Source organism: Nelusetta ayraudi, unplaced genomic scaffold (genome assembly GCF_046127955.1).
Source record: "Nelusetta ayraudi isolate G7.1 ecotype Tasmania unplaced genomic scaffold, CSIRO-AGI_Nayr_v1 ptg000004l, whole genome shotgun sequence".
Classification (NCBI taxonomy): domain Eukaryota; kingdom Metazoa; phylum Chordata; class Actinopteri; order Tetraodontiformes; family Monacanthidae; genus Nelusetta; species Nelusetta ayraudi.
This window is the reverse complement of record NW_027466054.1, coordinates 1,925,087-2,064,614: the sequence shown is the minus strand read 5'-3', so window position 1 is coordinate 2,064,614 and position 139,528 is coordinate 1,925,087. Positions and strand designations below refer to the sequence as shown.

Here is a 139,528-nt window from a genome sequence, read left to right as displayed (position 1 = left end):
GTCAATTTAAAATGAACAAAAGCGTGACAACAAATATGTGTCTTTAAAGCCCCACGTTATTTAGCTATTTATTGAAGTGACTCTTAAAATACTGGGGGGGAAATGGATGAAACGGCTATTTTATGACTTACTACAATCATAATTTCTTTAAGTTCGATGAACCTTGTTAAAAAGCTTAACGGGTAGCCGTAGTTTGCTCCACGCCTGGGGTAGTGTTTCCTACTCAGTGAACGCCGCGTGCGATCACATGGATCCGCGTGGAAGGGGCGTGCGTGATTGCGCAATGACCGCCGCTGTTGCGCGAGGACGTTGTCTAACAGGATGTCAAAATAAAGCTCTCGTGTACTACCACCCCATAGTGGAATGATGGACTGACAACTGGGAATTTTCACAAAACTTTAATCTAAAATAAAGAATATTAATTTGGGGGGAGCTTCTTTTTTTCTTCTTCTTTTTTTTAATGTTACATCAGATTTATTTATTTATTTATTTTATTTTATTATTTTTTTTAATGGAGTAGGCATTAATAGGGGGTTCCTGGAGTGGTTGCACTAACCCCCTGAAGTTGAATGATGGACTGACAATGAGGAAAAGTACAGTTTTTGTGTGTGTGTGTGTGTGTGTGTGTGTGTGTGTGTGTGTGTGTGTGTGTGTGTGTGTGTGTGTGTGTGTGTGATATAATTGCAGAGGATTGTATCCAGTTATTAAAGATAACCTTAGACCAGTGTTTCTTAAAGTGGTTGCATAACTGATGTTGATGTGTTCAATTTCATCAAAACAAAACCCCTGAAAGCGCGGCTATTCTCTGCACTTTGTGAGATGGGAGCACAACATAAAGCTGTGTTGTTTCACAGGGAAGCCAGGATGGTGCATGTTACAAAAGTGGTTTGCCAAAAAAAGGTTGTTTGCACTGCAGAAAAGTGAAAGGAGTATTCTTGTTTTAAAAAGTAATGTTCATGATTTGATGTCACAAAGAGTGATTTGCTAAAGTTGTTTATTTGTACAAAATAAATGATTTCATAAATGGAGAGAAAAGTGAAATGAATGTTCATGATAAAAATAAAAAAAAGAATGTTGGTTTTGATATCACAAAAAGTGGTGTGCCAAAGGTAAAACAATATTTGCACATTTATGTTGTTTCTGTGAATTTGATAAAAACCTATTTTGTCACCATTTTGGCTTTTGGGGGGGGGGGGCATGAAAAATTTTCTTCCTCCAAGGTGGGGCGTGACAGAGAAAGGGCCAATTCCAAATCCTCACTTAACTCCTCAATCTCAACCCTCACCCTTAACCCTCAATCTTTGGCCCTGAATCTTGGCCCTCAAAAATAAGTGTAAGGGCTTAATGGGACACCCCTTAAGTGCAGTTACGTCTTCAGACTGTGGGGGGCGGCCTTACGCCAAAGCTACGTCCAGTCTGTCAAGAAGACAATGACGATGAAGAAGAAGGAGAAGAAGAAGAAGACGACGGCGAAAAAGAAGAAGTCCTCCGTCGCTACACAACGAGGTATACAAGTAACGTGAAGCCGGGACCGCTGGTCCGGCTGACAAACATTGTAAAGTAAAAAAAAATAAATGTTATGCAACAACGATGTCAATAATCCATAACAAAGTCTTAAATTAAGACAATAAAATGGTTTCGTAATATTTATATCTTTATTAACTAAGAAAATACTTCCATTTGTAGCTCGCTTTTACATCGCCATCTTTTTCGAAAATGTCTTGGTGAAAATACGCAATGCCTTCTGGGTAGCCCTTACTGCCAAGGGTGGTGCCGGAGAATCTCAATATTGAGGGCGATACAGCCCTTAAACTCGTCCCTCAACTTGACGTTCTGAGAATCGGGACAGCACTTGCACTTCGCGGGAGCGCGCATTTGAGATTGAGGGTTAAGGGAGGAATTGGAATTCACCCAAAGTTTGATAACCACTGCCCTAATGGCATGCAAGTCTGTGGGGTCAAAAGTCAACTTTGTCCTAGAGACATGGGGCGACTTGCAGGTTCATCGGGATCCCTCAAGACACAGCCACGTCAAATTTGAGGCTTCTAGCATGAAAATCTTTCTTCCTCCAAGGTGGGGCGTGACAGAGAAAGTTTGAGAACCACTGCGTTAGACGAACAAAGCAGGCCCATGACAAAGCAAAACAATTTATACAATATATAGTTATAGACTGACAGTTTTAAGATTAAACATAGATCTGTAAGAATGCAAGGCCAAAGATACAGAATGATGCAAAGAGAAATTATTTATTGATACCAATAGAAATCCAGGTGTAGCTCACACAAAGTCAAGTCTAAACAGGTATATAAGGAAGGTAGAGTAGAAACTTGTGTTGAATGCATTCACACTCGTCTAGAGAAACTGTAAAACAATCGGCTGCTGTCCTTCCACCATTTAGAAAAACATAAACTGGACGTGGGACATGCCATGACAGTTAGAAACAGGCAAGTAAAAACACCAGTGAGAAGTATGCGGGATGAAGAGAAAATGATCTTTTCAGTCATGTTTTTCTTCATCACTTGTGAACTTTGGTCAATATTAATTCCCTCACACGCTGAACTTGTGATTGTTCCATTGCTTGTGCCTCTGTGGTGTTATTAGTCATCAAGATCAAGTTGGATGGGTTGCTTTGCCTTTTCCCTTTAAATATGTCCCACCTCTCAGGAACTTTTTTCAGAAGCAGTGAAGCCAAGTATGAGAATACCAGTGTGGCAACAATGGTGGACAACATGCAAAAAGTTCTGATAGGAAAGCATTGGAGATATATGCCGTCCTGCAGAGAGCAGCCCGGGAAGCAGATGGTGACGGGCAATCCCACTGATGGCTCACCACTCAGCAACCTCAGTAACACTCCGACCAGGAACCCCGTTAAGGAGCCATAGCCATTGGATATGTTGAAGAAGAGAACGCAGACAAGCTGGGGGAACATGATGGTGTAGGCTATATCAGAGCCCAGGAACCAAAAAAATATGATACTATTGTCTAGGAAGGTCAGCATCGTGCCAGCCAAGCCCACAAACACCACAGCGACACGGATCACCCACTGGAGCTCCTTCTCGGATGCCTGTGGTGAATGAAGGGATAGCGTTGAAGAAATGTACAATCAGAAGTCCATCCTCTTCTCCTGCCAATGTCTTACCTGGCTCCTCAGGATGTTCTTATAGATGTTGGTGGAGAAGACGGACGCTCCTGATAACAAAGCTGAGTCTGTGGACGACATTACCGCGGCAGCAATAGCTCCGATGCCGATGACGGAGATGTAGGGTGGGGTCAGGTGTTGCAGAGCAATGGGCAGAACCTGGCTAGCCTCTCCACGCAGGTATGGGGAAGGAGAACCGTACACAGTCACGTTCCAATCTGATAAGAAATATGCACAATTACAGTTTAAAAAAAACAACCAAAACTAACACCTGGCATCATCACTCAAATAAACCTCATCACCCCACCTGTCGATGCTGCTACAGCGCCAATCAACATGGAGGGGATTCCAAACACAAGGAGGAGAGGAGCTGCGATAAAGCAGGTGAGTTGAGCTGTCCTGGGTGAAGAGGCTGACAGTGTCCTCTGATGAAAGTCCTGATATCCTAAGTTACTTAGAACCTTTATTAAAAATATGCATTTTGTTAATTAATTCTAGCCATTTGTTGCCAACCTGCACAGTATGAATTAATAGTGCACACATTTTTTTTTTTTTTTGAAATTGCATTCAATCAGAAAGCTTTTTTTTTTTATTTATTTATTACAAATTAAAACATCCAGGAGCAAATTAGAGATCTTTGTGGTTTATTTTGAAACTTTGTGGAGTCCGGCTAGAAATTAACTCAACTTTTTCTCACGTAGTCCTTACCATTAATAAAAAATTGTCAATCCATCTCCCCATTCTGTCTTTATCAATTGAACCAACCCAAGGTGCCTGGTAGGTAAAGTTTAAGGCTGTCTTGGAGATGTCTGCTGAGTGAGGGTTTATTAAGACAAACAGGACACATAACCACTGTGAAAGAGAGAGAGAGAGTGAGAGAGAGAGAGAGAGAGAGAGAGAGAGAGAGAGAGAGAGAGAGAGAGAGAGAGAGAGAGACCTTTTAAACAGGTGGAGCAGGAAACAAGCCCAAAAAATATTAGTCTAACTGTGGCTGATAAATCTGAAGTTAAGAGGAATTTCTGTTTTGATGACCAGGAGAGGAACTTACCAGACTAAAGAAGATAAGTGTTAATTGTATGACGTCTGTGTAGGCCACAGAATAGAGGCCTCCAAGCAGTGTGTAGGTAATAGCTACGGCAGCAGAGATCCAAATGCAAACACTGTAGGACAAGCCCAGGATCACACTCATTGTTGTCCCTTTAAAGAGAGACCAACTCATATCACTTGGAATAGGATTACACGGTGACGACCAATACGTTGTGTCTGAAGTCCAGCCGCACAATGAACTCCCTATGAGACATGCGGTATGTGAATTTCATTGCAAAACAAACTAAAAACAAAACAACAGTCACTTACCCAAGCCAATTAGTGTCGTTGTAACCCAGATAATGTCTGATAACAGCAGTCCCAAAGACAGAATTCCACTGATAACCTTTCCATACTTGATCTGGAAGGGGTCCATCATGGTCACATACTTTCTGCTTCTCATTGTCTTGGCGAAGAAGAGTCCACCTCAAAACATCAAAGGAAAATATCTGTATCCAATAAATTATCAAGTTTTTTTTGGACTTAGGATAAAAAAAAAAGTTTTGGACTTGGACTTCAAGAGAGCATACAACCGCCACACAGAAAGGCCCCTGGGTCTGAATCGAACCATTGACCTTATGTGTGGTGATGACGATACCATGTCATCTCATAAGTGATATACAAAACAAAGTGAAAGAACCAAAGGGAAAACTGCCTCACCTATGATGAGAGACAACATCGCTGCCAGTGACATGACAGTCCAGGTCAGCCCCATGGTGGGAGTGTACACCATCTCCGCCAGACCAAGGATGAAGCCACCGCCAACAAATGTCGCTGTGAGGGCAATAATTTGCTATGTAATGTTTAAATAAACTTTTATACATTTGTTTACATGATAATACATCATACATTGTGAGATTTTAACCCTATTATACAAAGATAGATATAACTTTATCATGTAAAGAACCTGTGGCCTTATTTGGACAGCTATTCTACTGCTGGTGCCTCTGTGAACTTCTGTTTATGAAAAGAGCAATACAGGATATTAATAAAATATTTAAAGAAATAGGAATTCCTTTGACACTTGCCTTGCCTTAACCTGTCTAAGCACATTTACTCTATATGTACCAAGTAATAACTCATCTGACTAATGTAACACTGGAGAATGGGATTGTCCCTTGTACACTCACAATGCAGTCTTGAAGTCGCTCATCTCAGTTTTCCAGCACTCACCTGTGGTGGTGAAGACTCCAACCACAAGGCTGATCCCTCTGTTGGCCAGCAGAGTTACCTCTATCTGGTTCGCTTGGCTTTGGTCCGTGATCTTCTTGGACTTCATGGAGGCCCAAATACCGGTGCCCAACACCATCAGGTAGAAGAACACCATCACTACCAGTCCTGGGACGTTGATGGCCATTGTGTTCTTAATTGCAGATGAGGAAACTTAAGGGAACTACACACAAACAAAACAAAGAGAAATCATACTAACTCGACAGACAGACAGATGATCTTGAGGAGGAATTAAGTCAAACAAGAGGCTGTTGGTTGATAGCTTAAGTATTACACATGCAGGCACTCTGAAAATAGTGTGTTAAAGAAACACTTATTAATTGCAAGGGTTCACATTTAATATCTTCTCACAAACTTGGTGAGAGTACATAAAATTCAAGTCAAGAATTTTCAACTTCTGCTTATTCAAATAAAATAAAATGGGCATTATTGGGAGACCAAACACCCTGAAAGATCTGACCTAAAAAAGAAGTAAGAAACTCAGTGCAATAAACAATAAACCATTCTGACATTGAGAGTTAACATCCAAAGAGATCAAATGGACATGACACAACAAACAGATATATAAATGATAGACAGATATCAAATAATACAACATGACAAAGACTTTGTGTTCTTTCCAACAAATGTTGACACAGAAAATTTAGGACAGCCAGTGGTGATGACAATATTCTTTCAAATGATTTTATTCATTGCATTTACTCATTCTTAGCAGTGTTTCCCTGTAGTTATTAAAAATGTTACTTCCCTTCTCTGGACTGAGGAAGAAGGTTGCCTTGTGTCAAAGGAAAGATTAAGTGCAGCGGTCTGAATTCAGGATTAGCCTCTTTAGAAAATGGAAAGTTAATTGAATTGATGAGCAGGTGACCACAGTCTAGTCCACCCAAAAATGTACTCACAATTCACAACATTGAAAAAATAGAAATTGACCTGCTGGCTCGGCTCAACTGGTCTTTGCGGCTGAGCAAGGTGAGCGCTGCCACGTATAAGAGGTGTGCTTTGTCACTGACGCCACACCTTTGGAAAATGATTAAAATCGGATAAAACATTTTGATGAGCCTGGGGGTATTGTGGAGACTGGCATACAGATCCCAGACATCTGACATAATACAAAAACAAACAAAGAACCAACAAAAAATCAATTACAGTATGGCTTTATCTCTAACAAATTTGAAGTCACAGCCATTTGAAATCTTGATATCAAAATTGAGTATTTTCTTGAAAAATAATTCTGGCGCTTAAAGGGTTAAGTTTATTTTTAGGTTATTTCTGTTTAATATGCTTATAATTAATTTGTGGTTTTGTATATTTTGGGTCAACACTTTGGTTTATTATCATGTTCAAATACAATTACATTTGGACTTTTTTTTAATTTCCTTTAGTTTGGTTGCTTTTTATCATTTTGTTTCTTTTTTTTGTTCTTATAGTCTGTCTCTCGCTGGTTTCCACACAACCTGGAGCTGAGGCTATAGTCCGGTGGTGGTCTCCCCTTTTGCTTTGTGTTTGCAGTCATTAATTTTACACTTTTTCTTTTCTTTTGCTGTACTTGTGGTGTCCCTAAGATTCCCCTTTTTTACTTATCTCATCTGCACAAGTAGGCCTCAGCCCTGGTTGGCTCCTCTTTTAATCCCCTCCACCATCTCCCCCCAGTGATTTTTAATGACCAGAGTTTTAAAACAACTGTGTTTAATAAAAAATAATATTTTTTATATAATTATATCTATATGAATATATGAATATATATATATACATATGCACACACACACACACACACACACACACACACATATATATATATATATATATACATATGCACACACACACACACACACACACACACACACACATATATATATATATATATATATACATATATATACATACATACATATATATACACACACACACACACACACACATATATACATATATATATATATATATATATATATATATATATATATATATATATATATATATATATAATATATATATATATATACATATATATATTCCAGGGTGGCGTTGTCTGACACAAATTTCATTAACATTATAAGAACGTGTCTTCAATACCATTCTCGTCACCATATTTGCGCAAAGCTTAAGTTCAAAAACTGTGTTTTTATTTGTAAAAAATAAAAAAAAAATGTTTAAAAATAATGTAAAAGTGATAGGAAAAAAAACAACAATTGCCCGTTTGGGCACAGTAGGTGGCGACTTTTTTTTTTTTTTTGCTGACATGTCCTTTTGATAACGATTTTGTGTGTGAAGGTGCAGCATTACTACGCAGAGAATGAACTAAAAAGTCAGGAGATGGATATAACATATATACAGTTGGATATATACAGTTGACCACTGCATTCTTCTTAGGAGATTAGAAGATACTATCGGCATCAAGGATCGCGCCTTGGACTGGTTTGGATCTTACTTGTCTGACCGTTTTCAGTTTGTTCATGTTCATAATCATTCGTCAGAACGTAGGAGGGTTAGTCATGGTGTCCCGCAAGGGTCTGTACTTGGACCACTCCTCTTCAACATCTACATGTCACCTCTTGGTGACATCATCAGAAAGCATAGCATCAGTTTCCATTCTTACGCAGATGACACACAGTTGTACTTTTCTTTTAAGGCAAACAAGGCTCATCAGTTGGCCAAATTGGAATCTTGTCTTCGTGATGTCAGAACTTGGATGACACAGAATTTCCTGTTGCTTAATACCGACAAAACTGAGGTTATTATATTTGGATCGCGAGAGAGTAGGGACAGAGCCTTTGATGGACAATGTGGTCTATTTGGTTCTACACCCAGTTCTACTGTGCGGAACCTTGGAGTCACTTTTGATCAGGACCTGACCTTTAATTCTCATATACAGAATGTAGGGAGGTCAGCTTTCTTCCACTTAAGAAACATTGCCAAAATTCAAAGTTTTTTGTCCTTGCGGAAAAAATAATCCATGCTTTTGTTACGTCTAGGCTAGATTACTGTAACTCGGTACTAACAGGATGCCCAAATTCGTCCCTTAGGACATTACAGTTAATCCAAAACTCTGCTGCACGATTGTTAACCGGAACTAGAAGGAGGCAGCATATTACTCCAATCTTAGCTTCCTTGCATTGGCTGCCTGTCAAATTTAGAATCGAATTTAAGATTCTAGTTTTAACTTACAAAGCTCTTCATTCTCAGGCTCCTTCTTATATTAGGGAACTCATTGAACTTTAGCATCCTCCAAGAGCCCTTCGCTCTGAGGATTCAGGTCTTTTAGTTATCCCAAACATTTCTAGAGTTAGGTCAGGAGGTAGGTGTTTCAGTTTCCTGGCACCTCTATTTTGGAACCATCTTCCAGCCTCGGTGAGGGGGGCAGACACAGTTAGTTTATTTAGGAGTAGACTTAAGACTTTCCTTTTTCTTAAAGCTTATAGTTAGACTCCATCCACTGTCAGTTAAGCTGCTGTAGGCTTACGCCATGGAGGGAGATCTTTCGCTCCCGTTACAGGGATCGTTGCTCTGTGCAGGCGGAGCCTTTATCACTCTCCTCACCCAATCAATCTTTTACTCTATCCAATCTTTTACTCTATCCACTCTGTCCAAGCTCTCATTATGCTTTGTACAGTATGCTCGATATGCATGATACTGCCGCAGTCTCTGTGTCCCCGGCAGGTGATGACCAATGCGCCAGGAGCTGGATTGTGCTGTGCTGTTCTAGGGGTCTTGGTGTCATCGCTTCATCCCACCACCACGCTTAAGACCTGGACTTGTCCTATCGGCAGATTGTCCATCGAGCTAGGCTCTTGCCTTCCAAAGCATGGACACTTACAGTCCACATGGACAGCAGCCTTGAATTATTTCCTATTCTTTGTGTTTATATCCGTTTTGCCTGGTTGGTGTATCTGTTTTTCACTCTGTCCTGTCTGCCACCCTGGCTCACTCTGCTCCTTTCTCTCTTTCTCTGTCTCCCCTCTATCTTTCTACTTCACCCCAACTACTCATAGGCAGATGATGGCCCTCTGGAGTCTGGTTCTGCCCTAGGTTTCTTCCCACAGGGGAGTTTTTCCCAGCCACTGTCGCATCTTGCTTGCTCCGGGGGGCCCGGTTGGTTCTCTCTGACTGTATAAAGCGCTTTGAGACGCCTTTGGTTGTGATTTAGCGCTGTACAAATAAAAGTTTATTATTTTTATTATTATTATAAGACCGCACATCGATGTTCTAGCATTTCCAGACAAATGTCATTTTTCGATACCTTTTCACGTCACAGTCCATCATCTACCTATATACGCATCCTAACCCGTGCTTATATGTACAACATTACAAGCCATAGTCATGCTCTCACATCCCACCTTTACAAATGGAAATTATTTAAATATCGGAGATGCAAATGTGAGGCTACTTGGCCAAAGCGATATCCCTTTGGCTGAATGGTTAAGTGCGCATGGCTATTACTCGGGAGTCTGGGGTTCGAAACCCGCCAGGGCCCTCTGCGCCTTGCCACACAAAGCACTGGACGAAGGCAACTGCTGCTGGTGAGTTGACTGAATAGAAGTCCGTGCTAGTTTAAATAGGCTTTACAGAACCTGATATAGATTAAAAGACAAGTAAGTGTGTGAAAACAGCATCAGGTAGGGGATAAACAACGGTAGTCACACTGTGTACACACTACACAAACAAGTGACATTTTTGGAGGACCTTTATTTTGAAATGCTACATCAGAAATTTCTTCTTTTTTTTTTACATTGAATGGGGGGCTTTCTGGGGTGGCATTCTACCACTCTTAGGCGGAATGGTGGACTGACAATTAGGAATGCCCCCCAAAATATTACTTTGAAATAAAGAAGATCAACCCCAAAAAATCGTAACTTTTTGGAGGAGCTTTATTTTCAAATGCTGCATTAGATTTATTTATTTATTCATTCATTCATTTAATTATTAATTTATTAATTTATTTTTAATGGAGTTGGGGGCTTCCTGGGATGGTGCACAACACGTCTGCCACTAATACAACGCACGTCAATCAGGACAGGACGTTCATTGAAGGATATATCTATCCTTATTATTACTTAATTGGTTTATTCTTGTTATTTTTTCATTTTAAAATTGTTCACTATCCCATGGGAAAAGGGTGACATTTAATTCAGAGGGTTGCAAATAAAAAAGCCATGCTATTTCTTTTTAATGAGTTTTTTTTTTTTTTTTGTAATTTTAAATTCGATTTTGCATGTGCATGTTTTATTCTTTTTTTTTTGTTAGCCCATGGTATATATACTTTTTCCTTTTTTCCCTTTGCTTGTAAGAACTAATCTATTGTTACTGAGGTCATGTTCCACCTTTCGTTGCCTCGCAGTGACGCTGTTTCTGTATGAAATATGGTTGATGCGATTTTTTTTTTCCCCCTCCCAACTATGGATATTTTTTTTACGTCCTATCAAAATAAAATGACCACATTCCTCCGAATAGTTTTTCATTATTACTATTTAAACAGCATTGGTGACACTCACTCTCCATGCGAAATTCCATTTCCAGTGCACATTACCTTCACCGCGAACTCGACTAACATCATGAGCGATTATTCTCTGTACCGTCGTTTTTATTTTTATTTGATATATTTTTTTAGGTGTCCGGAAGTGGCGCGTTTTCTCTTTCTGACTTCACGAATTAAGTAGCGATGTCCGACTTTGTGGCTGGACGGAGCAGGCCGGCCTCTTGTGAACAAGATAACCCATCACTGCAGCCACAGGTCGGCTCTTCATCAGCCGCCTCATCGGTGTCGTCGCCCTGTATCTGACGACCGACCGTCCGACGGTGAGTCTGCTGTCATTTCATGCTTCGCCACTTCTGTCGACGTCACTGAGCTCTTTTGTCAAAGACAAGTGACGCCTTGTTCCCCTTTTTACTGAGAAAGTCAGAAAAGTCAGGTTTTCTGCACTCGCCACGGCCAATGCCGGGTCAGTCACGTACTGCCAATTTTATCCTTGCCCGTTTATTACTGTGACGTGACGTCAGCAGAGTGTTGCGTGTGTGTGTGTGTGTGTGTGTGAGAGAGAGAGAAAGAGAGAGAGAGAGAGAGAGAGAGAGAGAGAGAGAGAGAGAGAGAGAGAGATCAGTATTTCACCAGTAGGGGAAGGGTCGCAATTCACAACCCTGTTAAGATTAGTTGTATGCAATTGTAATATGCAACTGTAAACGGGATTAATAAAATGCATACATTGGGCAAAATAGCGATTGTAAACACACACACACACACACACACACACACACACACACACACACACACACACACCACTGGATATTCTGGTGGATATGGTCACTAGGAGTTATCAGAGTTGTGTGTCCAGTCTTTGGGTGAGATTTTTATTATTGTTGTACCTACATTTATACAGTGTAACATACTTTTGGTACGTGTGTTCTCATGACTTGTTTGACTGCAGACTTCACAACCCATTCACTATTGAAGTCATGTCATTGAATGTTTTCTTTTTAATATCTGCTAATGGGCTTTGCTGATGTCATTGAATTATTGGAGCTGATTGGCTGACGTGATCTTAATTGTGTCATGTGATCAGTGTTACTTTAAGATGGCCTCTCACATAGTTCTCTCACAGTCCCTGCAACTTTTCATTGCTGCCTTGTTTTTGTCCCCTGTTGTAACATGGCATCAGTCATAGCAGGAAGTTGTTTTTTAACTTCCCTCTTTAACAAATGAATACTTCTTCTTCTTCTTCTTCTTCTTCTTCTTCTTCTTCTTCTTCTTCTTCTTCCGCTTATCCGGACAGATGAATACGTGTGCTGATTTATTTATTTTTTTCTGAACTTTTTTTTTTTTTTTTTTTACAATTATTCACATTTAAATAAATGTGAATAATTAAAATGAATAAATTCAAAAAATATTTGAAAATTGTGGAGCTCAAGTAGAAAATCCATACTTAAGTGTGTTTTGAACTGATAATTTGGCTCAACATGAAGCGACATCACACACGCTGAATTGGAATAAATCTTCCAACAAATCAGATTTTTGACTCTGGCCTTCCCGGGTACAATTGTGCGTTCACGGCTACAGATGCATCGCTGTGATTGTCGTTGTGGAGGTTCATTTTGCCCACACAGTGCTTCCTCCTCCCTGCACGTGTCACCGTCTTCTCTCTCTGCAGTGCGGTGGGCCCAATAAGCAGCAGCAGCAGCAGCAAGATCTGTGGCCAGCAGCGGCCTTCGGCAGGCGGCCCTCTCCATGGTCTCGCCCACCGTCAAAGCGTTGGTGGATGCTGTGTGGGCCGTGTGGAGCATCGGGGCCTCCATTTATGACTACATCCACACCAACGCCATGGAGCAGCGCATCCACGCCCTGGAAAACGTCATCACCATCCACCAGTGTGCCATCGGGCTGCTCTCCGCGGGCATATTGGCACTTTTCAGCTACATCCTCTTCAAGAAGCTCTAACAGTGCCGGGTGGGGGTAGCGGACTGGGGCCGACATGGGAGGATCCAGAGGACTTGACTTGCGATTAACCATCAGCGTCTCTGCGGTGAAGTAAATGATTCACAAGCAGTGGGGGGATTTTTCGTGGCTAAATTAGTGCGGCTTGCAGAAGCTGGAGGGAACATTCAGCATCTGCAGTCATTCATTGAGTTTTGTTTGTGCTTTTTTTTTTAAACATTTGCTTTAACTCTTTACTGCCTGCCGAGCTTCGTGTCCCAAATCAGTATTGAGTGAGTAATTGGAAGATAAGCTTGTATAACTTTGCAGTTACAGACTTTAAATGTAAAAATGTAATGAAACTGCATTGTCGATAGATTTACTCTCAGGGCCGACAGACTGTCAGGCAGGGAAGGTCATGATCATCCTCCCGACCATGGTGGAATGACCCAACCTGCACGACAACATCACATCAACATCATGTGACACAACTCATGAAAATTTTAGATAAGCTAAAGAATAAAATTTAAAAAATGACAGCGTTTACCCAAAAATCAGGAACAAAATACTGCCAGGAACGTGTGAAAAAGCTGCCATGTAATATTTGATATTAAATGACAGATGGGAGTTGGGGACCTCAGTAATAAGCGTAATATTACTTTTTGTTGTTTAGTGTTGAATTCCCTGTCTGTTACATTGTCATTAGGTGTCACCAAAGCAGAGAAATAATTCAAAGTGTCCTTAAAAACTGTAAATATATTTAAGAATGGCATTTATTACCTGTGGTACTATGCGTGGAATGTTGTACTCCTGCTGCTGCTTAATATTTATGTTGTTTTTCTATTTCAGAGGTCATTTCAAAGGTAGAAAGATATATAAATTATACTCATGGCTTAACATAACACTGGATCAATGTGTTACGGGTGTTTTCTGTCCAAGCATTGTCATATTTATATTTATAAAAAGTAATGGGCAACACTGATCGGAGTCACGTGTGGATTTCTTACATCACAGCCCAAGAGGGACCACAGCACAGAACACGTCATAATCAGAGCCTCTTTTAATGTCATTTCAAAAGCATAAAAAGTGACAAACTGTTCAAAACAACTGCACATTGTTTATCAGCAGTTTAACAACACGAGTCTGGCAGCAATACAACACAAACGGCTTGCCGTTACAAGAGAACGGTGGCGATGGAATACAACGTTACAGCTCAAACCTGGTATCTTCAAACTGAAGGACATTTTCCGTTCAATGCTTGAACAATAAATCCGCAGTAAACTGTCCTGATGGGCCACAAACTACGGAATCGGTGATGTAGTTTCCTGTAAAAGACAATTGGCGGATGGAAAGAGCTCCAGTCTGCTGCAGGAGCAGGAGGAACACCTGCGCCGAGATACGACGCAGACCTTAGCGTAGCTGCTCATAGGTGTCCGGTCTGAAGCAGAGTGTACTTGGTGGTGAACTTCTCCACACTCTCCCCTTCCAGGAACTTCATGGCTCTCCAGTGGATCTTGCCGCAGTTCTCGGGACGTCCCCGAGGCCCCATTTCCTCCTGGATGTACTGCAGCCACAGATCTGTGGAGGTTGACAAACAAAAAAAAAAAGTGGGAGAAAAAATTCAGGTCTGTTCAGGTTGTTAAAGGAAACGACCCTTTAAAATGAGTCACTGCTAGGATCAATCACAACCATAGCACTCAGACAGGTTACAATCCTCATCTAAAAGGGTTTGTCCAACTTATTTTGTATGTGTTCATCAATTCAATGTGCGCCGTAACCTTACATGGTTCCCACTCATTTTCTGTACTTTTCTTTGTACAGTTCTAAATCACAACCAAGGCTGTCTCGAAGCGCTTTGCACAATCAGGACACGACCGACTTTTCCAAAACTTGCAGTGATTTTACAAAAGTCCACGACTTTTCCAGGTTTTCCATGACCGTGACAACGCTGACCTTTGCCAGGCCCGGTTTGCTGAAATGTCAAGTATGGCTCCTATCTGCCTATGGGACATTTGAACCCACTACTCAAGTGGCAATCAGTAGCATCCATTGATGATAAAGTCATAAGCTTCAACCAGAGATGAGTGGCGAAACAAGAGGGCCACTGAAAGAAGAGCAAAGAGCGGCCGTGGGGGGTTTTCATCCTCGTTACGGCGCGTCTGCTGACCGTGCACATGACACGCCTCAAGTGTCAGCCCTTGTGTTTTGTTTTAATTACCAAGTTGCTCAAGGCAGTGGGGAAATCTGACTGGTCCACTTGAATGTTAGAACGCATTATGCGCTCAGCTTTGTAGGGGGGAGGGTACGGACCTCCTTTCCACGTGTTTTCCACTGGCTCTCTGCTCAATGAACATAAGTCATAAAATCTTTAGATGAAGGAGACGCTCCATTTGCCTCGCTGAGTCGCGCACAAAACCAGGATTATTGTGCTTATGAAGTTAAAATAACTGCAACAAGTATTTTAAAACTCTACTTCCCCGTTAAACTTTGCAGCACATTTACTTTCAGCTCAGCTCACCTTCATCCGAGGTGCCAAACACTTCCAGGGCTCTTTCGTAGTAATCCCTGAGATTGTTCGTCTTTGGATTCTCCTGGAAGAACAAATATCACAGATTTTTACAGTTGATTACTGTTTACTTAATCACTTCTGAAAGGTTTCAATTAAGTTCACTTTTATATATGATTTAAAGCTGCTGCATACGTACTTGTTTCTTCTCTATTTCCATCATGGTGGTGAAAAAGGACTTGGGCAAGGGGCGATTTTCCTGCAAACTATGATAGAGAGGAAACCTATCAGCCAGTTGAAGAAATTCCTTCACCAGACAACCTTTATTTCTAAGTTTATCCAGCATTTTTTTGCCGTTTGTTTCACATTCATTCCATATTTTAATTATTCCCCAGCAGACAACTTATGTCCCACCTTGTAAAGGTCTTTCTTGCTTTCTTGTAGCCTCCGGTGGAGTACGACCAGTCAAGGTAGCACTCCTTCATCTCCATGCTCACAGCCGCCGCAGCAGACAGCAAGCCTCTCTGGCATCAAAGAGGGAAACAAAACTGTCTGTGAGTCATTCTCAATTTGGAGGTCAGAGCACTGCAAAGGGGCTGCTCATCTTTTCAGTCTCACGTCAAGTATCCGTCTGCATACTCAAAAGGTAAACGCAATCATCTCCAAACCTCTACTGCCCTCTGTGGCTTCTGTGAGAAGGGACATTAACTTTGCAATGCACTGAATGTTGAGACCTTTAGCAAAACAATGCTTAAAATAAAAAAAAGCTGAAAGCCCAAACATGCACAAAGTCCAGCTCTGTGTTGGTTATGCAAAATTCAATGGATTTCATAAGGTTTTCTAACAACAACAACAACAACATGTGTACTGGCATATCAATGAGTCAGCAAAATAAGGGAAAAGTTTGTTTGATTACTGCATTCGCTTTGTTACACTTTACAGTGTCCTTAAAAGATGCAGTTGACAGAATTTAACCGATGCTTCTCTGTAGCTTTCAACACCGCCATAGTTTTTTTTGTTGTTTTTTTTTTTTTTGTCCCTTTCCAAATCTGGAACATACAATAACAGGAAACTAGGGATGAGCATTAAGTTGTTCCCTGAGGCTATAAACAAAAGGGCAATATATGCTATTTATGTTTTCTTTCTTTCTTGTTTTTTTATGGGACCTTTAAGGAGTTTTTCCTGTGTAAATATTGTCCGAAGGTGACCAGGTGGACTACCTTGAATACAGCTTCGGTCTCTTCGGGACTCTGAATGGCTGTGCTCCACTGCACCTGCAGCTGCCACAGAGGTAGACTCTCCTGTCAAGGCAAGAAGAAACAAAGGCGCAAAGGAAAGTTTAACATCTTGTTCAGCTGCAGACTACTTGCATCTGTCAGAGTCCAATGGTGAATTGCCATATTGTACACTTATCAGTTCTGATTGTGTGTTAAAAGCTTCTCTGCACTGTTGAAGTGGTGTTTGAATTCAGACCTGGAAATTATTTGAACATATTAGGCAGTGATGAAAAGCCTGGAGTTCATGGTCATTTCTTATGTACAAATGGACCAAAGAGGAAGGGAGTTCTTCCATCTGATTAAAATAGAATAATAAAACAACAATAATCCAAAACAATATTAATAACAGACACATTTTGAAATTGACAGATTTCCCAAGTAAGTTAACCACCACAGTGAGTTACAAAGTAACATCTGCACTTTTCAGTCAAATTATATTTTTCTATAAATCATTTGGGAATGCAGCTGATTGTTTTAAAGGACAAGAAGTTACACACAGGTTTTGAATATCTGTGGATTACACAGTTTCCCAACATATAACAAGGGTGTTTATCTCAAGAGTGTGGTAATCCTCATCACACAGCTGCTTGTTACGCCAGGGTCTTAAGAAACATAAGTTCCAAACATAAGCAGCTATTCACATTGTAAAGACCTGAAGCAAACTTCACTTCCGCATTTCACTGCAATGGGATCAGGGGAAACAGGGAGTATGCGGCTCTTCTGCACAACCATCACAGAACAATTAGATGACAATCTGAAATATTCACCAGTGAGGATTTTAAAGGTTTAGTTCAATCTCCAATTCATTTGAAATGTCTTGCAGGACTTTGTATTTGCTTCAGGTTGAATAGAGGCTCTCAGTATGAAGAACCTAATGGTTCAAATAGAGACGAACTGGGTCAAGGAGATGTCCCACTTTCACAGCAGTCCTCATGGCTAGCATGTGTGTGTGTGCGGGTGTGTGAGTGTGTGGGTGTGTGCGCGTATGTGTGCGCATTTATGTGTCACAATGCTTGAACAGGAACAATGCAGAAGCAGAACATTAAACACGGTGTCAGTATAATCAGTGATTGTGACCTGAGGCCTGTTTCACAAAGCAGGTTTTATGGAAATCCTGACTTTGTTATACTAGAAACCAGTTACTTTGCATGGAGCTTTTATTTTATATTTTTTGTGAACAATATGCTCAAATTCCCTGACTGAGCGACAACCTCGGCGATCATATCTCAGCGTTGTCTTTTGTGAAACAGGCCGCAGAAAAGATGCGGTTGTGAGAGCAGACCACCTTGGGGTCGACGTGTGCGAGGGCGTCCCGGAACAGCTGGCCCACGTCTGCGCTCTCCAGCTGAATCAGGGTCTGCAGACCGAGGCTCCACACAGACACCGACTGGCTGTGGCGCTGCACGGCTTCTCTGGCGACGGCGGCCGCTCCCTCCGCATCCCCCATCGACAGGAGAATCTGCAACTGTTCAGAAGAGAGAACGAGGAAAACACAAAGGAAACCCATTAAAGCTTTGGATGAGGTTGAGATACGAGAACATAGCAAATTAAAGTAACAGAGCGGTAATGATGATATAGTACTCTTTACCATCAAGCACTTTGGGAAAGAGTATCAACGTGAGAGCAGACCTTTATCTTGCAAATATAACAAGATGAAAAGAAAAAGAAAACTCACCCAGTTTTTATAATAGGCCTCCTGGAGCAGTGAGCAGTCATGTGCACGCTGCAGCACTCCCAGCAGCCTCGCCTGCCGCTGTGAAACACAAGCCCAACAGGTTCATATTGGCAACTCATCCCCATAAACGATGCTGACGGACACATTGATGAATACTTTCAAGCCAGCAGTATCACAGATCCTCTTTAGAGGCTCCTGACTCAATCATTTTTAGCCCATCACACTACAGAGTGCCTAATCAACATCCTTTGACGGGCAAGCGGCCTTGCAGTCTGGGCTTAACAGTTGCAAAACAAAAACAAAACAAAACAGGAAGCTACTGTAAGCATGTTAACCATGGCGAATATGAGGGTTTTTTTCCATTCGAAAAAAAGGAAAATACACCACCAAATTCTTCACTCGCTTGTTGTTTGGCTCGATTCCAAAGTGGACAAGAGAAATAAGCCCTAGGAATTTGCCAACATTGTCTCCTGCCTTACAGGTGAGAACAGCAAACTATCACACTTGACTTTGTGCCGTTAAAGAGTGAGATTCAGAACACTGAAGTGATTTTTTTTTTCATACCTTGTCCTTCAGCTCTTGGACGTTGGTCTTTCTCTTCAGCCTCTCCAAGCAGAAAGCCACATAGCAGGTCCACATGGACTCTAGAGCAGAGAGAGAACATTTTCCTGACTGTGTCTAAATCTAATTAAAAAGATATTAAAGAGTCTTTGGGCAAATTTGTCAACAATGAAATCCATATAATGCCAGCTGGACTGCTGATATGTTGGAAACAGGAAAGTTTGGGGCGGTGTCAGTGTTTACAACAACCTCTGAGAAATAATTCAGCAAAGTTTTGACACTTGGTAAGTGTCTTAACAAATTCACCAGCAAACAGCCATTGCCAATTGCTTTTTTTAGGATGTGTGGCAGCCAACCGGTGCTGATGTTCTTGACTCCCTCCTCGTAGACCTGGCAGCAGCGCTCCTCCCGTCGGTTGACGTCAGACGCTCGGCCTTTTGCTGTCTGCAGCTCCTCCCCTGCTCCCGGAGCCTCCAGTTCCCTCTTGGCCATGAAGTCCCATGTCAGGCTGTCCTCTGTGTAGTTGGTCTTTAGGCTGAAATGGAAAGGTAGGGTGGTGTGAGCCCTAATACCAAAGGCTCTGTCTGAAGAGTGATGATGGGACAGAGGCTGAGAGAAAAGGTCTTACTCTTGGAGGATGAGCTCCTGGAGATCCTTTGCGAATTCAAAGATGGAGGCGATGTTCAGGAGTGACAGGACAAACTCTGCCTCTGTTGGAAAAGACATAGTGCAAGGGGAAAATAGCTTAATTTTGGCCTTTTATCAAAGGAGCGGACAGATTTATTTTTTATACATGTCTCAGAATTAGAGTGTTCAGTAATAATGGAGTGGCCAAGATCATCAGTAGTGAAAAAGAAATCTCACACCTCGCAGTGTATTTATTGGTAATTACTTGTGTTTTTGTGATCATAGACTAACTCTAATGTGATGCCTTAAACATACTGAGGTAGTAGCACAGGTTATATTTAGGGCCAAACTGTAGACTTTGGAAAATAATAAAGTAGGACCCACCTTTGATTTTTTCCGTAGCGTCTCTGTATACGACCTCAGCCAGTTTGGCATTCAGGATCACCAGAGAAAACTCATATTCACCCTAAAAGTAGCAGAAATGATATTTGATAGCCAGGGACGTAAGAAGCTTGTCTTGGCATATTGACTCCTGCTGTTCTTTCTGTTAACTTTGTGACTCACTCACCAGGTCCATTTTCGCTTTCTCCAACTCCATCTGCTGCTGCTTCAGCTTCTCGCAATGAAGAAGTTCCATGCGGAAGTACTGAAAAAGGGATTTAAGGGACACAATGATAAATATACACAAAAACACAAAAGCATATACACAAGCATCCTTCACAAGAGCTTGACCAGAACTATCACAGCCTCTTCATTGAAATGTATTCAAGAAAAACACTTTCTCAAGCACTTTCATTTTATTAAAATATACAAAGTATCATACCTGACCTATCTTTATCCCCAAAGTACATGGTTTTATCTATCTTACCTCCTGGTAGACCTTCTTGTTGGTTGGATGGAATCGCAGGGCCCTCAGAAACAGATGTCTTGCACTTTCAGATGAACTTCTATCCTCCAGCTCGCTCTTGGCTGCCATAATCCATAGGGCTTGAAAGGCAGAGGCAACAAGTCTTTAATGATTGGCATTTGTTGTTCCTTTGGTTTCTCTGAGCCCAGACTTGTATCATACAGCAATTTTAGTAACAGCAAGCTTTAAAATGGGCAGCCTGCTTACCTGGTTTGTCAGAGTGGATGGCGAGCATGGAGGAGAACACTTTGCTGATCTGGCCTTTCGTGGCCTGAAGGAAGGCAATCCAGGCAAGCATCAGTATCGTCACAAGAAAACATAGTCTGGTATGCTGAATCATTTAACAAGGCACAGGAAACTATACTTACCCACTTCTTACAGAAAGCAATATGGGAAAGCCACAGCTGCACGTCATCCTGGAGGAGAAGATCACATCTGCATGAATCTATGACAAGCGCAATGAATGCAACAAAAAGCCTCAGTTTAAACTGTCTGTACCTTCCACTTATTAGTTGCTCTTCTGAAGACACTGTTTATCCTGTGGATGATGGGAAACTCAATCTCCTCTTTCTTGAACTGATAATGGATGTGCTGCACAAAACAAAGGTTCACACACACAATTCAACGATACATTTTCCAAATATAAAAACGTAAAGTTGCTATAATCAAGTTGTCGTTGGCGCAACACCAGTTTATTTGCCATAGCATAAGTATTTCAATGCTGGACATAAAAGTGAAGTTATTAAAGAGAAACAAAGACGAGAAATTTTACTTACGACTCTCCTCTTCTTCACCAGCTCTAAAATGTTGATCTCATACTATCATAAAGGAAAATGTCAAAGTTAGCATTTTACGCATGAATCATTTTTCCATCACTTCTAAACTTGGACGTGTTACTTCACCTGGACATACGCTATGAAGTCCTCTTTTTTTACGATCAGCCTGTGAAGCTTATATTCCATAGCTGTTGCTCTCTTGATAATGGATCTGACAGGGCGAGAATGGAAGCAGTTCAGCTGTGTTATTGTTTTTGCAAATCGTGCACCTGAATAAATAATTAATAATTCAGACTGTCGATTTAACTGGGAAGGAGATGACAAAATCATTGTCGTTATATATTTTTTTTCTCGTTTTTTCTTTCATTCAAGTCATCACTGCCTTTGTGTGATATACTGCAACTGATCTTTCTAGCAATGGGTTTAAACAATTTGTCGTCCTGCAGAACGAGAATATATAACAACTACATTTTTTTTTTTTTTTAAAGAGACGTTTTCCTTACTTGACTTCTTTCTTGGTGAACAGTCCCACTCTCTCTAGCTGCTCCAACTCTGGGATTCTGTCCTCGATACGCTGCTGAACGATCTCTGCCATGTTGACACCAAAGTTTCAAAATGCCCCAGTAGAAATGTCACTGTAACAAATGTGTATTATATATTTAAGTGTTTTATGCGATCACACGACTAGCAACGGGGCGAGAATCTCTTCCACACATGTGCGCTGCCCGGGTGGAAGTTGTGATTCGCTGCCTTTTCCTGTTCCGTTCACATTTTAGGTCCGTCAAGAAACACGATCCGGAACGCAGTTGGGCGCAGCCAAACCGAATAAATATCCTTGCACAATACAAAAAAACAAAAAAAGAAAAAGAAAAAGCAGCGCTTGAATCAGGGGCCCGTTGCACGAAACTAGGATAAGGGATTAAGCCGGGATATGTTGGTCATCCTGGATGAATTTATCCGTGATCCGGTTGCACAAAAGTAGGATAGGTGGACATGTTATGGTATAAATTACCATGGAGATTTATTCTGTGGAGTGAACCTGCTCCAGACCAGGCTAAATTCTAGGATCTATTTAATCTCACCCTGTATTTCAGTAAACAATCACCACCAACGGAAACCAATCGTTATTCCACTCAACACTGCACATTGTTGTCACTAGACTCACTGGCATTATTTCAACGTTTGGAATAATTTAATTATATCATTTCAACTTTTGGAATCATTTAATTTCAATCATCATAAAGAAATTAGTTGAGATAATGTTGCAATCATTTGATAATTTGTTACATAACTTCCACGCATCATATATAAAAATACACATCCCATATAAACATGAATACCCATCAAAGAGTAACATAAGGTTCTTTTAGTGACAGTTGACGGTCCTGTCACTATGCCTCCAATAATTGATCATGCACCCTGGCTACTTGACCAAATGGATAGTGCGCATGAGTATCACCTGGGAGTCTGGGGTTTGAAACCTGCCCAGGCCCATTGCGTCCTGCCACATTTATTGAGGTTTCTATTTACACCTCACAAGCTGCAAATCGTTAGTTTATTATCACTGTCATTTTTTTTCTTCAATTCAATGTCATAGGGATATCTACTACCGTAAAGAATAGATATTTCAACTGTTCCCTGTTCTCACGTTTTATTACCATAAAGTGTTTTAATATTTCTGAGAAGTTGCATTTCATGGTACATTAAGTGCATTGCTTCTAACTTTATGAATGATGCCCAAGTTTCAATTTCCAACCAATCATAGCACCAAGGTAGGATTACAGATTAAAAAAAACCTGTCATCTCTGTTTAGGTCAAAAGGTGCATACATGAAACAGACAGACACCATCATAATTCAATTGACCTTTATTTATTTTAAGATGTGTCATGTTCTTGGAGCTGGGAGAGGAAAGGAGAATAATTATAATTACATTTTTGTTTCTGTCAGCATACAGTGTGCATTGAAAGCATGACTCAGCTCTAATTCAAGTTTTTTTTTTTTTTTTCTTCTTCTTCTTCTTTTTTCTCCATTTCAAGGTTGAGTTTTGTTATTTTCCTTTTTATTTCGGACTCTTATAAAATGTCTGCAGTCTTCACCCTCTTGTATTATATGCCCAAATCAGCCTGCATTTGCTGCTGTAGATGCTGGGCATACAATTGTCTGATTACTTATGAGTTCTGTTTACCCATGACAATTAGCACAGTGGCAATTTTGCATAATGGGAATTTCCTTCCATTAATTCCCACTATGTTGCCAGGATGGCTCTCTCCATACACAACCTCTGAGTCCCGTTCCACAAATGAAATTTTGTGTGGGTACCAAATTATGCTAAAACAAAAGGTGAGCAGGCACCTTCTGCATACAATGTGCACCTGTGTATCTTAAATATTAGTTAGGGTTACCATTTTGCAGGATGTTCTTGTATTTTATCGCAGAACTTTTTATTAAGCTCAAACGGACATTCAGTGAAGTTGTCTATTTATCATTGTTACGGTTTTTTGGAGCTACATTTACACAATTTCACTCACATCTGCAATAACGTCCGCCTACAATTTCAACTGGCTCGTAATCGGAGTACGACATCGTTTTCGGATATGATTATTATTATTATTAACTATTATGATCGTAATTGCGATTGTTCCAGCGGAGGAGCGAGTTCGTATTTGTGCACTTCCTACGCATTCAGACGGTCTGCGATATTTCGCCACGCTTTTCTCTCTGTTTTAACGCTGTGGTGGTGTTGCCTTTCTTCTGTAATTCTTCTTTTACCTCCTCATAAACCTCCATTTGGATTTCCGCCTCGGACGGGAAAAGGACGCCGCTCTCGTTGTCATGGCGAATCCTTGATTCTGAACTCGATAACGGGGGTCTACCTGAGGAAGCCGCGTGCGCGCACTTATCCAGGATAGGTTTCACCTGGCTTGATGAATCCGTGTGCTCTCATCCTGGATGTGTTTTTGTGCAACCGATTAAGCCTGGACACACGTGTTGTGGATTGGTTGAGCGCGGCTTAAGTTACTCATCTTGGATGACGGAATCCTACTTTCGTGAAACGGGCCCCAGGTTGATACTCCCCAAGTTGATAGATTGTGTACTGGTATCTAAAATTTTGATTTATCACGACCCCTTTTGAGGTTGTTGTTGTTTTAATTGTATATATTTATTATTTATTCATTCTCCCCGTGTTCTTTTATTCTAAATATTCAATTCTGCGTTTACATTTTGAGGATTTTTTTTTACATTACACATTATTATACACATAAGATATTTTTGGAGTTCATCCCACATGCATATCTTTAATGTGTGTATACACACACGCGCATGCGCATATGTATACAAATGGGTCTATTTAATCTCATCCTTAATCTCAGTTGTTTTCTAAATTAAATATTTTAACTAATTGTCAATAGCCAAATGTTTCCTTCTGGGCAATGTGCTGCACAAGATTTTTAAAGTCTGAAGTTATTCACGGTAACAGCATATTGGTCTGTTCCTCTTTATTGCATATCATACTTGCTGTTTCAGCACAGACAAACAATAAAAAAAAACAATTTTAAATTTAAAAAGAATTAGGCACAAATGTTTTCCCTTTGATGTAAGATTTTCCATAAATACATAACTTGACAACTGACTGAATAAATAAATAAATGAATGAATGAATGAATGAACCAAGAAAAACTTTGATTAAAAGCTGCTGCCAAAGAAATCAATAAAACAGTTGGGCGGCTGCAACGACTCGGCAGGACGGGATTCACCCAGCGACAGCAGGAAGACTTCAGCCATGAAACAGGAACACCATGGAAACGACCACGTCAAGCACCAACATGGAAATACCAAATCACTCTGGCTCCTCCTCCTCTCTTGCTCCTCCTCCACGGCCCTGTACTGGGCACAGGCCTGTCATCCAGGAGGAGGCGGGGCTTCTTACGCCGTCACACTCAGCTCCTCCTCCATCCTCTCAATGTTCATCGCCTCCAAGTCGACACCCATCTGTCAACGCTCATGGTCAGATGCTAATATTTGTGCTTGCTCTCTCTCACACACACACACACACCTCAGGCAGTTCGGACACATGAGCAGAGCCCTCTGGTCTTCCTCCTTCTTGACTGCAGCAAATGTCTGCCACGCCTTCCAACAGGAAGCTGCAACACTCCTCCCACCACCAGGGGGATCTCCACTCCGTTGTCTGGATCTGGGAGTCGGAGTCGGACTCTGGGCGGTCCCGGGAGGCGGTGCCCAGCTGGACCTGTGAAGATGACGGCTGCTTGGAGGTGAGGCTGTGCGCAAGGCCTCTGACTCCGCCCACCTCAGAGTGTCATGTGACCAACCTGCGAGCCGCTGCTGGACTGTTGGCCAGCGGCACTCAACTCCTCCAACTTTGCTATCCAATTCAAAGCGACAGACTGCAAGGAGACATACACACACACACACACACAGCTCTGAGGTGTACCCTGAGGACTTTGACAGTGTGACGGTCCTGTGAGGACTTCCTGTCACCTCATCCTGGTTCTTGATCTTCAGCGGTGTTGGTGTGGGAGGAGACATTCTCAACTCACTGACCACCGACTGTGTCCTGAACACAACAACACAACCAGGTAACACACCTGTCTGATTTGGCCACCTGTGAGTCAAAAGTATCAACATCCAATGATGCCTCACTGGTGGGAACTATGAGTGATTACAGTTTGGTTGGGCTGCAGTTGAAAAAGAAGAAAAAATATCTAGTGTATTGAGAGTAGCAAAACTCTTCAAAATGATCCAGATGCTCATTAGACCTCTGAGCTCTGATTTCTGGTCAGTTCAGTCCAGACTACAACAGAACACAACTCTTTATTTTTGGAAAAATCATCAAAAACTGTTTTGTTTAATTTATGGCCAAACCCCCCCCCCCCCCTTTTTTTTCTTTTTTTTTTACTTTTTACTCCAGTACATTTCAGAGCCTGAACTTTCTTTACTAGAGTAAAGGAGTTGAATCAGTTATTTTACTTTGACCAGAGTATTTTTACACAGGTATCCTTACTTTTACTTGAGTGCAGAATACTATGAGTACTTTTAGCACCGCTGTCTATTTGACAGTGCATGCAGTGCCCTGTGACCTCCGACTCCAGACCCTGTCCACACTTACAGGTTTCCATGGCTGCTGAACAGACTGGGTTGGTCCTGGGTGTCCAGGGGGCCAATGGGGTCACAGGTGGGGGTGTGGCCGGTCGGCTGCAGCTTCCCATCGTCAGTGTCCAGAGTCAGGATCTGTAGGGAGAACCAGGCATCATGTGATGGTCAGCTGACCTTCCCGGCTGAGGACGGGCAGCGCCAGCTGTGACCTCACCTCATCGGAGGGGCTGGTCGCCTGCATCCTGCTCCAGTAGGGGGCGGCGTCGCTCCCGCTAAAGCTGCAGAGTGGCAGAGGTCTGGCGAGCTCCTCGTCCGTGTCGTCACTGTCCGAAAGGCCGTACAGTGATGTGATCCTGGGAGGAGAGCCCTGCGAGGACAAGAGTTAGGCAACTTTGTTCTGTACTTATTGTTGCAGCTTGAGCTGTTACATTTATTTTGTCAAGTAATATATTTGTTTTTGGTAATATTTTGTTGTTATTGTTGTTTTGTCTTGTAACCTTCAATCCTGTTGTAAATGTATGACTGATTACATTGTGTTTATGTATAATGAAAACTTTCATTTTTTAAATTTTTTTATCTAAAAGACTTTTAGACCCCAGGAAGACTAGTTATGTACTTCTAATATGATCCAATAAACCAATAAACAGTCAGGAGGAGGAGCACTGGGGAGGAGCGACCACTCTGAGGTGCAATTGGACCAAGTCCCCAGGAGCCACTATGGCGGCCCATTAATTTGAATGAAGTTGCTCAGGCAGCACACGCGCAGAAGGTTTTTGGCTTTGCCTTTATCATTTTTTGAAAGTCTAAAAATCCATGAATGAAACATATTCATAAGAACTATTTGCTATGATATTTTTTTTAGCCGCAGTACCTGTAGCGGCCACTGGGGGAAAATTGGCGATTACCGCCATATTGATAGACAGGCTCTCTGTCTATCAGCGCCCCCCTGTGACCAAGAGGCTTTCTTTCTACTGACCGGCATACCTGATGGAGGGTCACAGACAAAGGTTCTGCAGAGGTAGACTCTGACCTTGGCTGACACAATGTCAGTGTGGAAGTAGTCAAAGGTTCTGGCAACTGCTCTGATGGCGGAAGATAGGATGTGGCCCCGGAAGTGCAGCCCGTGCAGGTATCCCGCTGCCACCTTCCTCCTCAGGTTGGAGTTCCAGTGGTTCTTGATGGCGTTGTCAGTCCTGAGAGCAAAGACAGGTGCCGTGAGCGTCTTCCTGGGTAGTGTTGTAGTACTCAAGATTGGTCTTGGTCCCAAGGCCGGTCTCAAGAACACTTTTTAAAGGGTCTCGGTCTCGTCTCAGACTCGGAGGCATTTTTACTCGGTCTTGTCTCGGTCTCAGACTGGACAGACTCTGGATTTCTGATCAAGACTGATCAAAGACTCTGCCAACACTGCAATGACATAATGTAATGAGAGATGACTACAGAAAAGAATCCAGGTGCTGCCGTTTTACGCTCTGTTTGTGACACCCAGAGGGACACAGCTTCTTATTCCTTTTTTTTTTTAATCTTATGAAGCAAAGTTGTTTTTTTGTAAATGGTTCAAAATAGTTGGCTGAAAAGAGATGTTGCTGTTCGATTATGAAGCAAACTTAAATTTAAAAAAAGATACTGGTCATTTTTTCCTGTATTGTTGTTATTTTTCTTTGATATATAACGTGTTGGTTTAGTCTTTTCTCGAACCCCAAATGTCTTGGTCATGTCTTGGTCTTGTCTTGGTCTTGATACTCTCTAGTCTTGATAATGTCTTGGTCTTTGTTGGCGCGGCCTTGGCTAAGACACTATTCCTAGCATTAGCGTTAGCAGATGGGTAAGGCGGGGCCAGCTCACCTGCCGGGCAGCAGCTTGGAGATGGCGGCCCAGCGGTTCCCCAGCTGCCTTTGGGCGTGCCAGATGATGAGGTCCTCCTCCAGCGTCCAGGGGCCATTGGTCACCGTCGGGTCCAGGTGCTTGTGCCAGCGCTCGCGACACTGCTTCCCACTGCGACCCTGCACTCTGGTGGCGATGAACGACCAGTCCCTGGTGCCGTTCTTCAAGACCAAAGCGACGAGCTGCACAGGAAGTGACGTCACAGGCCACATCAGACGGAGGACGCACCGACTTGGTTGAGGTGGTCTCTACCTTCTGGTCCTCGTCCAGAGTCCAGCGGCCTTTACGCTGCTCCGGGCTGTCACACCGCCGCTGTCTACACACTCTCCCTGACCTCTGACCCTGAAAGTGGCATGTGGACATCATCATCAGCATCATCAGCATCAGCATTTCCATCACTACCGTCCTCACCACTTTCATCATCATCATCCACATCACCATCATCATCATCATCGTCGTCACCATCATCATCATCATTGTCATCATCACCTTCACAACATCATCATCATCATAATCACTATCATCACTACCATCATCATCAGCGGCAGCATCATCATCACTATCAACACCATCATCATCATCATCATCATCTCCATCACCATCATCATTATCATCTTCCACATCATCATCATCATCAACATCATCACGATCACATCATCTTCATCATCATCATCACCGTCATCCCTGACCTGCTCTTCACCAGAATTCAGTGGGAACTCTCGGGAACACCTCCAGCAGGACTGGCTCCTCCTGCTACTCGTTGTTGCTCCTCCTTCATCCCTCTCAGGCGTCTGATACGGAGGACGCAGCGACTCGGCCGAGGCAGTCTCTACCTTCTGGTCCTCGTCCAGAGTCCAGCGGCCTTTACGCTGCTCCGGGCTGGCACATCGCCGCTGTGTACGCACTCTGCCTGACCTCTGACCCTGAAGGACGCATGGACATCATCACCAGCAGCATCATTATCATCAACACATCATCTTTGTCATCAACACAATCATCTTCGTCATCATCATCGTCATCATCATCATCATTATATCATCATCATCATCGCCGTCACCATCAGAAGCAGCATCATCATCATCGCCATAATCTTTGTCATCGTCATCATCGTCATCTCCGTTATTATCATCGCCATCATCATCACCACCATCATCATCTCTGACCTGCTCTACATCCATCCACGCACACTTCAGCGGGAACCCGTGGCTCCTCCTGCCGCTCATTGTTGCTCCTCAACCCTCAACTGTCTCAGGCGTCACAGGCCTGATGTTGAGTTAGATCTTCGGAAGATTCAGAACATTTTCACAAAGGGTTGGGAGAATTGAAGGTTGAGGGTACGACTGAAGAAATAAAAAAACGTAAAATTAACGGCCGGAGGCGGCTCGTGCGCAGAGACGAGCCTTAGTGAGTGGTCTTCCAGTGACACATTCAACACATTCAACGCCACTTCAGAAACTTTAAGTTGAAACCAACAAACAACACGAGTCATCAAACCTCTCCGTTGAAGGGAGAAGAAGAAGAAAAAACTTTACTGTCTCCGGGTTGCGCAGCCGGTAGTAGCAGCAGCAGCGCCGAGCTAGCTGCGTCCGAGCAATTTGTCGGCGGTGTGTGTGTGTGCGCGCGCGCGTGTGCGCGTGTGTGAGCGAGTGGCTCCTTATCAACCGATCGCCAGTTTAGCCCTTCATGGTACGGGACAGCTCGGTTGAAAGGTATTTCCATAAGCCCGACTAGTACCTGAGAGTGCGCGGAGTCACGGTTGCAAAGCGAACCGAAGGTTTTTCTGTGCCTCCCGTGTCCCGGAAACCATAGGATTCACTTTTTGTATTAACTGTGGTTTTGTTTTGTTTTGTGCGAGACATTTTCATAGGGCTTCGAATGATTTTGTTTCATACTGTTGACTTGTATCAAAACACTGTCGTAGAAGAGAAAATGTAGACGCTGAAACGATCACCTTGAGTCTCACAGTCGTTTATTATTAGACAAGAATATCCGCACAACTTAAGTCCACACAAAGCACAAAACAGCAACAACTCTATTCGACCGGCGTTAACAAGCGAGCAGCGTTTAAAAATCGCTATAGGGAGTGAAACTTAAGAAACTTGCGAGCCAAAATCGCCGCCTCTGCCAGCGAACACAACACAAGCAGAGCACGGAGTTAGCGGTGGTGGCTAGCGGTTTATCGACACGATTCAACGGCTCTACTTTGCAAATAGCCTTCAAACTAAAGTTGCTTGATGTTACAAAACACATTTACAGTCCTCAAGCATGTTTTCAAATAGCGTCGTGGCCGACGATTCTCTCGTTGTCCACCAGGGGGCCGAGTCGAGCCCGTCTCACTCCCGTTGGCCACCGCGTCGGTGTTCCATCGCATCCGAGTTAGGCTGAACAAACCGCCAACATTTTCTCTGTTCGTTCCACTCCGACTGTTGTAGTCCTTGGTGCTTCAGTAGTCGCTCAGCATTTTTATTTTTTTTTTATTTCTCCGGACACTGTTTCGCTGTACAGCGACGGCCACCGGCTGCGAAACCAGGAAGGCTTTTCATTGCGTGTCGCTCCATCCGTCCAGCTCTCTATGAGCTTTTTATTGGGCCACAGAGAACAGAAACGTCTGTAGTTCTACGTTCGCCCATGGTACAGTTTCATAATCTTTTCAGTTTTTAATACGTGAAACTGTAAAAATCCACACGCGGGGCATTTAAAAATGGCGGTGTTGGTCTTTCGTGAGAGACTGCCTTTGGCTTTCGTCAAAACTTCTACCCAATCAGTGCCCTGCACGTTGCTACGTCACCCATACGGTGTCAGCTCCGCTCGCTTCGAACTCCAAGGAGGCAGGTACCAAAATGGTAACCCCTGGGACCGTGCTGGGGCCCGTGGAAATGCGTCAATACCGACCCGTACCGTACCGAGATGTTACCCAGGGCGCCTGTGGGTAAACTGTAACCTATAGGTTACAGCGGAACTGCAGTTGGCGGCCACACAGAGCAGGAGACCTCACCTGGATTCACCTGTGATTGGAGCGCGCAGGCACAGCACAACAGCTGCGGCAGTTAATATCAACGTGCGTGATGAAAAATAAGAATTGAAATTATGTTTATTTTGTGGATTGTATTTCTGTTACACATTGATGCATTAGTATCACGCATCAATGTTTTCGTGTTTTCTTTTTTTTTTTTTAGATGTTTAAGGAAAATGCAAGGAGGTTGGGAAAAGTAGCTGCCTCACACGGATCACCACCTTGGCGCGGTGGGGCGGCTTGTGTGTCTCCATGACCCCTAGAGCTATGACGCCGGGAGGCTAGTACTCCTGGCACCCTCAGGGAAGCCGAACAGGTCGAAGGGTAGAGTCCAGACAAAGAGTGAGCCACCCGTGGCAGCTTGGGCCAATCACCCACCCTGCTGAAATTCAAATGATTACAGAAACGAAAACCACTCGATAAAAGCAAACTGAAGGATATCAGAGCACAACAGGAATGGGGAATCCAGCTACGCAACCGGTTCCAAGCCCTAGCAGAAGGAGATAATAGAAACGACAAGTGGGAACGATGCAAGTTGGCCTTAATTAACACAAGTGAATCTGTCCTGGGCTACAAAGACCCCAAAAGGAAAGACTGGATCACTGATACAACCTGGAGGGAAATACAAGCTAGGCGTGAAATCAGATCCAAACTCAACAGGGAGACAGAAAACAAAAAAAAGCGCCTCCAACAAAACTACCAGGAAAAGAACAGAATATTCCGCAAAAGCTGCAAAAGAGACAAGAAAGCACAAGTGGATGAGATGGCCAAGGAAGCAGAAGCAGCAGCCAGAAAAAGACATTTGTATAGAATCACTCGACAGCTGTCCGGGAAAAACAGGATCCCAAGCCGGCCTGTTAGCGACATACAGGGAACTCTCCTTACCAAAGAGTCCCAGCAGTTGGAACGTTTGAAGGAACACTTTGAAAAAGTCCTCAACAGACCCCCACCAGACTCCTTCCCATCCATTGGCGAAGAAAGAAAAGACCTTAACATCAACTGTGGAAGGATATCAAAGGAGGAGATTAAGCGAGCCAGCAAAAAACTCAAGCTGGGCAGGGTTCCGGGAAAGGATAATATCCTACCTAATGTACTGAAAGCAGACATCAATGCCACCACTGATGTGCTTCATGGGCTTCTTAATGACATCTGGGTAAAAGAGGGGTACCCAATGAGTGGAAAGAAGGCTTGATAGTTACAGTTCAGAAAAAAGGTAACCTCAGTGAATGTGAAAACTGGAGAGGCATCATGCTCCTCTCGGTCCACAACAAGATCCTCTGCCGAATTATCCTGGACAGAATTCAAGAACCACTGGACAAGATCCTCAGAAAAGAACAAGCAGGTTTCCCGAAAAACAATTCATGTACAGACCACATTGCATCACTCCGTATAATTGTCGAGCAGTGCATTGAATGGCAGTCACCACTTTTCATAAACTTTGTAGACTTCGAAAAGGCTTTCGACAGTCTGGACAGAAACATCCTGTGGAAGCTGCTCCGACACTATGAAATACCCATAAAAATTGTTTGTTTATGCATGAGAGGGCTACTCCACTGATCTAATTATATATTATATATGTGAAGAGGCTGGAGTTGCAACTTTAGAGATGCTCACATTGGCTTTGAGAGCTCCCTCAGGTGGAACCGTACCAGACGGACACTAGACTTTTTCTACATCGTCGTCATCATCATCATCATCATCATCATCATCATCATCATCATCATTGTCATAACCCGGCTCGAGAGTTATGACAATAACGGAAGGGACACTGCGGATTGCGGTAAATCAAAACGTTTTATTATAACAAAATAGATAATGTAAGCAAAATAATGAAATCTATAGTGTGTGTTTGTCAGTATTATCAGTAGTGTAAGTGTGGATGAGTGAATAATAGGATGTGGGGTGTTGTCAGGTGCAAAACAGAACAAAAGAAGTTGAGAGTCGGCCAGACGCCTATGGTTGCTGAATGGAGAATGGGGAAGAGACCGAGCGGCACACGCAGTCGGCCTTTTATCTTGCGGGGGGCACCGGCACAGGTGTCCTAATCAGAAGATGCCACTCCCACATCCACCGCTACCTTGAAATGGGAAAACAGCTGGGAGCCGCAACAAGTTATATTGAGACAGGGTCGTCACATCATTATCATCATCATCATCATCATCATCATCATCATCATCATCATCATCATCATCATCATCTCTGCATAAGAAACCACAGTTTAGTTACAATGCTAAATGCCCTATTAATAAAAATGTTTTGAGCATCTTGGAGCCTGTTTGGGTATTTTGCAGTACATTGGGGGTCGTTATCATTATTGTTTCCCTCTCTTTGTCTCCTTGTACAATTCACATTGATACCACCAGTACAATGTTATTACAGTAGTGCAATAAGTTACACTGAAAACTTAACTAATAACCACTAATAATCACTTCTCAAAGTAAACATTTCTTCTACAGAACGACTTTTTGCACTATGTAGTTTATCACCGTATTTACTGTACTTTGTGCGTCCCACCTATGGAATTAGTTTGGACAATATGCACTTAGCAAGTGACAGTTTTGTCAAACATAGGCCACAATCATGGCAGGACCTCCCCTTTCAGACTCGTGTTGACGTGAACGCTGATAAACTCTTATTTCCCGCAAAATCGGGGAAAGTGAGAGCGGGTTGTATGTCATCTCCGGGGTTCAGCAGCCAATCACAGCCGAGGATTCACTCAGCCAGCCTCTGATTGGTTGAAACCTGTCTTATACTCTGTTGTTCAGTATAAATCGAAGGATTCACACTTGGAATAAATAATCGATACATTTCCAGAATTCGAGCCCAGATAGGCCATCATTTGGCCGCGTTTGTGACAGCTGAATGCCAGAGAAGCTCAACCGTCGCACGACAAGTGTGTTTTCTGTGAAATAATGTTAGCACGACAGCTAACTAGCCAGCGCCGCATCGTCTCCTCATCTTCATGACTCTCTGCTGCTGCTGCTCAGGCTGCCTGGCTTCTACTGCTGGATGCCATCGGCTAGGGTAGGTTTGCTTTTATTTATCACATCCTCCCCGAGGTAAACGAATTCGCGGCGCCCCTTAAACATACTGTGAGCAAACAAACCGATAGTTCAACTACAACTACACGGGTAGCCAACATATTAGCCAGTTAGCTCGGGTGCTAACGCGAGTATTTGCCCTACAGGCTAAGCTAACGTGTTGTGCCACCAGTTGTCCCGTCACAAAGTTCATATTTTTAAGCGCAGTTCTTTTTTTGTTGTTGTTGCTTCAACTACAGAATTCAGCTCATGTTATGAGTGGGGCGAGTTGTAAGGCTAACGGCGCTGTGTACCCCGCCTCATCTGCGATGATGAACTCTGTGAAGAAGCCGAAGATGGAGCAGATTCAGGCCGACCATGAGCTGTTCCTGCAGGCCTTCGAAAGTAAGATTTCTCAACTCGTCACTTGATTGTAATGTAATGAAGCTTGTGCGTTTCGCTTACGTGAAAACGCGTTCTACGCCGCTTAGGTTGTATCAAATTAGGTAGTAACAAATCAACTTTGTTACTACTTTTTTGTAGTCTTTATGAAGTTTTGGCAGACATTTCTCTTGTACTGAACTAGTAGCTCACACTGTTTACCGATAATCAACCATGTCGAACTTTATTTCCATGGTAGTCTTTATAACGTGTTAAGCACGTGTAACAACATCTGATCTACAATTGCAATTGGTGTTATATCTGACGCTATTTTTCTACATTCTCTTTGTTATCCTACCTTAACAATTGTGTAACTTCATTCGGAGTAATTTTTATTCAACTGTGTGGTGTATAGAACAAGTCGGTTGCACCTTATTAACATTTTTGTAAAACAAAAAAACAAAAAAAATCAGTTGAAATCCTGCAAAGTTAAATGCAAGTTGTCCTTTTTTCAGAACCAACTCAGATATACAGATTTCTGCGCACAAGGAACTTGATTGCAGTAAGTGAACAAGTTTCCTTTGTTTGGTTTAATAAGTAACCTGCTTCAAAACACATGGGGTGTAATTTTGCATCTAATTACTCATCTCTTCAAATTTCCCTTTCAGCCCATTTTTTTGCACAGGACTCTCACCTTCATGTCTCACAGAAATAGTCGAACGAATGCCAAAAGGTACGAAAGTCAATTGTATATTTCTAGAGTATTCCATTGTAGCACTAAAAACTGTTGTAGTGTCCAGTGGCAACAAAAATCAACAAAACAGCTAACTCAGAAGCAATGTTCTCCCTCTAACTAAACCATCATTTTGACGCTGATTTCAAGAGGCATAGACATAGCTTATTATTATTAACTGTGCCTATAAATATGTTTGACATTAAATGTTTTTACTATGGAGGGACGTAAGTGGAAAAATATAACAAATTAATATATAATCCCATAATTAATGCATAATTGAATAAATGTTTCAATTAATTACAATTAGAAATAAAAAGGAAGTAAGTTATGCAAAATGTAGACATGTTAAAATATAAATTGACTTATTTAAAAGTCAACTCAATTCTTTCACTATGTGTTGAATTACTTCATGGTCCCTGTGCCAGCCTTAAGTAGCATAATGAGATAATTTACATTTTCAGTCTAACTCATGAAAGTCAGTAGGCGAGCCTAATGCAGACTCGAACATCCTGCACAGCAAGTCCAAACAAATCAATCCCAGATACTGAATTAATGATGAAGTGAAGATATTTATATTTATTTGTTATTAACCACAAAGAATGTGATTCTCCAAAACTGTGAATTGTTTCTTTGATTCGTTCACTATCTCAGTTGGAAATGACAGAAACAACTCCTCAGAAAAATCTTCTGCTATGTTGGCCTCATACTGTCGGTCAGGAACCCCTGAATCTAAACTCCCCACTAAGTCAATGATTTCTTTGACTAACTTCCACTGGAGCTTAATTTTGGCAGTTTTATCCCTCTGTATGTTACTAACTTTATACATGTTTTTCAACTCTTGAAATTCCTCCTCTTAGGAAAGTATTCAAAGTGGATGAAATGTTGCAGGCGGTGGAGAAAATGAAAGGAGAGCAGGATTCTCCAAGGTATGATACTCGTAGTGCCTCTATCAGCTGAATTCTTGAAAGGCACTGAAGAAGAAAAATGCTTGGCTGCAGATCTGAGTGAATTCAACTTGTTTTTTCTGTTTTTGTTTAGTTTGTCTTCACATTTACAGTTGACCTTCACTGGGTTCTTCCATAAGGACGGTAGGAAAATCACCACTGTTTCATACCTTTTCTTAGAGGAAACACCAGAATATGTCCTTTTAATACCCTGACAAGAATACCAAGTGTCTTCTCAATCAAAAAGTCAAATTCCAAGAATGGATTGGCCAAGCACAAGTAGTGAAGATGGTTATCAGTGTTTTAAATGACAATTCTGTGGTTTGTGTGGGAGTTATGTTTTTGTATCTTATAACTGGACAGAGTTCTACGTGTTGACCCTGTTTTGTTGTTGTTGTTGTTTAGAAAAGCCATCTCAGAATTCAGAAAATGAACAAAGTTCCGTGTCCTTGGAGGTGCTACTTGTCAAAGTCTGTCATAAAAAGCGCAAGGTAAAGTTTCCAACTTCACTTTTATATTTTGCCAGAGAGTTTTTGTTCCATATTGAATGTGTTTTGTTAATTTCAGTATGGATTTTTTTTCTCTTTTAGGATGTTAGCTGCCCCATAAAGCAAGTGCCTACAGGTAAAAAGCAGGTGCCTTTGAATCCTGACAGTAACCAAACCAAGCCTGGTTCCTTCCCTTCCTTACTGGTCTCCAGCAACGAGTTTGAGCCTAGCAACAGTCACATGGTCAAGTCGTACTCGCTCCTGTTCAGGGTGTCGCGCTCGGGGAGGCGCGACACCAACGGCCTGGTCAACGGCGAGGCCAACGAGAACATTGGTAGGGATTGAACACCAGCCGAGGGTTTCGGCTCGAGCTAAAATCTTCATGGGGTAGATTTAGAGGTCCTGACTTTTTATTTTTTTATTGTTTTCGTTTTTTTACATAAAGACGTAACGGATACTCCCACTAGAAAGAAGAGAAGCTCGTCCCATCGTGAGGAGGGCGAGACCACAGAGACCTACATTGCTCAGATGACTGTGTTTGACAAGAATAGGTAAAGAAGGTTTTATTATTGGCGGTGCTTCTGAAACGGTAAAGATACGGTTTATTTAATTTTTTTTTACATTGACCAATAATCGTGTTTGCCTGCTGCAGGAGGTTGCAGCTACTGGATGGGGAATATGAAGTGGCAATGCAGGGGATGGAGGACAGCCCTGTGAACAAGAAGCGAGCCACATGGGAAACCATTCTAGACGGAAAGGTAGGTTGAGGGTTGCAATTCCACTTAAAATGAACCTACTGCCTATTTCACATGAATTAAAGTGTATAGTCGCAGTACAATAAAAGTCTTTATATATATTTCCAAGTTAGCCAGTGTGCCACTAATCAGTGGTGAGTCATAATCAAGTGTAACGGCATAGTGTTAAATATAAAAGTCTGTGTTGATAGAATCATGTTGGAAACGATGATACAGCAGGAGCAACTGGTTACGCTACTAACCAGAGCTACTGAGGAGTGGGTAAGATTGTTTTTGGTTTTTTCTGGCAGGCTAGCAGAAACCATTGACTTGCGCTAGCCTAGCACCAGTGAACTCTGCTAAACTGCAGGGCAGGATGAAATGTCTTGAAATGGTCTCCACTGATAAATAGCACACTGGCTAGCTCTGTCAAATGAGGTCCTGGGTCCAAAGGTGTGAACCACCTCTTCAGTGTTCTTCACACCACCATGTGACTGACCGGCCGTCGTTTGCCTCCTCCTCCGCAGAGATTGCCGCCGTTCGAAACGTTTTCTCAGGGACCCACACTGCAGTTTATTCTGCGCTGGACGGGCGACGCCAGCGGGAAGTCCACGGCGCCAGTGGCCAAGCCACTGGCCACTCGCAACTCGGACAGCTCCGGCCCCATGGAGACACGGACCAGCAACCACAGAGCTGCCCTCATGAGTAAGTGCAAAAGCTTTTCCTCTTCACCGAAGGGACGCTTCCCACGGATCGCATGCTGATGCTTGGCTTTGGAGGTTACCAACGTGAACACAGTGTTTAAATAATTCATTTCTATTTTGTGCGAGCAGGAATTACGTTTGGTCCTTTGCAACATTAAGGCTAGAATGTAGTTTGAGGAATCTGAGATATGCAGGATGTCTGTTCATCGTCTCAATGGATTAAAAATCCCCACAGCAGTTGACCAACCAATGTTGATCAGTTGGAGGATCATGAATGATTTTTTTAACTTATTTTACAAAAACCTTGATTAGCCCCGCTGCACTTGGCAACACTTGTCTTCACGTTCTGTTCCAACTCTGCTCTTTTTTTCATTTAGTCTACAAAATTGTGTATCAGCACTTCAACAAGTCAATCAGCTTCACATCTGTGGTGTGAACATAATTCCATAATCAATTTTCTTCATGAAAATATGTGAAGTCGGTCAGTTGATTCTGTAACCGTCTGTGTTTCTGTCCTCTCAGCAGTGAAAGAATCAGCCAGCACAGACATTCAGACAAAGAAAGAGCAGGTCCAGTGTGAGCCGCGGCAGAAGCTCCGCATATTTTATCAGGTAAATCACCGGCGATTGAAAATTGCTTGAGAAAGAGTCTCCTGTTTGGACAACTGCAAAGCAGGATGCTACATGTGTTAGATCTGTGAGTTGTTTCAGTCTCACTGCGCACCTGTGACCTTGTGATTGGTCCCTGTGTAGTTCCTGTACAACAACAACACCCGGCAGCAGACGGAGGCGAGAGACGACCTCCACTGTCCCTGGTGCACCCTGAACTGCAGCAAACTCTACAGCCTCCTCAAACACCTCAAACTCTCCCACTCCCGCTTCATCTTCAACTACGTGGTGAGTCGCTGTCGGTTTGTCCAAGAATAGTTGCCGAACTGCTCGTTTGCCCTGCCTGCAGTCATGACTAGTCACCAAGTCATCCTTCAGCCGTATTTGGAGTAAAACTGAACAATTCCTTCATGTTGTTGTTTTTACATCATGTGCTTAAGAACCACTTGGCTCGCCACAGTATCACATTGTCAGGCACAGAGAAAAACCTGTCTGTACCAGCTCATTACTGCAGCGATATTTGTTTTGCCCATGTGTGCACTCCCGTTCCAAAGTTTGGGCTGACTGACTAGGACGAGACGGGATTGCAGCAAAAATCAGGCTTTGAGTCGAGACACTTTTATATGATCCAAGTAAACGCTTAGCAAAACTTTATTAGGGCCACATAGACTCTGCATAGCATCTTTTAATGGCTTAACATCTCTTTTTATCCGTCACTGTGCAGCCTCACCCTAAAGGAGCAAGGATAGACGTGTCCATCAACGAGTGCTACGACGGCTCTTACGTTGGCAACCCTCAGGACATCCACAGCCAGCCGGGCTTCGCTTTCAGCCGCAACGGCCCCGTGAAGAGGACGGCTGTGACCCACATACTGGTCTGCAGGTGAGGTCGCTGTCTGACACTGATTTAGGGGAATGCCCAGGATTTAAGGAAGTAGGAGATCATGTGTGCGGGAACCGCAATGAAAATGTTATCAGTATAACGATGCATGTTACACAGTAAATAAAAAGAATAAATCAAAGATGCATTTAAAAGCAGATTGCCACACGTGAGCTGAGCAGAGTCACTTGGCAAGATACAGAAGAAATGATGCGGTTTGTGTGTTTGTTGAAACAGTTGTGGCAGAATAGGCAACAGCTTATTTGTCGTGATCCCCTAAATCCTAAAAGTAAAGGTCCTGAGTTTTAGGAGTCCGAGCGGTAAACAGCCATTAGACTGCAGATGTTTCCATCAGCAGCTCTGCCAAACACACTTTTTGAGACACTTGAGTGAACTCCTCACTCTGATTCTGTTTCCGTGATACATGGAACCTTTTGTATTTGTATTTGCCCTGTGCATTATACACTAGCAGTCAAAAGTTTGGACACGTACTTCTGATTTGAATGGTTTTTCTTTCATTTCCATTTTCATGACGGATAGAATTGTTGTTCATACAATAATCAACGATGGCAGAGTAGCAGGATTTGATCTTCACTGTCCTGGATGCATATTTGGGATTCGCCATTCACCTCTCACTTCTTGTAGACCAAAGAGGACCAAGCCGAGCCTCTCCGAGTTCCTGGAGACTGAGGACGGCGAGCTGGAACAGCAGAGGACGTATGTCAGCGGACACAACCGTCTTTATTTCCACAGTGACAGCTGCATGCCCCTGCGGCCCCAGGAGATGGAGTTGGACAGCGAGGATGAGCGAGATCCCGACTGGCTCAGAGAGAAGACGGCCACGGTGAGAAATCTGTCTGCTGTCCAGTCAGGGCCTCGGGATGTTTGACTGTATTTAGTTTGCTCACCCTCTCTCTCATTCTTTGTACTAACTCATTGTTTTTTTCATCCTTGCATTTGCAGCAACTCGATGAGTTCACAGACGTCAATGAGGGGGAGAAGGAGGTGATGAAGCTGTGGAACCTGCATGTGATGAAGAATGGGTAGGTTCTCAAGAACGAGACATTTCTGAAGAGTCAAGCCTGCTGATGTTCTTTTGCTTTGTTTTATATCTAGTAGCTTAATTAGCTGCGTTTCCATTTTTTTTTTCGCAAAATAAAAGCGATAAAGTATACTTGCGATTTGCAGTTGTTTCCATTGAATGGAAACAACTGCATTTGCTTTGGTTACGTTTGTTTGCCGTCAAGACTTTTTCTCTGATTACTTGACCCCGTATGTCTCATCTGCTGACATGTAAATGCGGTAAACGTGTTTCCATGACACTTTTGCGATATAATTCTATATGAATACATGTGAAAAATCACCTCATGAGAGCGTCAAAACCTTTTAGCCATATTTCAGAGGTTTTTCCGAGTTCAGGTGTTTCCATGAGCAGTTGACCAGTTCCATGGTCTCTTAACTGTCCCACAGCTGTGTCAATTTTTTCTGTCATTTTCTTTCTTTCTTTTTTTCTGAACTGCATGAGAGAGTCTCCAGACTAAGCTGCACACCGTTCAGCATCTTTCACATTCACACAGGCTGAGTTTCAAATTGTATCTGTTGAGTAAATGTGGCTCCCAAATAAAAACCACACGTCTGCTGCTCTCTCCCCCCCCCCCCCCCCCCTTCCCCACAGCTTCATCGCGGACAACCAGATGAATCAGGCCATCATGCTCTTCACAGAGACCCGAGGCGCTCACATCATCCGCCGCAACCTCTGCCGCAACTTCCTGCTGCACTTGGTCAGCATGCACGACTTCAACCTGGTGAGCACGTCCACCATCGACCGCGCCATGGCCCGCCTGCGGCAGATCCAGGAGGAGCTGCCGGAGGCCGAGAGGGAGGAGCAGCCCGACCCGAGCCTGGCGCCGGGGGGGGCCTGCAACGGGAACGCCGGCGCAGCCGCGGGGGGCAAACAGGGCAAGAGGACAAAAAGCGCACTGACAGACTGATGTTGGGACATTCGGGTGGAAGGAACAGTGAATTTCTTTCTCATTTTTTTTCGGGCCGCCTCCCTCCCCAAGATATTCTCTTCCTAATTAACATTACCGACCCTTTGGTGCTTCAGTATGCGGGAGAAATAGTGGTCCTCAGAGGATTCAACCAACGGCGTACAAGGTATACAAGTTTGTGGAACTTGGAGAATTGAACCAAATATGAACAAATGCAAACTGAATGGGCCGCGTCAACACGGACGAGGTGCCGTGGGACCGGATTGTCTGTGTTGAACCTGTTTTGTAGGTGCCACTTAGTATCTGCCTCCAGCGAGCGCCAGGTCGTGTGTCTTGTTCAAGACTCATGAACTGTAATCAAGGCTACAGTTGTCCTTCCTGGCAACACTGTCACTCTCGATTATTTGTTCGCATACACAGTAATCGTTTTGAGAAACCTTATCCTTGTACCTGATTGTTTTAGCACTTGATGTTTGTATTTAGAAAGCTTTCCAGAAAATTGTGCTTTTATTTTTGTTTTTCTTTCGTTGTTGTTTTTTTTATGCTCTTGCTGCATCACATGTTTAAACCTGCAGCTTGCAGCCCTATACCTTTGCCAAACAAATTCACATCAAGCTGATGATGTCAATCACAGATGTAATACAGTTAATGGCCCAAATCATGTTCTGAAAAGAAATCTTTGTCAATAATTCTGTGCTGGTGCACTAGTCACCAGGCTTTGTTTGGTTTTGTGTTTTGTTTTGTTTTCTTCATAGATGAGCTGCAATGGTTGGTTTGCCTGAGCTGTCTGGGTGGGTTCAGTATGTTTAAATCAAGTGTTGAAAGCCTTTCTGTTGTTACTCTTCACTGCCAGGAGGGGGAGACAAAGATCATGCACTGTGGGAGTAAATGCAACTTTTTCCACTGCCATCAGTGGGGTTAATTTTGTTAAAAAAAAAATAAAAATCAACGGCTTTTTTCATGAGTGACCAGAGTCCTGTACGTGTATAAGAGCTGTGCTAGGTCCACCGTGGACTGTGGACTTTGCTAGTAATTGCCCAGGCAACAGTAGGAATACTGTTAAGGCCTTGAATACTGGACACGAGAAGACTTTCAGAGCTCCCTCTTCATCACCTGCAAGCCTTTTCAGTCTGATTACTCAAGGAAAGCCAGGGAGATTTATTTTTATTTTATTTTACTGTCCAATAGTTTACTTTTTAGTGACCGAAACAACCAACCAGCAGCACATTAACTTCTATTCCATGATGAGGGCTTGACATTCATGACCCATGATTCTGGAGATAACGTCTGCGGTTCCTCTTCGTTTTTAGAATGTGAACATAATGGAACTGCAATGTTAAACTTATCTAATGGTTATTAGTGTGAAAGACATGCTACATGTAATCACTTAAGACATCCAGCTGTACCCCCATTGTGATCCTAATAATGAACAAATAGCTGTTTCTGTTTTTAATGCGATATGATGATTCTTTGACAGATAATCAGTCCCAAATCTGTTGTCTTTCTTGTTAGGCCAGTTTATGCCAAAGGAAAGTATTTTCACCAATCTCTGTAGTTCTGTAATATTATTATTATTATTATTATTATTTTAGCACCTTTTATTATTATTATTATTATTATTATTATTATTATTCCATGATCCTCAGTTGTTTCTTTTGTAGTTCACACTTTTTGATCAGACACCTCATGTTGGACAACATGGTTTTGCCCTGCTGTGCTCCAGAGATTGTGAATTCATCCAGTCTAAGGGAGACATTCACTATTGTCAAAACACTATGTTGAAAATTATGTGAACTGTACACTCTGGTTTAGGGGATTTTTATATTTAAATAAATAAAATACATTCGCTCTTATTGGTGTCACTGACTTGTCACTCAGTTTGGCCGAAAAAACAAAACAAAAACAAAACGTAATTTCTTACTCCCTGCACTAAATTGTGCGTATTTAGGTTGCAGAAAGCCTCTTAACTGGTTTACCAACAGTGAAGTTGGGATGGCTGTAGCAACAAACGGCTACTTCTCACACCAAAGAAGAAATAACCGCCCACTCTGCATTCTCATCAAGGATCGGAAATAAAGGTCTTCTTGTGGTTTGTGCATACTATGGAAGTCATCGTATGCTGAATAATCACTGACAAACACATTGAATATGCGAATGAATATGAACCGCTCCTTCGAGTATTTTGTCCCTCCGAAATCAAATCCTGCGCTTCGTTGTACATAAACGATCTTGGGTTGTCATCAACCGTCGCCTATCATATACGTCATTCGAGACGAGTTCGAAAACTTCCCCGAAAAGCTCGCTTGTTGACGTGGTCTTGGTTTGTTTAAATGCCTTGGGCGCTCATAAGTTTACACTTAGATAAACCAAATGTATTTCTTTTTATATTAACAAGTCAAATGGTTTGCTAGGTTATTTGGTAATTTGTCGCACAATGTGACGTCTCAAATGCAGCCTGCGGGACAACAACAACGCGCTAAATTCAAAATGTCACCGTGTTAGAGGCGTTGCTATGAAAAACACATTTAAATGTAAGAATACCAACAACGATGCTTCGTGCTCAAGTCATAGCCGACCGAGAACCAACGAGGCGATAACTCGGGCCTCCTCCGATGATGGAAAGGATTCGACGTTGCATTCTCCAGAGGAGGAACCCACCAAGGAGCACCCGTGGGCTTTCTGCGCTGAAAACATTAAAATTGCGCCTATTTTCTTGCCCCGCACCGTGAGCAAACACGGAACAAATGCTAGGATCGCTCAGCAGAAAGAGGACTTCCCCTCTCAGATTGAACGTGAGCAACAGGTGACAATTCATCAAGATGCCAAACACAGTTGTGACCCAACACACAGGGCGGGTCGTTATAGAGGACGACTGCCACCGCCAGATGTGACCAGATGTTTGGAGGAGATCCGGACGTCCAACCCTGCCTTCCCTGCCCGGACAGCGTTGAGCAATCTGCAGGAGAAATCTAGTGCGCTGTGTTCAGGTGACACCCATTAAAAAACAAACAAACAAAAAACAAAATCTGTTATCACTGCATCGCTTCTTTCCATCTGCTTTGTCATAAACAAAGTGCATTGTTTTGTGTGCGTCTGTTCAGCTCAACATTCCCAACAAACCATCCAGGCATTAAGTTCCCAGCAGAACCACTCAGAATGTGGTCGCCCTGAGAGGGTCCCCAAACGACCGAGGCTGGACCTGACTGCCGGCTGCACTGCTGCTGTGGGTGACTGTCCTGCATCAGCTCAGGGCGGCGTGGAGAGAGCAGCCCGAAGCCTCCTGCAGCCTAGAAGCAGTCGACTCAGTCGCACCCGCAGGCTGAAGCAGCTGAATGCGTCGGGACTGATCAACAAATCGGAGAGCCAGTCAGATAAAACATTAAATGATCCCCAAAGAGGTTAATGATGATTTCTGACACTAGGGTTGCTTTTTGTCAATGGCACTCAAAGATCTTTTTATGCTATTAATATAATAATTGTATTGTATTGTACTGTAGTGATTAAAATTGCAAGTATTTCTTTTGAGAGAGCTTTAAAGGAGATAAAAACTGAAAATATCTGAAGAAAGTAAACACTTGTCACACCCACATAACCTTTGGAAAGGTGCAGATTGAAAGCCTGAAAGAAAAGTATTGTAGTGAAAAATTGCACCGATCCCCAATTGTATTTATTTATTTATTCTTCTGTTTTTCAGATGTCATTTTGGAGACTCTTCTATGGACTGACAAATACAGCCCTCAGAATTCAAGTGAAGTCATCGGCAATGCTGCCGCTGTGAAAAAACTGCAAAGGTGACATTCCCTTTTATTTTCATCCGTAATTTGGACTTGAACTCTGTGAAGAAAAAAAAATCATTTTGTCGTGCAGCTGGTTGAAGAAATGGAAACAAAAAGCTGTCTGTGACGAGACGAGAGCACCGGAGGAAAAGGAAAGAGAAGATAGCAGCGGTGTGACCTTTTTTTTTTCAGGTTTTAAATAAGCAATTATTGATTGATCAAAAAAAAAAAAAAATCCCTGAACACAATTTCTTTGGCTATATAAGATGTGTGGGACTGTGGAGATTTTCGGGGCGAGACTGAGGCTGAGGGCGATGGAGGCCAGCCACTGTGCAACACCGTTCTCATCACTGGGCCTCCTGGAGTGGGCAAGACAGCCTCGGTGTACGCCTGCGCTCAGGAGCTCGGCTTCAAGGTTGGGAACCCCTGTGCTAATTTAGTCAAATTCTCTGTGCTATTTTGTGAAGATTTCAATGCATTTAACCCTGAAAGTAAGTGATTTGTTTTAAGATAGAGACTGAAATGGCATCCAGGAACCTTGGCGAGTTCCCCCGTTTCCTCCACCACAGCCTGCTTCCTGTATCACAGAATATTACAAATTAAGAGAAAAGAACGGTGTTTTCCTTCTTTCTGATCCAAGGTGTTCGAGGTGAACTGCTCGTCACTGCGCAGTGGCTGCCATGTTCTGGCCCAACTGAAGGAGGCAACCCAGTCCCACCTGGTGGAGATATCTGGGAAGGACCCACTGAAGCCAGCTTACTTCAATAACTACACTACTGCCCAGAAACCTGAGAGCTTGCCGGGTAGGACACAGTTGATGTACCAGTAATTGTTTAAAAAGAAATAACAATTTCTCTGTGAATTATTTAAAAATAAAAAGTTCTATGATTTACGCTCAACACTGGTGTTTGCATTGGCATTGATGACAAGTACAGTATAGTTTAAATCTTTACAATATAATGTTTGAATGTGATTTATCACTTTAGAAATAAAATCTTGTTTTCATCTTGTTTTCTCTAACAGGGAGAACACTACGTCCTAAAAATGTCAGCACTACCTCAAAAAAGAGAGCGGCGCAGAAGCTCGGCCGCTCAGGCCTCAAACAGAAACCCAGTCAAGCTGCGGTCACTCTGGCCAACTTCTTTAAGGTGAAGGCCAAAGCAGATCCATTGCACTCTGGTGGACTGTTGCCATCTGGGAAAGCAGACGACAGGACAGCGGGCCGCTCGTCTTCAGGGCCCGATGGAGCCAAGTCCCGGCACAAAAAGACAGCCACGTCACTCATCCTGTTTGAGGAGGTAAAACAGTAACACAAACACCATGACACTCATTAGTTGGACTTTACACTCATTCCAAACATTCTTATCTTTCATCCTGGTGAAAGTAGCCTTCAGTGACTCATTATCCAAAGACTACAGGTGGATAGAAAACAGCATATTTAGCCCTCTGTTTGCAGCCTTCCACTCATTTCTACACTCACTTACACTATGAGAGCTCTGAACAGAACAGGACCTCATCAGTTATGCTACATGTCAATCTGTGTCCCCTCCCCTCCCCCCCCACACAACAGGTTGATGTCATATTTGATGATGACGTTGGTTTCCTCTCAGCCATCAAGACCTTCATGCTGACGACGAAAAGGCCCGTCGTTCTGACCACCAACGGTAAGAACACACACCGCTGCAACGTTGAGCAACAGTAATTGGTGGTGTCACCCCTGAAATCAACTCCAATGTGTTCCAGATCCCTCGTTCAAAGAGAGATTCAACTGCAGCGTGATGGAAATTACCTTCAAAGTCCCAGCAAAGGTTTTTTTTTTTTCAATTTAAAGCATCCTTTAAGCCCCTCAAAGGGAGCTTCATAAACTCATGTCATTATGCTTTGTGAAACAGTTTATTTTTTCTTGAATAGCGGAAACTTTAATCATACAATATGTCAGACCTCAGTTTGGTATCCTTGGACGATCCTTTTGGAAGGAACCCGACTGGCCAGAAGTTGAATTTTATTTTCCCCCTAGGCAAACGTTTGCAGCTACCTCCAGCTGGTGGCCTTGGCGGAGGGCACGCGTCTGAAGTTTTCCGACGCTCACGACCTTCTCAGGCTGTCAGGTGGAGACGTCAGACGCTGCCTGCTGCAGCTCCAGCTCTGGGTCAGCAGCGGCGGAGGGCAGGCGCTTCGTCGAACCTGCGGACGGCGTGCGTTGATTGATGTCTCCGAATGTGTGTTTAAAAAAAAGAAAACTGCTGGTACTAATGTTTCTGTTATATTCACATAGGTTCAAGTGCTGCTGAGGAACAGCGGAAAAATGACCAACGGCTTTCAGAGTGTTACACGGGCTGCGCTGCAACCATGCTGGGCCTCCGCAGCATCACACCTGACCAACTGCTGGACATTGTAAAGGCAAGTTATGATGTGTTACTACGGAAGTGTACTGCTGCCATACTAGAAAAAAAAAACGTTGGGGGTGGCTCAGTATTTACATGAAAGTTTTACGTTTGCACGTGATAATTTTCACCTTATTTACTTAATTTGCAATAGTGAAAAGGCTCAGTATCTTATACAGTGTCTCGTACTTATTACTGATACTTATATAAAAACATGAGGTTTGCACATAATTACGTGATACTGAGCCTTTCAAGATCATGAAATAGTGCATAGTTTCATGTAATATTGTGCAAATTTTCATCTAAAAAGTGATTTAAAAAAATTTTTTTTAGACCTTTTTCAGTATGGAAGCAGGACACATCCATCTGTCACAAATTGTGTGTAGTGCAAATACTTTTCAATATGAGTTGAAAAACGACAAATGAACAAATTAATCGGTCAACATTCTTTCTCATGTTACACTTTAGAGTCCACCCAGCTCTGAGGTGGAGACCACGCAGCTCCAGCAGCTCCTGGCTGAGAGTTGGAGATGGGGCGTGTCCCTCCTCTACTCTAACCTGGGGCTCCTCCTGCCCACCCAGGACACTGAGGACCTCTGCAAGCCGTCGGGTGACTCGCCATCCTCAGATTCTCACATCCAGCTGCCCACCAGGGCTCATGCTGTCAGGAAGAGCTCCAAGCTCAGCCGGAGAACACGTCACCCCCTGGTGGACACCACCACGTCCTCCTCCAGTGGGACACAGAGGACGTCAGCAGGGGGCGGCAGCAGCCGGAGAGACGGGACTGGACAAACCACAGCCGCCTGTTTGGACGCCTTGACGGACTTCTTTGACTGCATGTCGTTCCTCGATGCCACAGCCCCGCCGGTTCCAGGCCCCTGTGGACCTGAGAGGTTCGTGTGGACGGGAGCCGAGACACACGATGGCATGCTAGACGAGATGAGGGAGGAGGAGGAGGAGAAGAGCTGGAGTCGGAGCCAGGAGAAGCTGTTGGACATTCGGGCAGCGGTCGAGGACTTGAGCTGCCGCGAGTGCCTGAAAAGAGTGTGTGGCGCGTGGTGGGGAAACCAGAGGAGCCAACAGGAAGTGGCAGGGGAGAGCCCCGGGTGGCCGCCGGAGCGTCTGACCTCACCTTCCTCTTCTGAGAGACCAGACCTCAACTTCAGTTTTCAGTCTGCGTCAAGGTGAGTCTGTTCTGCATCTGAGTGCTTCTGCGTCAGTCACTTCCAAAACACATCAGGGTTTTATGTTGCATCAAGTTCGCCCCACCCACGAGCTTCTCTTTGGCAGTGAGCAGCATAGACAGGAGCAGAAATGAGGAGATCAAAGGGACAGACAGGTAGAGAGACAGGACAGTTCATGCATCAGTAGAAGGTTGCTGAGGTTGGAACTAGCAGGCGGAAAGCCTAAAGGAAGAACTGAAGTGAGAAGAACAAGATAATTGTGTTTGCTGCAACAGCCTTATCCCAAATACTGATGGATGACGCACTTTCCACCCTGCAGCTCAACACCCAACTGGATGCATGTCTGGGTGGTGATGCAAACACTTGAATGGTCATGAATCACATGAAAAATGTGTTCATTTTTGAGGCAGAGAACCATTTGTGAAAGAACACAACAATGAAAACCGTCTGAATCAAACCCTGCTCCCCTCAGTAGCCTCATGGCTTTTGATGTTCATTGTATAATCAAAATCAGGTTGATATTTCGTCTGTGTTTTCCACCCCCATCAGGTACAAGCTGAGCAGGACATTGCTCAGTCAAAAGCCATTCGGCCTTCTGGGGAAGAGAGACGCTGTGACTGCGGACTACATGCCAACCCTCCGCTTCATGTGTCGCCTCCAGAAATCACAGCAGCAGAAAGACGAGCCAGACGGGTGAGAGTGGCACAGATATGGCGTCACCTCGTCTTCAAATCACAAAATACTTAGAAAGACAGTTCAGGTTTGTTTAGCTGGGCACTTCAGACAATTTAGTGTGACAGCAGATGGAAGTGTTGAGGCAGTTTAAACATCTTCCTGTTAATATCTGGTCGTCGACTTTTTAGTGGAGTATTTTATTGTAATTATTCATGTGAAATGGTAAATATTGTATTTTTTAAATTATTATTCAAAGTGCAACTGTATATTATTTTGTACATTTAAACACTTATTTTTATATCTATTTTTTTTTCTCTTTAGATTTCTATGTTACCTCAACAACACACATCTGGGACTCTCTGAGTCGACCATTCAACTCCTGGCAAAGGATTTCTCTGGTAGTCTGGAAATCACCCACATGCCGTCTGTCCCATTGGCATCTGAACAGCAGCGAAAAGTTTGAATCAACTTCTGTTTATAGTGTATTATTTATGTTTTTGTGGTTACTTACGCAAATAAAGGGTTGTCAAATAAGGCAATTTTTAAATGGTTATTTTAATAACTAATATTTATTACTCATGAACTCATAAACATAAATTACTCACTGCATTTCAATTTATTTAACCAAACTGGAGTAAAATCCTGAGAGATCAGAAGCACCCATTGAAACTCCCACAGTAATGACAGGTTTTGACCATTAAGTGTAAGTTAAGAGTTAAAGGTTCAGTGTGTAATATTTGGAGATTGTGAAGAAGAAACAGCGACATCCAGTGGTTACATTTTAGATTGCAGCGTTTTCACTCTCCCACTACGGTGGCCTGCGCACCCAAACCTGGAAACCTCGTCCACGCTCTTCTTTCTTGGTTTATTTGAAAACGCAAGCAGTCAGGCGGGCTGGATTGTCCACACCAGGCTTCCTTAGAAAAATGGCGGTGCAAGACCCTTGACTGTGTATATTCTTGCATATATATGAGAACCAAAATACTTTTACAGTACTGCGATTATACACTTTCATGGGCAGTATATTAAGCTTTTACCAATATAATAATCACAACTAAGGTCAACTTTTACACACTGGACCTTTATGTTGTGGTTTGTATGACTTTTGACACAGTAAAATAATCCAGTTCTGAAACCGCTTTACTCATGGATCCATGGCCATGGTGGTGAGTTTAATGTAGATGTCTCTGCTTTGCGCCATCATAAATCAAGCCAAATATTACACACTGGACCTTACTGCCATGTAATTAGGTAAGCACTCAATGTTTTTCAGCACCAGAACTGTTCATGAAAACTTGTATCACTTCAAGTCCAACCTTTTTGGCAAATTCACCGATTGGCATAGTCCATATAGTCATATGAGTGGATACATCCCCTTTGATTATCAGTGCCTGCTGTTTTGTGATCCGGAGGGCAGAGGCGTGAGCTGCTCAGTGAACAAAGCGGAGGTGAAGGGTGCAGGTCTCCCTGCTTCAAAACTCAAATACACAATCCAACAGCTCAAAATGCTCTCCTTGACAAGTTGTGAGCTGGACATTCACCATGCTAAATAATAATATTACAACATTATTGTTTTCAGAGTTGTTGGATTGTGTATACGATTAGTTTTGATGGGGAAGGAGGACACTGCCACTGATAAAGGGACATTTTCCAAAATACTGAACTATCTCTCTAAGAATATTTATTAGTGTTGAATGTGTTCATAGGATTATAAACAAAAAGTTACAAGGGACTCACAACGGCAGCCAAAAACCTGACTTTCATGGATGTAGAGGTCTTTAGTAGGCAGATCGTGAGATCAGTCCAAGTCGTCACTAAGAGGAAGATTCACTGAGCAGCTCGTAGAAAGCAACAGCCTGAAGCAGCGCATCGCACAGTTCCTCGCCGCCTTTTCTGCTGCCCAGCTGGAAAGCGTTCCTGTACTTCACCAGCATCTCCGGAGGGAAATTGACCCTGGGCAGCTTCTGAGTCACCGACTCGGTCATCAGCTGTTGGATGGTCTGTGCCCCACTAGTCCGTGATTCGCCCACCATGAGTCCAAAGTGGCGCCCCACTGCAGCACGCATCATGTTCAAAACCCTGCAAAAAGGAAAATAAGCCGCGTTTGAGCCAAATATTGCAAGGATCATAGCTCGGGTGTTTGGTTTTTTTTTTATTTCTTGAAACAAAAACAAAGTCTTTTTCACACCTGGGAGGGATGTTCGACTCAGTGGGTGTGTTTCTTGGTTCAAGCAGAGCGAACAGCATGGCCTCCACAGCCCTCATGTGGGCCATGACAGGAAACAGGGCTGTATTCTGGACTGAGATGGAGAATTTCTCTACTATATAGAAGTCAGCTGACGGGAGCCGGGAGACAACTGCGGAAACCTGATGAGGCAGGAGAAACGTTCATACTGAACCTCTAGAGACTCCAAACACTGGTACAATGTGCGCATTTACAACTCCAGGGTCATTGAAAAGTGATTAAGACTCATAATAACAGCAATGGCAGCTATACTTACGTCATTCAAGTACGCTGAAGCCATGTATGTTCCCTTTAAGAAGTTTGGACATTCCACCTGCTGCCAATCCTGCACCATCATTCCCCGGTCGACGTGAGCCCAGGCGATTTTACTGGTTCCGCATGCCAGGGACACGACAGAAGCCGCATCCTGGACATCCAAAATCCATAGTTATGTTGGCAAAGTGGGCAAAAATATTTCTTGACACCTAAAATAACATAAGCACAAAGCCAGGTGTCCAAGAAAGACGATGTGCTGGGCTAGAACAGTGGTTCTCAACTGGTGGAGCCTCAGCACCCACATTCTTTTCCTGATAAGCGAAGAAGTTGCAACCCAAATTTATTCCACAAAAATAAAAACGCTAGACCACTTTCTGTCATGTCTTGTAAATAAATTATTAGAATAATTAAATTGAATTGTGTCCTGCAAAGTAAATGCCCGGCATTTTCGACCCAATCAAAACACCTTGGCGACCCACCAGTTGAGAAGGTTGGCTAGACCACAAAGAATTACTGCATCAGTTTTGGTGAAAGCTACAAGCTGACTAACAGCATCAGCACTCATGATGAACTGAGGATTATATCAGCGTTGTCTCCTCCCTCTTATTCAATGGATATGGAACTAAATGTATTACATTTTTTGTACACACCAAACATACAGCATATTCAAACTCAAGAAAGGACTGTGGCCCAATTTATGCTCTGTAAACGCACTTGGGAGCATAAGAAAAACGCTGGTTCTGCACTGTTAAGAATCTAACTTGACCCATTCGGGGAGCTCACCTCCAACCAGGATCTATCAACTTCCGGTCTGATAAATTTGGCCAGTTGAATCTTCACTTTCTTCTCCTTCTTCACCGGGTTGAGAATGGAGTTGAAGACTGTGACGGCGCTTTTGTGCTTGAGCAGCGGCACGTTAACCAAACTCTCTAGTGTTTTAAAGGGTCCGTTTTTCGTCCGGTACTCTACGATGTTGATCGACTTCCGGCCCCTCAGCAACTTGACGCCGGCCAGCTCCGACGGCGAGGCGTTGTTGAGCAGCCGCAGGATGACGTCTCGCTGCTCGGAGGTGTAGCACTCGTCCAGCGCCCGGTTGTCCTCCTTGCAGAGCTCAGCCGTGGAGCTGATGGTGGCGTTGAGAGTTTCGAAGTTTGCCACGGGAACCCGGCTGCGCCAGCAACACGTACACTGGAGGTAGCGCAGCTCCAGCTCAGTGAACGGCCAGTGCTGAAGGCGCCAGAATAACCCTAACCGGCCACCGTACTGCCCTGCAACAGTGAAATTAGGAGTCAGACGGACAAGTAGTTGGATAGTTGGAAGACAACTTTTCAGTGCTACGTAGCTTTAGTGTTGCTCGAAGTGAACGAGGAGGCAATACAGAGCTGTTTCAAGTCACAGAACATTGATGTTTCGACGTAGTTTGACAAATAAAGTTCGCTAGCATTTGTAATGGTCAGCAAAGAGGGCACACGTGACAGGCGAGATGATTTTGAAACCCACCTCTCGCAGCAACCGACGACAAAAAACGTCGGGCCACCCACATATTTAGTCAAAAATAAATATATATCCTTTCTTTGATTTAAGCTAAAACATCGCCGGGCCAACAGAACCAACTGTGCAGTTTTAAGGTTGACGGTCAGTCTTTAACCCGGCATGCGAACATAGCACTTCCAGGATGACTGTTCACTCTTCTTCTCAGGTTTCATTATTGGTTGCAACCCGACTTGACTTGGTCTATACTGCCCACTAGCGGTGTGCAAAACCGTTGCCGAAATAGCTAATTTTAAAAGAAAAGAAAAGTTTTGATTAGCTAGATTGATTAGTTTGATTTGCGCATTCAAGTGAATAATTATATGTAACCTCTCCTATTATTATTATTATTATTATTATTATTATTATTGATGATGATGATGATGATGATGATGATGATGATGATGATGATAATAATAATAATAATAATAATAATAATAATAATAATAATAATAATATAAGCTATTTATTGTATCCATTATGGTGTTATGTGATCATGTACATTCAACAGTTGTACTGTAGAATTTTAAGTAAAATTGGATAATAAATAGTTTCTACGGATTTATATAGTGTGTAAAACTTATCAATGCAAGGCTTTGAAATTGTAAATATATATATATATATATATATATATATATATATATATATATATATATATATATATATATATATATATATATATACATATTTCATTTTTTGAGGGCAAAGTAGAAAGATGCAGAAAAAGCATACTGAACACCATCATACTTATGTTATAAATACATTTGTATTTTTATTGGTATATAGACATGTACATTTTATACACTGTATACAAAAACTCTAAACTTTAGTATTCTAACACAGCAACACCTTGTTCACATCAACCACACTACATGACCTATACATACAAGTGTATTTCAGCCAAGTACAGGGTGACGTTCTTTCACTTCCTTTCTATGTTATTTCTGGACCTCTGCGTTTGTGTGCAGAACAATAAACTTCATGATGCCGTGCTGGTAAGAGGAAATGCTGAGCCACCCAGCCAGTCAGAAGAAATTATGTTTTCGACCCGCTGTGGATTTTTTTTTGCCATTCACGATGTGGAATCTATATAGATTTAACGCCTTGTAGCACTTTCGGAGGGACTCACGTGTCAGTCTGACAGGCGCAAACCACCTTTACACATGGCCACTCTGGAACGAAATAATAAAATCCTGTTGGATTTGGTTCGGCAGCCGGGCAACAACTTGTGTGTTGACTGTGGAGCTCCAGGTGAGTGTGTTCATTGTACAACGATTTAAAACAGCAAAAAGGGGATTTCTGAACAATACCAACAACACGGCTGTGCTTTTCCAACAGTAAACTTTGAATTAGTCACAACTCAATCCCAATTGATAGGATGTTCTCTTTAAACCAGGTTTACATTGCCTTAAACAATAATCTGTCTACTCTGATCATGTTTAATTCATGTTAATCAGTTTTTCAAAACTCAGTCACGTTTTATGGCAAAATATTGAAAGGGGAAGTTGGGGCTGCAGCAAATTCTGTGGCGTGACCACAATGTTTCTCCTATGTGTTGCCATCACTAACAAGCGGTCAATAGAATTTCCCTGTGTGGATGATACACAGACAACAAACAGAACACTTTTGCTGTGAAGTTCATTGATTGAAACATATGACAAGGTTTGAACATGAGGCAAAAAATTGAAAGTTTCACTCTCACTTCAATATGTCATGATTTGGTTTAAAATGTTTTTGCACCAGATTCACTTCCTTCTTACAGAGTAGGCATTGCAACATTTTCTTTTCTGCTCACAGAGCCAGACTGGGCTTCCTACACTCTGGGTATCTTTGTGTGCCTCAACTGTTCTGGAATTCATCGAAATCTACCAGCGATCAGCAAAGTCAAGTCGATACGTCTGGATCGCTGGGAAGATTCTCTAGTAGAGGTGTCTGCACAGTGCTGCTACGACTACTGCAATAATATTTATATATATTTTTCCAGCTTACATTTTGTCAGTGATACTGCCTATCCTTGCCATCGCAGCTTATCTTGTTTTAACCTTTGCCATGTGTGATGCAGTTCATGCGGGAGGAGGGGAACCTTGCAGCAAAAGCCATCTATGAGAAATGCGTCCCTGCCTTCTTCTACCAGCCGCGGGAGAACGACTGCATGTGAGATTTTTTTCCCCCTCGGTCAATAAAATTGCCGCATGATCACAGGAGAAGTGAATAAAGCCCTGAGTAGACCGACGGGTGGAGGAAGCGAAAGAGGAAGAAGGCTGTTGGGGGCCGGCAGAGAGGTGCACATGTGAATTCTGTCCATCCATCTGTGAATTTACTTTCCTTTTTCTTTCAGCGTTCTGAAGGATCAGTGGATCCGGGCAAAGTACGAAAGGAGAGAATTTACTGGGGAAAACCTACCACAAACATACTCCTCAGGTTATTGACAATATTGTACTCTTCCAGGCAGCAGAGTTCTGCATGTATTTCTGTGCACGTGATGTACTTGACTGTGTATCTCTCACACCAGATCAGTTTGAGTCAACACTTTGGAAGAAGGGCAAAGACAACAAGAACTTTCTGAGGAGGGTATTCCTGCTCTCCCGTAGCGACTTCACCCTCAGATACTTCGTCAAAGGCGATGTAAGCTGTCTTTTTGCCGTGCTGCCGCCGTATCTTATAAGGGCTTTTTTGGCGTGCCGTATATGGTACTAAAGTGTCGTTCTCAACCTCACTGACGAACCCCAGTCTAAGGCTCCCAAAGCTGTCATCTCCATGAAGGACCTGAATGCGGTTTTCCAACCAGAGAAGGTCAGCCATTCTCATGGGCTGCAGATCTCATACATGCAGGAGGAGCGAATGAGGAATCTGTTTGTTTATCATGAAGATGGACAGGTGAGCACATCTACCACTGCAGGGAAATAGAGCAACCAGGTCAGAGGAGTGTCTGAGCTGTAATGCTATTTGTTTTTTTTGTCTGCCTGTTTTCAACATGTTCTCCCTTTTTCTTTTATGTCCAAGTGTGTAAAACCTGTGGCATTCCTGCACAGACGCCACTCACAGAAGTTTTATGCTGCATGTTTGACTTACAGGTGATCGTGTCTTTGTTCAATGCTATCCGAGCAACACGGCTGGCATACCTGCAAAAGAAACACCCGACCCTGCGAGACATCGATGTAAGACACCCCTCACAAAACGTTTTTGGGATTTGACTGCTTGCTTAGACTGACAGTCAGCTAAACTGGAAGCTCAGCCTGGGAATGTCATTGCATGTCTTTTCTCGCACAGCTGATACCTGTGTTAACACGAAACTGCCTGAAGGAGGGGTACATGGAGAAAACTGGCCCAACAGTGTGTTATCACTCTGAATCTATTTGCTTGAAAAATACATTTAGTTTGATTTTCTTCTTTGAAGAAACACTGTTCTGTTTTTTTCAGCAACGGGAGCTATTTAAGAAGAGGTGGTTCACGCTGTGCTCAGTGAACAGAAAGCTTCTGTATTTTAAAACCCCACTGGTAATTATTAAGACATTGTATTTACTGTGAAATTTACTGTGGGTTTTGATTGATTGTTTGAACAAAAAACATGATAGAAGCCCAATGTTGTGTTGCCCTTCTTTTTTTTTTTTTACATTCAGGACGCTACTGAGCTTGGTGCCGTCTTCATCGGCTCCGAGAACCACAGCTACTCTGTTTCGGAGAGAATTGGCAAGAGTGCAAGGAGCTGCCGGTGGCACTGCGGCATCACGCTGCACACACCAGACAGGCAGTTTGTCTTCATGTGCGAGCAGGAGCAGGAGCAGAAGGAGTGGCTGGAGGCCTTCAGAAAAGTCATCTCTCAGCCCATGACCGCAGAAGACTACGAAAGTGAGAAACTGTTGTTGAAATTGAATGGAGTCCGTGTATAAATAAACACACGGCTAACACCTCTACTCTGTTATGCTGTGTCGCAGATGAAGCCAATTTGAGGAGAGCCAAATGACTGGCGCAGCTCTGCCAGCAATCTCAAGGGACTTTAAAAGAAATGAAAACAAAAATCTCCCAGGGATGCAACAGACTAAAAGTATGACTACGAAATGAAGCTCATGGACCTGATGTGTTTCAACAGCAGGGCTACTTGGCACTGATACGATAGACAACTCTAACACTTTTGCTGTACAGAACACAGGGTCTGTGAAGTTGTAAAGTTGTACACTAGCATCTCCTGTGTATATTCTAGCAGTAACAATAACACCACATAAAAGCACAGGAGGCACTCAAACCAAATTATGTATTTATTTAGAAAAAAACATTTCATTTTATACAGTATGTTATCTCAGTTTTAAAAAAAATAATCAACTTCTGTGTTTTGTGTTTTATGACATTCTCTTTTCTAACAGTACTCACACATTGTTCTAATGTCTATGTTTGTTGGGTTGGACCTAATTCATTATCATTTTAAATATTAATGAATTGACCATTGTTATGTTATCTAAACTACTGTACGAGATGACTATATTTCCACAGATGGCCACATTAACATGCTTTTATTGTCGGAGTGTTTTTGTTTTGTTGTTTTTGTTGTTTTGCTTTTTTTTTTTTGCACTTAAGGTGATACCTCTTGATACAAATAAATGTACACATTATGGATTAAACAGTGCAGTATGTATCCCAAGTATGTGCAGGCCATGTAATAGTTAATTTGAACAAAACACATAAGACACATAAGGTAAACTAACGGGAGTTTTAAAGCATGCTATCACTGGATGTTGCTATTGGAGAAATAAACAGTGCGGCTATCTCAATCTGAGCGTTTCCCATGGTTTTAGAAATGCCACTGAAGTCGTTAAAACATTGCTGAACACTGGTCCAAAAATACTATCGCTTTCGGAGAAATTGTGTATCTGGTTACAGTCGGTTTATTTTCCGTCGGTAGAGTGAAACGTGTGAAAATAGACGATCTTCGCGCCGTCAGCTGAACCAAAGGGGCGTGGCTGCGAACACGCTTGCTGACGTCGTAGCAGCGTGAGCGCGGCGCAAGTCAAGTTTGTATGCGGAGTAAAGGAGCGAAAACATCGGCGCAGCAGCGTCTCCTGCGAGTGGCAGGTGGAAGACGATCACAAGAGAAACACGCTCGTGTCCCTGGAGACATCCAACGATCGTTGGGTATTTTTTTTGCACGTCTCGTCATACTTTTAGTGTTACACCGTGTAGCTGCTATGCGAAGGTAAAACGGGCGAGCCAGGCCGGTGTGAGTCCCGGGGTTGGCTGTACCCTTCACCCAGACAGGGGGGGATAAATGTTTGACAAACATCCCTCCACCGAGTCTGCTGTCGCCTGACAGGATGCGCAAAGACGTGAGGATTTTGTTGGTGGGAGAACGTGAGTATATAAAAAAAAAGGAGAAGAAAAGCCGTATGAGTGTTAGTTGAACGAGGCTGCCGTGCTTGTCTGCAGCGTCATTAGAGTTGAGTGCGCGGCGATGCAGCTAGCAGCTGTGCATGTGATGCTGACAGTGTCTCATGATTGTGGGCCCTGTGTGTTCGCTTTGTCCCCCTTTAGTTTTTTTTTTTTTATTTTTATTAGAAACTTATATTCACTCTCACACTGTCATTTCTCATAAGGCTTTAAGAAAAAGAACCTCAAACATTACATGATGAGTTCACAGATTTTGTTCTTTCTACCTCTTCCTACCTCTCACTTAACATGGAAATGCCCACATTTGACCTTCTGACCCCACCTCTGCCTCTTCTCCTGGACAGCCAAGGTGGGGAAGACCTCTCTGATCATGTCTCTGGTCAGCGAGGAGTTTCCCGATGTGGTACGGATATACACTTTATGACAGTTTTATTATTTTCTAGGATGGAACGTTAAATCAAATTAATGTTTGGACTGAAATAAAATTTTTAAAGAAGCTTCTCCATCTTGGTGAATATCTCCCGTCTAGGTTCCCTACCGAGCGGAGGAAATCACCATACCTGCGGACGTGACACCTGAGAGGGTCCCCACCCACATTGTGGACTATTCAGGTACTTTGTCCTGGCTGTGTTTTGACTTTGAGGGGCCTGGTGCAAGCGACGGGGCTCTGCCTTGGGGGTTAACAGCTGTACGTGTGTCTTTTCTTTACCTCCAGATGCGGAGCAGACTGACGAGCAGTTGTTTCAAGAGATCTCCAAGGTCGGCCCATGCATTACGCTGCCGTGGAGAAATGCTGAGCTCACACAAGAAGCTAATGAGTGTCTGCCGTTCTCCATTGCAGGCAAATGTGATCTGCATTGTCTACTCCGTCAACAACAAGAAATCCATAGAGAAGGTGAGTTCACCCTTTTGCCTTTTACGTTTCTACAGTCATAAAACTGTTTCACTTGGAGTTTCCCTGCAGGACATCCTTTTGTTTTTTGTTTTTTATCCCATGCAATCCTTTTTTTTCCTATAGGTGACCAGCCACTGGATTCCCCTCATTATAGAAAACACAGACAAGGACAGCAGGTTTGAACTGTTATGAAAAATGCTTTTGAAACATTAATACGATATCAGAAAATGATATGAAAACTTTGTTGATACCCCTGAACTTGTCTTTGAGGACATTTTCTAAAGATTTACCAAAAACTGCTTTCTGTTTTTCAATGAAACAACACATTGACTTTATACGAAAAAGCTTCTTTGTGAAAAAAAAACACCTATTCTTACTTTTCACTCTCACACATATGCAACATTTCTACATTTTAAGAGACGGCTGTTGTGTTCTAGGGTTCCTCTGATTCTGGTGGGGAACAAGTCGGACCTGGTGGAGCACAGCAGCATGGAGACGATCCTGCCCATCATGAACCAGCACAGCGAGATAGAGACCTGTGTGGAGGTGAGAGGATTACGCTTTCAGCCCCTTAGTGCTGCTCCCGCGGCAAATTAATTCACAGCAAACTCCCGCTGGCGTCACTTAAAACCTGAACCGAGGAAAGAGCGCCGTGAAAAACATCTCGCGGTCATCTTTGGGAAAGAAAGGGGAAGAAGTGATCGCTCTGTAACTGCAAGGTGGAAGATTTTAAGGAAGAGGAAGCAGGCACAACTGTCTCCCGTTTCAATATTTTAATTTGATTCTCACAAGTGAGAATCTCTTCAGAATCCTGTCGAGTTAATACATCTAACTATTAGACTGTGTATAAATCTCATATTATTCATTTGACATATTTCACACTTACCTTTTAATATCAATCAGTGCGTTTACATGCAGAGCTTAATCGGACGAAGCAATAATTCGGTTTTCTCGTCCAATCGGAGTTCTCACCTTGGTCCCCGTATCCATGCAGCTGAGAAATTGGAATTATTGACGGGAACGTGTCCTCCTCCCAACACTAGGGGGTGGAGTGAGTCTTTTCAGCCGGTCAGCTGCTTTCGGTTGACATATTAAATCATTATGATATGGAACGATAGTTCATAATGTACGTGTTACTCACTTTGCAGATGAGGTGTACCCTATTTCTTGTGCTCATGGTGATTTTAAAAGGCAGACAAGAACGTCGTCTGCTGTTGGAGGGCTACAACAACACAATGTCTTCGATGCTAAGCTTTGTGCCGTCGCTACGGACCCGAAACTCTCGTTCTTGTTGGATGCGGGTTCGGAGCACAGACTGGTGGGAGAGTTTGTGTACCCGTTTTGCAAAGGAATGGTGTCTTCAGTTATACACACGCTCATTAAAGTGCCGACCGTGGAGGAAGCTCGTGCTGCTGCACGCCGTTTCCAGCAGAATAACAGCGAAATTACCAAAATAAAAACAAATCAGGAAAACATCTCTTTGCTGTGCTTTTATTTACAAAGTTAAAATTTACAAAAAATGTGAACGAAAAGGTAGAAATATAAATACGAAGGAATACGTAGTTGTTCAGGGTGCGCAAAGCCGGAGCCCTGCATTTGCTGCGCTACCTTTTTAAAAAGGTCCAGTTAATAGTCCGACTAAGGCGTATACATGGCAGAGAAATTCAAATTCCAATCGCATTATCTGGGGGTCTCAGTCGGAGTTCTCCGATTCCAATCGGAGTTCTCAAACTCCGATCATAATCGGACTAAGGCAATAATTCCAATTTCTCCAGTGCCATGTAAACGCACTGACTGAGCCTCAGCCTTGGTCATGATTGACAGAGAGCACGATCACCAGTCAGGTGCCAGCTCTGGTGTCTATTCAGCCTAATTAGAGCCGTCACCTCACTCAGACGGATCCTGCGTGTTAATACCCTGTCTGAGCCTGACGCAGCTCGCAGTATCTGCAGACGTACTGTATATTTGCACGCACACGCTGCCACGCTGCAGGGATGCACTCCTCAAAGACAACAGGCTGATTCAGTGATCAGCCTTTTCCACCTGTCCACAGTGTTCGGCCAAAAACCTAAAGAACATCTCGGAGCTCTTCTACTACGCCCAGAAGGCAGTCCTGCACCCCACGGGTCCCCTGTACTGTCCAGAGAAGAAAGCCGTAAGAGAGCCACTGTGCACAATTCATGAGCACCGTTTGGGCCTCAACTAAAATTAGATCATTGGCAATCACTGTCAGTTGACCCTCTGACTCGCTTTCATTTTCCTCCGCGACAGATGAAGTCCCTCTGCGTGAAAGCCTTGACGCGCATCTTCAAAGTGTCGGACCTGGATAATGACGGGATCCTCAACGATAATGAGCTCAACTTCTTCCAGGTAAAACCGTCGCAGCCGGGCGAGGATTAAATTAGTCGGAACCAACGGTGCCGTTTGCAAGTTATGACAGCTTTCGCCGTCTTTGCTTCTCACCGTCGTCAGCGGACCTGTTTCAACACTCCGCTGGAGCCTCAGGCGCTGGAGGATGTGAAAAATGTGGTGAGGAAGAATTTGACCGACGGAGTGTGCAACAACGGGCTCACCCTGAAAGGTACGGGGAGCTGGACGCCCTGGACGTGGTTGAGCACGAGTGTGTGTGTGTGTGTGTGCGTGCACACGCGTAAACATGACTCTCCTGATGTTTCTGCCAAGGCTTCCTGTTCCTCCACACCTTGTTCATCCAGCGAGGCCGCCATGAAACCACGTGGACGGTGATGAGAAGGTTTGGGTACGACGATGACCTGGAGTTGAATCAGGACTACCTCTTCCCTCCGTGAGTTTCATTACGTCATTATCCGCGTCAGTATGATGTTTTTTCTCAGGAAAGACGAAAGGGGTGGGGGCTGGGGGGCGGGGGGCTCAGCATTTTGGACACCAGACCTCATGACCAAGTTCGCCAGTGTGCCATTTAGCACTGGCAACTTTTCATCCACTTTTCCAGTTTAGCAGATTTCGCTGGTGCTAGGCTAGCGCAGGTCAATGGTTTCTGCTAGCCTGCCAATAATGATAATCTTACCCAGTCCACAGTACACCAGAAGCAAAAAAATGTTAACACCAGACTATTGATGTCGTGTTGATAGAATAATGTAGCAGCAGCCGGTAAATCAAAGAGCCGCAAGTCTTGGTAAACTTCAGTCCACCACTGCCGTAGCCTGCCAACCAACTACAGGAAGTAGAGCTCCATTACCGCTAAAGACGCAAGTCCCTCAAAATGCAATGTGATACAAAGGCTGTTTTATTTCTAATATTATTCTAGACATTTACATCCATAGTCTAATATTAACAATATAATAACAAACGCAATTGTACGTTGTTGAAATTTTAGAAATATCGCTTTTATTTTGCAAAAACACTGTAAGGGGAAACGCAGTTTCTGTTTTCAGTCTGTATGTGTGTGTTGTGTTCCACGCCAGCACCCTGATGCGTCTAATGCTTTTAAACATTTCTATCTCTGCAGGCTGAAAGTTCCTGCAGACTGCACTACCGAGCTCAACCACAAGGCCTACCTCTTTCTGCAGGGCGTCTTTGACAAACACGACAAGGTACGGCCCTGTACGACTGGCCTTGTCTCTACCTTCTCACCTTCAACCTCCGCTTCATCGAGACTCTGTCGGCAGCTGCCCAGAACGGAGTGACAAACCCCACAACAACAACAACAACAACAACAACAAACGGCAGGGCCGGCCGGCGCAGATCACCTGCTGAGATGTGATTTATTGTGGTCAGGCTGAGCAGGGATTGACAGGAGGAATTAGCCGTGGGGGTTAGGATGAAAGTCTGAGAGCGAAAGTGGCAGGGAGCGCCAAGATCTGCTCTCCGTCCTTGTAATTGGTGTCCAACTGTGAGAGTGGGTGTGTGTGCTTCGCTCACGTTTGCTCTCTTAAGTGAAAATGACAGGCTGCGACTTCTTCTTTCAAAAAACATCTCAAACAGAATTAAAACAAAATACATTATGCAGCAAGCATAAAAAAAAAATCATCTGGACATTTCTGCTGATATTTTGCCTTATTTTTACATGCTGAAATTTTTAAAAGTGCTCCTGGTGCACTAATTTCATTGTAGCAATAGCAGTTTGTGTTCTATTTGTGTGCGTCAGGACCGGGACTGTGCCTTGTCACCCGAGGAACTGGCCGACCTGTTTGATGTCTTTCCCTACATGCCCTGGGGTCCAGACGTCAATAACACCGTTTGCACTAATGACCAGGGATGGATCACCTACCAGGGCTATCTCTCCCAGTGGACGTAAGTGCTTCCACAGACGCATACACTTGTGTGTGAAGTTCCAACTCTTGCTGTCAAACTGTAATTAAAAAAAAAAAAATTTTTAATCGATTTATACATTTGTTTTTTTTTTGCTGTAAGAACGTTTAAACTGTGACTTTAAGATTACTTTAGTTGGTACTTTTACGGATTAGTTATTACGGACTGCAGTGCCCTCTGATGGTTGCACCAAAAACATGCTGCGTCTGAGGTTGTTTCTTCGTCATTGAACTGCTGCCTCTGGAAACTGAAAATATTAGAAAATATTTATTTTATATTTTAAACTGTACTTGGGTTCAATGATTTTGAGTTTGTATGAGAAATGTTCCACAACAGTCTTATTATGAATCTGCCAGACAAACCAGCCTGTGCAAACCAAATTAAAAAAGATAGAAATTGAAAATAGGAGTCAGCATCTAAAAGGACGGTCAAAACATCAGTGATGACCAAACACAAACAGTGAGTGTTCAATCCTGTATTTAATGTGTGCTGCCACCAGTTTGACCACGTACCTGGATGTCCAGCGCTGCCTGGAGTATCTGGGCTACCTGGGCTTCTCAATCATCGCTGAGCAGGAGTCGCAGGCAGCAGGAATCACAGGTGACCGTCATCACCGCTCGGCTGTTCATCGTCTCTGACGATTGCTGTTGACTCGAGGCGCCGTCGGTTTTAAAAACGCCGCCCTGCCCCTCGTCCCCAGTGACCAGAGACAAGAAGATTGACCTGCAGAAGAAGCAAACCCAGCGCAGCGTCTTCCGCTGCAATGTCTTTGGAGACAGCGGCAGCGGCAAGAGTGGATTTCTGCAAGCCTTCCTGGGACGCAACCTCATGGTGAGACAAAAAACACAACACGACTGCTACGAGTGTTCTAGTCCTGGAGATTGGTCTTGGTCTCGAGCGGTCTTGAATCCACTTTCTAAGGATCTCTGTGTCTCGGACTCGGGATTTTTGATCAAGACCGATCGAGACTCAGCCAACACTGCAATGACACGATAATAATGGAAAAGAATCCAGCTGCTGCCGTTTTACGCTCCGTTTGTGACACCCAGAGTGACACCCTGCCCCCTCATTCCTAGTTAATTTATTTTTTAATTTTGTGAAGCAACTATGCTTTTTTGAAAATGGTTCAAAATAGTTGGCAAAGCAACAAAATGTTCAAGAAAATATTAAAGGACACCTTGCTGAAAAGAGATGTTGCTGTTGGATTTAGAAGCAAACTTGAATTTAAAAAAGTTGCCGGTCATTTTTTTCTGTTTTGTTGTTTCTGTTTTTTTTTTTTGATGTATAAAGTCTTGGTCATGTCTTGGTCTCGATACTCTCTAGTCTTGACAATGTCTTGGTCTTGGTTGGTGCGGTCTTGACTACAACATTACTGCTACTGCTAACCACTGCTACTGATAAAAAGAACATTAGAAATAATGATACATGAGCAGCTCTGTGACGTCAGTTTTCCGCCTGGATCTGTTTACACGATGCATCTTTTCTCCCCAGCGCCAAAAAGCCACCAAAGAAGAACACAAATCCTACTACGCCATCAGTACAACCTACGTCTACGGCCAGGAGAAATACCTCCTAGTAAGTACAAGTGAAGCCCACAGTTCAGTTTTTGCCTGACGGGCCCGTGGGACTGTTTGTTAACGGTTTTTAACATACTAAACGTATAACATTTGCACGCTTAACAAAACAAAATCAAAGATTGACATAAGATTTACCTCTGTCTTTGTAAGTTATGTCTTTTTGAAGACTCGTTCAGATAAGGTTATTTTTATTTTTAGTAAAACTTGAAGTTTCTTTTTTTTTGTTTGCTTTGGTGCTCACAATACTATATATATATTTTCTTTTTTTAACTACAGCAACCAAACTGTAATCAGTCATAGTTCTGACGAGTGAGCCATTATTATTGGATGTTTACTCTGTTAATAACAATAACCAATGTTATTTTCTACATGTTTATTTTTCTCTCTACTAAAAAAAAAAAAGCGTACTGAGCAGTGACGCCAAAGCCGAGCTACACTAAAACAATCTTCCTCTAAAATATCATCCACTTTTATATTCAACTGCACAACAGCATAGTTCAAATAGCTCCACTTCAAGCAGCAAAGATATGAATAATAAGTGAATTCATTGGAACACGATTCGCCTTTGAAAAAATTTTAAACACAAAAGTAACTAATATGTTTTCCAATGCAGGGAGACGAAAGTACAGATATTTGTGTTCAAGTGTCGGGAGTAAAACTAAAAAGTCAGTCAGAAAAAAAAAATACTCAAGCAAAGTACAGATACCTTAGAAATCTACTTAAGTACAATAGCAAAAGTATTTGTTCTTTGTTACTTCCCTCCTCTGTGTACAAGCGATTTCTACTCTGACTTCCACCCGCTCTCCTCCCAGCTCCACGAAGTGTTCCCCGACTTTGACTACCTGTCTGACGACGACCTGTCCTGCGACATCGTCTGCCTGGTCTACGACGTCAGCAACCCCTACTCCTTCGAGTACTGCGCCCGAGTCTTCAAGGTAGAAACGTCGGCGCACCGCTCGCGCCTCAAGGACAAACGTTTCCCTCCTCAACGTCCGTCTGTCTCTCCCTCTGACCGCAGCAATACTTCATGGACAGCAAGACTCCGTGCATGATGATCGCCGCCAAGTCGGACCTGCCCGAGATCAAGCAGATGTACAGCTGCACTCCGCTGGAGTTCTGCAGGAGGCACAAGATGCCGCCACCCCAGTCCTTCACCTGTGACACGGCGGCGGCGCCCAGCAGAGACATCTACACTAAACTCACCACCATGGCCATGTACCCGTGAGTACAGCTGCTTCAGAGCGTCATCCAATCCACATGCTTATTTACACTGTTAAAAGTCATCATCGGGTTCGTGTGTGCAGGCCATTGTAGTTCACTGGCAAACTCAGGGGAGGGAGAGTGAGTAAAAGAGCACTGCAATCTAAAATGTAACCACTTGATGTCGCTGTTTCTTCTCACAATTTCCAAACTGTACACAATTGACCTTTAATTGAAGTCACAAAAAACCCCACAGTCCTTCAATGTTATATTTTCTGAGTTATGAGTCCATGTACCGTAGTATTTTATAACATAATAACACTCAGATATTTTGATTTTTTTTTTATTATTAAATATATACTATATTTATATATATACTATATATACTATATATATAATGTGTAGTGTAATTATTTGATAATTTGATAATTTTATTTTTTGAAAAATGGTGCTTTGTATACAAAAGTCATCCGAAATAAACAAGATCTTGAGAAAATACGTTTCTACAGTAAGTAAGATAAAATAAAATAAAATAAAATCAGAATTAAAACAGAAAAGCTAAAGGATAAATCAGTGGTAAGTAAATCAGATTATGGTCACACTTCATTAGGAATTCTCACAAATATGGGATAAGATGCATTTATATATAACGTGAAAGACGAACTACCTGATATATATAAAGAAACACTGAACCAGAGCTGCAACCCTTTGCGGCACTCTGTCCTCCTCGTTTCGCCGTCGATTAGCTGTGACTTTGGAGGAGCGTTTTAACGTCTTTCGGCGTGCTTTTCCCGCTGGCGTGATGAAAACGTGTTGGTGTGTTTCCCGTGTGTCTCCTCAGCCACGCCCGGCTGCGCTGCATGTGCACTTGCAACCGGTGCACCTTCTGCCTGTGTCAGAACTTCCTCAACTCTGAGCTGCTGCAGATGGTCAGGGCCAAACTCTACACTGTCGTACTCAGAAGGTCCCTTGTTTTGTTTTTTTTAATATTTATCTCTGGTTTCATGTGACCACCATTCAAACATTTATTCCTCCTCATTTTTAATGTCATTTCCATTTTTCTTAAGGTTTTCTTATTTTTTCAGCATTCTGGTTTTATTTGAATCCTCTGTGTTTCTTTGCTGAGTCCCAGTCCAGTTTGTTTGTTTATTATGTTTGTGTCGCTTCATTTACAGTGCCCGCCTTGAAGTGATTTGCACTCGGTTGGTCCTACATTAACCACTTTGACACTCAATAGAGTTCCCGCTTTCTGTTCGCTGATCCTGTCAAAACTAATCCCACATTTTTTTTTTTACTTCTTCATTTTATCAAGGCTCCTTCCGTCTCTGTCTTGGTTTCACTTTTTTTTTTATCATTTTTTCATGCTGTTTTTGTTGGATACTTATGACATCATCCATTTGAATTTGAATTTTCACATTTCAAACTCATTCATTGGGATCCACCCAGTCCGTTCCAGACTGACTCAGCTTGTCTCCCTCTGTGTGTCGCCTCTTCCTGTTGCACAGACACGTGAGCCAAGCGGACCTGAGGAACTCCACCTACTGGCTGAGAGCGAGTGTCGGGGCCACAGTGTTTGCAGTGTTGGGCTTTGCCATGTACAGAGTGCTGCTCAAAAGCCGGTGATGCTCGGCTGCCTCATGGCACATTTCTTGGATGATGAGTCGTTCAGATCAGCCCCCAGATCAAACTTTTCCATCTGCACTCGTGATCGTCACCACACTCTTCTTCTCGATTCGTCGCTCTCTGTTTTAATGTTGTTTTTCTGTTTGCACGGTTAAAAACCAACCCATGAAGCTGATTTAAGAATTCATTTGTCTATAAACATATTTTTTCAGGTTATGGGTGATTTGATTTTTTTGTATTGAAATTCCTGCTTTGCTCACAAAGTTCATCCCATGTGTCCGCATCATCACATTTCTATCATTAGGAGCGCAACAACAGTGCAGTGCTCGTTGCTGTACCTTCACAGCAAAAAGATTCCAATCCCGACCCGGGTCTTTATTCTGTGTCTTTATTGCATGTCCAACATGTGTCTGTGTGGGTTCTGCCCAAGTACTCGGCTTCCTCCCACAGTCCAACGACGTGCACGTCAGGCTAACTGGCTAACTTTAAAACATTTTCTACAGTCATGAATGATGAAGCACGAGCGGTGGTCTTTGGGTTGACCCTGTACACAACCCTTGTCCAGGTGTAGCCCAGCCTTCACCTGTCAGCCAGCCCTCCCATCCCCCACCCACCCACCGAGTTTGAGTGTGAATAAGCGGTGATAGAAAATGGGTGGATAAATATATCTATATTTATACTGAAGAGAAGCATTAGCTGCTAATGAGCCATGCTGAGGATGAATAATGGCTTTTTTTCTTTTCTCCTCCTTGCTGGCTATTATTATCATCACTACCCATTTCGCTGTCCCTTATAAAGGTAACAGGGGATGTTTAAGTAATGCAATTGCCTAAATGCTTTTATTGGACTGAGCATCTTGTACATTTTGTACATACTGTTGTAGACTGTGTATATATATATATATTTTGTCAAAACGCTTCAAACGTTGAGTCCAGATGTGTCAGATAACCAGCCTGGTCATTGGATCACACACACACACACACACACACACACACACACACACACACACACACACACACACACACACACACAGTGTGTGTTCATACCAACTGAAATCATGTTTGCCTTTCAAGGCCATGCTCTTGATGTTTGCTCTTCTGAGAGGGTCAGTGTTTGGTCAGAGTTTGGTCAGTGTGGAGGTGGTGGTCTGCAGCTCTGCACCCCCGACATGTGTCCCAGTCGTCTTGCGATGCCAAGATATTAAACAGCAGTGTACGTGTGTATGTGACCATTCTGGAGTTTGAAGGCTTTCTTTTAGTGAGCGTCACCACGTGAGTATTGCCGGACTGTTTCCCTGTAACCCAGCAACCCAGCAATGGACTTCAGTTTTTCATTCATTGTCACTGATCATTCTACTGGTTATTATTATTGTTTTTTTTTTGTTTTTTTTTAAATCATTGTCATTCCCATTTTCCCTCCCGTTGTCACAAAATATGCAATAATGTGGCCTGAGATCTTAGGTCTCATGTAGTTGGACTATTTTACCACAGGGTTTAGCCTGACACATTTAATCATCCCTGCCTTCTTGAGGGTTTACGATTAAAGTCACGTCTGTTAAAGCTGGAGTAGTCGATGGTCGTTATTGGTCACACGATTTGTTTTTCTATTAACGTCAGACTCCCGTTTGTTTTCCTTCTCACCACAAGAGGGCAACGTTGCTTAAAAAAGCAGATAAAACACCAGCGCTGCTGTTGCCAGTAGGGTTTTTTTTTTTTTTTACAAATTTTGAAATTGTATTTTACGAACGGAGTCTGCAGCAGCTGAACGTGTTTTATTAAAGTTTCAGGTACTCCACTACAAAGCAATATGGTCATCCAAAGCTGGCATATAGGAACACTTTCTTGTTGCATCTCTTTCTGAGTACTAAATTTATAAGAGACGTTTCAACTGAGCATCGGGAAATCAGTTTTGTCCAGCATTATAGATTCCAAAGCTTATCAAACTGCCAAGTAGAATAACATTTCTAGCATGAACTTCTGCAGTTCCCCAGGTCATCGCTGGCTGTTAAACTCATAATGTATGCAGCTTGTGCATGTGTGTGTTTACAGTGAACACATTTGACTGACCTCTTTGACCTGGTTAACATGCAGTTATGTACAATAATACAATACTGTCTTCAACATGTTCTTCAAAGAAACAGCCGGGACATCATAGCAACACAGGAAAATGTCTGCAGTTGAAAGCATGGATGCATCCCCACCAATTAATTTCTGCTGTATGGATTCATGCACAAACTGTAGGCACGTATTTAGACGTGTGGTGGGCAATAAGTGGGGTTAATCGCGAGGATTGATTTAGACACTGTTACATAACAAGACTTTGCATTTGCAATGCAAATCCAAAACAGATTTGCACCTCGAGGTTCTCATTTTCTATTAATGAATATGCAACTGATAAGCAGTTCAGTCTCCAAAGAGTCGCCCACGGGGCGTTTTGACTGTAGCCATGTTTTGTTTTTATGTTTTAATTACGATTAGACTGTGAGAGGTAAATGTCGATTGCGAGTCTAGATAAGCCCTCTTTATAACTTAGTCAAGCATGTTGTCATTTGACTTTCTGATGCCTGACCGTGGACAGCTTCCACACAGCTTCCACAATCCTTTTTGAAAGACCAAAAAAGGGGAAAATACTGCATGAAATCCTGTAATAAAATGACTTTTATTTTTTTACAAGACAATCTCTGATCGTCCTACAGCATTCTACCCTGCCATCAGATAATTTCTAGTCGTAAATGGCCTCCACCCAACTATTAGGTTTGTTTGATGTTGCTCCGGGTAATAGCTAGGTGTTAGTCTGGAAGCTCGTCATTGAAGTTATTGTTGCAGCGAGCAGACCTGCGGGGGAACAGATTATAGTCCCTAAATCAAGCTGGAATGTAATAGTGTTGAACACTGCCCCCAGTGTGGCCATTTAAATGTCACTGAGACTGTGCGCGAGCTGCTGTGATAGATTTAATTCATAACTTAAAAACAATATGTGTCTTGTAATGTAGCAGATTCAACTCCCTTACAACAACACACCATTACCTCAATCAGGGAAGAACAAAATATTGAAAATGCAAGCGATTAAACATTCTGCTTTATAGCATGTGGGTTTTGTGTGTTTTTAAAAGCCTCTTCAAATTCCACTTGATTTTGGATTCATGGAGTTTTGCAACTATTAAGGCTAACATCCAGTGCCCCCCCCCCCCCCCCTTTTATTTAGGGCTTTCTTCCACTGGTTTGAGGGTTGAGGGTGTAGCATTACAGAATGTGCTCTTAAGGCAAAGTGATTCCTGATTTGGTTCCTTTCTGTTGATAAAATGTCTTAATATAGTCTTTTATTCTACTCATTATACAGTCTTTTATTCTACCCACCAGCTTGCTTTGGCAAATGTATTCACATTCTGTACTTAAGTAAAAGTATGGATACTTGTGTAAAAATACTCTGGTTAAAGTAAAAATACTGATTCAAATCTTTTGCTTCAGTCAAAGTAAGAAAGTACTGATTCTGAAAAGTACTTAAGTAATTTTTTTGCTATTAATGAAACTTCATTCGCTGATAATTTTACAAAAATGAAAAGACTGTAAACAGTTTTGCTACTCCGAATACAAAATTTGTTTTTGTTCTTTTTCCAACTACAGCACAACCAAACTATAATCAGCAGTTGTGGCCAATAAGCCACCAGTGGACACTTAAACTATTAATAACAATAACCAATCTCATTTTCTACATAATAATAAGTGAATCACTTTTAAGTATTTGTACTTGGTGACTTCCCACCTCTGTCAGGTTGAGAGTACCCCTGGGTGGCTGTAGCCTGGTGACCCCGCCTCCCACCCCCTCCCCGCTGTCAATCAAACACCTCCCTTCCACCCCCTCCCAGCATCCCCGTCCTCCTCTCCTCATCCCCTGGAAGAGAGTCCCGGCAGCTCCGGGAAGCCCAGTCATCCATCCCAGCAGCGGACCCAGCCAGGCGCTCCTCCCACCCGTGTGAGCTTCCCAGTCGGCAAGAGGCGGCAAGAGCAGACGGTCGTTCCCCACCACCGCCACTACCACACACACACACACACACACACACACACACACACACACACACACACACACACACACACACACACACACACACACACACCGCCGCGTTCACGCCTGCGTCGCGACGCCTGCTCTCGGACGACAGGGAGCCCAGGCAGGCAGGCAGGCAGGCAGGCAGGCAGGCAGGCAGTCCCGCCGACTCGCAAGGAACCACGACGCACCGAAAAATGTGAACTTGCCCGGACTCCGTGCGACTGCGAGTCGAGTTTCGCCGACTCACTTGGAACTATGTGAAGTCATCCCCACCGGGGTCGGGGGTGGAATTCGAACAGCTGCTGCTCCCGGCGGGCTTCTATGGAGGAGGGCAGGCAGAGGATGACGGCCGGTATCCGGGAGACGCCGGTGAACTCTTCCCCCGCGGTGGCCGCCAACGCCGAGGGCGAGGAGATCGAGGTGCTGGAGAGCACCGACGTCCTCCCCGTGGCTCCGGAGGACGTGAGTACACACACACACACACACACACACACACACACACACACACACACACACACACACCTGACCTCACGTGCACTACTTCAGAAGCCCTTTAGCCTAAAAAGAAGGTCATTGAAATTAATAATAAAAAGTGCTCCAGTAATTATCAAAAGTTTCTCTCTGAAACTGGAGCAGATTTAAAGTGCTGTGTCACAGCATCTCCAATACTGGGCAGAGGTCCTCAGGGACATCCACACCTATCAGTTCCCTCACAACATGCGCAAACACACACACACACACACACACACACACACACACACACACACACACACACACACACACACACACACACACATTGATTTTTAGCAACGTTATCATGTTTATTTTTTGCTGTGGCTCATCATGGAGCTCAATGACCAGAGACTATAGCTCTTTATTTTAAGGCTGTGATTAAGGCTGAGGAGGTAGTACTAGTTGTCATCACCTCCAGCAGGTGCTCCTCACCTGCTCCTGTGAAAATCTCCTCTTCAGTCCTCTCACCACTTGCTCCCCTCCTCTCTTTTCTCTCTCTCTGCCGGTCCCAGCAATGGAAGTCCCTGTTTGACAAGGTACGTAGCGCGTGCCGCCAGCCGTCGCGCTCACTTTCCATCTTGCACGCTTCCATGTCCCTCTGAGGCGCTCGTCTCCTGTGTGTGAACTGTGGGCGACCTCTGACATAATCCCTGCTCTCAACCTACGCCGGTGCAGATGTGTTGAGGAGCTGAAACGCTGGATTGTTCCACTGAAAGGTCACGAGACGTGGGGAATGTCTTTTAGCCGTGCCCACAGATGTGTTTGCGATTGAGAATCTAGTAGAATGGAATTGAATCGAGTTCACTGCCGTTCTTGTGCGTGTTCCTGAGTCAGTAGTGAGAAAAATGACCAAACAGACAACAAAGGTGCATAAGAAAAACAACATAATATCGGTGAGTACATATAGACACTAATGAAATATGGACCATAATGAAGAACAGATACACATTGATCTGACCTAGCACACAATATGAAGAAGGCTAGCAATGAAATAGTTTTGTGTGTGTGTAATTGTACATGTAAACTAGATCTGACATTGATGTGGTGCTGATGCATCGTGACCTCAACACTTGTGTTTTATCTCTTACTTAACGATCCAAGCGATTCAGTTTTAATGTATAAACTCTGCACGTTTGCACCAAAATGCAACTGAGATAAATCTCAACTTCATCACGTGTGCGTACTGGCACATCTTGACATCCAGACATACGTAGGCAACCGCTGAACGATTTCACTTTGGAAAACACAGCTAAACGCTCACCTGCTGCTCTCTGTCTGGGCATTCTGTGACTCATTCGCTCCAACCGACGTTGCACTAAACAAACCGAGACCAGAAATGTCATTTGGCCAAATGAGGTGTAGCCGCCAGGTCTCAGTCGATGCAGGTTGGCAAAGTTCTTCTCCCCTTTAGCCCCAGTTTGTCAAATCAGGCTGAATGAACAAACACATTTTTTTTTGTAGAGCCAAATCTTCTCTAATGCAGCTTTCAATCCTTGCACTGACATGCAAACCCAGGCTGCATCTTATGTCAAAAACCAATCCCAGCAGCGAGTGGGGGTGCAGGGGGTGTCTAGGGGACAGAAGGGGGCCTCCTTGATGTTGTGGGTGTGTGTGTGTGTGTGTGTCGCCTACTGACATTGACTCCAATAATGCAATTTAGGGTGATACATAATCCTGAGTGTATTGATCTATCAGTCGGGACGAGCTTGTAAAAAAAAAAATCAACACACACACACGCAGGTGGGCTCTAAACGCAAACACCCACACACACACACAGACACACACACGTGCACACAAAGAGACTCTGATACGGCAGGAAACCCCAGGAGAAGAGAAACACTGAGCGTCTGATCGCGTAAGCAGCCGGTTGCGGTGACAGACGGAGAGCGGGACCCCTGCGATCACACACACACACACACACACACACACAGACCGTCACCACCATCGCAGGGCTACTCTAGCACCTGCCTGTCCCAGGCCCCCCCACGATCATCACTGGGTTACATTTGTATGCATGTTTTGTGTGTGTGTGTGTGTGTGTGTGTGTGTGTGTGTGTGTGTGTGTGTGTTCAGAGGGGGGTGTGGCAAAGTTTAGGGTTCAACCAGAGGCTCGTGTCAGGCACGCTCTTTCAGTGGGTAGACTGAGGCCTCCTGGGATTGGGTGAAAGGCTCCCTGGGTTGTGGGGTGTTTGTGTGTGTGTGTGTATCAATGATGGAGCATTTTCTATTGACAGGCACTTGGTGGGCCTCTCCCTCCCATGCTTTCATGCACGCTTCACAGCTTTGAATTTGGTCAAGTGGACTTAAGTCCTACAAACGTATTTGTCCGAGGCCGGCGAGACCGCTGCCCCCGTCTGCCGGCAACAAACGGCCCTCTGCTCTATTATATTCTCCGTCCTTTCTCTCTCATTACAATGAGTCGCTCCATTTGTCAAGGTGCCGACCCAGCTGACCCTCCTCCGCTTCTGTGAGGCGGCTAAGGAAGAAAAATGACGACGTGGCTGAAAATACAAGGGCGTCGCCGGACTGGGGATGGGACGAGGTCTCGCCGATTAACTGGACTAATCCAGTGAGAGGCAGTCAGAGGTCCACTGTGTGTTGGGTTTGTCAGCAGGCTAAAGGAGATAAAGCAGATATAAATCTTGTTTTGCGTCTCCGCCGTATCAAGCCTGGTCAGCGGCCACGGCGGGCGCAGCAGTCTGAGCTTAATGTCCTGAATCGACACGTGTTGGAGGATGTTCGGGCTGTCGGCCTCGCAGCATGAGAATAATCTGCCGTCCTCGCATTCAAGACCTCTTCTATGGCCTGACTGAAAACATGTCAGGGGTAACACACAACATATCGTAGCAGGAAATAGATTTGCAATAGCGTTCAAAAGTTTGGGCTCACTGACTCATTTCTGCATTGGACTCCATTATAAGCAGTGTTTTTCTGAAATAATGGTCTTGATGGTAACGATGCACTGCAGGAAAATCAGCCAAGATGTGTTAAAAACAAGTATGGGAACATTATAGTGTTTAATGAAAACTATTTAAAATATTTTAATAGTGATTGAGAGAATTCCAAGTGTGCAAAATTCTGTGCGGACACATTAACAGTCGGTTCAGTTCAGCACATCCTGCCTGATTTTCCTGCACTAGTCATGTTCTTAGAGCATTCCAGTAGATTATTTCATGAAGCTGATTATATTGGAGTTCAATGCAGAAATGAGTCAGGGACTCCAAACTTTTGAATGGTTGTATACTTCGTATCTTGTCTTGTTGTGATTGAAAAAGACCCTTATTATGTTGATTTTCAGCCATTAGGAGTTATATATATATAAAAAAACAACAACAACCCCAAAACGGTCTTTACATTTCCAAATAACAGCATATTTAGTCCTCTGTTTACAACCGCCAGCAAAAAAAGTTGGGTTTCACCTCCCTCGTGTTTGGAAGGAGACATAAACAAGTTGGTCTCGATGGCAGCCTATTTTTAAAATGAGACAGTCACTTAAGTTGGCCTGCTTTATTCCAAACTGCTTATTATCCACAGTTTGACCTCCTGCGCTGTTCCTATATTGACTGATAGTGTAATTGAGCTCAACGCGTCACAGTTAATACATTTAAGATGAAGAAAAAGGACACCTCTCGCACTTCGTCAGCACTGGCGTCACTCCATATCAAAATATGCCTGTTGCTAATTTGTACCGATCATCACAGTTCTGTTCACGCGGCAAACAAGAAAACAGGCCAATCCTTTCGTCACCGTCGTGCCTTCTGAAGCAGCTTAAACTGCACACGGAACCCTCAGATCGCAGCGTTTCACTGGCTTCCATGGGAACTTGTCTGGCACAGCTGTCTGCTTCAGACCATTGGGAGAGCGAATCAAAGTGCTTTGTCGCTCCGCTCGACTCGCCCTCGAGTCTCGCTCCGCATTGAAGGCTCCCCTCTTGCCTCTGTGTGCGAGAAAGCACCTCCGAACGCTTTGATTCGCCGTGCTGGAATAGGCGCGAGGACCGCACACGCACACACAGACAGTGGGGTCTAATGAAGCAGAGCGGATCCTGTGAGGCAGACGGCAGCTGTGTTGCATCCACTCGGCCTCATAATCAAAGTGTCACAGCAGACCTCCGTCCCGCAGACACGGGTGCATCCATCTGAGAGAATACCATTTTGACAGCCTGATTGCGCACACCGTGCTTGATATCGAGATGAAGACGCGGGCTGCTTGGCGGTCCTCTGCCTTTGCTTGCGGATTTTCACCCTTGGTACCTCTTGGTTTGATTTTTTTTTGGGAGGATTTCTGCGGATTTGAGAGCAGTTTATGCACGGGACTTATCTGATAAAGCCTCTGAGGCGTGTTTACATGGCCCTTCAAAGTGCGCCAAGCTCATGTGTTGTGTGCTTACCGTAAATTTTAGCTTCTGATATGTTGCAAATGTTGATGTTCAATGAAATGTTAGGAAGACCGGAAAAATTATATAGAGTTCATGTACATATATACACACACATACACATAAATATGTATACACATATATGTATGTATATACTTACTGTATATGTGTGTGTATATATGTATATATGTATATCTATTTCTATATATTCATATATACAGTATATATATATGCATATATATACACACACACACACACACACACACACATGTTTATCTATTTATCTAGATATATATCTATATCTATATATCTATCAATCTCTATATATCCATGTCTATATACAGTACATAACAGTACATATATATTTACAATGTTTCATTCCCATGTAAAGGTTACATTTACAAGGCTTCAGGTCCTGTTGGCGCAGGTTGTAAAGGTCATGCATTTGCCTCAAGTACAGGCACACGGTGAAATTATCCCACAAGACCGGAAATCGAGATACCTCTGAAGCCTGAGATTTGTACTCTATGTGTGACTTGAAATGACTCGTGCAAAGGCCGTCGGTTGCAGGGATATTGCATAAAACCACGAACAGATTGTGGTTTTCAACAGAGTAACATCTATTTGTGCGAAAGCTCGTTTCCCTGCATTGTCGCAACAGGGAAGAAAAAAAGTCAGTGTGTGAGAGAACATATTGTGTGTGTGTGCGTGTGTGTGTGTGTGCACTGCTGCCCTGGTGTTGACAGCCTTCTCCTAAGCGCACATTGAAATGCCCCAGGCACGCGCCTGCAGCAGCTTAGCAATTAAACACTTTCACATGGCTGCATGCATTCCACGGAAGTGTTTTCCCTTTAATTTCTTGCTTGGTGGCATAGAAAAGCCTGTGACTTATGATCCTAAAACCCCTCACAGCAACCACACAAACAAAAATCTTTTAGATCTTTGAGGAATTCCGTCTAGCCCAGGGGAATTTCTGGGCTCATCTCTGGCGCTGAAAGCGCCGTGTTGGCCATTTGGCACTCAGCAGCTTAGTGCTTTGACCTGTGGTGCCAAACATTTCGCCTTTTTGGGAGCACAGAACTACTGAAAAATGCTGCAAATGGGTTTATAAATGCGTATTTTACATTCCAACTTAAAAAAAGGGGGAAAAAAAGCTTCAATGAATAATGTAATGTCCTTATTTTTTGCCTTGTTTTTGCAGACTGAGTAACATAACAGCCTGTTACAAATAAATGAGACTGAAGTTAAATTAATATCTAATGTCTGACTTTGCAACGGTTCATAAAGAATGAAGCACTTCAACTTAATCAAGACTCCAGTTATAGTTTTGCATCTTTAAGGACACACATGATTAAATACTGCATCTGAGACAAAACATTTCTAAGACTCTATTTGTCTTCTTTGTCAATGCAACACTCTGTAGTTGCATAAAAATGACTTGACATTGTTGTTACATTGAAGCCGGCTCGCTATGTGAAATCAATCTCAGATCTGAGTTTCCGAGGCTGCTTGTATATGGACCCGAGCATGCAACTTCTCTGTTTGAAAAGGGCCGCGGAATCAAACCCACAACCTTCTTGCTGTGCAAGACATCACTACTAACCACCCCTGTGTTGCCCTCTGAAAAAAAACAATTAAGGCAATCGGCTAACGGTATTCACTAATTACTGTTTGAGTAATTTGAGTACTGTTGGATAGTATATCGAGTGTCATTAATTACGAGATTATAGAAAATCGGTGATAAAGATGCCGCCTGTTCCCTGGTGGGACTCGTGTTTCCTTGTTTCTGCGGTGAGTTTCATTGGCTTTGTTAGTGAGAAACTGGGCACCCATCACTGACTGGGAAGAAAGGTCATTATCCCAAGTGGTTCTGTCGGGCTGTGCCATCTCCCCTTATCACAAGACACAGCTGGCGCCCTCTTAGTTTGTCTATTCAAGCTTTTTTAAGCACACTTCAAATGAATGGACCACCACCCAGGTAACTGGCACTTAATGGTGGAGCCAACACCCCCCTAACACACACACACACACACACACACACAAACACACACACACCCTCAGCTGCGTTCACTGGTGCGTGCGGTGGCACCATGTCCCACCACGCCCTGTCAGTTTCACCGACGCTGGAAGGCAATTGACAGCGAGATCATAACGGCTGGACAGTGCAATTAGTGAAAGGAAAGCGAATGGAGAGTAAATTCAGCTGTTAGTTGTTTTTTTTGGTAGCGAAGATAAAAAAGAAACTGAAGAAAAAGCAAGAAACCTGAAGGCAAACTTGATAAAGACGTTTAAAAAGCTGATGATAATCCAGCCACAAAATACATCTATTGTCACCCCAGATGTTCTGCTTTATGTGCAATGTATTGTAATTATAATTGCAACGCATAATGTGCATAATTCCCTCACTCCCTCACTCTTAGCCATATGCTCGTGGCGCACTGATGTGGTTGTGAGCCCAAAGCCCACTGGCTCGCAGACAGATGGCTGGGTCACAATGTGCCGACCTGGCCGATCTGACAAGACGGCAGTGATTGGCAACCCCGCCGTCTGAGAGAAAGGGAGAATCTGTGATGATGGTGATGAACAACTGTGCGATCCATACCGTGAAAGATGGCGGTAGGCGCCGCGCCCCTGCTTGCGTTCTATTTTTAGGTGCCGCGTGTGTTGATGGGATAACGGGCCGAGCCTCAAACATTCTCATTGAAAGATTTTAATAAGAGCTCATCCGGCTCCCCGCTCCTCTGCTGCCTCTCCCCCTGTTTGGCTCTAAATAGATTTTCCTTAATGAAAGGAGCAGTTCCAGTCGACAGAGTGTGAAAACAGCCACTGCTTTTATGCCGGGGTAAAAATAACTGCCGTGTCTGTCGATCTCCAAATGGGAAAAAGATGGGGCCATAATTGGCGACAGTGTGCAGACTCATGGTAGCGATGTCCCGCTATCAAAGTCTGTGCGTTGATGGCTGAATGGCTCTGTCAACTAACAGCCCCCATATTGTGTGTGTGTGTGTGTGTGTGTGTGTGTGTGTGTGTGCGTGCGCGCGTGCATACGGTACTCTGGGACCCACCAGGCCTAAAAATGTAAATCCATTACTGTGGGTCAAACGTGGGCAGTCTGAGTGACAGCAGACTGCCACCTGCTGAGAAACATATGTGTGATGGAGGCCGTGCAACTATAGATGCGTTTCCATGACAGTTTTTCACAAAATAAAAGCGATATTTCTAAAATTTCATTAGAATGTAGAATGGGTGAGAACAGATGTGACAGTTGATTAGGGAATTAGGGAAATAATTGTTTTCTGATTTGATTTGAAATGTTGACTGTGAAAGGGCAATATGCAATATCATCTCACTGTTGGATGTTGTTGGGCGACACGGTGGCGCAGTGGTTAGCGCTGCCGCCTCACAGCAAGAAGGTCGTGGGTTCGCCTGGGCCCTTTCTGTGTGGAGTTTGCATGTTCTCCCTGTGTCTGCGTGGGTTCTCCGGGTTCTCCCACACTCCAAAAACATGCATGTGAGGTCAATTGAAGACTCTAAATTGTCCGTAGGTGTGCATGTGAGTGTGAATGGTTGTCTGTCTCTATGTGGCCCTGCGATGAACTGGTGACTTGTCCAGGGTGTCCCCTGCCTTCGCCCTATGACAGCTGGGATAGGCTCCAGCAGACCCCCGTGACTCTGAGGTATGGAAAATTATGAATGAATGTTGGATGTTGTACTTCCTTGACTACGAAACAATCTGGCCACCAAAACCTCTCCCGACCAAACCAGGATGTTGCAGATACATTTAAAAAGTTAAAGTTCCAACAACTGGCACAAACTCAGGCAAGGGAAATTTGCATTACATACATCCCTTGAGGGAGCAGTGAGCAGCAGCAGGGCCACACTCAGGGAATTAGTGGCTTATCCAGACCCCAAGTCCAATCCGTGATGCTGAGTACCAAGCAGGGAGGCCATGGGCCCCATTTTTATCGTCCTTGATGTGACCCAGCAGGGGATTGAATCCACAACCTCCCATTCACAATGTGGACATTATACCACCATTATACCACTGCTCACTCAGTGAAAATCAGAAATTATTAAAAAAAAAAACAAGCAAACAAAGGAGGCGAGAATGTGGATGCAGTCCTTCTAGAAATTAAGATTCCCATGTTGGGAATTTGCAGCGTCAGAGTGCAATGGCTGCGTCACCTTGTGTGATCCACCTTCCCGATCACCTTCCTGACAAAGTGAGTATATAATATCGCAAGTGGGACGACATCCCTCTTGGTACTGCATGACCCAATCAAACAGCCATCGCCAGTTAGGTGATCAAGATGTTAAAGCTTTTTTGGATTCCTTGTCATGTTCCTTTAAAAAAAAAATAAATAAATATATATATATAGCATCAATGTTATTGGCGGTTCTAAAGAGACCTCCATCTTGCTCATGGCTTTAGAACATTTATAATATTTATAATAATTGCCTGTACAGTCAAATGGCTTGGTGGTTCCTCTGTGTTTGAGGCCACATATCCACTTGGGATCAAAGACATATTACAGAACACATTCATTCCCCTTGCCTGAAACCATAACACACTCCCACAGGCAGGGGTTTCAGAGCCGTTGACATGTCATGTGCTGGCCATTTCCCATCAAAGCCGCACCTGCAGGCTTGAGTGTGTCACAGGTTTGAAGGCCCTCTGGTTGACTTGAGTTGATGAAATGGAATATGTCTGCTTTGTGTCACGGATCTTGCAGAAATGACCCTGCTGCACACACACGGCCTTGTTAGAGCACACGAGTACACACACCAGCACACTTATGCACTGCACATTTTTGGGACACATTCCTTCACCATCAGCTGTACTGCCGCTTGGTGCAGCCTCGCAGGTGCGCTGTTGACACTGACACAATGTCCCTATGTTGGCTACGCACACCTGTGTGTGTGTGTGTGTGTGTGTGTGTGTGTGTGTGTGTGTGTGTGTGTGTGTTTGCTGTGTTTTCATGTTTGTTGTTAGCCGCCACTGTTGGGTTGTCCCATGGCGAGTAATCAACTCTGCCAATGGTTTGGTCGTCCCTTTGGTATAACTAAACAGCGACCTGATTAAAATAGCATCTTGTAAGCCCTCCATCCTGACTAACTTGGCTCAACCCGATTGAAATTTCAATTGGATGAGAGGAGGTGGTGTAACTTTGTTTGTAATCCTATCCGAGTGCATGAAAGTGACACATGGGATTGCACATCTTAGTGCCACACTGCTGACAAAGATAATCAGTCTACCCTCCTCTCTTCCTGCTCAGATCTTAATTAAGGGGATGTTGCAGTCTGACAGGAAATACAAAAAGTTTGATTGGCCTAACTCGATCTTAAAAATTGGCTTCAGGGTATCCCTTGATGTTGGATCATGAGGCCACAAAGCAGCTACGTCACCGTCCACGGCGTTAGTGGAACTCACAAATCAATCCCATCACGTTATTCAGCGGTCATTTAAACAAGACAATCTGATCTCTCAATTTGAAATGATTCAGTCAAATATTTTGGATTTGAACTCCAAATTTTTGCTGTTTTTTTTTTTTTTTTTTTTTTTTACATCACTTTGCCATGCTTCGTGGTCAGTTTGTTGTGTTTATTATTGGATGTTTTGAGAGAGTGTGTCATTCACGAGATAATACAGAATGCTCATTATTCAGAGGTAACCAGCTTTTTCACGCCTCCACTCAACCTGGAATTCGAGTCTGTAGTTTGTTGTACACAGCCATTGTTCTCCCTGAATGTGCTCTCCTCTTTTTTAAAAAAAAACCAACTTTGCTGTGTTTGTGAATGTAGGTTCATCTTCATAAAGATGCTTGAAATAACCTTTCAGAGTCTTGTTTATGTTTCTTTCCCTGGTTTCTATTAACTTGACTGCTTCCCTCGAGTGCCTTTTTGCTTGTCATCTAAAGTAAAGAAATACAGTTTGTACTTGGAAAGCGGAAGATGGGGGTACTCATTGATCCCATCCTGGGAAATTCATTTCTACTATTGACCTATCCCCTGAGGAGTGGTGAGTGGAAGCGGTGCCAGTCTTAGTAATCACCGGGTGATCTTGACCCTGGATGATGAGTGCCAATCAGGGGCTGGCCAGGGATTGGGCCAAGCACCTCACAAGGCAGCACCGGTGATGCAATGAGAAAGTGGTTGTTCATTCATTACACAAACGTGAACATGCGGAAGCTTGAAGGAGAACAACACACACAGAGGTCATATGACATAGCTTTCTGTTCAAAATGTCAGTATGCAACCAGAAAAGCAAATTCTGTTTATATATATGTTTTTACGCACTCTAGTGGCTTTTTTTTTAGTCTTAAGAGTTGTCACCATTTTTTTCAGTTCAGAGATTTTAACAAAAGGCAGGAAAAACTGAGGTCAGTGGGAAAAATCAAGCTCCGATTGATATAAACTGAAGAGCGAGCACATGCGGCAGTGATTCTTACCCACATGCCTGTCCTTGTCACAGTTCCCTCCTTCAGCACTTTATCCCCGCTGGCAGGCATTGGCAGCGATACCCTGTAAGATGACACTGAGGGAAAAAGGAGAACAGAGATATGAGTGAAAGCTAAGCAGTGTCGATCACCTTGGGCATCTGCTGAGCCTGCGAGGCCAGGCCAGCTTGCCAAAGACAACAGCAGCGGCTGGGCTGTCAAAAATACTTTGTGGAAGTCAGTTTACTCTATTCTGATGCCTCAATTCTGAGTGTTGTGGCTGCAGGAGTTTCCACTACAGCCAAGGGTGACTGCAGTTTTACCACCACAGCCTTGTCTTTGTACTATTTAATGCAGTGGCTTTAATGCACACTTTACGAAAAAAAATAATCGATATTTTAATGCTTAATACTCAATGCATTTAATAATTGGTGTGGAAGACAGATACATGTTTAAAAAACTCAAATAGCCATAGTGAGATCATTCATCTTTATTTCATTTTTCCTCATATGATTTCAAACTAAAGCAGACATTTAAAACACGTTGGCAGCGTGTAAACCAGCCACAAAGTTGGCCATTTTGTAAGATTATTATTTTATGTGTTGTTCTGACCCAGTGAAAACGGCATCATTAAAGACTGTGTTGTTAGCTGTAGCAAGCAGGTGTTAACTAGCAGGAAGGTCTTGAAAAGCAGCGACTATTGTTCTGCTCAGCTTGGATCAAAACACAGTGGGGGAGGTTGAGATGCAATTCAGAGCGACTTAGAAGCAATTGTGAGTGAGAGACCACGTTGTTCAAGATGACATGATGGATTAGCAGATGTGGTTTTTTATGTTTTTTTCTCTTTTTAGGTGAGCAAGTGCATCAACCCCTTCTTTGTAACTTTATAGCTTTTTATATTGTTGTTTTTTTTTTTTAGTTTTTTTTTTTAGGTTTCTTTATATTAATAACTGATTGTTTTTAATTATGCTGTTCCAAAGTGCATGTCACAGCTGGGTGTGTGAAATAAGGGCTCCAAAATGCCTGTCCTGCCCACCGACGACTGCACTGCCTTGCAAGTTGCTGCTCCCAGTAGAAATCATCTCAGCATCTCTGAATGTAAAGAGCATGGGGAATTCTTCTTTATGATGCAAGGTTCTCGGCAGCCTCTGCTGTCGCTTATTGCGGGGTTTGTCCAGGGTCTTGTAAATATGTTATTATGATAAAAAGTAAACATGGAAATCATAACTTACTGTTCCATCCCAGGGGAAGACAAGCATTTGCTTGACATTTCAAATAAGAAGAGGAAAACAAAAAAGATGAAAGTGAAGGCAGAGGAGTGAATCTAACACGCCATCAGGTTCCTGAGCAGGATGACGTCTGAAACCTGCAGGGCAGGACCGAACCTGATGGGTGTAAGACGTTCGTACGGCATCACCCACAGCTGCACTTACAATCTGACAGATGTTGGTCCACTGCTTACGGTAAAGATGATGACTGGCAATTCAAAGACTTCTTATGGGCATTCCTATTTGAGGGGTCATAGCATTCGGTGGGGTATTTTCTTTTTAGTTGATTGAATATGCACCCTTTGTATTGTTGCTGTTCACCATCTAAAAATGTTACGTCCCAGAACCCAGAATTAACTTTTATTATATTTGGTTACAACAACAATAACTGCCCCATTTACGCTCACTTCTTTCATCTTGTGATCAGGAGATTTTTTTTTTTATCTGTATAATCCGGAATTCAAGTCTAATTCTGCAGCCCTGTTGGAGATGCATCACAAGGTAGCCGCTCTTTACAAGGAAGGATCTCCTAAAGTGGGTAATGGAATTGAAAACAGGTGTGCTTGTTGAGTGGTTGGGGCATTTTTACCTCAGTTTTAGTTCTCTTACTGCTAAACTATGCAAAAGAACTGCAAGTTCTACCTTTTCAGTCAACATTCTAATATACTGTACATTTTCTATTCATTCTACATGGTGGTTTTTTTCTGAACAAAGGGAGTCGATCTCAGACAGAGCACCACTGTTCCTTGCAATCTCTCTTTTTAAGATTAGGGGATGGATTTAAGGGTCTATGGCTTTGAGGTAATCTTCGATTCGGTGAATTTCTACCAGCATCAGAAGGCAGCTGACTGGCTGATCGCCAGATTGTAGCTGATTAATTAAAGTCCGATTTGTGGAATTGCCCCGAACTAACCTGGGAGGCGAAGTGTCAATACAAGGACACGCTGTATTTAACATGTCCTTCTTTTTTCCTCAGACTTATCCTTCTTGTAGGGGAGGGGCTGTGGTTGAAGGTTGACAGCCAGCCAGCTACAAGGGTTCCACCCAATCCAGATGGCAACCTTGAAAATGTCTCAGACAGCCCTGCCAGCTCCCCCAACCCCGCCGCCAGCCTTGTTTAGCCCCTCCATCACCTCCCCCCCCCCCTCCAATTCTTTTCTTCTGGTGATTTGATGAAAATAATTTAGGGGGTGGAGAGGGGCTCCCATCCAGGCATCCAGCCCAAGCCTGTGGTCCATTTGCCAGCTATTAGAGATCATAAATCTCCACAGTGAATGGGATGGCTGCCATCAGTGGCGCTGGGTTTTGATGGGGTTTTGTTGCGGGTGGGTTTGGAGGGTGGGGGCGGGGTGTGTGTGTGGGGGGGGTGACCTTAGGGCAAGCCTTGAGCAAAAGAGGAGTCTGAATGGGAGCGAAAGACGGTCTGGAGGCGCCTTGTTAAACAAATGTTTTTTCACATCCCCCTTTTATTAAAGGCTGCTGAATGTCTGAATGCAAGTTTGATCAAAGGTTTTGGCCGGAAAGTATTGAGTGGTTCTCACTTTTGTGTAAATGGGAGTTTCGGGAGTAAAAAGGTCACCAGTCTCAACCACAACCTTATGTGAGTATCTGAACGTTGCACTGTCATTTTGATTCCGTCGTTGCGTTTACACCTGGAGATTACACAGTGTTACCGGAATTGTTTTGCACACCGTGTCTTACTTTCACACTAAACCATTGCAGGAGACACTCTGGGATTTTAAAGGTCTTTTAGATCAAACGTCTCAATGGCACCTCTGCTCTCTGAAACCCATTATATCCAGTGACTAAGACACTTTGGCTTTGCAAAGCACAGCTCAGACTATTTTCTTTTGTATAAATAAAAAGGCAAGGCGATAAGTGCCATAATTTACTCTTGTGTCAGTATTCCTCTTTTTCCAGGTGGTGTGAGTTAGTTTTTCAGTGTCTGGGTTCTGGGTTGCATTTATTTTCTGTAAGCAAAACATTGCTGCCCTGTCATGTTGTTCCACCTCTCTGGCTTGTTCTATTCAACGTTCATTTGGCATCGACTCTGCTGCTCTCTCAAATGTATATTCCTCACTGGTATTAGGTCATTTATTTCTCTCTGAAACTGAAAAACAGATCGAAGATGCCCATTTGAGGTACAATGGCCCGGTGTTGCTATAGCCACATAAAAAGTCTGTCGCTGGTGGCCCTCATTTATCAAATGAGAGCATAGAGACCAGTGCGGGTTCACACATTCAAGTGGACATATTGAAAAGCCTTTTGTATCAGTGTTCATGTGAGATTTGTAACATTTGAAAACTTTAATTTCTGGGTATTTGGCTAAAGCAAATGTCTCTGTGCTGGGAACTGGTGCCAAAAATGTAGTGATGTCTGGCAGGCAGAAAAGTGGGATTAAAGGGAGTCAAACGGCATGGATGGAATGAAATCGCCACTGCAGTCAGCAGCGTTGGCGTAATCTCCGGTCTCCAGCTGATGTTGATTTACAGCCTCTCAGCTAAACTGGATATACATCCTGCATAATTATATTGTAGCCTATTATTGTGCCTTTTATTCACGTTTGATTAAAAACACTAGTCAGACCCTCAGGGGAGGAGGTCTGCTGGACCAAGGCCACAGCAGCAGACTGATGTGCTGTCAGCTGCGTTCATCAGTTCCGCCTGTTGAGCCTTTTTTAGGCAGAAAGTACAGAACAGCTCAGGGACAAGTACCAGCGTTTTTATTTGAAAGGAGTTCACGTCCTGTTACAGGATCTAAACTTTTATGAATTTAAACGTCTCTCTTTTAACACCCCTCTTTACAAACTTTAACGGCATTTGTTAGTTATTGCTCGTATGGGGACATATACAACAGCTGAAAGGAGCCTGGCTTTTAAATTGAATTAAACAGTCATTCATCAAAGACGACACACACACACACACACACACACACACACACACACACACACAGACACACACAATGCCTATCCCTCTAAGCATTTTAAAGCAATAAAATCAGGGATTTTCAGAAGTAAATTGCAATGTAGAAGGCAAAACCTGAGTTTTCAATGTTGTAGATATTTTGTCTTGGGTGAGGATTTTTTCTTTGGCTTTGGAGTTTTTTTTTCCTAAAAGATCATCGAGGGTCAAGTGTTTTTTTTTTCGTGTATTTTTTAACACATGCACAAGGGCTCGCTGAAGGTCAGTTTGTCTTATTTGTTACAATTCTCTATGCTCCTCAAGAAAACCTCAGCGCCTCGAGGTTCTGCTCTCTGTATTCAAGGACAGCATTGCAACCAAAATAATGCCGGAATGGGCAGTTTTTCCTTGTGTGCCAAATAACCTGTATAACCTGTAACTATAATATTTAAGAACATTGAGACTGAGCTATACGCCGTATCCTTCTATATGTCTGTACAGCAGGGTGAGCTGCCTTTTATGCTCATGGGTGCATGGGCAATGATTCAGAATACACCAAAGAATATGTAATACGCAGTGGTGTAAAAAAGTGGTCTGCCTCTTCTTAAAAATGTTCTTCTTTGTTTAAGTTTCAGAAATAAGTAGGTTTTGTTTTGAAGGGATTCAGCTCAAACCTCAACATCCCATGTTCGGTCTTTCAGTACCTATGAGAAGCCTTTTGCACTTTGTGGTCCCAGCATCCTGTGTCTGTATTGTAAACCAACACATGTAATATCGTCAATTGTTGTCAAATAAGTAGCTGGAATATTTTCTAAATGCGTCTCGTTTTTCCAGTCTGACGTGCCTCTCTGTCTGGGCTCCTCACAGCAGTGTTGCTATGAAAACACTTGGGGTTGAGGCAAAGACTGTAAACATAGATGTGAGTGGGTGTTTGGTTCTCAAGAACCAGGTCTAAGTGGCTGCTTGTAGGGTGAGCCGCTGCTGTACGGTAGAAATTAGAAGCACGGAACATGGTTCAATATTGATGTAACGCCCCCTGGAAGCCCTTGACTTTGAAAATGTGATGATTTCTTTTTCGAGGACGTAGAAAAAAAACACTTTCATATTGACTTAGGTATGAAGGTAAACATTTTAATGCTATTATTCACAATTATTGATTATTATCGCTTAGCAAGAAAGTGACCCACATTTCACAGCCTACACAGAGACTCAGGCCATGTTTCGAAGGGAGCAGCTTTAACTTGTAACTCATTTGTTCACATGAACAGCTGAGAGTGCTGGAGTGTGCATGCATGCCAGGCTGGTCACTATAATGACATACCACTGGAGCAGCAGCGGAGTATAAACAATCACTGTGCACCACCGCATAGAATGTACATATACAAACCCGCGTCTCTGACTCGTAAGTCCAATGTGCATTGTCATACATCCTCAGTATTCCTAGCCGTGTGGCAGAGCATCTACATTTTGATAGAGTGGCCTTAAAACCCCAATGCAGTAGGGACGGCAGCATAAACAAAGCTCAGTCCTGCACCATTAAAAGTTTGGTGCCTCTCTCCTTGCTTGCATTGTATCAATGTGGTCAGATATAACAAAAGTTTTGTAGTCACAGGACAGAGATTGAAGATTATTGCGCCTATTGTGTTCCGAGAGTTTGAGGCATCTACTAACACCACTTCTGGCATACTAACTTTCATCGACTGAAGGATGGATTGGAGTGACAAAAAGATCCGAGAAGGTTTTAGCCGACTGTTTCATGAGCAATCATCTCAAAAGTACATTTAATATTTTTCATTTTGGAATTGTGGCTGTCAGTACCGCACGATCGAGGTTATTTTCACAGTCAAGTTGTGAGGTTTGTCCTCTCCGGGTCGGTGGGGAGATCCTGCCTCAGGTGGAGGAGTTCAAGTATCTCGGGTTCTTGTTCACAAGTGAGGGGAGGATGGAGCGTGAGATCGACAGGCGGATCGGTGCGGCGGCTGCAGTGATGCGGTCGCTGTACCGGTCCGTCGTGGTGAAGAAGGAGCTAAGCCGAAAGGCGAGGCTCTCGATTTACCGGTCGATCTACGTTGCCACCCTCACCTATGGTCACGAGCTTTGGGTAGTGACCGGAAGAACGAGATCGCGAATACAAGCGGCCGAAATGAGTTTCCTCCGCAGGATGGCTGGGCGTACCCTGAGGGATAGGGTGAGAAGCTCGGCCACCCGGGAGGAGCTCGGAGTAGAGCCGCTGCTCCTCCGCATCCAGAGGAGCCAGCTGAGGTGGCTCGGGCATCTGTTCCGGATGCCTCCTGGACGCCTCCCTGGGCAGGTGTTCCGGGCATGTCCCACCGGGAGGAGGCCTCGGGGAAGACCCAGGACACGCTGGAGGGACTATGTCTCCCGGCTGGCCTGGGAACGCCTTGGGGTCCCACCGGATGAGCTGGAGGAGGTGACTGGGGCCAGGGAGGTCTGGGCATCTCTGCTGAGGCTGCTGCCCCCGCGACCTGACCCCGGATAATGCGGCAGAAGAAGAAGAAGAAGAAGAAGAAGTTGTGACGTCAGGATGAAATCATGGCACCTCGAACAGATCAATCTTTTGGCTGCGTCCTGACAAATGGATCCACCGTTTGTGTGAATGCCAGTCTTTAATGTATTTCATTGACCAATGAAAACAGCGGAGTGTATAATATAATACATGTGTATGTTGCATTCCATTTCAAGTCAATAAACACCCAGTAACTTTCACACATTGAGCCGCAGACGTCTCCATTATTACTGACGATAATTTATTAAAGAGGAGTTTGCCTCTCTAGGTTTTGTCATGTGCAGCGTCCAATCACTCCATCCTTGTTCTGTCGTTGGCTTGGTCTCTGTTGCTGTCAATGGTCTTAGAGTTCACAGCAGGGGTGCTTGAGAACAGAAGGGACTCTCTCCCTCTCGGACATGCAGTACGCTTCATACTGTGTAATTGCTCCAGTGGTTTCTGTTATTGATCGGAGTTTGCATAAAATTTGGTGACTCTGGTTCAGTGCTGCTCCGCCAACTGCGTGCGTCTGTGTGTGTTTGTGACCCTTTTCCTCGTGCTTGTGGTCTACTGCTGCAAGAATGTCAGGTATCAAGCGTTTTAGGCCAACACCTTAGTGCCTGACATCCACCAACATATCATGTCTTATCTCTGTGCATGTGTGTGCGTGCGCACGCGCGCGTCTGTGTGTGTGTAGCTACAGAAGACATCTTCACACCACCAACGTTGCCTGGCTACGAGGCAGTTGGCAAGGAAACAGTGATGGTCCATCCTAATTTGTCTGCCCTCAGACAAGTGGTGGGTGTGTGTGCATGTGTGTGAGGGAGAGAGAGAGAGAGAGAGAGAGAGAGAGAGAGAGAGAGAGAGAGAGAGATAAATGAGGGCTTCTAAGTCATCTCGTAAGACAGTCAGTTATTAGCCCAGACAGACACAGCATCAGGTGTCCATCATGACACAAAATTGTGTGACATAAGCAACAAATACAGGATGGCTTTAAGTATTTAATGCAATATATTATATGCTATATAATATATTGTCTCTGTGTATAGCTAGTACATTAAATGCAATATGCAATAATCTCAAGATACATTTTGCTTCCGTTTATTGGCTGTGTGTAGCACGACTTGTCTCCATCTTTGCGACAAAGAGAGTGGGACGGGGACGAGAGCGGGGCGACCATACAAGAGAAACCAATTACCTGTGGCAGACGATGTGAATTCACCATCACAGAGGACAGGAGAGCGGTGCAGCAAGGAGAGATGGCAAAATGAAAGAAGACAGAGGAACAGAAGTAGAAGCAGACAAGAAGGGAAAAGAGACAGAGCAGTGTTGGTGGCTGGACTGCTCCCTCTGCTCGTACTGATAAGACTAATCTGAAAAAAAGAAAAAAAATCCACTTCCTGGTGGGATATTGGGACATGGACCTGGTGTCACATGCAGGTCCAGGTTGTACTTTCAGCTGCTCGGTGAAGACACCTTAAGCCTGACTGCTGCAAAGAGATAGAATATCTTCTCATTCTTCCGTTTGGGCTCTTTTGGCCGGGTTCCCTTGCTGCGATTTTGGTTTCCTTCCATTTTTAACATCAAAGGCGCGTTTTTCAGGAACGTATGCGTTCACTCGGCCACTAAAAGGAACATGAAAACAGGGCCTGTTTTGGTGTCCCTTCACTGGCTCCACTGGCAGTGACTGGTAGTGTTGAGGTGAAGACGTTGAAATGAAGAATCCGTCCGAGTCAAGAGAAATGAGCTTCCGTCTCAAACCAACTCTGATATTTAACTTCCAAAAGCCTTAAATTCACTTTTAAGGCAAACTGATCTGTATGATCTGTATTGTGCTGTCCTGGGGGTCATCGCTTCATCCCACCACCACGCTTAGGACCTGGACTTGTCCTATCGGCAGATTGTTCATCGAGCCAGGCTCTTGCCTTCCAAAGCATGGACAATTACAGCCTACGCGGACAGCAGCCTTGAATTATTTCCTATTCTTTGTGTCTATATCCGTTTTGTGAATGCCTGGTTGGTGTATCTGTTTTTCACTCTGTCCTGTCTGCCTTTCTCTATCTCTCCTCTATTATTGTATTTCACCCCAACTACTCATAGGCAGATGATGGCCCTCTGGAGTGTGGTTCTGCCCTAGGTTTCTTCCCACAGGGGAGTTTTCCCCAGCCACTGTCGCATCTTGCTTGCTCCGGGGGCCCGATTGGTTCCCTCTGATTGTATAAAGCGCTTTGAGACGCCTTTGGTTGTGATTTAGCACTGTACAAATAAAGTTTTATTATTATTATTATTATTATTATTATTATTATTATTATTACTATTATTATTATTATGATGTCGTGCACAAAGAGTTTAGTTAACTACTGAGCTGTTGCTGCTGACTGACTGGCTGACTGGCTGACTGACAGGGGGACGTCTCTCGTGTTGACTTTGCTCCAAATTGAGTGTCTCTCTTTAGTTTTTTAGTGGGGCTGCTGGCTGAAACACCAGGGTTCCTCCTGTCAGCTGTTAACCTCCATCTTTTGTCTCCCTTCCTCTGCTCGCAACTCTCATGCTTCTCACTCGGGGCCCCTGTTCTTCGGTAATTAAACAGTTGCACAATAATCCAGGAGGGGGGACAAAAGCAGCTTTAAGGGTGGAGTGGATGCAACAACACTTCAGCCTTGTGGTGTGTTGCTGGAATTCCACGGGATAAAAAAAAAAAGTCACTGCTTTTGTTCAAGCGATGCTAATAAAGTCGAGCGTGGGTGTGTCCCCGGGGGTGAGAGGGTGGCGAGGTACAACGCAGTGCTGCGCCGGGACAAACAAGGCCCTCCGTGGCTTGTTGATCTTGCTGATGTATGCTACGTCAGGTTTTGCCTCATTGAGCGGCTCTGAGCCCGGCTGAAGGTTATCCTATTAAAGGCAGTCGCTCCAGCGGCCGCACAGCCAGCCAACATGGTTTATTTCTGTCCGGAGAGCTCGGCCCGCTTTATTCCCATTTACACATGTCTATTTTTACATACTGTCAAAGCTCGCTACCGCAGGTATGATTATGTTGCCGTGTCGGGACCGGCGCAATCAAAGGGGAGGACACGTCGGCAGGGGTGCAGTGATGGGGCGGTTGCCAGTTTCAAGAGAATATTTCTTTCTGTTGTTTACTTGCTGCTGGGTGACGCCGCCCTTGGAAAGTGCAGGTCCTCGTGTTTAACAGCAGCTGTATAGTAGTTGCAGTTGTATTGTAGTTTCAGCCTCAGAGGTGGTAAGTAACAAAGTCAAATACTTTGTTATTGTACTGATGTAGATTTTTCAGGTGTCTGTACTTCTAGACTTTTTACTTTCACTCCCTGCATTTGTACATCATTTTTTGTACTTTCTCCTCCTTACATTGGAAAACATGCTTGTCGCTGTACTTTTGTGTTTAAAAGTGTTCCGAGTACCTCGGCTTTGGCATCACTGTTCAGTACGTTTTCAGTACAGAGAAATGTAGAAAGTGACAATCACAGTTAATGTTGGTGACAATATTGACAGTACTTGATTGATAATTGCTCTCTGGTCTTAATTACTGATTACAGTTTTTTGTGCTGCAGTTGAAAAAATGAAAATAAACTGTACTATCAAGAGTACCAAAGCTTTTAAAATGATCCGGATGCTCATGCAAGATCTCCACCTCAGTTCAGTCCAGATTATTCTGTCACAACAAATAGAATTTCATTAATGTCAAATTTCAGAACCTGTACTTTCTTACTTTTGCTTGAGAAAAAGAGTTGAATCGGTACTTTTACTTTGATCAGAGTATTTTTTTCACACAAGTAGCTGTACTTTAAATACAGGAATACTTTTGCCACCTGTGTTCACCTCTGATGCAGTGCAGTGCAGTGCTGTGTGCGACACCAGAGTTTCATGTTAATCTCTCATTTTATTGAAATGCTTTTTAATGTGCACAGCTTTTTTCTTCAGTTGTTTTGCGTAGCATGTCGCACGCTTTTAACGCCTTCATCGCTTTCCTCACCTGCTCACCGCCACCTCCCTCTCGTCCCCTGCACATATCTTTGCCCCAGCTGCTGTTTATAGCCGCGTTAACAGGACCCGCTGTGCCATTTTCAGGGCCATTAGGACTCTTGTCGAGGCATTAGTCCTGCACTGGAAGGTGTGACGTGGGCGAAGCCGGTGCACCGGCTGGGCTGGCAGGGGCCGTGACATGCATGGCAAGCTGGTCTTAATTCCGGCCAGACAGCTGACCTTTTCCTGCAGACGCCCCCCACCCACCTCCAACCACCCCCCAGCGACGGGAGAGGTGTTGTCTGGGTAATTAACGGCGTGGAACCTCGGCGGCTCGTCTCATCGCAGCCCTGCCTCCTGCTCTCCTGCGGCCGTGTCGCTCAGTGGTCGAGTGACATCATCAGGGCCGGGAGAATTGGATCTGCCTATCTGTGTTCATTCCAGGTGGAGAGTCGCTCCCAGCCGAGGCGCTGGCAAAGTTCAATTCGAGCACTCGGGCGATAATGAAATTGAAAAGTTGAACGAACATTTGAGTGACAGCCAGACTCAAGAGAGTCACGTTGCGTCCGGCACCACATGAGGCCGCTTCCTCCCTCTCTTTAATTGTAGTTACTACTACTACTACTACTACTACTACTAATTGACTACTACTAGTACAACTGCTACAGTAGTGGAAAAACGTTATGGGATACAATTAAAATTTTACTCAATCACAATTATTGAAATTGAATGTCTGTCAGATCATTTGGGAACACTTTATAATAAGTACACACTATTAAGCATGAGTTACGCATTAATTAATACTGAATGCATCTTTTATAAATCATGTTTCTGACATAAATAGTCATTGGTATGTAGTTTATAAACACAGTTATAAATGTTTTTCTCATTAATAAGCTCATCTGTAGCATGCCTAATGGTTAGTGAATGTGTTAGTAGATGTTTTATAAAAACTCACAAATTTATTTTCCAATAGAATTTCTAGCCGTGTTGATAAACTACTTACAGTACTAATGAGTATGGAAGTCAGACACATGACTTATGAATGATGCATTCAGCGTTTATTAATGCTTAACTAATGATTAATAATGTGTAATTATAAAGTATTAACAATAATTTGTATGTGTGTGTGTGTGTGTGTGTGTGTGTGTGTGTGTGTGTGTGTGTGTGTGTGTGTGTGTGTGTGTGTGTTTCAAAAGGTTTATCTGCATCAGAGGCGCAGAAACAAAAGGAAATCATTTTCTTTATGGCCAATAAACAAAATAATCCTCTACTCTGGATGTGTTGCACGGGACGTCATCTTGCTGAGATATCCAGTTCTGAGCTACACGCAACAGTGCACGGGCAGCATGTGGAGTAACTGTTAGTGACTGCACTAAAACAAAACTGCACTTGGAGACTTAAGACTGATTCTTAGCGCAATGCAGTAACATCACAAATGCATGAGCTGTCCAAACACTTGTTTCCACCGCTGTACAAGCGAACGCAGAACAATTACTCTCTTGAGTCTGCTGCCTTTTCTTTCTGTCTCTTCTTTCTCCTCTGAATATTGCCGCTTTCATGCGAGGAGGAGCTCTGAATTGTCCCTCTGTCAGAGGAGAACAAGACAACCCGCTGCTTCTGCCTGGTTCGCTGTCAGCATCAGTGGCTGGCGGGCCGGGAGTTGTCAGCTTCCACCCAGCCTGGGGGAAAGAGGAGAAAGGCTCACGTCGGATCGCTCGCGGTAAATGTGGAGGTTTATTGCTATGAACTGCACTGACCACTGAGCCGTCTCATTTGTGCGTTTGTGTTTCCATGCAGCTGAAGGCAGTAAAGGCAGGAACTGAGTTCAGCAGTGTGTGTTTGTTTCCAGTTTTGGCAGACAACAGCCTGTAGTGTGTATTGTGTGGAAAGAGACAGAAGTTTGTCTGAATAGGGCTTGGCTGTGTTTTGTGCCTATAGTAAATCAGTATTTTTTTGGAATGTGTTTTAAGATGCAGTAAAAAAAAAAAAAAAAAGTGCCTGAGGAACAACGACACTTTTTTTTAAATTTTATTTTAGCTTATTATTTCAGTTTTTTGTCAGTCTACGGGCATAAAATGTTGAGCTTGACATTAAGCCAAAACCTGGCGGTGTTGCCATAAAATTTGTGAATTTCGCAATTGCAAATGTAAACCTCCCTGTGGCAATGTAAAAAAAGTTGTACTTTTATTATAAACATACAGTTGCAATCACTGCTTTTGTAAATGCAAGCAACTTTTCCTCATCACGGCATGAGAAGCTGCAGTTTCGACCGTGTCCACGGCCCTGATTTCCTGCTTGTGTTGTTCTGGACCATGTCAGCTGTCAGTCATTGAGTTTGACCTTTCACCTCTCTGCGTCTGTATGAAGCTGTCAACTTGGCTAAATATGATCTAGCGAATCTGACGCGCCAGTTGGGGCTGCCGATAAGGCGGGCGGGTGCGCAGATGAAGCGCCTTCAACTCTGTCCAATAATGAGACAAAGCGTGCGGGTGTTTGTGCGATGGCCTGACGGAGCACAGAAATAGACGTGCCGAGCAACACAAAAGATAACACACGTATATCCTTCAAGTCTGGCGGTCAGCGGCCGACTGAAAAGCCTCGTTAATGTTGGAAGTGAGGGCCGGTGATTGCCTTCCTGGTATATCTGCTGTGTGTCAGAGGGTACATAAATACATCTGAGTGATGGCCGGCAAATGAGGTCCCCTGATTTTGTTCGGTCCTCACTTGCACTACGGCATAATTAGCTGAGGCAAACTAATGAGCTTTCCCCGGCTTAACAAGGCAGGCATTTCATAGAGAACTGATAATTGCTTCATCACGAGGAGGAAATTAGTGCTCCGTCTTCGGCTGTGCATCACGTACGAGACGTTGTGATGATGGCAAGCATGTGTGTGTATCTTAGTGTCAATAATCATCACGGAAGAAAACCATCCATCCATTTTTTATCAAGTCTTCTGCCGAGACAAGTTGTCAGTTCATTGCAGGGCCACAAACATATTCACTTATTTACACTCACATTTACAGCCAGTTTAGATTTGCATTTCTTTGCAACTATATGGAACTGGGCACATGCTTGAGGTGTCCAAAAACTTTTCCACCATTGTAAGCACTTTCTGAAAACCATCAATATTTAACTTTAATGCAAAGTTTAGATTGTTTAGAATGTTGTTCTATAAGTGTCGGTGGTGATGTCCTGCAGTGCACTGTGGGAACTCATGACTAAGGGAAAGCAAAGGGAAGCCATTAGGAGGCTAAGAAGCAGCCGCCTCATTAGAGCGACTGTTATAATGTTCTCTTTTTTGTCGTTAGTCTGCTGTAGCTGATCCTCCTTCATACCATAAAGCAGATTCTGAGCGTGAGGAGACAATCTGCCAAATATTTTCTGCCTCCTTTGTTATTGTTAGGATAGTCTTGCTCTGTCGGCGAAGGAATGGAAAAAGTAAAAAAAAAAGTCTCATATATCTCAGACTGTTATCGGCATATTGCGCAAGTGGCGACAGTTTATGCTTTTGTTTCACACTCTTCCCATCGCTACAACTCACGCAGTCTCACACTGTGGTGCTATTGCCCAGTGGGCAGCATGCTGGGCACCATAGTAGTCGTTTGGCTTTATAACAACAACAATGCGCAGAGATTTAATAACGTGGCAATATACCTTCGGACTTAATACCCAAGATGACCGGCTACACCGTAAATATTCCACTTCAAGGCTTTGCAGAGTCGGATTTCAGTGTTGATTGTGCTTCCACAGACAAAACATTTTATTACAAGAATTTTATTATTTTGCAAAAAGAAAAAATCAGGTGTGGCAGCATGGGACAGACACAAACATAATTTGTTTTCTGTTTATTGTTAACAAGAAGAAAATAAACATCTAAATTCTAGTACCTGGCACGTATATATAAGAGGCATCATGTTGCTGAAACTTCCCGGGTCGGAACGGTCACCTTCTTGTGTTGAGGCGACAGTGCTAAACATTCCGCCACCATGTGTGTGCGTGCATTGTAATAAAAAGCGTCTCCCGCCGATTCTTAAAGAGATGATCAAGTTCAGCCGTCCCGCTACTTTTGTACTTCCAGAGTAGGTGAAGAGCGGTCCCTCTCCGTGCCGACAAGTTGCGATCAGGCCTGCCGCAACCAGGAAGTGGCCGATGAAAAAGAAAAGGGTGCCTCAGGCAGCTGCTGTTTCTTGTGTTTCACGCTGCCTGTTCACTGCTTGCCGTCATTTCAGGTAGCGCAGGACAACTTCATTCCTTCCACCCATTTCACTTGTCGGATGAGCCGGTGAAGTGAGACCCGGCAGCATGTCACTGCATCTGCATGTCATTAGTCACACATGTTTGCATGCTGCTGAGTGATTATTTCATGCCTGTTACTCCTGCAGCCTGTGAGGCATTATTCCCCTGTAGCTTAGCAGAAAGTGTGGTTGCCTGCTGTTGTGTCAGCTTATTGCATTTTAGACTTTACAGAGAGACAAGACACGCTAAAGTGATTTATACCGAGTATAAATCATTGTTTTGATGAGTAAAGGATCAATATTTTAACAAATAAGGCACTCATACAGTGGTGGAAAAGTTTTTTGACACCTCATGCATTTGTATTTGTAATGTATTGAACTAAGAATTAGTCTTAAGTCTCCAAATGCAGTTTATTCAAGTTTATTCATTTACCCACATGCTGCACGTGCACCGTTCATTCCAGCTCAGAACTGGATGTTTCAGTAAGATGACGTTCGTTGTAGCACATCCAGAGAACAAGAGTACAAGAAGTACAAGACTTTTACTTATTTTGCCTTATTAACAAAAAACAACAAAATTATTTCCATTTGTTTGTTTTTCCCTGATGTAGTCAAGGATCAACTCTGCCCCCCTTCTTGTTCAATGTAGTGATAAGCAGCTGACAGGTGACCAGGTTAGACTGGACTTTGTGGAGTACGACGTTTGCAGATGACATTGTGATTTGCAGTGAGAGCAGGAAGTACATGGGGGAGAATCTAGTGGGGTGAAGGTATGCCCTGGAAAGGAGAGGAAGGGAGGTCAGCCGCAGTGTGGGTGTGAATAACGAGAACCCAAGTGGAACAGTGAGGTCACAGGGAGTCCACATTAAGAAGGTGGAGGATTTGAAGTACAAGTTTAAAGGCATGAAAAGGCAAGTTTGAACAGGTGGAAAGTCTGATAAAAGAGTATCAGTAAGAAGGTTTAGAGATTGAGCTCCTCTTTGGCAGTGACCAGGATGGACAGGATCCGGAATCACAAAAGTACTTCAGAGGGAAAGAGCATGCAAGATGTTTTGGAAGAAAAAGCCAGAGAGGCCACACTGAGAAGTTTGGACATGTACACTTCACCATCCATTTCGGCGCCTCAGAGACAATAATGTTTTTTATCCATGGCAGTGACTTGATTAAACTGAATCCCCCTCTGGTTGGGAGGATGCAATAACTGTCATTATTAATAAGCAATGTTTAGAGGAGCTTATGGAAACCTGACACAGAATGTTGCACAGTTTAAATTGTTATTACCTCTTGGCTCTGGCTACATTTTGTTATTTCTCAGTCTGTCCTTTTAACCCCTGGATATATGTAAACCGCAGGCTCTCTGGAGTGCGATTTGCATAGTATTGGTTGCTGAGACTTATTTCTCCAGGCTGTCTGGGCAAACTGACTGGCACATAGTCAAACAAAGCTCCCTGGAAGGGCCTCCCCCATTGTTCCTTGGGATTCCCGTATTTAAAAAAAAAATGATGTCAATAAGCCGTGCACTGTGCCTAATCTGTCACTCCCCCCCTCGCAACCCTCTCCCTGTCGTCCCCCTCCTCCCCCCAGCCTGAACCACCAAACCCTCACCGCATGTTTTCCCCACTGACATCCATCTCTAAAAGAAACCCGTCTTATGAGGGCTCATTCATGGTCATGTTTTGTGGTATTATGTCTGCATCAGGATTTTATTTTGTGTGTGTGTGTGTGTGTGTGTGTGTGTGTGTGTGTGTGTGTGTGTGTGTTTATGTGCAGTGCGCGTCCCTCTTTTAATCTGAGGGATTTGCTCCCTTTGCTTTTTGCTGTGAAACAAGCCTTTTGGTGCAGATACAACCTAGTTATGGAAAATGTGATGGAGTAAAACTCACAATCATGTTCTGGTAAATCACTTGAATCCAGTCAGCAACAAGGCAGCACTGCGGTATATAGTAAGCCCTGTCACTCACAGAATCTTCATTGGTTAATTAACTGTACAAGTCTTTCATACAGTAAAAACACAATAAATGATTCATTAAAAACAAGAAAATAAATGTATATTACATATTTTTTATGGTATCCTCTTTGACAAATGTAACATTTCAAAAACACATATATGAGATTTTTTGGAACGTGTTTGTTGTGAATGAAACATTGAATTTAAAATACAGACTGTCCCAGACTAGAACTGAATGCAATGGGCGATGGGAAATCCCAGTCCTACAGCCAGGAACTCTGCGTCTGTCTTGGCTGTATAGACTATAAACTTTTGGAAGTGGAGTCGTTTCTGTATCACATGTGCTTCTTAAAGAGGAAGTATTCAGTAATTGGAACGAAAGGATCGGCTAAATCTTGCATGAAATTGCCATCGGAGGCCCATTGTTGAGCGTGCGTGTCCCTCTGCGGCTGCACCACTCAAAGCCAGCCAGTCGACTTGTCACGTCCCATATGTGTGCGTGCGTGAGTGTGTGTGTGTGTGTGTGTGTGTGTGTAAGGAAGTAATGTATAGTCACCCGTCCTGCTCTGTCCTCACAGAGAAAGAGTGAAAGCAGGGAGCTGGAGATGGTGCTGAATGTAGGGTGAGGGGGGGCGTTCAGCTTTGGGCAGGGGACACAAGGCTGAATAGGGCTTTAGGGTGGGTGCGTGTGTGTGTGTGTGTGTGTGTATCTTTGAGAGGGACAGATGGGGGAGTTGTATATGGAGGTTCATGGACTGGATTGTAATCCCTGAATCTGGTTAGGAGGGACCCTGTGCAGCAGCAGACAGACAGTGTGACAGGGACACGCACACACAGACACACACCACATATTGTTATGTGTGTGCTCACTGTGCTAGTGGTGGGACTGACTTTGGCTGACGTTAGTTGATCGTGACGAAATCCTCCCAGCAGAAATTGGCTTGTGTACTGCGACAGAAGGTTGGTACTTTCTTTGAAATGGGTAACATTTTCTAGAAAGAGTGTGTGTGTGTGTGTGTGTGTGTGTGTGTGTGTGTGTGTGTGTGTGTGTGTGTGTGTGTGTGTGTGTGTGTGTTGCGGTGGTGCCAGTGATGTTTTAGTGTGATGTCAACAACATGCAGGAGTGGGGAAATGCTGTGTGATGTTTGACTCGGCAGTGCACGTCTTGAATAAATATATTCACGGTTTGGCTGCTTCTGGCTTTCTTCTTCGTAACTAACAGAGTAGTTTGGTTCAGCACATGTAACCTTGCAAGGCAGCCGGACTCCTGAGATTTGATGTCTAAATTTGCACAGATCCATACTGACTGAAAGGACGTGACTCTATTTTAGACAGTTGGAATTTGACATGAAGGGCAGGTTTCAGGCCAGGATCAAAGCAGGTTATCTGCGACCAGCAGCAGCTGCCTTGACTCTAGCACTGCTCTTTCTCTCCTGCCACCTTTCCAATCTATTTGCCATCCAGTCTATTGTTGCAGGTGTAGCACTATGTTAAGTGTGGTTACGTCATGGGACCGCCTTACATTGCTAATGAAGAAACAGGTGTAAGCAAGATCAACAGTCTCTTTCAGTGTTAATAGGTAGATACATGTAGTTAAGGTCCTTTCTTTAGAATATGTTGTGCATCAATTCTGGGCAGATGATTCCATGAATGTTCTTGTGCAATATTCTTCAAAATGGACATTTAATATGTGTATATTTTATTATATGATATGATATTTCATATGAAAACACATTTATACCTGCTCAGTTATCACATGTTGAAAAACAAGCTCCTGTTTTGTTGTCAAATAAATATGAGCTTTATAAAAAATATATTTAGTTTCTAAGAATTTCTAGGTGGCTTAGCACATACTTTTAAAAAACATTGTTAAAAAAAATCAGCTCGCAGCATTTTTCTCATAGCTCTCATAGAACTTTGTTCAAAAAAAAGTACTTTTGTACTTTTCTTTTCAAAAAAATCTTACTTTAGTAAGAATATTTTTGAGACTTTTGTTCATTTCCTTCCCCATAAAATTTTGACTGGTTCACAGATGTGTACCAGATGTTATCATGTGTCAAAAAAAAGTTCTCTCTGCCTCACTCCTCCTTCTATCACACCTACTTTCACTCTAAGAAAATGTTAATCTGCTGCTCTCCTTGTGACCTCGCTGTGTGTCCTCATCCATCCTAATCTGTTACCGTGCTCTCCTCCTGTATTTCCACAAGGCTTTGCCCTTTTTCCCAAAATTGGAAACACTTGATATTAGACATAATCCTCATTTGATATTTTGGGAAAAAGAAATCAATGAGGCCAAAAATTAGAATTGTATACGCAAGTACTTTCAGGTATGAATACAATGTCCGTCTATGTGATTGTGAATATGCATGATTATTGTTGTATTGTTGCCAGGTGCCCCCAAAAACAAACAAAAAAAAAAAAAAAAAAAAAAAAAATATATATATATATAAAGTGTATGTTGTGTATTTTCAACACTAAAAAAAAAAGAAGCCTCATCAGTTTTTGCTAAATTGGAGAAAAACAACATGAGAGAGAGCCAAAACTTCTTCTGCCTGTTGTCAGCACCTGCTGCCAGCCCAGCTTTACTCAGCGTCTGCCAACATTAGCATATGGCAAGCACAAACAGGCGCGCATGCGTGCCCGTGTCCCCATAACGCACACATGAAGTTGCTATTTTCAGTTTTGGTGTGCAGGAATGTGGCAGGTAATTTGACTTCTAATTTGCAGATGTCATAACATTGTTGTGCGTAAATTGTCTACATGGGTAAACTTGTATTTGGTCACTCCCACATACACTGACTATCATATACATGGTCACAAAGGAAAGCATACACATGACATCCTATTTGCAGAATGATATACTGTATGCATGAACATAGAAACTGTAAAATAAATAAAATGCAGGATTTATGGCTTTTAAAACAGGTATTTGTAAACAATTTCCAACTATAAATCGTGATGATTTTCAGATTGTCCACATAGGCCAAGAGACATTAATGTCTTAAATATTATCAAAATTTGAATTTCAAAATAAATTGCGGTAGAATTATTATTTTTTTTAAGTTGGCACGTTAGGCAGAATATTATCTGAATCCTTTTGATTTATATCATGTGTTAACCTGGTAGGGAGCCAATGTAAAGTGCTTGGAAAGGGGATGCCACCCTTGGGTGCTGACTGGACACACGATTATGCGTCTACAACGTGAAAGTGGACCAATAGGATTTTTCAACGGTATTTCAGCCAGACTCTAAGTTTCCTTTTTTTGTGGGACGGCAAACATCAAATGCACGGCACTTTCTCCTGTGGCAAGCTGTGATACACAGACGTTTAGCGCAACTGTCACCAAAGCCAATGGGGATTAACAATTCCTTCAATCTTCAAAGGCTCTAAAAAAACTGCCACTGTTGCAGCATCCACACTAGTCCTCAGGAGCGCACAGTGTCTAGGACTCTTCCTGGTTTCCTCCCATGGTTTCCTTCAGGCCATCTTGGAAAAGTCTCTTCCTCTTCCTCTCTCTCTCCATTTAAAAAAAAAGAAAAAAAAAGTGAATTGTTTTGTCGAATTTATTTGTACTTGTGTGCCACCTTTGTCCTGGCTGCAACCAAGAAAAACAGCAATGTAGGAAAGGTTTTGCCTCAGAGGTTCAGGTTTGTCTTGAACTTTCTAGTTTTGTCTCAAACAGTAAAATTGAGACAACCACGACCACTGACCCCCCCCGTCCTCCAACATGCTGAGCAGCATTGTGTCAGATGGTATATAGAGTGCGCATAGCTCATTGTTTTTTAGTGTACTGCCGTATGTTTGTCCATTAACATTGCATCAACAGCGTCGTCTCGGGCAGGGATGTCATATTCTTGGTGATGGATAGGTCATTTGTATTTCTGTCATGATTTGTTCGCAGTTTGACCCAGAGAACTCTGGCTTCATCAGCACAGAGCGATTCAGGGACCTCCTGGCAACTCACGGCTCCGAACTGGATCCTCACAAACTGGAAGTCCTGCTGGCCCTGGCTGATGGCAACGCCGACGGCAAGATCTGCTACCAAGACTTTGTCAACCTGGTGAGATGATTATGAACATATATCTCATCAGAGATTATAATACGCCATATATTATAAGCAGCTCTTTACCAACATCCACCTTAGTTGTTTGTGTGCTTTTATGAATGCGATAGAATAATGTTGATTTAAAGAATAAGTAGATGTCACACATTTTTAATAGGGGTAATAGCTTAACATACTGGCCATATATACAGTAATAAAAGTGTATAATCGCTGTACAATAAAAGTAAAACTAATGTGGTTTTCCTAAAATAAAAATAATCCAAATTTTCTGACTGAAGCAGTTTGAGTTCATGTAAATAAATCACTTATTTGAGAAACAAGATGGAGATGTTCCATCTAGATGTCTAGCCAACACTTCTTAGTGTTGGTGTTAATTCTGCTGTCTCTGTCACCTGGAACAGAAACAACGTTTTTTTGCCGAACCCACAAGTCTTGCATGATGTTGTGTGGTGCCGCTGGTGGAAAGACTCGTGGTCCCTGATGAAGTTGTGGTCAGATCTTCTATACCCTCTGTTCCATGGTGCAGTTGTTTAATACAGACTTGCTAGTGGAGCAGAAATACTGCTTTGTCTCACCAAAGCAGAGCAAAAAACTTTTGTGCTTTGTAGGGGGCCAGAAGAGAAGGAAGAAAAGAGAATACAACATAAACACAGTTTATATGCTAATGTCTGCTCCCTCTCAGCTATCCCACAGCTTTCACCGAAATTCCACTGTCTGTGAAGACCTATTGTGTGTTGCATTGTGCGCGCATTCAGAAGGCATTGTAATGCATTCACAGTGCTCCATAAAACATGTTGTAAATGTTCATAATCAATTTAAATCAATTGAAATGTTTTACACTGTTGCTCCAGGGCAAAGTGGCAACAGTGCTTTATGGAGAAGTATGAAATCTTGGTTTGTATATCATGGTAGAACTACCAGTAATAAAAGTATCATGCTGTTACACATTGTAAGATTATGAATGCTAAAATTCTGTCTTGGAATAATACCTTATTTCAATGGAGCTCTAAAACACTGTGAGTATTTCGACACATTGTGTCCTTCCCGGTGGATTTTGGCCAATCAATTTGCCTCAGAGTTTGTGCGTTCATGTGCAGCAGGCTGCTTGAATTAACTTTGTGCGGCGTCTCTGCATCCAGCCTTCGAAGCAACACACCAATCACCATCAGCGTGGCCGAACTCTCTGCCCGACGATGAATCCCCTTTTAACGTTCACCTCGGCCCACTTCCACTTTCACCTTCACGACTGCAGCGCGCCGCTGATTGTGTCTGCGGTCTCAGTCAAGTATCCCAGCTGCACTCCTCCACCTCGTAACCTGCTCAGCCTCTCACTGTTCCCCTCCGCCTGCCTCGCTGTTGCTCCTCACAAGGAGCCGAGCTGGCCTGGGGAGAGTGGTCTTGTGGGTGGGAGTTTTTGTGTGCTACACAATAACTACTGGGTGGCTGAAGGGATGGACTGTGTGTGTGTGTGTGTGTGTGTGTGTGTGTGTGTGTGTGTGTGTGTGTACGTGCGAACTGAGTGGACTTCATTGTCTCCTGTGAGCTTGAGCTTGTCCATGTCTCCCTTTTTCTCTTGTTGCTCTGAGCTGTTTATTGTTTGGTACAGTGGGCGAAGAATGAAGCCTGGAAACATGTCAAAAGGGCTTTTTATTTTTTTTACATTTTTTACTGTTGTTCTCCCATCCCATTGGTGGCAGCCCGTCACGTGGCACGCCGAGGGTCGTGGAAGTGGGACAGAGAGGAATAAGGAGCGTGCATAGTTTCACCTTTTTTTCCCTCCCTCTTCCTGTTGTGCGCTTCTCCTCCGACAGCTCTGTGGAGGCAGCAACAGGCTGAACACTGAGAGTTTGTCAGGTCAGGCTGGAATGAGGTGACATGATTTATCAGAATGGTGCATTGCTCTGATATTTGGGGGAAACAGTTGGATAACATGATTGCAAAGTGAGCAACGTGAAAATAATTGTTGCAGATTATTGCAGGATTTGCTCCTTTTCTATTTTTCCCCAATTTTTTTGTTTCTGGGAAAGTTTATTTTCTGACATTATGGAGAAACATATCATCAGGTCAGGGCTGGTCACAGAATCACTTTTTTTAGCCATTTGTAAACAAGACAACAAGAAAGGGACCCATGCATGTCCCAAGGTCTGGTCTAAATCTAGCAGGTCCTAATGAAGTGGAAAACTTGAGTTTAGCAACTTAAAATTCAATCTAATAAACCATTGGACATCTTGTTGGAATGCTTGTTGGTCTTGGCTTAATAATAAAACGTATATTCTGTTAATAGTAAGAAAGTGAGCTGTGATTGTTGACAGTGCATTGTTTTCAACAACAAACCAATTTATAAGATTCTCGCTGAATTTTAAGATGAGTGCCCTTCAGTATCTACTGGGTTTGAAATGCATATGAATCCAGTATGTTGCAGTGCCTATGGTCAGGTAGATAAAGATTATAGTTCATAGGGAACGTGAAAGAATCGCAGCCTCCAACAACTTCACTGGCTGGTTTCTTTTTCTGTAATGAAAAAAAGTAAAATGAAAAAGTGAATGAGGTACAGATAGAGACAAACTGCGAACATCTTATTTGTCACGCCGTATCTTCCTTTCACTGCAGGTCGTCCGTCAGCGTGAGTGTCAGTAATTACCTGCTCGCTGCTCTGTCACATTTGGCACCCAGATTGCCACTCACACCCCCCCTCTTCAGCTCACATCGACTTCAACTCTGACATTCATCTTCCATCTGGCTGCAGCCTTGTTTAATGTTTTTAAGCCCTTCACTACCCTCTCTCCCTGTTTCCTTGCTCTTTATGTGTTGCTTAAGATAAAAACCTTCCCATAACTAATAATTCAAGAGGAGAAACTTCAAAAATATTCACCCTTTTTATAAGTTTGTGGCAAGAATCTTAACAGAAATTTTCGAAACAGAATTTGCTCCTTAATTCCACCTGCTTGTGCAAAGACCCTTCTTTTTTTAATGCATGCATACTTTCCATTTACCAAAAATGAACCTCCTGGGTTCAATTGAACTCTATTTCATGCACCTTCAACCACACGACTTGGTCAGTGTAAATTTGCTATTTCTAATTAAATTACACCCCGAGGCCCTAATTCCTCACATCAGTGACTGCTGTTTGAGCAGAAGGATCGCAAGTATTTTCAATTTGGGAGCTCACTAATAAGTTGTGTACAAGCTAAACGCTGGTAACGCTGTCTGTGTCTGTCAAAGCCAACATGTGCGCCTGTCCTGCTCTTTCCTGTCTATTTTTTTCCGCTTCGCCCATCTGTTCTCAGTTCATCCAGCCTATTTTCTGCCACCAGTTTCTCTTTCTGCTGATGTTTTTCTCTCTCCCCCATCCCTCCTGCCCCGTCATCATTAGTCAAATGGTGCCGCCTCAACACTCATTTCTCCACCTCACCTCCCCTCCTTCCTTATCTCCTCTCCCCTCGCCAGAAGGTAAACAGCCAGCGCCTCTTTCCTCTTTTGAGCTTTACAAAGAGGAGAGGAATTGCAGTCACTTCCCACCAAGAACTGACCGTCTTTATGGGCCTTTGCTGCCTGAGGGAGGTCCTGTTGTGTGTGTGTGTGCGTGTGCGTGTGTGTGCATGCCTGAGGTCTGGAAGTGACCATGGTAACCTTTAATTATTTTCCCACACTTTGCTGTGCCCAACACCGGCGCTGAAATGATTGTTGTTTTTTTGCAGACTCTATCTCTGACAGTGATTCACTTGGAGACGTTTAAACCTGCAATCAAACTGCCACTTCAGCCACCTGCTGATACCTGGATTGCACTCACGCTACCGTCTCATTCCGCATCCTGAATAAAAACATCCCTTCTCAGTATAACAAATTCTTTTGTTTTTGCCAATCATTGAACAGATAAACGAAGGCACAACCAAACACGTAATGCTAATAACCCAAATAGCCACGTTACACTAATCTATTGCCTTAAAATCACATCCACTAAGTGGCACATCAGGGCTTTCCGTATGTCCTGCAGACAATGAGACTAAAGACCAGCGTGCAGAGAGTAGTAACAGTATGAAAGGGAAAGGAAAGGAGAACGAGATCTCTACTGATCTGAACTGACACGCAACATAATCTGGTTCAAATCTATGTATTTGTTTTTGCTTTAAGTGACTATTGGCACTGCTATAAGGTGGAGTCGATATCCTTACAGTATTGTTTGTCCCTCCCCGTAAGTTTATTTGATCGTTTATCTCTCTTTCTACCAGGTCTTTGTTTGACCTGGTAGTAAAGCGAGGGGCCAGGTTAGATCCCCGGCCAGGTTGTACTGGAAATACAGCCCCAAACACACAAACATACAAAAGAGGATGTGTCGTGACAGGCAGATCATATCTTATGACCAATGAAATAAGTGAATCGATTGTGTGCGATTTTTGTGGCAACCCCTGAAGGGAACAGTTGAAAGGAAAAAAAGACTGTCGCATTGTATCTGAACTGCAATGTTAAATCTGCATAGTATGCATTTCGTTTGATATTTAATGCTGAATTGTTCTTGGATTTTGTCATACAGTCTTTGTATTATAATAAAATAATTCGATTATTAACATATTCTTTAAAAAAATATGATTCCTCTAACTTTAGTCATGCTCGTGCATTGAGGAATGTGTGATAGGCCCCACTGTACTTCTGTGTCTAAATTTACTCTGAACATCACAGCAAACAATTGATTGATTGAATCTTGTTTAGTATTAAAGACAGTGGCGAGAGACTTTAAGATAGACGATGTGAATAATGATGGTATGTCTGAAGTGCCTGCATATGTGTGTGTGTGTGTGTGTGCGTGTGCATGTGTATGCTCTCTGTGTGAGTTCATTCAGGGCTTTTGAGAATCATATATTTAGGTTTGCCAAAAAACAAACAGATAAATAAAAAGAAATCAAAGTGGCAGACGGGATCGATCATCCATCACCTCATGTTCTACACCATAACATTTTGGAATGCAAAAAAACAAATGATAAGATCAGTCTGTTTTTATATCCCACCGGAGGAAAAACAGTAGCAGACAGAGGGAGAGAAGAAGTAGGAGAGTCTCTGAGAAGATGAACAGCCTGTTTGTGCTTATAGTGCTCACTCTAGACATATGCTCATATGTTATGCAGTAAAGTTGCCTGTGTTTTCATTGATATAAAGTGCAACGTCGATGACACCAAGCTTATAGCGCCTCATCATAGTAAAGCAGAAACGTTTAGCGCCTCCTCTTCACCTTCGTCATGACTCTCCTCTTCCCGCTAGATGAGCAGCAAGCGCTCCAACAGTTTCCGGAGGGCCATCCTGCAGGGCAGCAGACAGCTGAAGGGCTGCAGCCTCAGGGACGAGGTGGGCCTGGGGATGTCCCAGCGGCTCATTCGACACGTCGCCTACGAGACTCTGCCCAGGGAAGTGGACCGCAAGTGGTACTTTGACAGCTACACCTACTGCCCCCCTCCCTGGCTCATCCTGGCCATCACCATCGCTGAGGTGAAGGCACACTCGGTCTTTCCAAGAATTCAACCTCCACTTTTTTCTACCGGCCTGCCCTCGTAGTGACAGTGGCTGCCACCCAGTGTTCTATTGAAAAATCCAGGGCTCCGGTTTTCATTTGGATGTTCTTTGACCTGTAAAAAACAGCCAAACATTTTGAGAAAAAAAACAAACCCTTTGTCAGCAAAAGGAGCAGTTTGTTACTGATGTACACTATTAAAAAAAACTACCTATAGTAGAACAAACTTTAAATAGTCAGTGTTTTCATATTTCAGATTGAAGCTTTAAGCATTTGTTTCAAGTTAAGTAAACTTAAAAAGTCTAGTTGCCCTCTTGGCCTTGATCGCCGTGAGTGCAGGTTTTAAATATTTTATAAAGACATCCATTCTTTCCATGCATCTTATTTTGTCATAAAGATAAAGCTCTCAACATGTTAATGTTTTATTCATGATAAAAAATGCTTTTGAAAATATTAATATCCTAAAGAGATAGTGATGTAATGTCATCTGGAGTAGAAAGTGGTGACACAAGCCCTATTTGTGTGATGTTGTCTCATCCCTCTGGGCCAGCCTTGCAATCACCTGAGTGCACGTGAATCTCCTTCTCCCTAGAGAAGCTAATTACAGATGTTCAGGATGTGATATCAGTCGCAGTGTCAATAAACAGCACCGCCGTAGACTAAAGGTGTCGTAATAAAATGGGTGTCTTACTTGAAAACAAGCCGGTAGATGAGGTCTCCTTCACGGGTTTGTTTTGGTGACCATCCAGTGCACAACTGCAACATGTAGTGGTGAAACTATTTAGTACATAGCTCCTTTAGACATGAAAGTGGGGTTTTGCTGATTCCTGATTCCCATGGGAGCAAATGGGATTTGTGAGAACAGCTCCTAAACAGCTTCCTCCTCTTGTGTGACTCTTCAGGTTGCTGTGTTCATGTACTATGGATTCCAACTGGACCGACTGGTCCTGCAGGTCTCCAGTCCATCGTTCCTAAAGAGTCCCTTACCCTACCACCCCCAGCTCCGTGCCCAGGCCTGGAGGTTCCTCAGCTACATTTTCATGCACACCGGGTGAGTTCACATCTCACCGCTGAATTTCTAATTATGAGCGTAAAGCCATGCTGCCATTTCTGGGGACACAGCTGAGTGTCTCCATCACTTTCAGCCTCCAATTTCTGGATGCTGGAAAGCCCTGAGTAGCCCTGCTTTGCATGACCTGAACTCACCCTCTAACTCTGACTTTCTGTCAGCAAGCTGATCATAGAAATTCTTTTTTTTTGATAAACTGGATCAAATGAGCAAATGACAATTAACTCGCTTTAGTTTTATTTATTTATTATATTCCAGAGTCCGAAATACATTCATTTCTGTTTCTCACATTTTTTTAGGTGAAGTTATTTAATTGTTCTTAATGTTGTTTTTTTCAAGTAATGATGGTGTTTTTTTGGTTGTTTTAGGGAGGACCAGTGAACGACTGGTTAAAGTATTTTTTGAGTCCCCATGTCCTCTCTGCCCCTCTCCTCTAATTGCAGCCCAGGTCATCTCGGTTTAATTACACTTCTGAGCAAACGCAGTCCCAGGCATTAGCTGGAATTAATAAAATGCTAATTTAATTATAAGGACCTGGTCTTGCCATTTGGGAGAGGGGTGTGGGGATGATAGTGCGCAGTCAGATGTTGAGCAAAAGGGACAAAAAAGGATATGAGATGTAAAACAGGCAGGGATTGCACAGGAACACCTTGTGATATATGGTTAGGGTCTGAGGGGATATGACTGTGGGAATTAACCGCATTTGGTAGGAAAATAGTCATACTGGTACCAGTAAACAACCAGTGATATGTTTTAAACTGGTCTATTTCTGCTCTTTCTGATAAGCGCAGCAAGTTTTTTCTTAGACTTAAAATTCTTGAATAAACCATCCATCCATCATCTATACATCCACTATCTCACCACTTTGCATTGCACTCAAGGTCATGGGGGTGCTGGAACCTATCCCAGCTGTCACAGGGTGATGGCGGGTCACAACCTGCACAAGTTCAAGGATCACAACCTGCACAAGTTCAAGGATCACTGCTAGGTCACATGGAGAAAGCAGCACACTCACATTCAGAGCTAAAGCCAAATTAGAGCCTCCAATTAACCTGATGTTGAGCTTGTCTTTGTACTGTGGGAGGAAGCTGGAGCATCTGGGGAGAACCCACGCAGACACAGGGAGAACATGCAAACACCACACAGAAAGACCCTGGGTTGGAAATAAATCCGAGGACTTTCTTTGTGTGCCCCATGTGAATAAACCCTGTAGAGTTAATCCAAGTTTGTCTACATGTGCGATTAATGATTCATCCACACTATATTCATACTGGTGGTGGTAAGCTATATGTGTAGCTTCCCTGGGCCAGACTGACAACCTGTGCCAACAGCCCCTCAGACCCAAACCCCCAGAATCCAAGATGGCGGCCCATTCATTTCAATGAAGTTGCTCACCCAGCGCATACGCCGAAAAAGTTTTAGACTTCTGCTCTATTGGACCCATAGAGCATGCGTAGTATTGTCACTTCCCATCATGCCTCTCTAACTCACATAATCTAGTTGACCAATCAAAACGATTCTGGTGAATTTTTGGGGGGATTTTCTTGCTGCAGTACCTCAAGTGACCACTGGGGCAAATCAGCGCACCACCATATTGCCAGTCCGGTATCCAGTTTCTATAATGCATCCATGCCCAGACCACCACCCAACATTCACTCACATCCATTTAAGGCAATGTGAGTAAAGTGTCTTGAGAGACTGGGATAGAGTGGCTTTGAACTACCAGCCCCTGTGCCACCATACCAGCACAACCAGCTAGCGTTAGTGATAGTGGAGACACAAGTCCCTCTAGCCATGTTGGGTTTTGGGTGTATTCATTGAAGAGGAAAATAAGATAAATAAAGCTTTATATAATAATCACAAATTCATTTTGTCTTTTTTTTTGTAACACCCTTGAAATATAGTGCTTCTCTCTTTTGCCTCAATAATTTCTGGGTTTGTGGCAGGTACAGTGTAGTTAAGTATATTGGCAGGAAAAGCTGCCGTGAGCTTCCAAGAGAGAACTGGATAGCATCTGTGCTTATAAGCAATACCACTTTGTACTACAGACAGTGCAGAGAGGGTGTGTGTGCGTGCGTGCGTGCGCGCGCTAGCTCGCACACGCACACACACACACACACACACACACACACACACACGATTCCACCCACACTTTGTAATCCCATCAACGGCTCAGTATGACTGATCCTGTTCTCTACGCTGAGACAGAGTGTAAATATTGTCCCCAAATCATCTCTGTTTTTTGGATCCCTCCCTACACATCAAGCTGAAAGTTCACATTTAAAATATATCACCATCCGGTCCCCAACACCCCCAAGTACAGCTCTGCATCTGCCCTAGTTTGTTTCTCCTTGTAAATAATGTAAATTCCCAATCATCTATCATCTGTTACCTGCCATTCTTTGCATATAGATTCGCCCTGCTAACATTCATGATGTAGACTGTGAAGGCAAAAGAAAACAGCTAGAAAGCTAACATAGAAACTTGTATATGTGCCAATATATGTGTTCTTGAAATATTATATTACAGAAGATTGGATCATTGATAGAAGTCATACAGGTAACAAAGCTGTTCGTTGCAATATTTTTGATGATGATCTTACAGCATCCTTTCCTGTTTTAACAAAACACAGAATATCAACCCTATCAAGGGCATTTTATTTATTTTATGGGTTATTATTTATTCTATAAAATCTATTTTCATTGCATACGACCTTCTTGTTGGCAATGACATATTTTAATGAGAAGCAGATGACTATCAGCAATTCATATCTGTTATATTCTAAGGGCACCAATCACTTGCTCATTCATTCACTCATCCATTCCTTCACTCAGAGTTCGGTTAGGCGTTTGCAGCCAGAACCAGCGACAGAAAAAAAAGGAATGAAAAGATTGAACCCTCCTCTTGTTGAGACACAATGGGACCTCTCAGTCGCCACAAAAACGTGCACACATCTGCCTGATGGTGCAGCTCGTCCCTCGCAGCCTCATTTGCGGAAGGAATAGATGGCCACTGTTATCTGGGCCGGAGTTGTCCCTCCGAGCCGATCAATATCCTGCTTTGTCCCCCTGAGCACTCGACACATCCTTTGTGTCCTTCTTGTGGTTGAGGGAACTGTGCTCCATCACACTGTGTGTGTGTCTGAGAAGGGATTTTGACACCTGTGTTACCTGAGTTTCCCAGGTTAACAAAGCTGCTCCATGTTGATTTTTTTTTTCTCATTTCAGATGCACTGACATGAATGAGGAACAGCTCAGGTTTTTTTTTTTTAACTTCTGTGAAGGTTCTCAGTTTGTCTGCTGTCCACTGACAAGGACAAAAGGAAAAAAACTAACACTCGTCCGTGTGACACTTTTGGTTCTTTCGTCCCTTGGAAAAATGTGAAGCAGAAGACAATATCGTTCAGCGAGGGAGAAATGACAGGGAGTCGGCGAGCCGGCGAGAGACAATTGAAAGGATTATGAGAGACTTAGAGAGGCAGAGCAGGCTGAGAGGCAGGATTATGCTCGATGGTTCCCCTTCTGGATTCCGCTGTGACATCCCAACGTGCCTGTTGCTGCCGACTGTTGGCTCGGGAGGATTTTCAAGCCGTGAAGGGCACCGGCGGCATGTGTGTGTGTGTGTGTGTGTGTGTGTGTGTGTGTGTGTGTGTGTGTGTGTGTGTGTGTGTGCCTGCCTGCGCCCAAGCTGTCCCAGTCGCAGTCATCAAAACACATTTTGTCCAAATCAGCTCATCTGCACCACTCTTTTCATCCGCACAAGGTGCATGTCTTTGTGTGTTGTTGTGTGTTTACACGCGACACTGAGTGCGCTGGTGTGCGTCGATGATAACGTGTCGAGGGCTGCAACACAGCGGTTTGATGAAGGGGCAGATGTTCTTTGCCGACGACCGTGCGAGTGTGTGAGATTGCAAGTGCAAGTGGTTTTAGGTGACACAAAATCCAAAAGCCACATCCAGTCCTGCAGTGTTCACACCCACTGAAGACATCAAATATATGAACAAGATGTATGTCATTATGCAGCAAAAACACACATTCAATAACTCTAAACACGCTTTTTATCAAATTAAATATGAAATATAAACGTGTTTGAGTTATTTTACACTTTTATTGTTTCCGATATAATTCTATGTGTGTTCATACCTAGTTTTGATGCCTTCAGTGAGAAACTGCAATGTCAATAGTCATGAGAATGAAAGAAAAGACATTCAATTCATGGGGTTTGTCCAAACTGTTGACTGCTAGTGTATATGACTTCATCTATGATCCAATCTTCTGTAATGATTTATATACATTTTATTTATCTTAACTCTTTTATATTTTCTCTCTCTGATGTTTGTTTGTTTTTTACAGGATTGAGCACCTGAGCTTGAACATGGCCATGCAGCTGCTGGTGGGGGTCCCTTTAGAGATGGTCCACGGAGCCGTGCGCATCGGCTTGGTCTACACTTGTGGCGTGCTGGCAGGTGTGTGCGTGTGTGTGTGTGTGTGTGTGTGTGTGTGTGTGTGTGTGTGTGCGAGTGCGTGTGCGTGTGTGTGTGTGTGTGTGTGTGTGTGTGTGTGTGTGTGTGGTCTCGGGCGAGCCCCTCTGTACTTGCTGGGTACATTTCCCGCTTTCTTCACAATCACACACACACACACACACATACATGTGCATACGTGCACAATGCAAAGCCCCTCGTTGATCCATCTACCTCTGGTGTCTTTTTCATGCAATTTTGTTTGACAGTGTATCAGATTACAGCCACTGCGTCTGATAATACTGGGCAATGAGAGAGTGTAGCCTGTGGAGGGGTGAGGGGCAGATGGCTTTGTGTTTCTGTCTGGGAGTGGGGGGGTTGACAGTGCCTCATCAACCCGCGCCCCCAACACACACACACACACACACACACACCCAGAAGCTCCAATAGTCACATATAATAGGGCCGAGCAAAGAGAGTCATCTCAGACGAACACACGCTCCCTTTCTCTCTCTCTCTCACTCACACACACACACACACGCAGGCACACACACACACACGCAGGCACACACACACACACACACATACAATAAAATCAGGATATGAGAAGAAGGGCTAAAGGGGCCACCAGCAGACGGAGGAAGACAGATGAATTTCTCAGTAGTAATAAGGCCATTGGGGTGGAAGGGCGGCTGGCTGGTGAAGGGCTCGGGGGGGATCTGGATGCGACGGACCCGCAGACGCTGTTCGGTGAGACTTAGCAGAAACACATTTAGCAGAAAAATCAGACCCGCAGCATAAATAAAAGTCACCTCTCCCCTCCAACATCCTCACCGACCTTGAGCACAAGTGCAATTTGAGTGTTATTTTTTTCAATTGAATCAGTACAAAGCCACGAAACCTACCCCCTTATACCCCCCCCCCCCCAAAAAAAAAAAAACAAACTCAGGTCCCCTCTAAAACTTATTTTGTTGCCCAGAGGCAACTCTCATTGCTGCTAGATAACTGGAGTGGAATTATTGGACGACTTTCTGAGATAAGAGTCGGAGATTTGGGGCGGTATGGAAACGTGATGTCTGCTGGCAGGCAGTGCCTGTGTGTGTGTGTGTGTGTGTGTGTGAAAGAGGGAGAATGCTACTGTCTGTCACTGATATCAGAAAATAGAGGAGAAGGTTTATATGACATGAAGCCCGAGCAGTTTTGTTTCATATTCATGAAATGATCTCTCTCTGTTTGCCAGTCTCCAATTGTGTGTGTGTGTGTGTGTGTGTGTGTGTGTGTGTGTGTGTGTGTGTGTGTGTGTGTGTGTGTCTGTGTGTGTGTCTGTGTGTGTGGCCAGTCAATGGCAAATGCCCAGGGGATAGCAGCTGTGATAGCCTGTAGCATTAACCCTGCAGTGAAATGATTGAAGAGGAAACAGACATAAATCACACACACTAATGCGAACAGCCGCGCTCCCCACACCAGCGCCTGCACACACACACACACACACACACACACACACACACACACACACACACACACACACACGCATCTGCTGGTTTTAATTAGATATTGACTACCAGCAATAGACATGAGGCACGCTGTGCTTGGCTGTGTTTTTGTTGTCGTTCTTCTTTGTGTGTGTGTGTGAGTGTGTGTGTGTGTGTGTGTGTGTGTGTGCGTGTGTGTGCATTTATTTTTTTGCTTGGTTTGTGTCTGACTGGGCTTTTCACTGGATTCTGTTGGCAGCAGTTTCAGTTCAGTTGGCAAGTGGGTGAAACTTGCTGAATGTTAGTTGTCTCTCAGCTTCTAGTGATGCGTTAGACACCACTAGCAACAGTGTGAGCTTAAAAAAATTGAAATCAGAAAATAAATCAGGTTAAGGACACTGTTGAACGCCTGGCTGAACATGTTTAGAGCGACAAGTGTGTCGATTTATACGTGCACACGTTTTATTGTAAAAGCTAGAAATCATGTCTCAATGTTTTCAATAATATCATTTTGAAAACCAAATTTTTTTGGGGTTTTGTAACAAAATCCCAAAACCAACTCAAATTAGAATAATAATAATTCAAAGAAGAACATATAAATACATGCACATACACAATACATGTGAAAATAAGGTAATTTGCACAATTGAAACCCAGACAACGTGAAGACAGACAAGAGAGAGGGGCTCAGCTGGTACATGCATGAGTCAAGGCAGAGGTCATAGGTCAAATAATGACTCGGAGAGAGGGTGATGGCCCCTTTGAGGCTCAACACACATGCTGACATTTTAATGGAGGCAATGGACTCCAAAGTAAACAGACGAGTGCTGCTGTGTTGCATGAGGCTTTTCTTGTGAATGGACAGCAGGAGAAAACGGAATTGAAACGCACCCAAAGTCACGCAAAGACACATGGATAGAAGGGTTGCTCCCCTATCCAGTTTGGAGGGAACACCTGAGAGTAATGAGCTGCCACTTTGGCCTTCGGGGGTCTGCTAAGGAACCAGGGGAGGCAGCATCCTCGTCCGTGTGTCTGTGCTCACACTGAAAGGAAATAATGTTGTTAAAGTGAGTTAATTACAAGGATGGAGGTCACACAGCCTCTTTTTTTTAAACCAGGTACTGCGAAGATGAATGAGTCATTCAGGTTCTCGACCGTGTGTGTGTGTGTGTGTGTGTGTGTGTGTGTGTGTGTGTGTGTGTGTGTGTGTGTGCATATGCTCTAGGACAGTGTTTCTCAACTGGTGGGTAATGACCCACTTTCTTTTTTTTAATAGGGGAAATAAACATATATATATGTATGTGTATATATATATATATATATATATATACATATATATATATATATATATATATACATATGTATATATATATATATATATATATATATATATACATATATATATATATATATATATATATATATCGAGAGAGAGAGCGAGAGAGAGAGAGAAAATATTGGGCATTTATTTTGCAGGACACACAAGTCGATTCAATATTTTTAATAATTTATTCACTAGACATGATAGAAAGTGGGTTAACGTCTTTATTTTTGTGGGATAAATTTGGGTCGCGACTTCATGATAAGGTTAAAAAAAAAGGTCCTGAGACTCCATCAGTTGAGAACCACTGCTAGAGGAGGAAAAAAGCAGAGCTTTACAAAGGTGCGACAAGAAAATCTTTTTCCATGCTTGCCCTCTTACATGTTGTAATGGGAATTTACAGCAAATTTGTAAAATATCGGCTCAATTTCAGTCTCCAACAATTTGAATACATGCTCATTCAAGTGTATTTGCTTGTTGTCTTGTTTGCAGTCGTAACGCTGAGTCTGTTGTAATGACGCCGCCCTGCTGTGCTGCAGTATTAGCGCACACTGCGACCAAGAGCACACGTCAGGGAAGAGGAAACTCTGTTTGTCGCTAAATGTCAGCTGCTCGGGCGTCGAAAGGTCTTTTCATTTCAATTTTAGTCACACGCTTCATCCCCACAAGGTTGGCGGCGGTAGTCGCCTTGAATAAAAATAATTGTGTTCAGTTGGCAGCTTTCAAGGTTCAAACGCCACAGTCGAAGTAATTAGACTCCCTTAATTATTTAATTTTGGACTTGCTACAGTGTGGCTTTCTGCTGTTGTGTCTGTTTGTGTTTTGACTCTGTGCTCTGTTTGTGCAACAGGGGGAGACTATACACAGCTGGATAATTGGATTTGAATAAGTACGTTACAAAATGATAATCGAGAGACATTTTTGTGATGATAGGAAAGACAATTTTTTTTGTTGTCCTGCGCCACAGCCTGGACATGCAGGATTCTTAAACATTAACATTCAGTGTTTGCCTTAAAAACACAGATCATTCCTTTTTCGGGACTTTTAGAAAATTGATGAGACACCGCTGAAATAAGTGGCAAGAACAGAAAATTAGAAAGTGGAGAAGTATTGTAATATTTAGTCTAAGACTGGCATGTCTTTTTTTTAATGCTACTCATTCAACAGTACTTTTGTAAAAAAAAAAAAATGAATAAAAAAAAGCCTCCCTGGTTCAATGAATTAATGCATATAGATATACAGTTTAAGTAATTGCTAAAAAAAAAAAAAAAAAAGAAAAAAAAAGAGCTATTTTGTTCTGGTGAAAGAATATGCAGAAGCTCTATTTGTTTTAAAGGCTTTGTTTCACTTAAACCCACATTTTGTGTCTGTTTGCTCTATTCATTAAGTCCATTAATGCCAGCAGATGAGCCTTTATGCCTTTGAAAGTAAATGCTCTCAGTGTAACGGTCCCAGTTTATCGAAAATGAAGTTAATCAGCCAGCCAGCGTCAGAGTGGGCCGATGTGATCCCCTGTTCCAGCAATAAAAAGATCCGACTGCGAGCCGATGCAGACACATCGCAGGCCAACGGTGCATCTCACCTTTTGACAATCCTGCAAACAGCCGACTGCCAGACAAAAGTGAACCGAATCCATTTTAACAAGGCCTTTTAACATCTGCACTCAACAGCCACTTTGTTAGGTACAGCATTCAGTTGCTTGTTGTCAATCACTCGGCAACAACTCAGTGCATTGAGGCGTGTGGGCGTGGTGAAGACGACCTGCTGAAGTTCAAATCGAACATCAGAATGAGGAAGAAGAGGGATTTTTGTGATGTGGAATCAACCTATTTTATTAGGTACCCAGTGCTGGCAATGTGTACCTAATATAGTGGCTGGTGAGTTTTTAAACAAAGTGTCGAGGGGCTTCGGTTTAATCAGTGATCTCTTTGTTCAAATCTGGTTGGAACAGCAGGTTGAGGTGACTCTCCGTTTCCCAAAGATTTGAATTTTTGCTCTAATCCCTCTAAGCCCGTGTTTGAGTCGTATCAGCGGCATCAAAGGACGCAACATTTCGTGATATTTCGCTCACAGCGGCGAACCCACAGAGGATATTCCCCTGACTGCTGCTCCTCTTCTGCTCGCAGCTGTCACAGTCTCGTTTTTAGCAACAAGCGCGGCATTGCACGCCGCTGTAGACTAACTGTGCGTCAGCGGGAAGGAGACAGACGGAGGAAGAGTCGAAGGGACGAACACAGAGGAGCGTTTGACCTTCAAAATGTGACAAATGAGTTCAGAAATGCAGAGCCAAAAACCAGTGCAAGAAAATGTTCTTTGGATCTACTGGATGTTTTAAAAGCATGGTAACACGAAACTGACAGGTTGTGTTGATGTCGATTGCCTTACGGGTTCAAGCAACTCTGTTCCATGTTAAATCAGCCAAATGACTGTTTGCCATTCTGTGTTTCATACCCTGACTGAGCTAGAGCGATATTCATTTCTCCCTTAAATGTGTCGTTGTCCTTAGCGTTAGCTAAGCTAAGACATGTAATTTGCAATTTAGACACAGAATTTGAATGAAGCAGTGGACGATGAATATTAGTAGGTAGTAGATCGAATATCCCCAGTCTATGTTGTGTTTCCGGGTATTTAATAGCACAGAGTGCACAAAAACATCTAAAGCTGCTTTTCTTCCATGACCACAGGCTCTCTGGCGGTGTCTGTGACCGATATGACAGCTCCAGTGGTGGGGTGTTCCGGTGGGGTGTACGCTCTGGTCTCAGCACACTTGGCCAATGTGGTAATGGTAGGTTGTTTTTTGTTTGTTTTTGACTGATGAAAATAATTCTCACTTTACGCTTTTGTACTTTACTTTAGCCTGGCCACAGGGGGCGATGTTACATCAGAGAAACGGGTGTGATGTATGACTGTATGACCTCGTACTGTTTCCAAAAAAGTGTTTGGAAAAATTGGCTGCAGTTGTATTTGTCCTTGTGCGAGGGAAGACGTTCCATTGCAAACTGTGATATGGAGTAATGTTTAAAAGTTAAAGGTACAGTGTGTCAAATTCTGCCATCTAGTGATCAGATTTTAGATTGCAGCGCTCGTTCGCTCACCCTCCCTCTCCCGAGTTTGCCAGTGAACTGCGGTGGCCTGCTTGCACAAACCTGGATTCCTCGTCCACCTCCTTCGGTGGTTTATTTGAGGACACAAGCGTTCACTTTAGATATGAAACAGATTATCTGGCGGCCTGGATTGTCCACACCGGGCTGCCTTATAAATATGGTGATGCAAGATGGCAACTAACCAGGAGCAAGACACTTATTGCTCCTTATGTATATTCTTATACATATATATATGAGATCTGTTCTATGGGTAGTAAAATCAAACTTTTATTGTACTGTGGGTATACACTTTTGTTAATGTCTTTATGGGCAATATATTAAGTTTTTTACCAAGATGAAGATCATAAATCAAGCCAAATATTACACACTGGAGCTTGGGGCAAAGCTAAGCCTCTTGGGGCACATTGTGCTTTCACAAAAGCCTCTTTCTTATTTCTAATGTGAAGTTGACACCCAATTCTGATAAAAGTGATGCTACAGCGCCCTCGTCCCTTTATCTTTCCCAGTCGGTGTTTTTCATCTTGTCTTATTGCTCAACAAATCCTAAGATCAACTGGCAGGTTCTTAAAAACCTTTCCAAGATAGACAAGGAGGAATCTTGCCACCAGGCAAAAAAAAACAAAAAAAAACTCAACATTAGTATGATTAGAATATATGTAAGCAACAGTCCATCTCGATCTTGACCTGTGATTGGTCACAGACCCTTTTAATAAAGGACGGTGAATCTCCATGATGTGCAGCAGAGGACTCCCAGATCCTCTGCAGCAGTTCAGGGTCATTGTAGAGGAGTTTGCCTCCCTTCCTCCTCCCCCTCTCTCATCCATCTCCTCCTCCTCCTCCTCCTCCTCCTCCTCCTCCTTCTCCTCCTCCTCTTCCTCCTCATCCCCAGCCAAATTCACATTATCTAACACAAAGGGAACAAAATGTGGCTCAGAGCATCCCAAGGCCTTTCCAAGCTGATGTGAGTCGAAGCAGAAGGAAGAAGCTTCTGATCTCACTCTGTGTCAGAGTGCGCTGTGTGTTTTCGAAGAAGGATTCAAACCTGTAAACTTTCTTCTTCCGTCTAAACAGAAATGTCTGTCTCTCCTTCTCCTCTCTCGGCAGAACTGGTCGGGAATGAAGTGTCAGTTTAAGTTATTCCGGATGGCCATGGCTCTGATTTGCAGTAAGTCTTGAAAGAAGGGTAACGGTAATTCTCTGATGCAGTTTCATCCACTAGCATCAGAGATACCTTATAGATAACGTTTTGGCAAAGCAACATGGTTTAAATTTCTCGGCACATTTACTTTTTGAAAAAAATTCTAACTTTGAAGATCAGCTGAGACAAGTGATTTTCTTTTTCAATTAATTTTCAATCAGTTGACAAAAACAATGTGTGGCAAGTTGGCAGGATGATAATTTTGATTGATTATAAAAATAATTACATTTAAAGTACTTCATTATGTTCACAATAATGACTGAATACAGCTGGATTGCATATTTGATTATCAATGAGGTCCACTTGGCTCATTTGGTTCATTGTGTGACTACTGCACAGTAGCTGACACGTGGTTGTGCTTCGTCTTGACCAATTCATCCTGCACTAGAAATGTGGCTTTGAGTCAAGAATTCAAATTACACCAAATCTATAAGCTTTCATCGGCACAGTCTGCCATTCATGTATCTTTTTTTAGGAATATATTTGATAGAGACCTCACTTGACCTTTCTCCACAGAATGAGGGAGTGATTGACAGTGACTGACTTGTAAATTTTAATTAAAGGGTCTTTCAACAGGACAGAAAGCTTTCAATTTGCTTTTAGTGACAACACAGAAAGATAAGAGTCCTTGTTTTGTTCATGGGTAAATTGTGTTTGATCCAACTTCACATATTTAGATTTAAAAAAAAAATCTGTTTTTCTATCTAGACCACTTCTAGTCAACCCAGTATCGCAGTTACAGGCAAATCAAACAACTTTAATTGTGCTATACTTACAAAGTTTGCTCAGTTGCATTACATACAGTGGAAAAAAGTGTTTGTGCCCATGTTTGTCACACCTAAATGTTTCAGATCATCAAACAAATGTGAGACAACACAAGTAAAGCCAAAATGCAGTTTTTAAATTAAGGATATAATTATTTAGGGAGAAGATACTCCTGTCTAATCCGGTCTTTCTGTTTCTCCCCCTGCGTGTTGACAGTGAGTGTGGAGTTTGGTCGGGCGGTGTGGCTGCGCTTCTACCCCCCGGCCTTTCCTCCGTGTCCCAACCCCAGCTTCGTGGCTCACCTGGGGGGCGTGGTGGTTGGTCTGACACTGGGCGTGGTGGTGCTGCAGAACTACGAGCAGAGGCTCCAGGAGCAGTCCCTGTTTTGGATCTTCTTCTGCGTCTACACCCTGTTCGTGCTCTGCGCTGTCTTCTGGAACGTCTTTGCCTACAGCCTGCTGGACGTGCGACTGCCGCCGCCGCCATGACTCGCTCGCTAGAGGCCGGAACAGGTCGCCGGTCCCACTTTATTCCTCTTGCAGGAACATCTCGGCCACCTGGGCTAAAACGAGTCACATCAGCTTCCAACATCTAGCGCTATGAGAGGAGACACCCGGCTTCTGCTCCGATCACACCTTTTTTCAAGCCTGCCTGCTGTTGTCTAGATTTCTGTGGGACGCTCCTCCAAGTTGCCAGAGACAAATTTTCTCGCCAACGATCCCCGACGAATGAGCAGCCTTGAGAACAGGAGGACGGAGGAGCGGCGCTATCGGCCCTAGCTTGATCTGCCTCATCCACCTCAGTCCAACGGTGCCTTCTCACGGAGACATCAGCCTAATGAAAGTATCTCTGCACAGTTGCCTCTTAAAGTCTCGCAGCACACAACGCACTGCGTTAGAAAAGCCCGCCCCCCTCCAGAAACAAAAAGATCTGTTAACGACCAAAACATTTATCAAAAAATGAGAAGTAGGCCGATTGAGCTGATTTGTTTTGCCACTGTCAGAAAAAGTGGACTGCCACACGTGAATGTCTGGACCAAACGCTTTAGGTGTGATGGTATTTTAGAGATGAGACAATGACAACAGGCAATTAGGCCATATTCATTTGTGTGTGTGTACAGATTATAAGCAAAATAAAAGCATCAGTGCCATTCAGATGTTCAGCTTTCCAAAATGATGCCAAACAGCTGTTACAAAGGGCCAAGGAGAAGAGCACATCCCCTGGCAAGAGTTGTTTTAGTGTCAGAAGAATCATTCTAATAATCATCTCTGTAAAAAGTAGCTGGAGTGTAACTGAAAAGCATGCTGATCTCTAAGGAAAACTCTAAACACACTTGGGACGACCCAAATATGCATTTTAATCTTTTGACTTGTACTTCCATGACATGATTTTTTTTTCTTTTTTTTTGCAGTGGTACAGAGTAACACCTTTATTTAATACCCTAATGAAAATGATTTACTGACAGGTATAGTTTGTACTCTAAATAAATCTAAGCCTATTACTGCTTTACCAACCATAGAAGAGCACACATGCCTGACCGCTACTTCACTGGGGGGCTGAAGTCGCTTCACTCCCACATCAAGAGGAAACAGGGAGAGAGAAGCAAATTGATTGGCTGTCATCCATTGCTGCCACAGCTGAAATTCTTAATTGATTGGGAGGGAAAGTGACCTCAGCCCTGAGCTGCAAGTTTCAAACTGTACTGTACTTTTACCTCATGTTACAGTTTCGCACAAATGTTGTTAAAATTACAAACAGGCCAATATTTTAACATAAATTTACTGTTGAATTTTTTTTTGTATTTGATGATATTGATATATCGTGTAAATTGTTTGGGTGGTCTCTGTTGTGACATGTTAGCTGTACGTATCCTATTTAAGAACTGCTTGGAGATGGTCTTGGATTGTACATAATAAGGGCTATGACAAAGAATGAGTGAGAGGTAAATTGCTGATATTTTAACATTGTGCATATTTTGTAGATTTGATATATGTACATAATAGAGTGCATTAAACCGTTTTATACATGCAATAATCTGATTCCTTTTCCCCAATTTTTCCTCGTTTTTAATTTGGCAGTGCTATTATGAATCAAATTGAACATTAAATCGTGTTCCAGCATATTTAAAGGTCCTGAAAATCTGACTGCGAATCTTAACCTTTTTCAGGGGTGGTTAAAAATACACATTTTGCAGGCAGATTAAGGTTTTCAGGGATTCAAATTCCACCCAAACTGTTTTATCTTGTTACAGATTGTACAATATATGCGTACCTCATGATAGCGCAATAATGAAAGAAATTTCATGCCAAAACAGCCTGTTGCTTTTTGAACCAGGCTGACACCCACAGCACATGTCAAAATGAATAATGGAATGCATGAGCCTACAAAGAACAGGCATAATTCTTTAAGGTGACAGAATGACCACACAGCCTAATGAAAAGATCACTACGTGGCCAGTTCAGCTGTGCTTCTCCTTCATAAATCTTCAATTTTGCAGCTAATCATTCAGCTTGGCATGAAAGAATAATGGTGTTGCGCGAGGGAGAGAAAACCCAGCCAAATATTTGCAGTGACTCTGCATCTGTTGCCAGAAAGAAATACTTTTCAAACAATTTTGCTTAATTTTACATGCAAATGTATTTACGCACAAATCAAAGGGTCGTCCTGTAATTAATGAATGAAAGCTATTCTTCATTAAATCGCCTCTACATCTAGGAATAAACAAAATAACGTCCACGTCCATGAACTCATCCAGCTATTGATTGACCTTCTAATTTTTTTTATTTTTTATTTTTTTTGCCGAAATCCATTGCTGACGCCAGCGAGTTCCCATTTTTTGATACGCTATCGCCATCTAATGGCCAATAATCACAATAACATGTAAATATACATAACATATATGTCTGTAATGAGGCACAGTATAAAAAAACAACAACATCGGTTTCGTCCCAAAATATATTATGATATTGTGACTTTTGACGGGTTCTTGTAACGGCAATATAGTCATGGTTTGGCTATTTTACAACTTGTCGTTCCGGCTTTCCGGTAGCGACTTTTTCTCTAAGAAGGGCGTGTCTATGCTGTGACGTCACCTTCTGCTCTCGCGAGATTACGATACTTCCTCCACTTCGGCGCCATTTTCGGCGTTGTCACGGGACTACAGTATGCTGCTATTAAACAGATAATAAGGCTAGTGTTTTCGACTCGTAAGACCCCCGTTTTCAGTATTCCTCAAGAATGGGACGTAAGAAGAAGAAGCAGATGAAGCCATGGTGCTGGTATCCTTTTGGCGTTTTGGAGGGTTTAAAAAACAACAACGACGACGACGAAAGGCAACATGAAAGGCTGCGGTGTTGCTTGTTAGCTCGACAAAAGACAGGCCTCAGCGAGGCTCTCGGCTGCTTTATCGATCTGCTCTGGCTAACGTCGTTTAACATGCTCGATTGGAATAGCTTTGATATGATTACATTTTTATAACCTTATAAGAAATACCACAACATATATCGTATTGTAAAACGTGTAAATGTGTCGAATGAATATATATTTCTACGCCTGCTTCGACGTGAGCTAGCTGTATTAGCTGACGGTCTGTCATGCTCTGTCCGTTCAACCTGTCCTATACAAACTGAACCTTGTGTTGTAGCCATTAAAATGCCCGCTGTCATTTTACATGGATCATTAAAGACCACGTGGTTGTTTTTTAAAAAAAATATATACATATATATATATTCTAATTGAAGCTAATTATGAGTACAGAATAGCGTTGTATTTTTTGTTGTTACTATCATTTTGTTGTTCCTTAATGCCTTGCTCAAGGTATTGCAACCGAGACTTTGACGATGAAAAGATCCTCATTCAGCACCAGAAGGCAAAGCATTTTAAATGCCATATTTGCCACAAGAAGCTGTACACTGGTCCAGGCCTTGCTATACATTGCATGCAGGTTGGTCGGTTTTCTCTGTTCATTCTAAATGTCGTGGTTTCATGTTTAAACTCATTCGACTTGAAAATAATAACCTGTCTGTTGTATCCCTATTTTATCTTCAAATTTAAATGTGTTTTTCCACTGACAATTTCGTATTTTAGGTTCATAAAGAGACTATTGACAGCGTTCCAAATGCAATTCCTGGAAGAACGGACATAGAATTGGAAATTTATGGAATGGAAGGGATCCCAGAGAAGGACATGCAGGAAAGAAGGCGAACATTAGAACAGAAGTCACAAGGTTCGTACTGGGACTGATGTTCAGAGCCGTCATTGCGGTGTTAAAACTGATTATATGTGTTTTAATCAAATACATATATTGGAGATTGAGATGATTGATTTGCTGTCCTTTTTTTTCCCTCTCCCCAGAGAGTCAAAAGAAAAAGTCCAACAACCAAGACGACTCTGATGAAGATGACGACGACGATGACGAGGCAGGGCCATCGACGCAACAGATGGCTGTGGTCCAGCCACAGCCAGGTTATGGCGCTCCGATGGCTCAGATGGGAATGCCCCCCGTGGCTGGCACGCCTGGGATGCATCCGGGAGGATACCAAGGTAAGAAACGCTCATAACGGCTAAATGGATTGAGTCTTTTTGCATATTTTGCATTGTGGGGTATTTTGATATGGACTTCATTCATTCATTCATTCATTCATTCTTTGCAGTAGGAATGCCTCCGATGATGCCGGGTGTTCCTCCCATGATGCACGGCATGCCCCCTGCCATGCCTGGAATGCCCCCAGGGTAAGGACTCACTCGCTCGCTCGTGGACTGCTATGAATTGTCATATGCCTCGTCCCTCTCACGAACAAACCAAACCTACCCTAAAGTTACCAATCACATGGATGTTTAAAGTAGTCATAGCAGGTAATAATTATGTCCTACTGTTTGTATGCAGCATGATGCCCATGGGTGGGATGATGCCTCCCATGATGCCTGGAATGCCTGGATTACCACCTGGTGAGTGTAAAATCCTTTGTGCCGACAAAAATAGTGTTTGGGCGCCTCATGTATTTGTGAGGCACTGTTTTGCACAAAGAATCAGTCGTAAGTCCTGAAGTGCAGTTTATTTTAGTGCAGTCACCAACATTTACCCGCGCGCTGCACGCGCACTGTTCCGTCCCGTTCAGAACTGGATGTTTCAGCAAGATGACCTCGCTTGTAATACAACAAGAGTACAATCATTTACTTCCTTTGAATGTCTTATTAGCAATAAACAATCAAATAATTTCAATTTGTTTGCCTCATGACGCAGGCAAACATTTTGAAACACAAAAACTAACTTGCAAATACTGACAATAATTGGGATTCATTCAAACGTGGTTGTTTCTAAACTACTGTGCTTTGCAATACGCAACCAGTGAAACTTCAATAATTCCTCCTATTAGCAACATATCTAGAAATGATTGCTTTGGCTTTTGCCATTTTTTCCTTCCTTTTTGTGCAAAGCCACAGATAATTCTACATTGGTCCCGATGTGTTTGGACTCTTTCAGGAATGCCTCCTCACATGGCCCCCAGGCCAGGGATGCCCCACATGGCTCCTGTCCCAGCAGCCGGAGCCATCCCCAGCCGGCCGGTAGTCCCAGCAGCCCAGCCTGCTGTCGCCAAGCCACTGTTTCCCAGTGCAGCACAGGTGGGCAGCCTGCGGACCCCGCTCCACCAGTCATGTGCACAGTTGTACTCACTCAGCCTGTTCCCTTCTGTAGAAAGTGGGAATCAGTGGTTTTGTCTTTTTGTGTGACTTGAATCATTCTATGAAGCCCCGCCCATTCTAGATTTGGTATTCAGCACAGCGTTACTGTTTGATTAATTTCTTTATTCAACAAAACAAACTCGAGTATGTTTTGTTCTCCTGTGTCACTGCTGTGGTCTCCTTCTCACCATGCTGCAGATGGGCTCTGGTGTTCATAGCAGCACAGCAGCTGTTTCCTCTCCACCTTTAGACCTTCAGTCTGTCTCCTCCCAGCCTTCCTTTCCTAACACGCCTCAAGTACGCTCACAGAACCGGGAATGTGGCACCTGCATGTGGCCTCCGCTTTTAGAACAGTGCCAAAACTCTTCTTTTGTGAAAAGGGCTGATAACTACCCGCCTTTGCTTTGTGAGCTTTGCTTTGAGCATCTTGAGCGCGACGCTGGCGTCAGAGCGCAAATCACCCCAGAGGACAAACAGGGGGGGATTAGTCGTCTGTGAGCTTTATTAGTGCGCATGTGCTTTGACATGGACAAAATGAGGGGGAGGGGTGGTGGGTAATACCCTTTAGAAGCATGCACTTGACTTTGTGATTCCATGTTTGGTTTTACTCAGCCAGAACCAGAGTAGCCGCTTGTTTGGTTCTAATGTACTCTACAGTAGTAGCTTTACTTGTAGCTGCTGCACTGAGCCATACAAATCAATACACACCCAAACTGAACCTGCCGTCTAAGAGCAGATGTACAGTGATTTTTGTTTGGCTTTTGAGCGGTAAAATATTTGTATTTTTTTATTGTATTTTTTTTAGTACTGTGTATGACTGTTTTGTTTAGTGCATAGCAATAGATTTTAGTTAGATTTATGGTCACAAACAGTGTGCGAAATACAGGAGGGGTCTGGGGAGGTCGGACCCCCGATTTATCCTTTAGACCTCCTGAAAGCCTCAAAGCAAAATTTTAAGGCGTCTCATATTTTATCAAAAAGCTAAAAAAATTAAAAAAAAATTGTTATTGTCCCTAATGGTCACTAAAATGTTCACTAAGATCACCCGGATTTTTTTTTAAATGTTACCCACAAAAGGGAGAAGGGAGGGGCTTTACACCTTGCAGCAGAACAAATAAAGGTTGATGTTACTCTGATGCCAAAATAGCTACAAGGTTGCATTCCATTAAATATTGTTATATTATTATAGGCCTTTACATTGGTATTGAGTTACGATCGAGAGGGTGGGAATATTGACAAGTATTTCGCACACTGGTCACAAACTCCCCTCAAGTTCATCAGCAAAGTAAGTTTGGTTTGAAATGTTCATATGCAAGGGTTCCACTGAGTTCCACTGAGTTCCACTGAGCAGTCCTGTATTCACGCCAGTGTCTCTTGTCTTTGCACTACCAATCAAAAGCTTGGACACACCTTGGAACCAAATGCCATTGTTTTTTAATCTTTACTACTTCCTGCACTGCAGATAGATACTAAAGACATCACATGTATGAGCAAGATGTATGTCATTTTGCAGCCCCTTAAATAACGAAACATGCTTTTTATGACAGGTGGCCATTTTGAAGAATTTAAATATAAAATGTATTTGAGTTATTTTACACTTTTATTGTTTCCTATATAATTCCATGTGTGTTCAGTGAGAAACTGCAATGTCAATAGTCATGCCAATGAAAGACAAGACATTGACTTCATAAGGCTGTGTCCAAACCTTTGACTGCTAGTGTGGGTAAATATCTTAAAATGGGCCACGCCGCCAGCCCGCTAACCCGTGTGTGTTGTTGTGTGCGCAGGCCCAGCAGAGCACCGCCGGAGTTGCCTCGTCAAACTCCCACGGTGCCGCCGCCGCCTCCTCCGACCCTCCCAAAGCAACATTCCCAGCCTACACTCAGTCCTCTGTCTCTTCCTCCTCTTCGGCCTCGGCCTCCTCTAACCCCTCTAGCAGCACTGTGGCCAAGCCCCCCGCCACAGTGAGCAATAAGCCTGCCACCCTCACCACCACGAGTGCAACTAGTAAGTTGATCCACCCAGATGAGGATATCTCGCTGGTAAGTCACTCCAGCTCTCCGCTTTTACCTTTACACAGTAAGTAATGATTGATACATCATAGAACATATTGAGAGAGAGAGAGAGAGAGAGAGAGAGAGAGGCAGGGGGAAAATGATTTAAGAAATGAGGTTTATGTTATAAATGATATATTACTATTCTGGAACATCCGACTAGAAACTCAACTAGATTTCATAACCTGACTTTTCCCAGTCGTTTCTTTTTTTCGCGCTTGTGTCGGAAGAGTCTGAACTTGAATGTCCTCAGTGCTCGCCGACATTGGTACCCTCCTCCTCCTCCTCCTCCTCATCGTTAATTATTATGACTGTCATCATTCCTGGTGCCTGGGTCTCTGTGATCTCTGCAAGGGGGGCGTGAACCTCGCTGCTGTCGTTGTCGCCCCGAGCCTGAGTGTTTGCCCCGTGTGTCCCCGTCTGCCCGCAGGAGGAAATGAAGGCCCAGCTGCCCCGCTACCAGCGGCTGCTGCCCCGGCCCGGCCAGGCCCACGCGGCTGCTCCCCCCGTGGCGGCCGTGGGCGGCATCATGCCCCCGCAGCAGGGCATCCCGCCACAGCAGCCGGGCATGAGGCATCCCATGCATGGTGAGAACCTGGCCCCTCGGGCTCCCACACACACACACACACACACACACACACACACACCGGGACCACTGCGGTGGACCCCCCCCACCTCCACCTAGAGTTCAGTTAGTGTTCTTCACTATAGAAAGAAAGATGTTTATCACAAATTGTGTTTTTCCCAGCCCAAAATTTGGTTCTTCATTAAGAACCAGGAGTGAACGTGTCTGACTCTAAATGCTGTCCTACCGTTACAAGTGGCCACTAACGCTTCATTTGCCATTTGTGCAACACTTTTTTTTTTCCTTTTTTTTAAAAAAAAAACAAATTTACTATTTTTCGTCTAAAATCAGTTTACCTCCATTTCCCCCTCCGCCCTTCTGACCTCATCCATGTGCTCCCTGCAGGTCAGTATGGCGTGCCTCCCCAGGCCATGCCAGGCTACATGCCCGGTGGGATGCCTCCATATGGGCAGGGTCCTCCCATGGTGCCCCCCTACCAGGGAGGCCCTCCCATGGGCATGAGGCCGCCCGCCATGTCTCCGGCCGGACGCTACTGAAGCAGCAAAGCCGCCGCCGCCGCCACCACATTAGGTTTGAGGTTCACACCTTTCTCTCATCCTTGTGCTTTTTAAAGCGAGCTGCTGCTGCCACACAGCAGCCAGACCTTGTGGCGGCGAAGAGCAACATTTATTCGTTAGAACACGTGATGGACATTAAATGTAACTTCCTCATTGGAAAGAGAGAGAGAGAGAAAAAGCAGCCTAAACACCACATGCGATCCTGCAAATTATTCTGTTGTCATTCTATTAAAATGTGAGGATATCTTTCCCCCCCATAGGTTTCACTCAGGTTAATAGGAATGAAGTGTGTTTAAAATGATTCATGATTTCTTTTGAAGCTGCTGGAGTTTCATGAACGTACCAACTCCTTTCAAAAGGCAAGTTTCTCTTGTAAACATTTGTTTCATTTTGATTTGTATTTTTTTGTTTTTTTTTGTTTTGTTTTAGATTGAGGCCCTCACAGCATGCTTAATGTGCTGTTGGACCTGCGTCCCCAACCTTGGTTGGTGAGGGTCTCAGTGAATGAATATGATTCCAGCTAAGTAGTGTCAAGTACTCGTGACTCATCAGTCTCTAGCTTTATTCTAATTTCAGGTTTGCTTTTAATATTTTCCTGGTCATGAGGGTACCTGTATGCATCCTTTGTAATGTTTTATGGATCTGTTGTAATAAAATTCATCTTGAAATCCAATGCTGGTTTGTCCTGACGTGCGCAGAGGTGAGTCACGAAGGTTTGTACCAGTCTTGACTTTCTCTGCAGGAATTTCCTCAGGCGTTTCAAACCCAAGTTTGCCATCATCTGCTCCTTTTGTGGCAGCCACTGAACTCTTTAAGAGCCTTAGAATCGTCACTATTCGGTTCAGAGACGTGGCCCACAAACCAAGATGTTGGCCAACTTCTGGTTCCAGATGTTGCATGTCACCTTGTAATGAACAATGACCGTTGATGCTATTTTTGAAATAGTGATCTCAACAAAATAAAATGAAATAAAGCAGTTGTTCCTGGTTCATCAACTATCTGTCTGTACATGCATACTGTACTTAGATATGCATGAACATGGTCAGGTAATGTCCAGCATATTAATGATATAGTGAAGAGCCAAACCAAACAACCCAGCAGTCCAGTAGCTCTCTGTCAAAGGCCAGCTCTCCAACTGCAGTTGGTTTAAGTCAAACATTTTTGCAGTTCAAATTTTGAATTTACAACTTCCACCATTCCCCCCCCCATTTTTTTGCCTTCGCTGTGTAAACCTTAATGTTATGACGTAGCCTTCTGTGTATCACCAACCAACCTGGAAAGGTTTATGGGAAATAAAATTTGAAAGCATTGATGACATTTTCATAAAAAAAAGGGAAAGATGCAAAAGGATACTGGAAGACTTTTAAGCCCCCCCCCCCCCCCCCCCCCCCCCCCACTCCCCACTCTCCCCAACCAACAAATCAGTCAATCAATAAATAAGTGGCTGAGCTGCTTGGCTGCACCGCTCCTCAGTATTGCTGGGTGGTTTTGTTTCTTTATCAGATGTTTCACACAAACGGTGAGCTCGCCTCCCGTGCAGTAAATGATGTACAGCCAGCCCACCCAGTGTGGTGACTGGGCAGCCTGCAGCGCTCACCTGGCTCTCGCACCGACCAGGCTGACGCACACTGGCGCTGCAGCACATGTAGTGTGAGCCAGTGTTTCCTCTGCCCCCGTGTCACTCACTGCTTTGTATTTGTTTTTGTCTGTAGCCCGTCCATATCAGCATTTTAAGCCACTGAGCTGCCATGACAGGTCAGTTAAAGCCAGTAAGTACCTGATCTTTGTTCACAGTGTGGCTCTGTCCTGTAATGAATTGGATGTTAGGTTTTGTCTTCGTGGCTCTGTGCCCTCTGACATGAGGTGAACTTGCAGGGTAAGTAACCTCCCCTCTCCCGCCTGAAGATGCTTTCTTTTAGATCCAAAATATGACATTATTAAAAATGATTTCATCAGGTGTTTTTTATTTTTGTTTTTTTTTAATAAATAAATAAAAAATACTTGGACCAGATATACCCCCCCCCCCCCCCACACACACACACACACACACACACACTTGTAAATAAGGGACTGTGCAAAGATCAAAAGGCTTCTTGAAGTAATATTACTCCAAGTAACCCAATCAGTTTTGATTAGACCTTTACACTCCTCTACGCCCCTGTCTTGTAAACCAAGAGTGATTGTATGATACTATTATACTACTATACTGATACTGTTACAAGCAATCTTGCAACTATAGTAGGGATTTTCACATTGATTGACCTGTGACCTACATTTTTTATCATTTGAGTCTTCACAGTGAATGAGAACTATCCTATGGGTCTTTTCATCAGGGGATCCCACCCTCAGATTGGCACCACTGATCACACAACTAGTTTAGTGTTTGTGAGTTTCAGGGTTTCATTTGCAAAGAATTAATACTGTCCCGTCCCCCCCCCCCCCCCCTCCTTAGCAGTGCATTAATGATTTTCTTTTTCATTTATTTTCATCCGCATTGTCACAATGTTGTGGGCGGTTCTGTGTAATCTTGTTACTTCAAATAAATGTATTTGTACAAAAATCCAAAGTTGTATGCAACCAAGAATCAAATGTATTGAAAATGGTTGCTCTTAACTTTTGGAAATGTTAAATACAGGCAGCATACATGACAGCAATTGTCAGTGGTTTGTTCTTCAGATAACATCATGGCCATTGAAACTCTTTGATAAGGTGGTACTTGTATATAACCTCTATTCAAGTCAGTGATTTGTCGTGCAGATAGGATGTCAAGAAAGTTTCCTGACATTTAATGTAATGTTACACAGCACGTCAATGTGACGAACTGCTGCATCATGAAGAATAAAGTTTGTTATTGGAAAGCCTCCTTCTATCTTGCTTCATTTCATCTGATGGGAAATTCAGCACTGTTTGACGCCACCTTGTGGCAGGTATTGGGAAGGCAAGCCTGAGCTAGCGCACCAACCTGTTGACACACGAGGGACGTCAGTTATGTCTCAAGGAGGCAGGAAAACCGCAGCTCAAATCAAAGCAGCGCATTAATTAGCTGTGTCTGGAAGACTTTGCCTGATAGAAATGTGAACTTAGGTCAGTGTGTGATTCCCACTGGGACTTCAGATATTATATTTGTTAGATCGGAGTGGTTATTGTAGATAAACTTTATTTATTTATTTATTTGTTTGTTTATTTATTTGTTTATTTAAAAGGGGCGGTACTTAATAATGAGCATGCAAATATGCAAGAGTTTCCCATAGGCTACTTTCCCTCTGCAGTCCCTGGCAGGTCAGAAGAAGTACAATGACAAATACAAATGAAAAATAACAGTTCCATAGAAGAATTGGACAACTGACACTAACAAAGTAACACAGAACAGTAAGAGGATACATAAAAGCTTAAACTAAAAATTAGTTGACAGATCTGGTTTCTTTTCAGCCACTTATTGATTGCAAATTGGGAAACTATACTGTTGCAGCAATTAAAAAAAAAAAAACAGTATAAAAATAAACTATACAGTAGTTACAAAACCACTCAAATCATTTATTGTTCATTCTGTGGCTACTACACTGTCACTTTTTTAAATAAAGAAATTCTGAGCTTGAATTGAACTAGACGTCACAGAGATGGAAATTTCCTGTGGTTGGCTGCAGGTGTTTGTCCTCTTTTCTTATACTTAAATCAAGCGTGTCATTTGCAGCACTGTGTGTGGGGGTCAACACACGAGTTCGCTTCGCTGGTTCCAGGAGTCAGAGGTGATTTGTTGCCATTGTCTAAATTCACTAACTTGCTGGTAAAAAAACAAACAAAAAATGTGTAACTAATGAGTCGGTGTATTTTAAAGATGGGAGGCTGTGACTGCAGCACCTCCTAACCTCTGATCAGAACACTAAGGCCTACCTAATGAACATATACTCAGACTTTTTAATTTTAAAGCAAAATTACAATACATTTTATTTTTTTTTATCATTTTGACCAGTAGAAAAGTCCATCATCCCACATGATGTTGCTGAAACCTTTCTCCCTCCTCTGATTCAACATTTAAGATGTTAACATGTAACAAATGTTCTCTTGGCCTCCCACACTTCATAGGTTCAGTCACTCAGTGTCAGTAAACTGCTGTTCGGTGGTGTTACAAGTGTGTCCACTTTATCAGAGGCAGAAGCACCCTGTTTTGAGGGGCCCTTCTTCCTGCACATCCAAACACAGTTCAGCCTATGAGCTTGCGTTGCGTTGTTTTGTTTTTCTTGAGAACGTGGCATCAGCTGGTGGAACAAAGTGGCAAATGTGTGAATGAAGCGACTTTCTAAATAAATAAGCTTGTGTTTCGGGCCTGTGGGCCCTATTGTGTATCACTATCCACCCCCTGATCCCCTCCTGTTTAATACTTGGCCGCGAGGCCACATGTAATAAGCTGATTCATGGCGAGCTCGCTGCTGTCGCTTCCTCTTGCGTTCATATTGAGGTTTAAAGGTGGAGCTTCGCACAGTTCCTCTTGGTTTCATTTACAGGCAGCCAAACTTACAACAGTGGTGTTTAAGAGTTGCATTGCGAGCTGCCGTGGTCGGCCTCTCTGTTCTCTGTCACGCTTGCCGTTGATCACCAGAGCAGCAGAGATGACAGGTTTACAGCTCCTGGTTCTCCTGTGGACCCTGCTCTTCGCTCACACCAGAGAGGGTGAGTGAATACAGCGAATGCAAGATCAGAAATATTTATCTATTATTTATTTACAGTTGAAATGGGAAAGTTACATTGCTGTGTTTAAATTATGACAAAGAGCACTGCATTAAGCAATACAACTTTTTGGGCCATTTTTTATGATCATAAAGTTCTTCTTACAACTGCTGTTAATTTTCTGGTCATTTTTATGTTACAAAAAATTACTAAAAAAAAAAAAAGTTAGTTTTATGCTTGTAATATTGTATTGTAATAGGTCATTTTTGTGCTCTCAAATTTTTTTTAGTATATCATAGATACATTATGTTATTGCTTATGATTATTGTTGTCAGATTATGCTCCTCTCTCAGTCAGATCTTGATCTATCTAGAAAAACATATTTGTTATTCAGAAATAATTTATTTAGAATTTTAATATTTAAGATTCAACACACTGCTAATATTTTATTATTCCATAATTTTACGTTTGAATGCTCAGCTATACATTATTAAAATCTGAAGAAAAACAAAAGGGGAGAGTTATTCCATAGCAATGCAAAAAGCAGATGCGGGGATGTTGCGGCTGATTCTCGTTCTCTCTCTCTCTCTCTCTCTCTCTCTCTCTCTCTCTCTCTCTCTCTCCCTCTCTCTCTCTCTCTCTCTCTCTCTCTCTCTCTTTCTCTCCTTCTTTCTGATGTCGCGGTTCAACCCATCTCTCGCCATCTGTCGCTTTGAATCCAGCCCGCGGCGAGGTGCTCTTCCTGGAGAGGCGGGAAGGGGAATCGGCGGTGCTGCCGTGCGAGGTGGAGCCCAGCACCACGCCGCCCTTCGGCGTGTACCTGAAGCGCAGCTGGCGGAGCCCCGCCGAGGTGCTCTTCGTGTACCGCGACAGCAACTTCACCGCGGCCAAGGACGAGGACAAGGCTCGCATCGCGGTCAGCGGGGACCCGGCCAGCCTGGCCCTCAACGTCAGCCTGTCGCAGCTGAGGGCCGACGACACCGACCGCTACTCCTGCGAGTTCATGGTGGAGAACCCGTCCTCCGAGGACCTCAAGTTGCCCGGCAAGACAGAGTTCTTTCTGCTCGTCGTCGGCGGCGGCAGCAGCGCTGGTGAGCTGCTCTCTTTTCCTCACACAAAAAAAAGTGTCGAACTTCCCTTTTCGGTTTCCTCAAACCCGCTGGAGCGCTTCCACCCGCGCCGCTGCCACACCTCAAGTCAAATCATTTGTGCCGGTTCAGGTGTGACTCCAGTCTTCACTCTTCAGTCAGGCAGACAGGTTGAGAGGTATCAAGTCTGCCAGAAACCCCCCCCCCCCCCACACACTTCTCCAACCTTTTCTCATGTCATTATATGACTAACCAGACAGAAGAAGGCAGTTTTTTTTTTTTTTTTTAAATATATACATATATGTATATATATATATATATATATATATATATATATATATATATATATATATATATATATATGTATATATATATATATATATATATATATATATATATATATATATGTATATATATATATATATATATGTATATATATATATATATATATGTATATATATATATATATGTATATATGTATATATATATGTATATATGTATGTATATATATATGTATATATATATATATATATATATATATATACATATATACATATATATATATATATATGTATATATATATATATATATATATATACGTATATACATATATATATACGTATATACATATATATATATATATATATATATATATGTATATATGTATATATATATATATATACATATATGTATATATGTATATATATATATATATATATATGTATATATATATATATATATATATATATATGTATCTTCTTCCAGCTCTGCTCTTCAGTAACACCAGCCCCAGTTTAGAGACAGCGCACCAAGTCGGGTGTCAGTTCCCACCCTTGTGGTTGCCTGAAGAGAGTCTGTTTAACAGGGAAACCAAGTGGTTTTGTTGTTTTTTTCTCTTTTTTGGCCCAGATGACTCACTCTGGTCAAGTGTTGTGTCTGTCTTGTCAGGACTTTTCTTTTCCTCTCCCTGACATGTGGCGCTGCGTTTTCACACAAAATGTATTTCCACCACCACCACCACCACCACGCAAACTGAACAATG

General features: G+C 43.2%; 11 protein-coding genes and 1 long non-coding RNA gene across 21 annotated transcripts; 8 read left to right on the top strand and 4 right to left on the bottom strand.

The window, feature by feature from the left end:
* Positions 1-2,471: 2,471 nt before the first annotated feature.
* On the bottom strand, positions 2,472-5,639 carry LOC142899586 (high-affinity choline transporter 1-like). The gene is made up of 8 exons (XM_076043241.1): positions 5,399-5,639; positions 4,886-4,999; positions 4,496-4,651; positions 4,188-4,336; positions 3,848-3,991; positions 3,447-3,600; positions 3,140-3,357; positions 2,472-3,064 (listed from the first exon to the last, which is right to left on the bottom strand). Exons 1-8 carry the CDS (start codon positions 5,580-5,582, stop codon positions 2,516-2,518), a joined length of 1,668 nt encoding a protein of 555 aa, XP_075899356.1. The 5' UTR covers positions 5,583-5,639; the 3' UTR covers positions 2,472-2,515.
* A 5,123-nt stretch (positions 5,640-10,762) lies between these two features.
* On the top strand, positions 10,763-13,839 carry LOC142899580 (uncharacterized). Its single transcript, XR_012928787.1, has 2 exons — positions 10,763-11,248; positions 12,595-13,839. It is a non-coding gene; the product is annotated as an uncharacterized LOC142899580 (long non-coding RNA).
* A 60-nt stretch (positions 13,840-13,899) lies between these two features.
* Positions 13,900-21,939, bottom strand: utp6 (UTP6 small subunit processome component). Its single transcript, XM_076043221.1, has 19 exons — positions 21,690-21,939; positions 21,313-21,397; positions 21,187-21,228; positions 20,909-21,001; positions 20,779-20,826; positions 20,618-20,681; positions 20,372-20,490; positions 20,072-20,149; positions 19,888-19,969; positions 19,505-19,586; positions 19,233-19,411; positions 18,880-18,959; positions 18,316-18,393; positions 17,926-18,105; positions 16,584-16,664; positions 15,778-15,887; positions 15,563-15,629; positions 15,376-15,448; positions 13,900-14,435 (listed from the first exon to the last, which is right to left on the bottom strand). The coding sequence occupies exons 1-19, from the start codon at positions 21,779-21,781 to the stop codon at positions 14,281-14,283; spliced, it is 1,788 nt and encodes a 595-aa protein (XP_075899336.1). The 5' UTR covers positions 21,782-21,939; the 3' UTR covers positions 13,900-14,280.
* Positions 21,940-24,835: 2,896 nt separating this feature from the next.
* Positions 24,836-29,829, bottom strand: LOC142899525 (uncharacterized). 4 transcript variants are annotated; one of them, XM_076043148.1, is made up of 12 exons: positions 29,713-29,829; positions 29,344-29,460; positions 28,870-29,103; positions 28,433-28,522; positions 28,142-28,362; positions 27,330-27,492; positions 26,514-26,666; positions 26,313-26,434; positions 25,685-25,760; positions 25,516-25,590; positions 25,242-25,433; positions 24,836-25,177 (listed from the first exon to the last, which is right to left on the bottom strand). In XM_076043148.1, the coding sequence occupies exons 2-12, from the start codon at positions 29,401-29,403 to the stop codon at positions 25,112-25,114; spliced, it is 1,452 nt and encodes a 483-aa protein (XP_075899263.1). In that variant the 5' UTR covers positions 29,404-29,460; positions 29,713-29,829; the 3' UTR covers positions 24,836-25,111. The 4 variants fall into 4 exon arrangements, with proteins under 4 accessions (XP_075899263.1, XP_075899280.1, XP_075899289.1 ...); XM_076043165.1 differs by having other exon boundaries at positions 28,142-28,341; XM_076043174.1 differs by lacking the exon at positions 28,433-28,522 and having other exon boundaries at positions 29,014-29,103.
* Positions 29,830-33,928: 4,099 nt separating this feature from the next.
* Positions 33,929-42,646, top strand: suz12b (SUZ12 polycomb repressive complex 2 subunit b). 2 transcript variants are annotated; one of them, XM_076043016.1, is made up of 17 exons: positions 33,929-34,217; positions 34,474-34,618; positions 35,110-35,156; positions 35,263-35,327; positions 36,188-36,256; positions 36,369-36,418; positions 36,680-36,765; positions 36,865-37,096; positions 37,208-37,313; positions 37,415-37,520; positions 38,024-38,201; positions 38,726-38,811; positions 38,953-39,096; positions 39,533-39,690; positions 40,333-40,531; positions 40,651-40,730; positions 41,363-42,646. In XM_076043016.1, the coding sequence occupies exons 1-17, from the start codon at positions 34,203-34,205 to the stop codon at positions 41,676-41,678; spliced, it is 2,082 nt and encodes a 693-aa protein (XP_075899131.1). In that variant the 5' UTR covers positions 33,929-34,202; the 3' UTR covers positions 41,679-42,646. The 2 variants fall into 2 exon arrangements, with proteins under 2 accessions (XP_075899131.1, XP_075899120.1); XM_076043005.1 differs by having other exon boundaries at positions 33,930-34,217; positions 38,723-38,811.
* A 1,475-nt stretch (positions 42,647-44,121) lies between these two features.
* On the top strand, positions 44,122-50,231 carry atad5b (ATPase family AAA domain containing 5b). Its single transcript, XM_076043044.1, has 14 exons — positions 44,122-44,665; positions 44,780-45,076; positions 45,373-45,469; positions 45,546-45,625; positions 45,721-45,869; positions 46,095-46,257; positions 46,478-46,752; positions 47,025-47,118; positions 47,198-47,262; positions 47,472-47,649; positions 47,730-47,854; positions 48,307-49,022; positions 49,572-49,715; positions 50,019-50,231. Exons 1-14 carry the CDS (start codon positions 44,191-44,193, stop codon positions 50,158-50,160), a joined length of 3,000 nt encoding a protein of 999 aa, XP_075899159.1. The 5' UTR covers positions 44,122-44,190; the 3' UTR covers positions 50,161-50,231.
* Positions 50,232-51,353: 1,122 nt separating this feature from the next.
* tefm (transcription elongation factor, mitochondrial) lies at positions 51,354-53,891 on the bottom strand. The gene is made up of 5 exons (XM_076043030.1): positions 53,698-53,891; positions 52,981-53,465; positions 52,199-52,348; positions 51,886-52,064; positions 51,354-51,776 (listed from the first exon to the last, which is right to left on the bottom strand). The coding sequence occupies exons 1-5, from the start codon at positions 53,738-53,740 to the stop codon at positions 51,512-51,514; spliced, it is 1,122 nt and encodes a 373-aa protein (XP_075899145.1). The 5' UTR covers positions 53,741-53,891; the 3' UTR covers positions 51,354-51,511.
* A 741-nt stretch (positions 53,892-54,632) lies between these two features.
* Positions 54,633-58,157, top strand: LOC142899433 (arf-GAP with dual PH domain-containing protein 2-like). The gene is made up of 12 exons (XM_076042992.1): positions 54,633-54,722; positions 54,838-54,978; positions 55,525-55,655; positions 55,790-55,881; positions 56,066-56,148; positions 56,240-56,352; positions 56,458-56,604; positions 56,802-56,885; positions 56,998-57,060; positions 57,148-57,225; positions 57,348-57,576; positions 57,663-58,157. Exons 2-12 carry the CDS (start codon positions 54,891-54,893, stop codon positions 57,689-57,691), a joined length of 1,137 nt encoding a protein of 378 aa, XP_075899107.1. The 5' UTR covers positions 54,633-54,722; positions 54,838-54,890; the 3' UTR covers positions 57,692-58,157.
* Positions 58,158-58,724: 567 nt separating this feature from the next.
* On the top strand, positions 58,725-70,250 carry rhot1b (ras homolog family member T1). 4 transcript variants are annotated; one of them, XM_076042958.1, is made up of 20 exons: positions 58,725-58,854; positions 59,451-59,509; positions 59,636-59,717; positions 59,822-59,865; positions 59,948-60,001; positions 60,125-60,177; positions 60,439-60,547; positions 62,055-62,156; positions 62,273-62,371; positions 62,474-62,582; positions 62,684-62,804; positions 63,489-63,573; positions 64,128-64,273; positions 64,791-64,891; positions 64,992-65,122; positions 65,783-65,866; positions 66,681-66,803; positions 66,887-67,089; positions 67,910-68,032; positions 68,574-70,250. In XM_076042958.1, the coding sequence occupies exons 1-20, from the start codon at positions 58,740-58,742 to the stop codon at positions 68,689-68,691; spliced, it is 2,061 nt and encodes a 686-aa protein (XP_075899073.1). In that variant the 5' UTR covers positions 58,725-58,739; the 3' UTR covers positions 68,692-70,250. The 4 variants fall into 4 exon arrangements, with proteins under 4 accessions (XP_075899073.1, XP_075899089.1, XP_075899081.1 ...); XM_076042966.1 differs by having other exon boundaries at positions 58,743-59,070; XM_076042974.1 differs by lacking the exon at positions 67,910-68,032.
* Positions 70,251-72,594: 2,344 nt separating this feature from the next.
* rhbdl3 (rhomboid, veinlet-like 3 (Drosophila)) lies at positions 72,595-125,880 on the top strand. 2 transcript variants are annotated; one of them, XM_076043186.1, is made up of 9 exons: positions 72,595-73,200; positions 73,764-73,787; positions 104,805-104,963; positions 110,220-110,444; positions 111,369-111,517; positions 115,888-116,000; positions 121,472-121,572; positions 122,996-123,056; positions 124,071-125,880. In XM_076043186.1, exons 1-9 carry the CDS (start codon positions 73,060-73,062, stop codon positions 124,340-124,342), a joined length of 1,245 nt encoding a protein of 414 aa, XP_075899301.1. In that variant the 5' UTR covers positions 72,595-73,059; the 3' UTR covers positions 124,343-125,880. The 2 variants fall into 2 exon arrangements, with proteins under 2 accessions (XP_075899301.1, XP_075899309.1); XM_076043194.1 differs by lacking the exon at positions 73,764-73,787.
* A 1,095-nt stretch (positions 125,881-126,975) lies between these two features.
* Positions 126,976-133,406, top strand: znf207b (zinc finger protein 207, b). 2 transcript variants are annotated; one of them, XM_076042950.1, is made up of 10 exons: positions 126,976-127,132; positions 127,671-127,797; positions 127,941-128,079; positions 128,208-128,396; positions 128,510-128,585; positions 128,740-128,801; positions 129,337-129,476; positions 131,324-131,578; positions 132,021-132,177; positions 132,561-133,406. In XM_076042950.1, the coding sequence occupies exons 1-10, from the start codon at positions 127,092-127,094 to the stop codon at positions 132,710-132,712; spliced, it is 1,338 nt and encodes a 445-aa protein (XP_075899065.1). In that variant the 5' UTR covers positions 126,976-127,091; the 3' UTR covers positions 132,713-133,406. The 2 variants fall into 2 exon arrangements, with proteins under 2 accessions (XP_075899065.1, XP_075899063.1); XM_076042948.1 differs by having other exon boundaries at positions 128,507-128,585.
* Positions 133,407-137,230: 3,824 nt separating this feature from the next.
* Positions 137,231-138,750, top strand: cd7al (cd7 antigen-like). The gene is made up of 2 exons (XM_076042947.1): positions 137,231-137,401; positions 138,121-138,750. Exons 1-2 carry the CDS (start codon positions 137,341-137,343, stop codon positions 138,732-138,734), a joined length of 675 nt encoding a protein of 224 aa, XP_075899062.1. The 5' UTR covers positions 137,231-137,340; the 3' UTR covers positions 138,735-138,750.
* The last annotated feature ends 778 nt before the right edge of the window (positions 138,751-139,528 follow it).

Bases quoted from the DNA above. Each gene is read 5' to 3' on its own strand.
- cd7al (XM_076042947.1), top strand. From the start codon at position 137,341: ATGACAGGTTTACAGCTCCTGGTTCTCCTGTGGACCCTGCTCTTCGCT. The intron at 137,402-138,120 runs GTGAGTGAATAC...CTTTGAATCCAG, and splicing joins CTTCGCTCACACCAGAGAGG to CCCGCGGCGAGGTGCTCTTC.
- LOC142899586 (XM_076043241.1), bottom strand. From the start codon at position 5,582: ATGGCCATCAACGTCCCAGGACTGGTAGTGATGGTGTTCTTCTACCTG. The intron at 3,992-4,187 runs GTAAGTTCCTCT...TCTCTTTCACAG, and splicing joins CACTTATCTTCTTTAGTCTG to TGGTTATGTGTCCTGTTTGT. The intron at 3,601-3,847 runs GTAAGGACTACG...TTTTTAATAAAG, and splicing joins TTGACAATTTTTTATTAATG to GTTCTAAGTAACTTAGGATA.
- znf207b (XM_076042948.1), top strand. From the start codon at position 127,092: ATGGGACGTAAGAAGAAGAAGCAGATGAAGCCATGGTGCTG. The intron at 127,798-127,940 runs GTTGGTCGGTTT...TTCGTATTTTAG, and splicing joins TTGCTATACATTGCATGCAG to GTTCATAAAGAGACTATTGA. The intron at 128,397-128,506 runs GTAAGAAACGCT...CATTCTTTGCAG, and splicing joins GCATCCGGGAGGATACCAAG to TAGGAATGCCTCCGATGATG.
- atad5b (XM_076043044.1), top strand. From the start codon at position 44,191: ATGAAAAACACATTTAAATGTAAGAATACCAACAACGATGCTTCGTGC. The intron at 45,626-45,720 runs GTGTGACCTTTT...TGGCTATATAAG, and splicing joins GGAAAGAGAAGATAGCAGCG to ATGTGTGGGACTGTGGAGAT. The intron at 47,650-47,729 runs GTGCGTTGATTG...ATATTCACATAG, and splicing joins TCGTCGAACCTGCGGACGGC to GTTCAAGTGCTGCTGAGGAA.
- LOC142899433 (XM_076042992.1), top strand. From the start codon at position 54,891: ATGGCCACTCTGGAACGAAATAATAAAATCCTGTTGGATTTGGTTCGG. The intron at 56,149-56,239 runs GTTATTGACAAT...CTCTCACACCAG, and splicing joins ACCACAAACATACTCCTCAG to ATCAGTTTGAGTCAACACTT. The intron at 57,577-57,662 runs GTGAGAAACTGT...GCTGTGTCGCAG, and splicing joins GACCGCAGAAGACTACGAAA to ATGAAGCCAATTTGAGGAGA.
- rhbdl3 (XM_076043186.1), top strand. From the start codon at position 73,060: ATGGAGGAGGGCAGGCAGAGGATGACGGCCGGTATCCGGGAGACGCCG. The intron at 110,445-111,368 runs GTGAAGGCACAC...GTGACTCTTCAG, and splicing joins TGGCCATCACCATCGCTGAG to GTTGCTGTGTTCATGTACTA. The intron at 116,001-121,471 runs GTGTGTGCGTGT...CCATGACCACAG, and splicing joins CACTTGTGGCGTGCTGGCAG to GCTCTCTGGCGGTGTCTGTG.
- rhot1b (XM_076042958.1), top strand. From the start codon at position 58,740: ATGCGGAGTAAAGGAGCGAAAACATCGGCGCAGCAGCGTCTCCTGCGA. The intron at 59,866-59,947 runs GTCGGCCCATGC...TCTCCATTGCAG, and splicing joins TGTTTCAAGAGATCTCCAAG to GCAAATGTGATCTGCATTGT. The intron at 63,574-64,127 runs GTACGGCCCTGT...TGTGTGCGTCAG, and splicing joins TCTTTGACAAACACGACAAG to GACCGGGACTGTGCCTTGTC.
- tefm (XM_076043030.1), bottom strand. From the start codon at position 53,740: ATGTGGGTGGCCCGACGTTTTTTGTCGTCGGTTGCTGCGAGAG. The intron at 53,466-53,697 runs GTGGGTTTCAAA...TCACTGTTGCAG, and splicing joins GTCGTCGGTTGCTGCGAGAG to GGCAGTACGGTGGCCGGTTA. The intron at 52,065-52,198 runs GTAAGTATAGCT...CTGCCTCATCAG, and splicing joins CTTCAGCGTACTTGAATGAC to GTTTCCGCAGTTGTCTCCCG.
- utp6 (XM_076043221.1), bottom strand. From the start codon at position 21,781: ATGGCAGAGATCGTTCAGCAGCGTATCGAGGACAGAATCCCAGAGTTG. The intron at 19,970-20,071 runs GTGAGTGAGTCA...TGCTACTTTTAG, and splicing joins AGAAAGCGAAAATGGACCTG to GGTGAATATGAGTTTTCTCT. The intron at 18,960-19,232 runs GTTGGCTGCCAC...TCTCTGCTCTAG, and splicing joins AGTCAAGAACATCAGCACCG to AGTCCATGTGGACCTGCTAT.
- LOC142899525 (XM_076043148.1), bottom strand. From the start codon at position 29,403: ATGAGCGGCAGGAGGAGCCACGGGTTCCCGCTGAAGTGTGCGTGGATG. The intron at 28,363-28,432 runs GTAGAGACCACC...CTTCCTGTGCAG, and splicing joins CTCTGGACGAGGACCAGAAG to CTCGTCGCTTTGGTCTTGAA. The intron at 26,435-26,513 runs GTGAGGTCACAG...TTCTCCCTACAG, and splicing joins CGACCAGCCCCTCCGATGAG to ATCCTGACTCTGGACACTGA.
- suz12b (XM_076043005.1), top strand. The intron at 35,157-35,262 runs GTAAGTGAACAA...TTTCCCTTTCAG, and splicing joins GCACAAGGAACTTGATTGCA to CCCATTTTTTTGCACAGGAC. The intron at 40,731-41,362 runs GTAGGTTCTCAA...CCTTCCCCACAG, and splicing joins CTGCATGTGATGAAGAATGG to CTTCATCGCGGACAACCAGA.